Source organism: Urtica dioica, chromosome 12, assembly GCF_054948205.1.
Source record: "Urtica dioica subsp. dioica isolate 48M chromosome 12, U.dioica_male_clone48M_v1_H2, whole genome shotgun sequence".
Taxonomy (NCBI): Eukaryota; Viridiplantae; Streptophyta; class Magnoliopsida; order Rosales; family Urticaceae; genus Urtica; species Urtica dioica.
Window position 1 is genome coordinate 4094073 of NC_142767.1, and position 144179 is coordinate 4238251.

Consider the following 144179-nt stretch of genomic DNA (forward strand, 5'->3'; position numbering starts at 1 on the left):
CAAACCTTTTCCAAGTTCTAGCTTAATGTCAACTGACTCCACTAAAGAGTTGACACTGAAATCTCTCAATTCAAATGAATATGTTTTCTACTCAAGAATTCTACTTAATTGTAATGAGTGGATCCATTGAATATTATATATGTTTACCCTTCATGAATATCATCAACTAGATGGGATTTACAAAATTACCATTTTACCTTTCTAGTTGTTATTTCCCCAACTCTTTTGTCGCTTGTGAATAAGTTAGAAACAATGTATTGATGAGGAGCTAACAAGTCATATTGATTCATCCAAAAGAGTCACGACTCAATTTGGACACTGGCTAGTTCATTTATTCACATTCCAAAGAACAAAGCATGAGGTGATATACATTGCATTTCAACAATCTTTTACGTGAATTTCATATCTATGAATGAGATCCTCACAAAGTTGTTCATAACATCTTCATAACTTATTACTTCACCAATAGGTCTTGTCTATATCACATAGTGAATCTAGAACTCTGACTTTCTCAAATGAGAGTACATAAGCTATGAAATGACATGTCTCATTTCAGGATTGAGGTAAGTATGATGCAATTCATACATAGTGACTCTGAGACAGAAGAGGTTAAATGGTTTGTTCTTACAATGTCTCTAGAAGTGCACTGGTCAATTTTGTACCTTCAGAAGATACCTAGGATGAACTATAGAGTCTCCAACTCTTTATGCCTCATAACCAGACATCATAGATTCTCCTAATAATCATACTGAGATCAATAGCCATTTGATCATTAGATTATGAGTATACTGTTTTAAGAAAACAATGAAGAGTTTGTTCATGCAAATCTATATTTGACTCTTCATTTGTTGTTAGGTTTGTTTAAGGACTAAAGACTATAGTTTATCATAAATCTTCAAACAGATAAGGAAGAATAAATGAAAGTTTCAACTCTTTATTAATTATTCAGCAGTTACAGGCAAGAGTCTTCGTAAGACTTTATTACATCAAATGTATATAAGTTATGACTACTACTCTTCTTTTGGGCACCAATGCCAACAAACTCCCACTTGACTCAAAGAAGATGTGAGTAGTCCTTCATGCCTAATCCGTACCGATGCTGGTCGAAGACATTGCATGATAAAGCTTTGGTGAATAGATCTATCAGGTTGTCCACCGTCGAGATCTTCTTCACTACCACGTCTCCACGCTGCATGATCTCTTGAATCAAATGGTATTTCCTCTCAATATGCTTAGAGCGCTTATGGCTTCGAGGTTCCATTGAGTTAGCGAAAGCCTTACAGTTATCACAATAAAGTGTCATGGGCTCGTCGACATTTGGAACGACTTCCAAATCCTTAAGGAATTTTCTAAGCCATACAGCTTCTTTGAATGCTTCACAAGCAGCCACATATTCTGCTTCCATTTTAGAGTCAGCGATGCAAGATTGCTTGATACTCCTCCAAACCACAGATCCACCATTTAAGATGAACACAGATCCTGAAATGGATTTCCTGGAATCTTTATCCGCTTGAAAATCGGAGTCGGTATATCCCGTCATATTTAGGTCAGTACCTGAATATGTAAGCATCAAGTTCCTAGTTCTCCGAAGATACTTAAGAACATGCTTAACAACAATCCAGTGCTTGGGTCCAGGGTTGGATTAAAAACGGCTTACTACGCCAACTGGAAAACAAATATCTGGTCTAGTATAAAGCATAGCATACATAAGACTTCCTACGGCTGAGGCGTAAGGAATTTTTCTCATGTCCTCAATCTCTTGTGCAGTCTTGGGAGACTGGTCCTTAGAGAGTAAAACTTTATGTCTAAAGGGTGTTTGGCCCTTCTTGGAGTCTTGCATCAAGAAGCGATCCATCACCTTATCAATATAAGATGCTTGAGAGAGCGACAAAATCCGATTCTTCCGATCTCGAAAGATTTAGATCCCCAAAATGTACGCGGCTTCTCATAGATCCTTCATATCGAATTTCTTTGCTAGCCAGATTTTAACCTCAGATAATTTATCCACATCATTGCCTATGATTAATATATCATCGACATATAATACCAGAAACACAACTTTGCCCTCGTGTATTAACTTGTAAACACATGGCTCATCTATTGACTGCTCAAAACCGAAGCTCTTCACAGTTTCATCGAATCTAATATTCCATGACATAGATGCTTGCTTTAATCCATAAATGGACTTAAGCAACTCTCAAACCTTGGTATCTTGACCTTCTTCCACGAAACCATGTGGTTGAGCCATATAAATGCGCTAGTCAAGATTGCCATTCATAAAGATAGTCTTAACATCCATTTGTCAGATCTCATAATCGAGAGCTGCAGCTATGGATAGAAGTATGCGGATGGATTTAAGCATCGCGAATAGCGAGAAGGTATCCTCATAGTCAATACCTTCCTTTTGGGTATAACCCTTAGTCATTAGTCGTGCTTTGAACGTCTCGACGTTCCCATCCAGACCCATTTTCTTCTTGTATATCCACTTACACCCTACGGGTTTAACCCTTCGGGAAGGTCTACAAGTTTCCAGACTTTGTTGACGTACATCGAGTGCATTTCAACTTTCATGGCGTCAAGCCAAAGGTTTGATTCAGAAACAGCCATTGCAATGTGTAGGAAACAGGGTCATCCATGTCAGAGACGGCTACGAGAGTATCCCCATAAGACATGTACCTGTCAGGCTTTTGAGAAACCCTCCCACTACGTCGAAGTACTAGTTGACGAGATTCTGATGAGTTATGTTGTATTTCAGTTGGGGTAAGAACAGTTCTTACAGATGAGGTAGAAGTATCCTCACCCAAATTTTCTTCAAGCACAATTTTGCTTCTAGGTTTTACATCTTTCATAAAGTCATCCTCAAGAAAACGAGCGTTCGTGATAACAAATTTTTTGTCATCCTCAGGACTATAGCATGTTAAACCTTTGGTTTCCTTTGGATATCCAACAAAAAGACATACCTTTTAGCCAACTTGCTAGTCTTTTGCCTTAGCACATGTGCAGGGCAACCTCAAATTCTGATGTGGCCTGGATTTACTTTACGGCCAGTCCATCGTTCATAAGGAGTACCAGGAACCGTAACCGTTTTAGACGGAACTTGGTTAAGAATGTAAGCTGCTGTTTCGAGGGCATATCCCCAAAAGGAAAGAGGGAGTGATGAGTAATTCATCATCGATCTAACCATCTCCATTAGAGTTCGGTTCCTTCTCTCTGATACTCCGTTTTGTTAAGATGTGCCAGGTGCTGTAAGCTAAGAAGCGATACCTTCTTCTTTAAGAAAGTCATCGAACTCCCCAGACATATACTCACCACCTCGATCAGATCGAAGGGTTTTCATCTGTTTGCCAGTTTGCTTCTCCACTAAAGCCCGAAAGACCTAAAATACGTCAAAGGTCTCGGATTTGTGTTTGAGCAAATAGACAAAATCGTATCTTGAGTAATCATCGGTGAAGGTAATGAAGTATTCGTATCCTCCCCATGCCTGTGTACTGAGTGGACCACATACATCAGAATGTACGAGTTCTAGCAACTCAGTGGCTCTTCGACCCTTAGCAGAGAAAGGTCGCTTAGTCATTTTTCCTTCTATACAAGATTCACAAGTAGATAATGAACCTATTGCAGAGACTTGGAATAGACTGTATCTCACAAGTCTCGTAATCCTGTCTAGACTGATATGACCAAGTCTTAAGTGCCAAAGATATGTTGATTTTATTAGATTGGAGGAATCAGAATGTTTGATCCTTTTTGGCTCCCTAACTAGATCATTATCTATTTCAGTGTCTAAAAGCAAAGGTTTCATGGGATAAATGTAAAAGAGAGCATTATTCATACATGCATCAGTGACAAATGAATTTGAAAGAGAAATACGAATTCCATTCTTTATAAACTTTAAACAATAATCTTGCTCACAAAGACGAGCAACGGATATCAAGTTCTTCTCGAAGGAAGAAACAAAATAAACATTATTCAAATTTAAAATTCGATCTTCAAAAGATAGCGTCACTGATCCCACGACCTTTGCTGACACCGAGCTCCAATCACTCCATCTGAAGGAGAAGTCACCATCCTCAAAGCTTTTGTTTTTCTTGAAACCAGTCAAGGAACAACAAATGTGGTTAGTAGTAGCAGAGTCAAGAATCCACGTTGATACATTATCAGCTACTAAGCATGCTTTGGTAATAATTACATTACTATTTTCCTTTTCTTTGAGGCAGGCATGACAGTTCTTCTTCTCGGCCTTGTGAGGTCTCTTCTTAGATCCAGAGGTGGAGGCTTTGTGCTCAGTAGCATGTGCCTCTCTTTGGTTCCTCTTTCTCTTAGTGAGACCTTCAGCAGTGTGAAACTCCTTCATAAACTCGGTAACAATGTAATCTAGCTTATTCATGGAGTACTTCAGCTTGAAGGTATCACAAGATTCAGGGAGAGTTTCCAAGATCATATCTATTTTAGTCTCCCCATCAATCTCAGATCCTAGGATTTCCATTTCATTCAGATAACTAATACTTAGCATCATATGGTCTCTGACAGGAGTCCCAGCCTTCATGTGACAATTCATAAACTGTCGGACTGCTTGCTGTCTGGCCTGACGCCCTTGCCTTCCAAACATCTCATGGAGATTGTAGAGCATTTCGGCAGCTGTCTCAATATCACGATGTTGCTGCTGGAGCACATTGTTCATAGATGCTAAAATATAGCATCTTGCAATATCATCGGAACGGAGCCAGGCCGTCAAGGCATCCTTGTCCTCTTGAGTCAAATCATCATTCTTCTGAGGAAGACACGGGGTGGTGAGTACCCACTTGTGCTTGTCAACGGTAAGGATGATGTCGAGGTTATGTTTCCAATCTACGTAGTTCTTGCCTTCGAGTTTGTTTGAGGAAAGGATGGTCGAGAAACATGTTGCTGAAGTTAAGTTGAAACAAGTTTATGATTAGTCTTTTGGTTTAGATTTAAGTTTGTTTAAATTTTTAGGATGCACAAGACAGGAAAAATCCAAAGGTGTTGTGAACGAAATGACATTTTATTCCTTCGAGGGAAGCCCGTAAAGAGTCTCCTTTCATAAGTAAATGACTCATCATTAATGCATAGTCAAGATGTCAATACATCAAACTTGACTAGCCATCTTGTAAAAATGTTTGATCACTCACATCCTTTCGCAGGGCCTCGAGGGAGGATTACTAGAGATTGAGTCTAAGTATGTAATCAACCGCTTAGTCCAAGAGATCGACTTTGAAAAAAAAATCCACCGAGGGGAGGCATTGTCTCATTGTCTAACTCTCGAATGTAGCTCTTCGAGAAATGATCAGAGCAAAGCGTCATTGAGTACTCTCATTTAAGAGAGGGCCACGAGGGTGACTCTTAGTCTGGCGATAATTGCACTTTTCATTAGTGTTGGGAATCATGGGTTGCAAACAAGTATAACCCTCCCACTTAGTTTTTAGAGTTGGCACATCGTCTCTTATAAGTTTCGGAAATACATTTCCTAGCGTATAGAGAGATAGAGTGGAATTCTAAAAAATTGAATCTTAGATCATCATGTTTCAAGGAAGAACAGTGTTAGTGCATAAAGGCACAAGGTACATACTCGAAAATTTTCCTATATTTCCTACTAGGGAAAGTGTATGAGGGAAGTGTGAACTTCTAACTCATTTGAACACTTGAAGTTGAGATTACACATCTTCTTGCAGTTTTTCGACTAGTCTACGAGGAGACCTCCCACTTAAATTTTCAAGAGCAAATAGATTTTGAACATAAGTGATATAGATATAGTTTTGAAAATATTTTGAAAACTTATTTGATCTGGATGATACAATATTTTCAAATTTGAAAGTGAAAACAGTTTTTCAAAATTCAAACTAGTTTTTGTTAAAACTCAATTTCAATTTGTAGAAAATATTATCGGTTATAATTCTGTAAATACGTGTATTTTAGTTTTATTGATATTATTTTAGGATAATTACTTAATTAGAATAGATCTTATCAGGTAGTTAGGTAGTTCTATTTTTCAGCTAAGTATTAGCAGTCTGTTACTTTGTAAATTCCTTCTGTACGGGTATTTAATTCCCGATTCTGGATGAATATAATTATCGAAGTTCTTCCTAAAACTTACATGGTATCAGAGCCTGTAATCTATGGAGAATTCGACTAGCCAAACAAACACAAAATCTCTCTCATCTATCTCGCAAATTAACAATATGGACTCATCCAATTCTTCTGTCCATTCGTCTATGCTCATCATTGGGCATAGATTAACTGGACGAAATTATATGGAATGGGCCCAATCTGTGAAACTTGCAATCGATGGGAGAGGGAAACTTGGTTATTTGACAGGTGAAATCAAAAGACCAAAAGAAGTTGATGATGGCTTCAATACCTGGAGATCCGAGAACTCGCTGGTCACAGCGTGGCTGCTCAATTCGATGGAAGCATCAATCGCCAAGCCCCACATGTTCATGAAGACGGCAAAGGAAGTCTAGGACTCAGTCAGAGAGACGTACTCTGATCGTGAGAATGCATCGCAGATCTTCGAAGTGAAGACCAAGCTGTGGCAATCCAAACAGGGAGGCCGAGACGTGACAACCTATTACAACGAGATGGTGGCACACTGGCAAGAGTTGGATCAGTACCATAACGATGTGTGGGAGAGTACAACTGACTGCGCTCGACAAAAGAAACGCGAGGAGAATGACCATGTTTACATGTTTTTAGCAGGTGTGAATTGCGACCTCGATGAAGTCAAAGGAAGAATCCTCGGTAGACGTCCGCTCCCATCAATCTGAGAAGTCTTCTCAGAGATCAGAATTGAAGAGAATAGAAGAAAGGTCATGCGCCGTGGTAAAGAACATGCACCGGCTGATTCAGTTCAAGAAACGTCAGCCTTGCTTGTGAGAGGGAACGAGGAGAAAAAGAAGCCATGGTGCGACCACTGCAAGAAATTGTGGCACACCCGAGAGACCTGTTGGAAGATCCATGGAAAGCCACCGGGGTACAAGACGAAGGCAGAGCGAGCTCTTCAAGCCTCTACATCCGAAACCTCTCAGGAGCAGCGAGTCAATTCCGCACAGCTGCCATTCATCAAGGATCATATAGAGCAGCTCCTAAAAATTCTTAAAACCACACAAACACCTAGCCAAAATGTCCCAGCGTGTTCCTTTGCACAAGATGGTAAAAATATTCCTACTTCTCTTCTAAGTTCTAAAACAAATAACACCTGGATCATAGACTCTGGTGCTTCTGATCATATGACGGGAAATTCGAGTCTTTTTTGTTCATATAAACCTTGTGCTGGAAATAGAAAGGTTAAGTTTGCTGATGGAAATTTTTTCAGCAATCGCGGGAATAGGGGAAATAAAATTATCAGATTCCTTACCCTTGTCTCAAGTCCTTCATGTCCCCAATTTGTCCTTTAACCTTGTCTCTGTCAGTAAAATCACTAAAGACCTAAATTATAGTGTTGAATTTCACTCTTCGATGTGTCTTTTTCAGGAACTGGTTACGGGGAGGAGGATTGGCAATGCTAAGGAGCGTGATGGTCTCTATTTCTTAGAAGGATCGGACTCGAATAAAATAGGTCAAAAACCTTCTTGTTTTCAGATTATTTCCCTTCCGAATAATAATGAAGTGTATAAAATGCATTTTAGACTAGGTCATCCTAGTTTTTTCTATTTAAAAAGATTGTACCCATCTCTTTTCATTAATAAAGATCCTTCTTCTTTCTATTGTGATATATGTGCTTTGGCAAAACACCATAAAAGTCACTATTCTACACGTACATATACTCATACCTCTCCATTTACACTAATACATAGTGATATCTGGGGAGCGTCTAGAGTATCTACATTAACTGGAAAAAGATGGTTCATGACAATAATAGATTACCATACACGGGTTAGTTGGGTTTTTTTGTTGAAAGAAAAAAGTGAAGTTGAAACCATTTTTAAATTTTTTTTTTAACATGGTACAAACTCAATATAATGTGAAAATTAAAATGGTTAGAAGTGACAACGGCCGAGAGTATTTTTCATATACTTTAAACAAGTTTTTTTGCTGAACAAGGGGTAATTCATCAAAGTTCATGTGTTGACACACCTTCTCCAAATGGCATAGCGGAACGAAAAAATAGGCATCTTTTGGAAGTAACACGAGTACTTATGTTTTCAGCCAAACTTCCTAAATATCTTTGGGGAGATACACTCCTTCATGCCACATATTTAATAAACCGTATGCCTTCAAGAGTACTAAATTTTGAAACCCCTATCAATGTTTTTCAGCAAAGCTTTCCAAACTCTCGGTCCATTCAATCAATTCCTTTAAAAAAATTTGGCTGCATTGTGTTCATAAAGAACCCGGACAAATCAGCAAGCAAATTAGACCCTAAAGGTCAAAAATGCATTTTCTTAGGTGTTTCATCAACTCAAAAAGGATATAAATGCTATAATCCCCAAACAAAAAAAATGTTTATCACAATGGATACAATATTTTTTGAAAATGAATCTTTTTTTGATGATCATGTTGAGGGGGAGAATAGAAATAGAAATTCTAATTGTCTAGAGTTTTTACATGAAAATGAGCACTCTGTACATGAAAATCAGCCTGTACATGAAAATGAACCGAAACCTGTGTCAACTAATCTGGAGTCCGATGATGTTTCTATATCAAACTCTAGGATAGAATTTGAACAAGAAAAAGGTAATAAAGGAAAGGAAACCTGTGAACAATTAGAAGTTCTAGAACAACCTAATCTAAGTGTTGAGATTAATACACCTTCAAGATTACCCAGGGAAGGAAATACTCGAAAAATACTAAGTCCTTTTGACAAATTTTATAAGAGAAAGATTCAGAACCAAAAAATAGAGGAAAGGAAACCTGTGAACAAATAGAAGTTCTAGAACAACCTGAATCCGAACTAAAACCAAGTGATGAACAAGGTACCGTTTTCAATGATTCTGAATTACCTATAGCTCTTAGAAAAGAAAAAAGATCTTATGCTAAATATCCCATATCCGGTCTCTAATAACCGTTTATCACTCGCCTTCTCAAATTTTACCACAAATGTCTCCTCTATCACTATTCCAACCAATATCCAGGATGCTCTATCTAAACCTGAGTGGAAGGCAACAGTTATGGAAGAGATGAGAGCACTTGAGAGGAATCATACTTGGAGAATTGAAGAGCTGCCCTGTGGAAAACCTACAGCCGGATGCAGGTGGGTTTTCACGCCAAAATTCAATTCAGATGGGAGCCTTGAGCGATACAAGGTAAGGTTAGTCGCGAAGGGCTACACACAGACATACGACATCGACTATACGGAGAATTTTGCCCAAGTAGCAAAATTAAACACTATCCGGATCCTATTATCAGTGGCTGCAAACTGCGAGTGGCCGCTCAACCAATTCGATGTGAAGAACGCCTTTCTCAATGGAAAGCTGGACGAGGAAGTGTACATGAGTCCTCCACCGGGTTTTGAAGGCATATTTGGCTCGAAGATATGCAAGTTGGAGAAGGCATTGTATGGACTCAAACAATCTCCGCGAGCCTGGTTCGAAAGGTTTACTCAGTTTGTGAAACGAGAAGGCTATAACCAGGCTCAATCTGATCATACCCTCTTTACAAAACACTCGAAGGAAGGAAAGATTGCAATCCTCATTGTTTATGTAGACGATATTATTCTCACAGGGAATGATCAAAGGGAGATAGAGGTGTTGAAGAAGAAAATGGGGAAGGAATTCGAGGTGAAAGACTTGGGCAAGATGAGATACTTCCTAGGAATGGAGATTGCGAGATCAAGACTAGGAATATCTGTGTCACAACGAAAGTACATCCTTGATCTTCTCACGGACACCAGAATGAGCGCTTGCAAACCCGCAGACACTCCTATTGATCCTAATTTGAAGCTAGGAAACATAAAAGAAGGGGTCCCGGTTGACAAAGCTCAATATCAGTGTCTTGTAGGTAGACTTATCTATTTGTCACATACTAGACTTGATATCGCATTTGCAGTAAGCATGGTGAGCCAATTTATGCACTGCCCGTTCGAAGAGCATCTTGAAGCTACCTACAGAATTCTGCGCTATCTGAAGAGCTGCCCCGGAAAAGGCTTATTATTCAAGAAAGGAAGCTGCAGAATAGTGGAAGCCTTCACTGACTCCGACTATGCTGGCTCGGACGTGGATCGCAGGTCTACTTCGGGGTATTGCACCTATGTGTGGGGTAATCTGGTCACTTGGAGGAGTAAAAAAACAGAGCGTGGTGGCTAGAAGTAGTACGGAGGCTGAATATCGATCAATGGCCAATGGTGTGTGCGAGTTGTTGTGGATTAAAAGAGTTCTCGGAGAATTAAAATTAGAGATAAATCTGCCCATGAAACTATTCTGCGACAACAAAGCAGCGATAAGCATAGCACATAATCCTGTACAACATGACAGGACTAAACACATTGAGGTCGATCGGCACTTCATCAAAGAAAACCTTGAAGCTGGAATTTTTTGTATTCCTTTCGTTACAACGAAGGAACAAACTACAGATATCTTAACGAAGGGGCTGTTTCGACAAGTGTTTGAGAAGATGATAGACAAGTTGGGCATGTACGATATACACGCACCAACTTGAGGGGGAGTGTAGAAAATATTATCAATTATAATTCTGTAAATACATGTATTTTAGTTTTATTGATATTAGTTTAGGATAATTACTTAATTAGAATAGATCTTATCAGGTAGTTAGGTAGTTCTATTTTCAGCTAAGTATTAGCAGTCTGTTACTTTGTAAATTCCTTCTGTACAGGTATTTAATTCCCGATTCTGGATGAATACAATTATCGAAGTTCTTCCTAAAACTTACACAATTAAATATTTAAAAATCAAAACTTTTCAATCTTACACATTATGTTTATAACAGTTAGGAAAAAAAAATTTGCTCAAGAAAGTTTTTCCATTTGAGTTCTAGAACTCTTGGAGTGGGAGCCAAGATTAAGAATCCAAAATTAAATTTTCAAGAAATCCTGGAATCCCGGGCAACGGACACCTCGGAGTAAAAATGCCGTAATCGCGACTTCGATGTCCAATTGAGTTAATTCCAACTGTTTTGGAAAGTAGACTCACAGTCCTTTAATTTGGTTCAAGAACCATTCAAATCCAAGTTCCGAGCAGAGAGATACATCCCTTTTACAGTAGGTATTCTTAAGCTCAAGGAAATCAGGACAAAAATTCGGTCTGGACTTAAGTGCAAAATATTTAAGTGTAACGGAACGTTTTATTGAGTTGTTAAGTCTTTTAGATGTGTCTTATTAACATGGTAATAGTATAGCACAAAAGATAATAACAAATAAAATAAAACGAGCGAGTAAATAAGCAAACCAAGCAAGACTATATTATTCGTCACAAAATTACCCGAAATTTCTCAAACTTATCAAAACATGATTTTGATTATGAAAAAATTAAAAACTTTTAGAACTCATTCTAATGTGTTTTAATATCATCCCAAAGGTGTAGAAAATCAACATGGTTTTTAATTTAAAGACACGAGCAATAAATTAAAAAAAAATCTAAAATAACAATTCTAGCAAAACCATTACTCGAGTAAAATTATGAAAACGATTTTCAAACTCATATTTCAAATTATATGCACATGCTTATACTTTTACCATAGCTCTAATACCATTTAGCGGAATATAAAAAATTTCTTTAAAAGACGTAAAATGATTTTACAACCTAGACAAAGTGCATGAGCGTATAATTAAATTTTAAAACTACTTATAGTTTTTACTCGGTATCAACCTTGAATGGAGCTTGAACATTAAGAAGCCTTAGAAAGGTTGAAACGCTCGTCTCCCCACTCAGCTCGCCTCTTCCACTAGTCTTCTTGAACTTGTGAGCAACCACGAAAGTTTCTACCACTAGAGTCTTTAGAGTTTAGGTTGGATTTAGTGTGTGGGCACTTTTAAACACTATGACTCAAGAACTAGTCTATGAGCCAAAGAGCTAAAACAAAATGCTAGGTCTAATGAGGACCTAGGTGCCAAAATAAAAGAACAAGAAGAGATCTAGAGAGAGAGAGATGGGCGGCTAACAATCTAGAGAGAGAAGCTCTCAATCTCTAAAATTGTGTGTTGTGAATTGTGAATGAGATGAGGTATTTATAGGAGGAGGCTTTGCCTTGAAAATATAGTTTCCTCTTTTCCATTGAATATCACATATTCATGAGCAAATCATTGTTTCCTCTTTTCCTACCCTTGCACGTCCAACATGTCTTCACGACACATGGATTTGTTTCCTCATTTGCTTGTTTCTCTCTTGGCCGCCCACTTCTATTGCTTCTAGAAGCAAATATGTCTCCTCTTTTTCTTTTGGCAAGTATGTTCATACATTAATGCACAAAATAAACTCTCTTTCTCTTGGTATGTTGGATGGTTTGGACCTTCTAGAACATGCTTCTAGATGTTTCTTTATTTGTTCATGACAACATAAGAAAAGCCCATTTAGAATTTTCACATAAAATTCCATTAAATGAAATTCAATCTTCAAGGCCCAAATTCTCAAGTTGGTCGTGCGACATGAATTCAAGACAGATATGACAATGTGAAAAAACTTATTTATTGACATTCACATCATCCTATGTCGAAAAGGACAAAATTACCCTTTAGACAATTTTCGTAAATCTTCTCTAGTTCAACATTTGAACTTGTTTTGACTTAGCTTTTATGTTTAACTAATCCTACTCAAATGACTTGTGGTAGTGACCTCATGGATCCAAATGAACAAAGCTTGAGCTAGCATACTTGGACTCAAAAGTTCACAAACATTTTCTAAGTTCTAGCTAAATGTCAACTGACTCCACTAAAGAATTGACACTAAAATCTCTCGATTCAAATGAATATAAGAATTCTACTTAATTGTAATGAGTGGATCCGTTGAATATTATATATGTTTACCCTTCATGAATATCATCAACTAGATGAGATTTACAAAATTACCATTTTACCATTCTAGTTGTTATTTCCTCAACTCCTTTGTCACTTGTGAATAAGTTAGATACAATGTTTTGATGAGGAGCTAACAAGTCATATTGATTCATCCAAAAGAGTCATGACTCAATTTGGACACTGGTTAGTTCATTTATTCACATTCCAAGGAACAACGCATGAGGTGATATACATTGCATTTCAACAATCTTGTACATGAATTCCATATCTATGAGATCTTCACAAAGTTATTCATGACATCTTCATAACTTAGTATTTCACCAATTAGTCTTGTCTATATCACATAGGGAATTTAGAAGTCTGACTTTCTCAAATGAGAATACGTAAGCTATGAAATGACATGTCTCATTTCAGGATTGAGATAAGCATGATGCAATTCATACATAGTGAGTCTGAGACAGAAGAGGTTAAATGGTTTGTTCTTACAATGTCTCTAGAAGTGCACTGGTCAATTTTGTACCTTCAGAAGATACCTAGGATGAACTATAGAGTCTCCAACTCTTTATGCCTCATAACCAGACATCATAGATTCTTCTAACAATCATACTGAGATCAATAACCATTTTATCCTTAGATTGTGAATATAGTGTTTTAAGCAAACCATGAAGAGTTTGTTCCTGCAAATCTATATTTGACTCTTCATTTGTTGTTAGGTTTGTTTAAGGACTAAAGACTATAGTTTATCATAAAGCTTCAAACAGACTAGGAGTTTCAACTCTTTATTAATTATTCAGCAGTTACAGGCAAGAGTCTTCGTAAGACTTTATTACATCAAATGTATATAAGTTATGACTACTACACTTCTTGTGGGCACCAATGCCAACAGACCAATCTTCTATATCGTTCAGGATCATCCATTAACTCTCCATCCTTGAGAAGAACGCGGCTAAAGACCTCTTGAAGAGAGGAAATGTTGAAGCCGGAGATGATATGAGAACTTGCAGTTTCAAAGGTCGGAGGTAATCCCGCAAGGAAACTCATAATGACCATTTGCTCCCGTTGTTGCTGCTGAATTTTCACATCAGTGCTAAAGGGAAGCAATATGTTGAGTTCTTCATAAGTCTCTTGAACTCCATAAAGTAAGACGTGAGCTATTGGTTATGCTTCTCAGCCCTATAGAACACTTTGCACACATCGAACATGCAAGAAAAATTTCATTTCCCAAAATAAAGGAAGTCCAAATAATCCATTGATTCTTTGACAAACTCACAGTGATTAACAAGACCAATTACCTCACTATTAATGGAGTTCCTAATTTGGAGGAAAAGATGAGCATGCTCGCGAAGCCATGCTTTCTTTGACTCGCCACTCGGAGCCGTCTCGGTCAAATGATCATCCTTGTCAATACTCTGGAGGAACAAACGGATGGTTTTACTCCAATTGAAATAGTTTGAACCACTCAACTCGTGGTCCGTAATCTTTGAGAGTACTGACACCACCTTTGGTACAATGACGACTTTTGAATCAGCCATTTAGATCAAGACAGAGACAGCGAGTCGTCGAAGCGAGTCGTCGAGGAGAATAGAGTGAGGCAAACATGGCAAAACTTCTACGAATGATGCTTGAAACCATCTGGAACGACCAAGGAGAGGAGGACGAAGAGGTTGGAGGCGAAAAAACTGGAAAACGGGCAGCAAAAGGGGGGCGTGGACATCACGCGCGTGGAGCACGGCTGCGCGTGAGCTTCACGCGCTCTGGGAGATCTGGCACGTGGGGCGCATGCGGCGGAGTGATGGACAGTGATTGGAATAGACTCGGTCGGAATTCGATGCTTGATCGTTTAAGATGAGTGGTGAGGTAAGATATTGGCAAAACTGATGGAATTTGAGATGAGATTTTGAAACCTAAAATTGAAAGAAAATAGGATTTTCTGGGATAAATTTTCTAATGAGAAATGATGAATTTCGAACCCAAAACTGGGATTGATAATTTGGAATTTGTAATGGCTAATTTCGGATTGGAGTTGTGGAAGGCTAATTTTTTAGAAGCTCTAATACCATGTAATCATAGAGATTTTGGAGAGAAAAAAAGTTGTGATTTCTTTATTCATGGTATGACTATATACACATACAATTGTGTAACATATGAGAAAAGCAGTAACTACATAATATTCTACATTAACTACATATTATTTTGTATAATCACTACGTGATATCCTCTAATAAATGCAATATTCTGTAACATGGCAACCTTCACCAAATATTATCGTTTTTGCTCTCGGAGTGTCTTTAAAATGATGGCATAACAATTAGTATATTTAAATATTTGTTTCATTTTGACCGCAGAACCAAAAGAACAACCAACTTAATGTTAATCCTTTTTTCATTAAAATTAACTTAAACCGATACATTAAGAATAATAATATCAGAGGTATATCATGTTTAATCACGGTAATAGGTTGAGTCTCACTTCACTTCAGAGAAGCCAAGATGACCCTGCGCACCCAACTGGCCCAATGAACTCGAAACTAGCCAAGAATGACCTTATGCTTATGGCCCAAGCACAACTCGTCAGTAAATTCAACAAATAACTTATCATGGTAATTCTCTACATTTTGTTAGCTTTCAAATATTCTGTATACATCTCTTATTTTAGTTATATATATATATATATATATATATATATATATATATATATATATATATATATATATTTACCGTCAATTTAAATAAAACTGTTAAGAAACTGAAAAATGTAAACAGTAAAAAAAAAGTAAATTTTTTTTTTTTGTTTTATTATCGATAAAAAGGTTTTTAGTCATATTTTTAAGTAAAAGGGTTTTGCAAATTATTTTGGGCACATGACGAAAAAAAATATTAATTGTAGTTGTGAACTCCACAAAACAAGAAAGGTTAATATAAAGTAGAAATTATATCAAATGCTAACTAAAACATATATAATGACTATCATTTTTATTATTAATAATAATATTTACAAAAGCCGGCTCATTTTATACGTTAAAGGGGATTTGTCAAGTTTTTCTAACGATTCGGAAATGTTTGAACGACGTGAATGTGTGATAATATAGCTATTGAACGATAATGTGTTGTCATATTATTAGGTCACAGTTAGACAAAGAAAAATGCCAAATTAGACTAAAATATTTTCCAATACATATATGATCCTCATCCTTCCATTTTATTATTTAGCAATTAATATATTTACAGTAGAAAATTGATGACTGAATCATCAACGCGATTCCTTTTCCACTGACGGCGCAACTCTCAGACATTTTTGACGAAATTTGAGGATGAACCAAAAAAAAAAGAGAGAAGAGTGACATAATTAAGAACAAAGAACAATGTATACGTCAAAAAGGGGAAATATTCGATTATAAAGGTGACATGATAAGGCATTTTTACTAATAATAGGCAAACACGTATCATGAAGTAAAGGGTGGCGGTGAGAATGAAGGCAAATGCCCAATCTCTGACATTTGCTTTCCTCATACCCATATGCCATTGCCAACTTGCTTATTAATGCCTTTGCTTCTAAATCTAATAAACTCGCCCAAAAACAATTTCATAACACACACAATAATATGTCAATATTGCATTATTTTTCATTCCCTTTTCCCTCGAGATAATTTATCTCCTTTCCTTTTTAAGATATCCCCTTAGGTATGGGCTTTTTCTTCGTCACGAGAAGATAGCACCTGATTTTTTTTCTTCATTTTTCTTCGATTGATATTTGGTGCTTTTCGAAGTTTTAACGTAAACAATAATGAATTTCTTAGTTCTCTTTACTTTAATGAAAAGGTGGTATGTTTATCAACTTTCCTTTGGTTGACGCACATATTAAGAAAACCCCAAAAGAATTGATCATATATTTCTTTTTGTCACGTCACATTTTGCTGTAATACGCTGTTCTTGATTTTTTGGTTGTACAAAAGCAAATTAGTTGGTTTTTTTTTAAATCTATTTTTTGTGATATGCCTCATGAAGCTATCTAAATAATAACAATTTACAATTCATATAGGTTTATTTTATTATATTATATAGTATGCATGCAATTGAGTTTTGACTTATAGGAGTGTTATTATATATATATATATATATATATATATATATATATATATATATATATGCATGTAATTGACTTTTGACTTTTAGGAGTGTTATGTTTTTTTATACATTACGTACAAGTGATCGAACAATATTAGTATAAGAAAAATCATATCTAATTTGTTTTAATAAGATGATTTTTTTTAATAAATTATGTTATTTGATAAATAAATATATATTTTATTATTTATTATGTGCCCTTTTTAAGGTTGATTCACATTGTTAAGTATCGAGTCTATCTCTCACTCTCTACACAATGTTCTCTACACAATGTTGTACCAGTGTCCATATGCAATTTTATCTTTGTTTTTTCAATTTATTGTGTTTTTTTTAAAGTATTTTATGATGTTTATTAATATATATATATATATATATATATATATTAATGTTGTTTCAGTTTCATTTTGTTGAAAATGTGCCCAGAGAATGAGCGAATGGAACATAACAAGTTGAATAGCTACTATTATATGCATGATCAATCAAGCAATAAAATAAAGCAAGTAGGACACAAAGAATTAGTTACTCAGCTCGGTGATAAAACACCTAATTTGGGAGCAGTATGCTCAATAGTAGAAAGAAATTTACTATACTGAATAGAGGTACAATGACTCAAACTCGCAGACTTCCTCTCAAGTAGGCGTCTCATATATATCCCGATGAACTAACAACTAATCTCTCTTTATATAAGAGATCCCTCTCTCATCCGCATGAACTTCTCCCAAAAGATAAAGCACCTAATCTGGAGGAGGTGTATGTTCGATAGTAGAAAGAAATTTACTATAATGAATAGAGGTATAATGACTCAAACTCGTAGATTTCCTCTCAAGTAGGCGTCTCATATATATCCCGATGAACTAAAAACGAATAAATAAAAAATCAATTATACAACTATAATAAATAAAACAAAAATCAATTAAAAATTAGTTAGTGTAAATCGTTATTTTTCAAGCTTGAATCAAAGCAAATCCCTAGGTGTTTTTAATATCTTTTTGTATTTTTTTTCTTTGATTTTACAAGTTTTTCATGAGCTCAAAGTGTTTTGAGGGCAATAGAACAATTTTGTGATGATTTGAAGAGTTTTCAGACGAGCTAGAGGTGATAAAAACATATAGTGTATTCCTCTGCATGATTTGAGATTTTGAAGTGAATATTTTGGATGAATTATTTCGACCATCGGATAGATCTATCTCTTAGCTTTCCAATGCATGCTTATTTGCGAAAATCAGTCGATTTAAAATCATTATGCAGCTGTCCAGTTTGAGCGCCCCGTGTTGACTTTCAACCCGTCACGCTGAAATTGCTGAGACAGACTGTGCCGCGACCATGATTTCATCAATTTCTCGATTTGTAAGTGTTTTTTACCCTAGGATCTCATCTAGTGATCCAAATAGCTCCGAAAACTACCCAAAACCTTATATATATACGAAGTCAGGCCCTCAAAACCACATTTTTTTACGTTAATTTTAGTTTTTATGAGTATTTCGTTATTTTTGAGAGCTTTGAAAGAGGAAATATATGTTCTTCGGCATAATTCACAACCCTATGAATTATTCTTCTCCTAATTCAATCGTTTTTTTAGGTGCTTTAGAATATTTTTTAACATAGTTGTTTATTTCATATATATTCGTTTTTTAATTTATTTTTTTTCTTTTGCTTTTGATTATTATTTTATGTTTAGTTTTGATTGTGAATTCTTTTAGTGGTTAGATTTTTATGGGGATGCGATATAGCCCGAGCCAATGTTAACACGTTGATCATTCCTTAATATTTGTCGATAGCTCATTCTCGAATATGTTTGGTGGAATATTAGTCGTGCTTCGTGTTAATTCATTGATTAGCTACCTTTAAATTATTGTTTAGCATTTATTTGCTACTCGAGAGTGAGTAAATTTTTCATGCTTTGCGGGGAATTTTTGTAGATTAATTTTTTTATTTAACTATTTTTCTTAATTTTGTTTGGTGATTGCTGGTTAGTGATAGTGTGAAAGTGTTTTCTCTCGCTGTTTGCCTATGATGCCATTTTTATGAAGAAATCTGAGTTTGAGTCAATTTTAAAAAATTTTGTGCTTCAATGTGATTGACTACTGGTTTGAGTGGCACAGTCTTGGTTTTTTTTTTTCGTTTATGCACACACGCCTGTCCTGGGCTTTTGAGTAGTCTCTTAGGGATTAATTAGACCACGTTCTTAAATGTCTTTTAACTCACGAACATTAAGAACCGCTCTATCCCTATTCGAGGCAAAATGACGTGTCACAACCTTGGAAAAATGATATAGGCTTTCATTTGGACTGATCAGAGCTAAAAAGTTAACACATACTACTATCCTTGAGCACCCTTTCAGAAAAAGCCAAACGATTTTTCGTTTCTTGCTACTAAGTTAGGCAAAAGCCTAGCCGATAATGTTTGAAATCCCACAAAGAACCCCATTAACTTAGCGAATCTTGAGAGACATTTGAGTGAATTTTTATGCGAGTTTGTTCGGCTAGTCTCTAGGTGTTTCATAGTTTATTATACACCACGCCAGTGATTGTTTATTATATTAGAAAATAAACGATAAGAAGAAAAAGAAAAAAAAATAAAAAGACAAAAAACAAGTGAATGTTTAATTTATGCGTTGCATTTTATTGTTTATTTATTTAGTTTTGGCGTGGTGTTCCGTGACATTGGTTTTAGAGACTAGATCGATGTTTAATCAAAGTTGAGGAAACATTGGAAAATAAAGACTTAGGAAAAGGGAACGTTGTCGAAGGAAAAATTATATGCCATGAACGTGGGAAAGGAGTGAGTAAAAAAATTCATAAAAGAACTGGTGAGTTTTGCCGAGATTTGAGTTGCTAAGTTAAAATTTAAGCCACAATTCTTTCCTATTCTGCAGTTGACCCTATCCTAACATTACAAGCCGGCAAAGTCCTATTGATTTCCTCGGTAAGTGTTTTGCATTAGTGGAGGGTGAGAGGCGAAATGCACTATGGTGTTCGAGTCACATTTTTCATTTATTCTTTGAGCATTAGACATTAGAGGGGCATGAACTTACTTTCGATTTGACATCTCTCGGAACATATTTCTCAACACGGTGATTTTTTATCAGAAACGTGTTGCAAAGATCACTTAGTCAATCTAAATATTTGATAGGTGCGTTAATCACGCGTAAACTCCTATCTCCCGAGCTTAAATCCAACGAGTTCTCAAGGATTTTGATTATCTCTAGAGTGTTTTTGATGGATTTTCAGGTCTATATGGGTTTTACTAGTGTTTGGGGTCTCAACATGGAAAAATATGCTAATCGGAGCCAAAACGGAGCAAAAACGAAGAAAAGAAGTGTCAAAAACATTTTTTGACAACTCCGCGCGCCGCGAGGTCCATTTCGCGCGCCGCGCGGAGTGGGAAGTCTGAAGCCAAAACCACAGAGTCTTCCGCGCGAACCGCGCGGAAGCGAAATGAAGGACCGCGCGGCGCGCAGGGTGAAGCGCGCGGCGCGCGGTCATTCTGATAGGCCTCGTTTATTTCGATTTTTGTAGCGAATCTCAGCCATTGGATGAGATTGGAAGGATTAGATTGCTCCGAAAACAAGTCCATTAAACCCTAAAAAGACCAATACTTTAAGAAGAAGAGGAAGCAAGGGTTTTAGGGTATGCTATGAAGAACAACTTTTCATTTCTCTTAGTTTTTATTAGTCTTTCCAGAAAATTTCCAGCAGTTGTTCATACTTTGTAGCTCAAATTTGGAGACAAGGAATTAAGTTGCTGAGTTCTACCATTGCTACGACTTTAAAATAGTGTTCTATCCTCTAATCCCTATCTCTTACTTTTTTTATTCAAGTATGATGTCTTTTGTTTCATTGTTCTTGTGTTCATCTTTATGTATGTTCATTGTCATAGTCATCATTATGAACTAATTTCATGTAGGGCTATGGTGTAGTGGGTTCATTATGATGTAGGATTCAAGATATTAGAATTGTTAGGTTGTTGTTTTTCTCATCACTTTTTGCTTAATCCACAACTATGCTTAATGCTTGTATGAATGTCATGAACTCATGCTTGTTTTATATTCAACTCTAATGCTTGAGAAAGATTAGGTTGTCGTGTTTTTGTGTGGGTTACTAGAATTCATTCCTAGGCTAGATATAGCTAGGTTGTTCTAGACTCGTGATAATATTCTTGTTCTTTAATGCTAGCCGTGCTTGTTAGGAGTTGAGATCGAGAGATGATATTCCGGTATCGGTTTAGGTTGTTAGATGCTTGAGAGAGATCTATAAATTCGATTAAAGTGAGTATGAGTAGTGAAAAGTGTGAATTTCAATAGCTTATTTCTTTTCTTAATTTTGCGAATCCAAGTTGTTTTGTGAACCCATGAACCATAGTCCTTCCCTTTATCCAATAGAAATTTTGTGCATCAAGTTATTTAATTTTGTGACGTGTTAGTTAAATTTTGTGACAACAATCTTATCAAATATATTTAGTTCTATATTAGCTTGTGAATCTTGAATCTTCAATTTAGCTAGTCCTCGTGGGATCGACTCGTTCTTACGATTTATTACTATTGCGACCACGTGCACTTGCGTGTGCGAGAAAATTCGCAACAATATTTTTTTGGTTTCATATGAGAATTGACTCGGATTCGGAAATTTGTGTAGGTTGAGGCATTTAACTAACACTCGACACCGTTAATAATCTTGTAATAACCAATCGTTTTTAGAATAACTTCTTTGGTGTGTTTATTTATTTCTTAATTTTGTGTGTTGCTTGAGGACAAACAACAATTCAAGTTTGGTGGTATTTGATGAGTGTGTTTTACACGTGCAAATTGCTCTAACCCGGGCTTGAATCAAAGCGAATCCTTAGGTGTTTTCTGATATCTTTTTTTGTATTTTCTTTGATTTTATAGGTTTTTATGAGCTCAAAATGTTTTGAGGGCAATTAAGCAATTTTGTGATGATTTGAAGACTTTTCAGACGAGCTAGATGTAATCAAGAAACATGGCGTCTTCTTCTGGATGATTTAAGATTCATAAGTGAATATTTTGGTGGAATTCTTTCCTTCATTGTATAGATCTTTCTCTTACCTTTCCAACGCATGTTTATTTACGAAAATAGGGTATCAGAGCAAGAAGTTACAGCTGATTCAAAATCACTGCGCATCTGTCTAATTTGAGCGCAAGGCGCCTAAATTGCTGAGATAGATCCCACCCAGACACGATGATCACCGCGTCGCGATGTCCAAAAACTCTGTTTTCGTCAATTTTCTAATTTTTAAGTGTTTTTGACCCTAGGATCTCATCTAAGGCTCTCAAAAACCCTATATACACATGAATTTAGGCTCTCAAAAACACATTTCTCTTAATTTTACTTTTACTTTGAGTGTTTGGTTATTTTTTAGAGCTTTTGAAAAGGAAAAACATGTTCTTCAGCGGAATCGACAACTCTACGAGTTCTTCTTTTCTGAATTCAATCATTCTTCTTTCTTCTTCCCTTTTAGTTATTTTGTTACTTTAAAATATTGTTGAGCATCGTTGTTTATTTAATATGAATTCGTTTTTTTTGTTTTATTGTTTGTTCTTTTGCATTTGATTATTATATAATGTTTAGCTTTGATTGTGAATTCTTTTAGCGGCTAGATTTTCATGGGGTTGTGATGTAATCCAAGCCGATGTTAACGCGTTGATGATTCCTTAATATTTTTTTATAGCTCGCTCTCGAATATGTTTTCTTGATTATTAGACGTGCTGGTTGTTAATTCATTGATTAGCTACCTTTCAATTATTGTTTATGATTTGTTTGCTACTCGAGAAAGAGTAATTTTATCTTGTTTTTGCTATATTCATCATGACCGACCTAGGTTAGTAGAAAACTATATGCGAGAGTGCAATCGTTTGAATTACTGTTATTTATGCGTGTTATTGTTTTAATACGATTAGAGGCCGAAATGATAACAATCTGTCAGTTGCATAGGTTTGTTAGAACACTCGACAGAGACTAGTGAATATATTAGAAAGAGTGAGATTGGTAACATAGGAATGAGACAAGAATAGACAAATTAGGGATAGATGACATAGTCGGTTCGTGGTGAAGTCGTGACCCTGCTTTTTTATTTGATTTACAACTCGGTTATTCTTTTCTTTATTTTAATTAACTTTGTTGTTAAAAACCATCTCCTATTCATACTTTGGAATCAATTCGCGTCAGCTAAAGAAGTCATTAAAATTACTAGTCCTCGTGGGATCGATACTTGTACTTCACTTACACTATATTGCTTGGGTGACACGTGCGCTAGCGTGCATGATCTAATTACAACAAATAGTGGGAAAAACAAGCCATTCTATGCTTATGTTGATATTTAACTATTTTAAGTTATGTTAGTAGAATTTTTTTTTTCCTGAAGCGATTAGACCATTAGCTCAATAGTCCATCTTCTTTTTAAAAAGTAGTTTAAGTTTCATTTATTTAAAAAAAAATCTACTAGCACGCAGTAAATTAAATTAACTCGTTAGTTAATTTAATAAACTATTTAGTTAATTTAATTTACTGCGGACTGGTGTCTTTTTTAAATGGGTCTTTTAGCAATATAGCCATTTGACTTATAGCGTTTTGTATAATAGCCAACCTTTTGTTATTTTTTTGTAAATAGTCACCTCAATTTATTTACGGCACTTAAAGAGACAAAAAAAAACCCAAAATAGACGGAAATGTTTTTGGGTATTTTTATCTTTTTTAATGCCGTAAATAAGAAATAAGTTGAGTTGGCTATTTACAAAAAAATTACAAAAGGTTGGTTATCTAGCAATTCTTAATCTCTCGTGGCTTATTTGGCTAATTTTTTGTTTTTTAATAGATAAAACCTGAACTAGAATCTTAAAATAAGTTAGTAAAATGACTAAGTTGTTACAGATTCCTGTTTTTTTCTTCTAAATTTATATAATATATATATATATATATATATATATATATATATCTCTCTTTTTTGGAGGCTATAAAATGTATGAAAGTGAGAGGATACAGTTTAACAGACTTCAAGACTATTTTTTACACAAAACAAGAATAAAAGGTTTATGTTTTAATAATTATACAAACATACAAACTTGTAGCTAGCTTTGTCTAGTGGTAATCCTAAGCATACCTCGTCAGATAGGTCTTGAGTTTAAGCCCCACGGGCTGTATAAATCATGCCTCCTTAGGATTTATCCTAAATCATGTAATCTTGGACAATAATATGCCGTAAGCGCTTGCACTATTAATATATCATGTAATATTGGTCAATGGTGCCACGTCAAAACAATAAAATAAAATACAAACAAACAAGAATATGAATGAGAAAATGAGTTTAAGAGATAATTTTTACGAGTCATTATTTAACATTGGATGTACGTCAATGCTTGAACAATGATTCAGCAACCACCGAGTCAACGAGTTTCCATGTGAGACCGATTTCCTTTAATGACCAATCGAGAGAATTACAAACAACCAATTCCTTTAAATTTTCATGCGAATTCAATAAATTAACTCTTACAAAATACTATACTATGTTTATCATCCGAGTTTTTAGACCGATTCGTTTGGCAAATGGATCGCTACACATTTATATGTACCAAATATATATCCATTGTTGATGTAGGTATAGTTTTTCCGGTTGAAACCGTAAGGAAACTTTGTCTTGCAAAATGGGTTTGTATGCTTCTCTAACCCAACACGAAACATGCGGTTTGCCAATTTTAAAACCCAGACCAAACCTCTTATGGTACGGATACCAAACCAACTCGAACTAATGAGGAACAAGTTGGTTTAGATTGGGTTGTTTGGGGCGGTCTTAGTTGGTTTATTCGGGTTATCGGAAATTAGAAGCGTTAAATAGTGTAAAACAACCAAAAAATGTCAATAGCAATATGAAAATATCTATACAAAAATTGAAAAATTAAAAAGTTTTAGAAAAAAAAAGTCACAATAATCTAAAATAAATAAACAGCCATCTTCATTATCAATAACTCTAGTCTACTTGCTTGCCAAACTCCATTAGCGCGTGGACCTACAAAACAAATTTGTAATTAGGAAAATTAATTCAAATTCTCATATATAAATAATAAACCATATATATATATATATATATATATATTATTTTTTACCTTGATATCATTTGTTTAAAATATGATCCAGCAGAACCAGAGCCAGAAAAAGAATATGACCCTCCTAATTCGGAATTGAGAGACCCCACAATCATCTCTGCAATTACAACAACACGCGGGAATATAAGAACAACTAAATATTTGTCATCTTAAAAAAAATCAAGATAGTATTAGTTAGATCATTGAACTGGTTATTCTTTAAATATTAGTTAAAGAACATGCAAAAAAATAAAAAATAAAAACCCCAACAGCCAACACGATGAACATACAAAACAACCAAGTATAAAAGAGTGTATGATAAACACATATACCCAGTTAGAATATATAAAGTATAAACAACTAAGTTAGGCAATTGAGCACTCTCATATATTAACATAGTGTATAACCACATGCATAATCGATATCAAATAACATACAATTTTAAAAAAGATAATAAAGTTGCATATTTAAAAAGTTAACAATAAAAAAAGTAACATTTACCTATTTTCACTATTGATTCGGAAAATTGTAGATTTTCCGCTTGTTCCTTAAGCTCTTCAACTATATGTGACACATCGTCGCCAATAAACCAATCCTTTAAATAAATTAAGGCTTCTACCATTCTTGGGTACAAAGAACTCGAAACTTATCAAGAACTCTACCGCCAGTAGAGAATGTCGATTCTGAAGCAACAGTGAGACTTGAGTTGCTAAGATGTCACAAACAATAGATGACAAAGTTGGATACTTTGGGCTATTCAGCGTCCACTAAGAAAGTATATCAAAAGTAGAATCTTAAACAACCGACTCACGTGGCTCATTCAAGTATGCATCAAATTCATTCCCACACCATGACTAAAATCATAACTTTTCATTAGTCTGCTCAAGATGACGGAAGAACCAACATTGCTTAGAGGCATCGACTGAGGTTTAGAATTCTGCGTCTCTTTGGTCGATGCATGATTCTCATTGTAAACCTTTAACAAGTTTTGAAGTGTATATGTAACTCGATAGCATACCAACTCACTCATCGCGACATCACCAAAATCCATTTTGATACAAACCTTCACAAGTCTCATCTTGTATTGGGGTCAAGAACAGCGGCAATAATTAACATGTCATTGATTTTGTCCATATCACCCCAATACTTATCCAACTTAGCCTTCATGTTGAAAGACATGGTTCTCAAAATCAAGGTTTGAGCTTTCATTAATGTTATCATCAACTTCATTACTTTAAAGATTTCACGAAAGAACAAATTCGCCGTCGTATAATTTCTCCCGCTGAACTTCAATGTTACTTCATAGAATGTCTTCAATAAATTAACGTACTCTTTTGCTTTCTCCCAATTAATGTCAGTTGGAGGCCCTTTTCGTTGTTTTCCATCGTCATTTTCTCTAAAATAATTCTTGTAATTTCCATCAACAACCATCATATCAAATGCTTTATGATATTTTATTGTCTTCTCTAGCATAAGATATGTCGAGTTCCATCGGGTGGGAACATATAAGCACAAACTAGCTTTAGATCCGATTTTCTCTTCAATGACACATTCCTCAAACTTCTTCATTGTTAAGCAGAAGACCGAACAAACTTCACTGCATTTATGATTATCTCAATAGAATCATTAATTTTCTTCAAATCTTCATTCACAATCAAATTAATGATATGAGCGTAACAACGAATATGCAAAGACTTACAACCCATAAGAACACAACCGGGGATGTCTTGTAGTCTTCTTCTTTGCAAATACGTCAATGCATTATCATTTGAGGAAGCATTATCAACGGTGACCGAAACTAGTTTTGTAACTCCCCACTCGCGGATACATGTCTCAAAGTCCCTGCCAATAGTATCCCCCTTTGTGGTTAGGAACAATGAAAAAATTAATGATCCTTTGGTGCAACTTCCACTCGTCGTCTATGAAATGAGTTGTGACATGAATTGACCTCCATGTTTAAGTAGTTAGAGACGTTCTATGTTTTTTTCAAGAATGCTTTCATATTATTATTTTACTCCAAATATGTTTGAAACACGTCTTTAGCAACTGTAACTCGAGAAACAAGAGTAAGTCTCGGCTGAATAGTAGAGCAAAACTGTTTAAAAAAATGATTCTCAATATGATTGAAAGATATCTCGACATCAACTATGTACTCAACACAAGCCCTTCTACATTTTTCCTCAGTGAAAACGACAGTGGTCAAATTACTAACGATGTCTCCACTCTCTCGCATTTGTGTATCGACATTGTTCTTCAAATCTTTTTTTTCTCGCCTTCCCGGTAATTTTTTACAGCTTCCCATATGAGAATTCAAAGAGCTCGTACCATGCTTCTTTCCATGACAAGCAAAGTTCTCCTGACAGTAATTACACACAGCCCTCAAATCATTTGGAGTTTTGACAAAATGGTTCCACGCCTCGGATCTTCTTTTAGGCTTTCTCTAGCCCAAAGTTGTTTGACTACTTTGAGTGTTGTTCGTAGTTTCATCATCTTCGTGATCGCTTACTAAAATTGGCTCCAAAAAAGTATCCGCATTTTCCATTATAATAAAAGGTTTGTATTAAGAAATTAAAATTAGCAAGAAACAATGATCAGTGGTCTTTTTGTATATTGTCTTAGTCACATTAAACACAAGATATATTCTCATTATAATTTTTAATTATCAGAGAATCACAATGAAAATACAGTACTTGGTGTTTAATTTTCTTAATTAATATAAACTTTGTACCTAGTTATCACTTCAAAAGTTACAAGAGAATCAGATGATGTATTTAGCAACATAATTTAAAATTAGTTCTCCACTAAAAGATCAATTGGATAGACTAATAATATATTTATAGTTCTTATTAAACATCTATACTGTACAGGCTGGTTCCCTATCAGAAGCTTGGTAAAAATGAACTATATCTTTCAAATAGCAACACAAAGTCACATAGTCATATGATATTTGAAGAAACTAATTTGATTTCCCTTTTTACGTAACAATAACATCTTCAATTTGAATCACATTACTAAGCTCAAATAGCAAATTGAAACAGAAAAAAACATGGAAGTGCCTATATCTTCACAATGTGGAGTGACTTACAAGGGCTTCTATTTGATGGCTTTAAAGCAAAGCTTTGGTCCTTTGGAGCTGAAGTAAAGTGCAGTCAGAACAAAGTAACAACCTAAAAAAAAACATCTCTTAGAGTTCATAAATCCACACCAAAAGCACAAGAGATTCAAAGACACGCCAAATTATAATTCAAACAAATCTCAATATTTTTTTACACATATCTGATATGTACTAGAATTCAGGAGTCCGTACAATAGTCACACGACATAAAGAGCACATCTTCAAATGAAATTTAAAACTATGACCGTAAAACAATAAGAATCATAATCAGAACAACAACGTATCTATCTCATGAAACAAAAAAAAAAAATTCAATATTCTAACCTGATTTTATTTTACGATCTTTGACTCAGAATTTTTTGGTATTGGGCGTCGCCGCGTCGGAAGCAAAATGCCGACTCTGAATCGCTAAGGATGTTCGACTCACAATTGCTGAATCCCTGATTTGACCTTTGAAACGAGAAACAAAATTGTAGATGGATATACATTCATTGATCGAAGACAGTTGGCAAGTGATATTTAGGGTTTTAAAATTGATCGGTTTTGGTCGGTGTGACCCGATGTTCATGCGGAGAGCAAGGATTAAAATCTCGCATCTCGCGGTTTTACCGTACTTTTAATTTTGAGGGTATCTTATCTCGTACCGTGGTATTCCGTGGTATTTGATGAACGTTCGGGGTATCCCGTACCGTGTGGTAAACTACATTCCGTGGAATATACCGTCTAAAAAAGAATATTACGCGGGGTATTTAAAAAAAATTTAATTAAATTTTATTTAAATTTAGGATACACAAAAAATTAAATTTTAAAATAAAATTTTCAACATTTCACACATATAATTCTAATAGAGTACAAATCAATACACATTTAGATAAAATTAATTACAAATTACATCTAAATCAACAAAATAAATAATTAAATTCGGATAAAAAAAAACTCATTTTAAAACAACATCAACATTAACAATATCATGTAATTATTCTAATAACTACCTAAATTCGGATTATAAAAAAATCCATATAAAATCAAGCGAAGAAATACTCAAAGATCAAAATCTATGTCTTCTTCGTCGTACATCATAATTTCATTAAAAACCATTCAAAAATCAACATCTAAAGTCTAAATCGGGCGGAAAATCCATTCAAAAATAAACTAAAAAACATTAAAATAACATCCGAACACTTATCCCGCAGAAAATGGTGGAAAACGGCGAAATTTGAACAAAAATGAACATATGACAGACGAAAAATGAAGATATCTCGCGAGATTGAGAGAGATGCGAGAAATAGTGCGAGATTTTGCGAGAAATGTAACAACTCGTGAGATAAATTCATACCCTTCTCGCAGCTTTCATTTTTAAGAGATCTCGCGCGAGATACCCCCATCTCGCGCGAGATTTTAACCAAATCCAACCGATGAACAACAATGGTTCGGATTGGGGCAAACCGAAACTTATTGGGTCTCATCGGGTGGGTTTTTTATGGGCTCATGGGTCGGTTTGGATGGTCGGTTTTTCCGGACGACGTGACCCGATGTACATGCGTAAGAAAACTATTACGAAAATTGATCAATAGCCTTAAGCCTTTTGGGGGGGGGGGGGGGGGGGGGGGGGGCATATAATTATATAACCCTTAAGACCAGAAAATCAACTAGTTGGAGACCATAAAATTAAGACCCATAACTATTCTCTTCTTTTTTTTTTTTACCTTTTTAATTTTTTTTTTAGAGGGTATCGCATCTTGGATCTGTCCTTTACATTTTTTTAATGTCCTTTCAGTAGTATTGATTTAACAAATGACAATAATATTATCCAATATATCGTCTAACCAGTGATATAAAAAAGTTAACAAAAATTAGTATGCGTTTTCGCTCTACGTTCTACTATAATATAATACTTTATTATTTATTCTCTTTGGAATGACGAACAGTCTTCTCAAGTTGTTTTTTGTTTAACGAACTGATGAGAAAATCCAAAATGAGAAACAATGATTCATACAATTACGTCATGTTTTACTTTCTTTCATGCATGAAGAATTGGATAACATTTTGATGAAAGACAATTCTTTGTTTGATTGGAATAAATGTTATGTTTGTGCAGGTCAACAATACTTTATCAGTGCCCACAATTTCATTAATTGTCGCTCAAAAAATAAAATCAACCGCAAACTACCAAGTCCAACTAACACGCTGCTAGTGAAATCGTTATGTGAAACGAAACCCCTGCTCTCGTCAATTTGTGTAATGTATATGAGCATAAAATTAGGCTAGTCTTGTCGCTCATTTTCAAACATTGATTTAAAGACATAAGCGATTCGACCCAAAATCACATCAAGTGATCGCCTTCGAGTTTAAGTGCCTTGAATTCGGTATCCTAAGTTCAATTCCAATGTTAATTTGTCTTTCACGTCTTTTAAGGTAGCCTGAAAATAAAAAGAAAAGAACCACATTCAAAGACAAAGAGGCGTTGCCTCTGATTACTTTTCTGATGCTCAACATTAGTTGGATTGAGGTGTAAAATATCGGATTTTAGTGAGTTTTAGTTTTAGAGAGAGAATTTGAGTGAAACGAGCTTCGACGGCATTTAAGCAGCGTTTCGAGACTTAAATTTGGATTACCAGTTGCTTGTGTCGAAACTTGTATTTATAGGCTTCGAGAGGTGTGGAGCTAGTGAAGAGGCCTACACGCGGAAGCTAAGAGGCCGAGGACCGGCCGACTTGAATCGTGGCCAGTCGGCTTGAAGACTCCACGCGAGCCAAGGGGCCGGTGCCCGACTGATCGTGTAAGTCACGGCCGAGGGAGCGCGACACTCCCTCATGAGAACGCGGGCCAGGAGCCGGCCGACCATAGGATCAATGGATTGGTAGGCCTCATCTGGCCCTGTGGGCCGAGGCTCGGCTGTCCAGAAAGGCCCAGGAGCCGATCAGCCAACATGCTAGGAGACTAGTCGGCCTTGCATGGTGCCAGAGGCCTATGGCCGGCTGGCCAGGTGGGAACGAGAGCCCGGAGCCCTTGTCACTGGGCCGAGGGCCAAGTGACCGAGATTCCAAAGACCAGTCAGCCTAGTTTTGACGTGGGTGGATTGCGCCCTTATGGCCCGAGAGAGGCAAACATGTGGGCCCAATTTGACAAGGACCAATAGTTTTTGGATGCTCAATCGTGCCGTTCGTAGCACTTTCTAGAGGCATGAAACAAACTGATAACATTAGCCCTCGAGTTTACTGTCGCATAATGTCCGATGAATAAAGTTAAAGAAACACTGAGTTCATCGTTCATGGCATCCAACAAGTCTTTTTGCAGCTCGCGTGAATCGAGGCTTTCAGATAAAAAATAAAAGATTATTAACCGTTTATCTTTTTTTCTTCTCTTATTTCTTTATTTTATTCCTCTTTTCTTGCATGTGTGCTCATTCTTTCTCCATGTGGCCATGGATCCTCCCAATAATTTTTTGTCAAGTGGAACCCACGACTAGGATTCCGAGGTGGGCTATCTCGTGTTTTTGTCTACATCATGCACAAATATGGATGAGATTTGGGAACCCATCCCTTCTCCATATTCTTCCTTCCAAAATCCGTCATTTTTCTCTCTCACTCCCCTCGGATTTGGAAGCTCACTCCCCCCATGAATGGAGCACGGCGACGATGAATTCTCCATGGTGGATGCATGGATCACGGTGTTGGGAATTATACATCCATATAACAATGCAAAAAATAAATAACTACGCTAACAGACTAATTATTTATACGATTATAAAAACAAGATCTAGATTTGCAGATTTGAATAGGATAAACTAGAGAGCGATTCAACCAATCGATTAAAAGACAAATTTTCAGATTACTTACATGTTTGGCAATCTGCTACTGACTCTTTAGTCGAGTTCTTCAAGATCCCGTTCTGAGCTCCAATAACTCAATCTTCAAGCATTTAATCTTCGAGAACAACGACATGACTCTTGTCATTCGGATCTCCAGATATAATACCGTAATCTTCCGTACCGTAATCTTCCGAAACGTAATCTTCGGATGAAATAAGAAGAAAGTGTGGGCTCACTGTTATCTCATTGTGACTTGATTTAGATATTCAGGTCGTATCATATTTATGGGATTGGAATCAGAAATTCCGAGAGAGAGGGAGAGCAAATAGAATTCGGCCATACTAGGTATGACGGACGAATTTTTATCAGCTTGCTCGTGTGTCTTTTGTATTCTCCTTGACCCCCTATTTATAGTGATAGGATGGGGATATTTTAGGAAGCTCGTAGAGATATTTTATTCTCCCATATTCTTTCATATTTTGTAGTTAAGCATGAACTATTGGATCTTGACTAAAAATTCTACTTTTTCTCTCATCCATCCATCATATCAAAATCTAGGATATTATATTTCCTTATTTTTCTCATATATTTAAGGAATCTAGGTATTTGATAATAATAAGGACAATATATCATTTCCTTATTTAATGGAGAGGATATCTTTACCATTATTATTCTCCTAGATATTAGGAGTATATTCATGAGAGAGAATAAATGGCAATATCTTAGTTTCTTATTAAAAGGAGAGAGAATATATCGACCATTATTATTTTCTCTCTTATTTAATTAGTTTTCTGATTTCTTTTCCACAAATTTAGCAACTAATTAAAGAGAGAATATTAGGTAATTTCTATCCACAGTAGGTGCCCAGTTAGACTGGCACTAGGCCTAGGAATTTTGAATTTTACAGTGTGCATAATGCCCAACTTAAAATTCAATTAATTAAATACTTGTTCTAACAATAAGTAATTAATTCCATATTATTTAATTCGGCAAATAGACAAATTTCTGAATGAATGCTGCTAGACAATTTACAGCTGTGAGATTGTAATAATAAATAATCTCATTATTACTAGAGAGTTCTTATCCATCTTTATCATAGCCAAATCGGGGACTATGGACATAGTAACAGAAGCTCATACAAATCCGATTAAAAAGATGAAACCGTCATTTCTCTTTGTCAATCGATTCATCAATATTGGGGATACTCCACAAAATAATCCAATACTACACTTTTCTTATTATTAGAATTATACTTTACTCATCGTAGGAGCGTCCATTGATATAATCAGTTCGTGATCAAAATCCTCCATGTTCAACGCGCATCGAGAAAGGTGAATTATTCCGTTATACCTTTCTTGATGCATATATTCCCTAAGCACCATTGCTTCCCTAGAGAAAGATTCTTGTGTACGTACTTACTACGAAAGTGCATGCGATCTATCGGTTCTGGAATCAACCCTTTGGTGATGAACATTGACTCTTCTTTCAGGATGGCTGGATTTTGTATATGTGAATCATATTCCACTCAGATCATCACCCGAACATGCACGACATAAGTATTCTATCATAGTAGTAGCCTTTAACAAATGAGTCAAAGAATTCGGTAATATGACCTAGAAGTCCATGATTACTTCGGGATTTAGATTAAGTCTCACTGTGATCATTATAGCGACCCTGGTTAGTGTGTCGTAACGGTACTTAAACGACGTCAACAACCAAAGTATGTCCTAGTCGTACACTTACCAAAAGTGTAGAATGTTCCCACCAAGTGATCACCTTCACTTGTGTTTCACATATATGATTTTAGATTCAACTATCCAGGGATGAATCAATCATCGACCATTGTTTTAGTTCACCGTCGGAACTTAGGTGCCCAACATGTAATTCAGTTTAATACGAAGACTAAGGATTTGATAAAAAATTTCATAAATCTTTAAACAAAAATAATGCTTTTGGTTCATATAGATAAAATATCATAACTTAATTTTATTGATAATTTAAGCAGAAATTACAAATAAATCTTCTCGTAGATAAGAATTCCTAACACTTGGATGGCAGAAGAGACTGATCTTTTACTGGGCCGAACAACTTTGAGAACGACGCAAAAAATCTGCAAGCCTTGTTCGACGGTGGGGAACGGCGTGACCCGACTGTGGTCCGATCGGGGCAGAAGACACGCGGGGAACGTGCGGAGGGTCTGGGCGACGGGGTTTATGTCGATACCGACAACGGCAAGCGTAAAACAGGGACTGTTTTGTTCGGAGTTTCCCGCGAATCCACACGATAGCACGCGTGTGGATCGCAGAGGCAGAAGGCGGCAAGGCGTCGGGGTCGTCAGCGGCACTCCCAAGGGTTGATGACATCCATTTGCCAGTTTCAGGTAAGTTCGGTCCCTGTCTTGAAACTAGGGTTTTGGCCGACTCTGTGACCAAAACCCGATTGTCCCCCTTGTGGGCGAGGTCCCCTCGGTCGTTGTTACACACCCTTTATAAAGTCGAGGCCCGGCTAGCCAGGAATGCCCGGGAACTGGTCGGCTAACAAGCCAGGAGACCGGTCGGCCTCACACGGTGCCAGAGGCCGAAGGCCGGCCGGCCAGGAAGGCATGGGAGCTCGGAGCCCTTGACACGGGGCTGAGGGGCGAACTACGGTTGATCGGGATGCCGAAGACCGATCGGCCCATATTTGACATGGGTGGATTGTGCCTTTGTTGCCCGACAGAGACAATCATGCGAGTCCAATTTAACCCGGCCCAACCGCTTTTTGAGGTCCTTCGTGCCGCTCATATCACTTTCCGGAGGTCCGAAACGGATTTATGACAACTAGCCTATTAAATTTTCGGTCAAAGTTATGTCCCTTTTTATTTGTTACAACGCACTTAGCCTTCAACCAAAGTTAAAATGCTTGTTGATGTCGATTTCGGGATCGTCAACAATCACAAATAAATATACGATATATTTGTTTTATTTAATAATAGGTCTTAGAAGACTTAGTATAATAAACAAAAACAAAGTCTCGATTTAATTCAAAAGAAATATTGATGCGAAATATAAAACAAATAAGCTTCGCCATCTCCGAGGTCGAGGACATCCCCTTCACTCCCTACTTGGACCGATCTCCTATTGACGCCCCTGGGACCGAAGTCGAGACCGCCGTCATTGATGAGCACGGCTTAATGCTCGATCGAACTGAAGAGGTTCTCAACTCGATCCCGTAAGGGAATGAAAATGTGGCAGCTTTCACGCCTACTCCCCAGTGACGACATGCCAAGGTCGAGCCCCGAGACCAGGCCTAAACCCTTCTCTATTTTGCCAGCAGGATATTATTATTTTTTGTTTTTTTTCGAATTTATTTGGGCCCGTTTGTTTTGGGCAAAATTTTTATATTTTTTGAGACAATTATAGGGGGCTTCGGTGCCCCTATTTTATTTGAATATTATTCTTTTTATCTGAATTATGGTTATTATTATTTCATGTTGTCTATTGCCGAATTCCGATAAGTCTTTTAGCTCGCCAATCTCTTGATTATTATTATTTTTTAGGTTTTTTAATGCATGAATGGTTACGGATTTGACTAAGTCATCCAGGTCGCCTAATCGATCTGAGAAGTTTCACTTAGGGTTATTCAATCGGAGTCTTTAACAACTTAGGCTTACAAAATCTGTCAAGTCTTTTAGATCGCTGAGATCCAAAATGCTTCCCTTAAGATTTTATGTCGAAGTCGTGTGACATTTTTTTAAAGAATTCGCTAAGTCTTTTAGATCATCGGAAATCTAAAATGCTTTCCTTAGGCCGAAGTCTTAGAGATATTTCTGAATTCACTACGTCTTCTAGATCGTCGGAGATCTAAAATATTTCCCTTAGGCCAAAGTCATAGAGTGGCTTAAATTTTATTTAGAATCTGTCAAGTCTTTCGGATCGCCGGTGATCCGAAATGTTTCCCTTAAAATTTTAAAGCCAAAGTGAAAAAATGAATTTTACCAAGATTTTGCTAAGTCTTTTAGATCGTTGGGGGTCTAAAAAGTTTCCCTTAAGGCTCTTGGGCGAGGTCGAGCTTATCGAAGTGTGACATCTAATTCAGATGTTTTATAGAGATGACACTGTGTGATGTCGGGTCTTGCCACAGACGTCGTGATGTATTTGCACTGTTGGCCTAGTCTCAGGTCGGGACTGTTGGCCTAGTCTCAGGTCGGGACTGTTGGCCGAGGTGCGAGCTTCGGAGCTCTGATTGTAGTGGTTTTTATTTACTTTTGACGTTTCTTTTTAAACTTGAGATCCAGATAGAAATTCTAAGAGCTTGGGGACTGTGCCTTTGTAAAGAAAGACTGCCTACGTAACCTTATGTAGGGATCAAGTCGGACGTAGTTCAATTCGTACTGGGGTAACAGTAGTATTTTTTTAAGTTTATCACGTTCCATGATGTCAAAACAGGACTCCATTGACCGTTTCGAGTTTACAGACCCCAGGGTATGCGACTTTGGTGACCATCTAAAGACCTTCCCAATTCGCACCTAGTTTTCCGATGTTTGCCTCGGCAGTGTTTTGAAAGATTTTTCGGAGAATTAGGTCTCCTACCTCGAACTTTATTGGATTGACGTTCTTGTTATAGATCCTGACGATAGACTGTTTGTATTGGGATAGTCGTGTTAACATAATGAATGTTCATTCTTTTGTTCATATTCATGGGCGTGCATCGTTCTAAGAGTCTGCACCTGGTGTTCGATCGGGACGACTGACTCGACTCCATGTTTTAGGGAGAATGGGGTTTCCTCGGTCGGCCTCTGTGGGCTAGTTCGATAGGCCCAGAGTACGCATGGTAGCTCTTCCTCCCATCGCCCTTTTTTAGCCGTAAGCATTTTCTTGATGGAGTTCACGATGGTCTTGTTTGCTGCTTCAGGGTGTCTGTTTCCCTAAGGATATGGTGTCGACATCCATAGTTCAACGTTGTTGTAGCAAAACTTTCTTACTCTTTTAGATATGAACTGTGAGCCATTGTCTGCCATGATTTCGTGAGGTGTCCCATTCCGATAGATTATATTTCGCCAGATAAAGGCCTTAACGTCGACATCTTTTACTAAGATGAAGGTGCCTGCTTCAACCAACTTTGAAAAATAATATGTTAAGATTAAGAGAAATCTTAATCCGCCTGGGGCGGCTGGTATTGGTCCCACAATGTCCATAGACAACTTCATGAATTGGTATGGAGCCGAAATGGAGGGCAACTTGTTTGCGAGTCTTTTTATGTTAGGGGCGTGCCGTTGGTACCGGTCATAGCGACATGAGTGTGGCTCACAATCGGCTAACATTGTGGGTCAGAAATAGCCTTGTCGTCTTATTTTTATGGCGAGTGCTCTTCCACCTGCATGGCTTCCAAATTCCACCTCGTGTACGTCTTCGAGGATTCGTTTAGACTCGGCCAATCCGACACATCTGAGGTATGGTCCTGCAAAACTTCTTTTGAACAGGCTTCCACTTATTATGCAAAATCTTGCACTTCGCAATACGAGTTTGCGTTTGGCTATTTTTTCAGTCGGCGTTGTACTAGTGGTGATGTAATGTATGTTTTCGTCTCTCCAATCCCCCCTTCTATAGTTACTACTACAGTAACGGTAGTAGCTATAGAAGGTTGTTAGATTGTCTCGACTAGTATAATTCTTTTCAGGTCTGGATCCGAAGGGGATGCTAACGCGGCGAGAGCGTCTCCGGAGGTATTTTTACCTCGATGGATTTGAGTCAGAGTGAATTGTTTGAACTGCGCCATGAGGTCTTTTACGACCTTCAAATAGGTTTCCATTCTCTCTTTTGTGTTTCCTATTCATCGGAATATTGATTTGCTAAGAGTTGCAAATCGCAGAAAGCTTGGACTTGCTTTGCTCTGACGGCTATAACTAATCGTATCCCAACTATTAGCGCTTCGTACTCGGCTTCGTCGTTAGATACGACGAAGTCGAGTCTAAATGATTGTTCAATTATTTCATTGTGGGGGGATGTTAGGTGGATTCTTACCCCTGCCACCTATTTTGATGACGCCTCGTCTACTTTCAGTATCGAAGCGCCCTCAACTTCTGTATCGGCGGGATTTTCTCTAGGGAGTCCGACTAGGAAATTTGCCAAAACTTGTGATTTGGCGTATGTCCTAATTCGGTACTCGATGTCGTATTCTCTTAACTCCACAGCCCATTTGGTCAATCTCCTCGATTGGTTGGGACTATGCAGAAAGCTTCTAAGCGACTGGATTGTCATTACTATTATGGTGTGAGATTGAAGTGTGGTCGGAGTTTCCGTGCAGTGAAAACAATGGCCAATGCCAATTTTTCCATAATAGGGTATCGTATTTCTGCATCGACTAACGATTTACTGACGTAAAATATTGGTCGTTGGTCCCCTTGCTTTTCTTTGACGAGCACTCCGCTAACTGCCGCTTTGGATACAATGATGTATAGGTAGATTGGTTCTCCCTCAATAGGTTTTGCGAGAATAGGGGGTTTCGACAAGTATGTTTTCAATTCTTTAAATGCATCTTCGCATTTTTCATCCCATTCGAGCTTTTTATTTCCTTTAAGGAGTCGATAGAATGGGAGACATTTGTCCGTAGATCGAGAAATGAAGCGATTGAGAGCGGCGATCCGGCTTGACAATCTTTGCACCTCATGCCTGTTGCGAGGTGATGGCATTTCTCTTAGGGCATGCAATTGATCCGGGTTTGCCTCGATTCCTCACTGGGTCACTAAGTATCCGAAGAACTTCCCGGATGAGACTCAGAATGAACATTTGGTCGGATTAAGCTTCATTTGGTACTTGTTGAGTACTTTGAAACATTCTTCTAGATGTTCGATGTGGTCGTTTTCCCTTAGGAATTTTACGAGCATATCGTCGATATAGACTTCCATAGTTTTTCCTATTTTTCGGCGAACATCTCGTTGACTAGCCATTGATAAGTGGCGCCAGCATTTTTTAGTCCGAATGACATGACCTTGTAGCAGTATGTGCCTCGGTCTGTTATGAATGCCGTTTTTTCTTGGTCGTCAAGATGCATCAGGATTTGGTTATACCCTGAGAACGCATCCATGAACGATAGGATCTTGTGCCCTGTTGCTGCCTCGACTAGCATGTCGATGTGCGGCAGGGGAAAACTGTCTTTGGGCATGCTTTGTTTAGATCGGTGAAGTCGATGCACGCCCTCTATTTTCCGTTTTCTTTTTTACGACGACGGTGTTAGCCAACCAATCTGGATATTTTATTGTCGGGGATGATTCCCCCATATAACTATATTAATGCGGAAAAATAATTAATTACGCTAATCATGAGCTAATTAATTCAATGATTATATGACAAGATCTAGATTTACGTTAATTAAAAATTATAAGAGAGCATATAAGTCAAGCAACCGAAATAAGAGTAAACGAGTACTTACATTGATTTTCGGTTCACGAACTGAAAGCTTTCACAATCCGTCTTCGTCTTGAACATACAAGCCTCCACACGATCAAATAAGGGACTCTACTTCAAGGACTCGATGTGATGACACCTTAGTCTTCCGAAACGTAATCTCCGAGACGAATAAGAAAGATGAGTGGGCACAGTCTTTATCTCACTAGATCACGAAACTAGGTGTTTCGAGATCTCTCTCTTATTTTACTAAGAATGGAAACGAATTTCCGAGGGGAGGGAGAGGCAGATGCACGGCCAAGGAGAGGCTAGGATGCACGAAATTTTCACCAAATAGTTGCTTATTTTTGTCTTCTCATGAACCCCTATTTATAGTAGTAAAATGAGATATTCATGGAATCTTCCAGAATATTTTATTTCCTTTTATTGTGTTCACACTAGTGGATTAAATCTAGGTCATTGGATCTCAACAAGTGAATCCTACTTTTTCTCTCATCCATCAGATCAATATCTATGAGATATTATTCTCTATTTAAATAGAGAATATTTTATTTAGTGAGAGAATAAAAGAGAATATATTATTTCCCTTTAAATATATTCTCATATATTCTCCTAAATACTTTCCTTTAAATAAGGAGAAAATATAGGACAATATCTTATATTATTCTCTCTCCTTTATTTAAACAACTAAAGAGAAAATATTGGTAAATACCAATATTGAAAAAATCTGATTTGATGGCACACGGCCAAGGGGATTTGCGCAAATCCTATGCCAAAATTCCCAATTCGATTTTTCCATGTATGCAAGGCCCAATTGCTTAAAACTCAATTAATCATTTATTTACTTGGTCCAACAATAAACAAATAATTAATAATTGTTTATTTACTTGATCAAACAATAAATAAACAATTATATCATAAATATTTATTTAATTCTGCGAATACCCGTTTTCCAGAATTAATGCTCTCAATCACAATTACAGCAAGTGAGATTAATAATGATAAACATTATTATACGAAAGTTCTTATCCGCCTTTATCAGAGCCGAATCGGGGACTATGGACCTAGTTATAGAAGCTTAACAAATCCGATGAAAAAGACGAAATAGTCCTTTCTCTTTTTCCATCGATTCGTTTAATCTTGGTCAAGTACTCCACCTTGTAAGCCAAGACTAAACTCTCCTTTATACTAGAATTATATTTACTCATCGTGACGAGTGTCCACTGATATAGTCAGTTCGTGATCAAGATCCTCCAGGTTCAACCCGTGTCAAGAGAAGTCAATTTTTCCGTTATACTTCTCTTGATACATATCAGCCCTAAGCATTATTGCTTCCCCAGCGAAAGATTCTTTCGAAGGTTACTTACTTCGAAAGTGCGCGCAATCTATCGGTTCTGGAATCAACCCTTAGGTGAGAGAACATTAACCTTCTTTCAGGAAGGCTGGATTCCGTATCTGTAAATCATTTCCCACTCGAATTATGCTCTGAGAAAAACTCCCAAGACATAAGCTGTGATTAGCATGAATAGCCTTTTAGCGAATGAGTCAAAGAGCTCAGTAACATAACCCAGTGTCCATGATCACTTCAGGATTTAGATCAAGTCTCACTGTGACCATCATAGTGGCCTTGGTTAGTGTGTTGTAACGGTCCTTAAACGATACATCTACACCAAGACCTGTTCGAGTCGTACACTTACCACAAGTGTAGAATGCTCCCACATAGTGATCAGCCTTCACCCATGTGTTCCACATATATGACTTTAGATATAGTTTTCCAGGCATATATCAGTCATCGACCATGTTTTAGCACACCGCCCGAACTCATGTGCCCAGCACGTGACTCAGTTAGATACGGAGGCTATGGAATAATGAATGTTTAATAAATCTCATTAAATAAGAAATAACGCTTTCAATTCAAATAGATAATTAATGTCAAACTTTATTTTATTAATAATTTCAACGAGAATTTACATAAGTATCTTCTCGTGGGCAAGAATTCCTAACATTTATTTCTCGGATGGAGCCGGCGGCTAGGAGCCTGTCTACCTCGTCATTGACTACTCGTGTCCTATCAGAGCCGAGCTTGCGTCTTTTTTGTTTTATGGGTTTGAAACTAGGATCAACGTTGAGTTGGTGAGATGTAACATCGATGCTGATTCTTGGCATATCTTCCGTCGTCCAGGCGAACGTGAATTTGTTTCGTTTTAGAAAGCAAATCAACTCTCGCCATATATTCTTGGACGGATCGAGGCGATCGAGCTGCACTTGCACTGTTATTTCGGTACTTGGGGAGTCCAACTCTTCGGTTTTTGGGTCTTCTCCGTGAGTCAGCTCTATGTTCATTAATTTCTATTGTTTCTCACCGGACATCTCAGTTTTTATCTTGTGGCTCATGAGGTAACAACTACGAGCGGTTGCTTGGTTCCCTCTTATCTCCCTTATCCCTCCAAGTGTGTGAAAGCGGATACACTAATGGAAGGTTGAATGCGCTGCTCTCATCCTGCTTATCAATGGTCTTCCCAGTATAATGTTGTAGGGGGAGAGACATTCCAGAACCTGGAATCTACTATTTTGTTTATTCCTTCCGTTTTCAAGAGTAGCTTAATGGTTCCTATCGAAGGAGTGGTTACCCCGTTGAGGCATGTGATTTGGGTTTGCTCATTTTCGATCTCCGACTCTTCTATGCACATTCTTATTAGGGTGTCTTTGACGATAAGATCCACAGAACTCCCTCCGTCGATTAAGATTTTGGCAACTTCACAGTTGGACACGTCGATCGTGATAACAAGCGCGTCGTCGTGCGAGTCTATTGTCCCGGAGGCTTCGCTATCTAAGAAGGGGGTTTGGACATCCTATTCTACTCTGGGCTGGGTGGTCTTGTTTATCAGCCGTTGCTAATGAGCTTTGATCGAGTTTACCGAGTTGCTACAAAATTTTGAGCCACTCAATGCTTTACTATGGTTGGTGGGGAGTCGGGTTCCCCTTCTTCTGTTGGCCTTGACCTTTTAGGCGATGGATTACCTCACCCTCGGTTGTTAAAGACCTTCTTTTTAGGTGGGGGACCTAAGTCGACATTCTTTAGTTCCCCCTTTGCGTATTTTTCGGCCAGGACTTTACGCATAGTCTCGCGATTCACTGTTGCATGATCATTAGTTTGATGGAATTCGCAATACGTGTTCGGATCCCTCGTCCATTTCTTCGTTTGGGGTCATCCCTCCTTGCTTTCATCCCTAATGTTGAAAGCAAAACCGGGAGGAGCGTGTTGCTTACAGGCTTGCGATCCAGCGACTTGGGGACTGACCTTTCGAGGGTTGTTTCCACCATTTATAGGTCGTACCCAGGTGTTCGAGTGTGGCTTCTTTTCGATCATATGTTTTTTTGGCCAAAGATGCGAGTTTCTCTTCTGCTCTAGCATAGTTTGCTGCCCTATGGATGACATCTTCTAAATTGGGGGGGTCGGTTGATGGTTATCTCTAACCTGAATCTCGATTCGTGTCATAGTCCGTTCTTCAGAACGGGCATGGCAGATTCAGGGTCGACGTTTGATATTTTTGATAATACCTCCTTATAACGGACCATAAATCCTTCAAGGGTTCACTTTCTTTTTGTTGGACCCCCCATAGGTCTGCCATCGTTATTTCGTGCTCGACGAACATCGAATAATGTTTCAGGAATGCTGCGGATAGTTTCGCGAAACTATCAATAGAGTGGGCTCTAGTCTGGAAAACCACTCTGAAGCGGATCCAAATAAGCTTTCTGCGAAGAATTGGCAGTAACCTGCTTCTCTCTCTCTCTCTCTCTCTCTCTCTCTCTCTGTCAGCATGGCTCGTCCCATAGCTATTCTAAAAGATAGAATATATGCGTTCAGGTTCGAGGTCCCATTGTAGCGCGGGAGCCGAACTTTTCCGGCATCGCCAATGAACACGTCGATTATGTTTTTAGCGAACGGAGTCATTCTTGTTTCGGCGACGAGTTGGTCTATTTCTGGGGCAGAACTGGTTGCATTATGGAATTTCGAATGGACAGCCCACAGTTCGGTTGCGATAGACTCTTTAAAATTTTCAAATTCAATCATGCTGGGTTCGTCACTCTGAGAACAACGAAGTCCCGTGCGTAGTGGTGTGATGGTTGTCACCTCGACCGGAGTTGTTGTGGTCTGATTCAGTTCGCCCAGGATTTGGACGGCAAATGTTTGCGAGGTCACCGAGGGACGAGGTCCGGAGTTTGCTGTGAAGGGCCCGAAGGGTGCTCCTACCGGCGAGGGCGGGGGTAGCTCGATTGGATCATTTTGAGCCTCCGGGGCAGCCTCATCTAAAGTCCCGCTAAGCTGGAAGCTCGGACAGGGGTCTGGTCTAACCCTCGAGAGACCTGAATCTCAGTAAAGTCCAGTTAGATGCCTGGAGGAAGAGCTCGGCCCGTCTGTGCAGCTGACACCGCATTCCGAGCCAACTCAGAGGTGGTCATTTCACCGGACCCAGATCGTGGATCCGAAGTGTTCTGAGGGGTCGTGAGGGAATCCAACCTTGCATTGAGAGCTCGAATGGTTTCTTCCTGATTTTTCAACTTTTTGTTCAGCATATCCAGGATTGCCTTGATCCCCGGAGGGATTTCCTCTCCTGATTCATAACGAGTCGTGGTGGAAGACATTATATTTCTTTTTTGGGAGAGTTGTTTATTTAGATGCTGGTCTTTCTGAAGTTTCCCACAGTCGACGCCAAATTGTTGATGTCGATTTCGGGATCGTCAACAATCACAAATAAATTATGATATATTTGTTTTATTTAATAACAGGTCTCAAAAGACTTCGTACAAGAAACAAAAATAAAGTCTCGATTTAATTCAAAATAAATATTGATGTGAGATATAAAAGAAATAAGCTCTATTAATAATGATCATTTACAAGGGACGAAGTGCCGAGCTCAAGAAGGCGAACTCAACAAAAGACCGAGAGAATTTTAATAAAAGTGAAAGACAGAGTCGAAGCTTGTGTGTGCGAAAATGAATACAACAGTCATTATTTATAGGCGAAGAAAGAATCATCTCTTGGACACGTTGATCAGCTCGTCCTCGTCATGTCGCAGACTGGTCAAGTCTTAGATCCGGTCTTCTCGGCGAGGTTCCAGCTTGACTACGACTTCGTTCCTTGATTGGACCAACGCGGGCTTGGGCTTAGAGCTTAGAGCCGGACTGAATCACTTATTGGGCTTTGGCCGAACTAAAGCCCAATAAATAATGAAAATTTATTTTCATACCCCAACAATGCTTACCTTAATTTTCTAATCTGTTTGATTGAGGGTAATGTTAATCACATTCTCGAGTATCTTAAGACCTAATGTGTGAATTAATGTTAAAAAAAAGTTTCGAAAATCTGATTACTTGTGTAATTAGATTAGTTTAAAATAAAATAATTTTAATACCATCAAATAAGTAGCTTTCACACTATCACCACTCATTGGAATCTTTTTTCATTGTTTTATTATATATATATATATATATATATATATATATATATATATATAATATACACACACGTACATGTTATATTACATTATATGATATTATATAATATATTATATAATATACTATATATATATATATATAATAGGAAAAATTGTACAAAATAGCCATTTGAAACTTATTATTAATAAAATAGTCAAAGTTCCAACTTTTCAGCAAAATTGCCAAATTTTCGTTTTCAAAATTTTTTTGACAGACAAGATTGAAATTTTTTACGATTATTATAAACATTTTATTACTTTAAAAAAAATATATCTTGCGGTCAAATTTTTTTTTGAAATTAGATTCTGTACATTTTGGCTACTTCACTAAATTAAGACAAATTTTGACTATTTTGCAAATTTATAACTTTATATTGACTATCTAACTACGTCATCCTATTTTATATCATATATGATATTATTATATAAACTTAGATATTAAATATACGTAGAAACATGTATATTATTTTCTTAGATATCATTATACGATAGGTTTGTTTATAAAGTGCTACGTAACTTATGGAACCATAGACATAGTTCATGGCTGATTTAATGAAATTATTAGTTTAATGTTGACAATTAATCATGGAATATAAATTTGACTAAATTTTATGTAAGGAAATAAAACCAATGGCCACATTCACACTAATAAATAACTTAAGTCATTATTTAATTTTGAGAAAATGGCGACATAAATACCATATGTTTACGGGTTTTTGTGGATATATACCTAAAGTTTAAAAGTTGCGGTAAAAATACCTAATGTCAAATATTTATCTTTCCGTCACTACCAGAGACTGTTAATTTGGATGTATTATAATGAACGCTGATGATACATAAATTGGTAACAAAACAACATTTTACTCTTATTCGTGCAGGAAAAAAAAACCCGAATTCGAAAGCCCTAAAATCTCCATTGCTCATCTTCTTCATCTGAGAACTTCAAAATGTCAGGAAATGACGACGCGAGCTCGAGTGTGGTAAGGAGTAGCAAAAAAACGAATCGACGATGGCGTCAGTCTCAGGCTATGGTTCCTCACTGTTTATGTGGCGTCGAAAGGGTTCAGAGGACGGCATGGACTGATCTGAATCCCGGGAGGAGGTTTGTTTATTATCCGAGACTTGCAAAGACAAAAACAACCCCAAATAAGAAACAACACTTTGCCGTAGCGTCGCTGACTTATCAGTGTGAGTTCTTCGCCTCACTCAACCCTCTCTCTCTCTCTCTCTCTCTCTCTCTCTCTCTCTCTCTCTCTCTCTCTTTCAAAAAATGAAACCATAACGACAAAAAGAAAATTAAAAAAGAAAAATAAAGAGATGAACTTCGACAACTTCGGCGTCACCAACAACCGGCCGGCGATGATGCCGAGCAGACAACCCACGCGCTCAGCGCGCCACCGGCGCGTCCGCTTCTGCCTATCAACCCCTACAACATAATCCTAATCAACGACGTCCTCGTGGACCACCCGTCGCTCCGCTACACCGAGGTCCGAGCGGCGGCGGCGGCGCTCCGGACCGCCGGCGATCTCCCCCGACCGCCGTTCGTGGAGTGGGACCCATCGTACGCGGAGCAGAGTTTGTTGTTTATTTTGCATATGATTGTCGTTTTGTTACCCATTTATGTATCATCATCGTTCATTATAATACATCCAAATTAACAGCCTCTGGTAATGACGGAAAGACAAATATTTGACATTAGGTATTTTTACCGCAACTTTTAAACTTTAGGTATATATCCACAAAAACCCGTAAACATATGGTATTTATGCCGCCATTTTCTCTTTAATTTTTATAGAGATGCTATATGCCCCCCAGCTTGTAATTTAAAGTTAACCCATTCAAAATGAAATCAATAATACGGCATTAATTTCAAAAAGTTTTGTTTGATAATTACCCACAACAAATCTTGTCTTTTTTTTTTTGTTTTATAATTATTCTTGTTTGCTAACACCAATCTTGTTGCATGTTAGATATTATTGTTGTGTATAGTCTTGATATATTGTCAATCTACTGTAAATAATTAGGTCGAGAAAAACTCAACTATATCGATGCTTGTATGGACTAAATCAGATCGATCGGCTTTCTAAAAGAGAATTTACTTTTAAACGCCTTCTTAATCGACGCATTCAATTAATCTATTTTTGGACCGTTCACACTGTTCACATAAACGTTCGATAATTAAATGGGCTAAATGCACGTGAATGCGATGGTTAATGTAACGTTCAAACCGTTCGAATATCTGATAAAGTTCGCATTCAACGTTTATATAAGATCCAACTCACGGAAACTAGGATCAAGTTTTGCCTCAAACTCTTTAACCTCAAAAGGTCATCCCAATTTGTTTAAGAAAAGTGTTTTAATTGAGACAAAATACATTGACCTTTGTCGGTTTCATAGAGTGTTAGCTGAAGACCATTGTCCTACAGTCCTACTCATCAACTCCAACATTTTCGCCTTGCCAAAATTTAGTGCGATAACAAATACCAAAAAAAAAAAAAAATGACATAGTTTGCAACTTAGGCTTAAATATTTTCCTGACTTTTGCTCAACAAGTCTATATGTTATAAATAAGAATGAGAAGAGAAGTAGTGCAACTTTTTGCTAGAATACGTCCAAAAAATTTAATACGATGCTAAACCTTAATTGCTACTTATATTTTTTACTTGGTCCAATTATCTGGTATAAAATTTCAAGAACATGTATTGTTACTCATATAATTTGCACAGTCCGAGCAAGAGAGTTCGGATGCTTCAAGAACATAAAGAATTTAACATCGAGCCCGAGTCAAATAAACCCGAGGGCTCAATAAGTTTAAGGAACGGCCCGTTCATAAGGTAAGAACGAACCTATCGAGCATGACTTCAGAGAGAAGAGAAGCTATTAGGTCAAAGACTAACCGAACAAACAAAACAAGTGTAAGCAAATAAAAGCTAAAGTAAAACGCACACCTCGACGTTTATTCCGAGCACTTTTTGCGATATTTCCGCGCAAGTGCGCATAGTCGCTCAAGTAATATAATTGTAAGTACGAGTCGAACCCACGAGGACTATGCTTAACCGAAACTCAACTAGCTAGCAACGAATTGAATTCAAAAGCAACGGTGATGATTATTAACTAAATTGCAGAAAATAAATAAAAACACAAATTAAACTATGGGTGAACGGATATGAGGAAGACAAGGGCAACGGCTTCGTTAAACTCTCCTATGGTCAGGATTCCTAGAATTACGCATGATTCTTCGGTTCAACTATCTTCACTAATCACACTCACGTAATATTATCGCTAAACCTCTCTCGAGCATCTAACAACCTATGTCAATACCGGGTTTTTATCTCTTGATCTCAAACCCTAAAAATACGACAAGCATTACAACCAAAAGTGTACACACGACTCCATAGCAGCCTAACTATCTCTATCTTAGGAATGAACTACGGTGAACTAATTCTTATGCACGATTATCTAATTCTCTCTCGAGCAACTAAACAATCCTAAAAATCATGAACGAAGTAGCTAATCTCATACAAGCATTAATCACATAATTAATTCAAGCAATAGAGAAGATGAACATAAAAATATTTCAATTAAATAATTATGAATCCACAACCATCACACTTAAGGGGTTCAGTTCATGACGACGAGAGTAACATAAACACAAAATAAATAAACACAAACAATGAAAACTAAATTAAGATAACAAAACACAAACGGGAGTTCTAAGGAATAGAGATAGAAGGAAAAACGCTGAATTCGCGATTGTCAATTGCGACGAACGGTGATCTTCTTCTCCGTTTTCTTCTTCTCTCCCAACTAGCCAAACACTATTATGAAACCTAAAATAAAACTTAAGATGTGTTTTTAGGAGTTCTAACTAGTATACATAGGATTTTGAGTGATTTTTGAAGCTATTTGGGCCCTTAGATCTAATCAAAAGGTCTAAAACTCGTCAAAATCGGAAAATATCATCTTGGAAGCTAAAAATAGAAAAAATCGGCGTCAAAATGCGCAGTTGGAGTGCGCGGCAAGCGGTGGGCCTAATATCATCTTTAACACCCAATTGGCCTCTCAAACCTATAAATCACTCAAAAACACATCAAACACAAAAAAAGTTACTCGAGAACATGTGAGATTCAAGTCGAAAAATATGAGTTTAACACGTATGAAACACACCTATTAGTTCGTCGTCGTGGGGTCCGATGATATCTTCCATCTCCCTGTCCAAGAAGGTGATTGAAACATCATTTTCTTGGTTGATCTTGCTAGGTCCGTTTTTCAGGGTGCGCTGATGCGTCTTGATCGAGTTGAGGGAGTCGTTGCAATATTTTGACCTTTTTGGACGAGGGGTTTCCTCTCCCTCGGGAGATGAAGTTCTTCTTCTTGGGTAGAGGCCCCAAGTTGACGTCCTCCAGCTTGCCCTTTGTGTTATTTTCTTCTAGGACTTTCCGCATGGTCTCGCAATTGACGGTTGCGTGGCTATTTTATGTGGAAATCATAATATGCGTCGAGATCCTGGGTTGTCCATTTCTTCCCCTAGAATCCACCCTCTTTTCCTTCGTCATTCACAGAGAGCGTGAAGCCCAGAGGCGCATTATATTTCTTTTCCCGGGCCGTGATATTTTGAAAATTTCATCTTCTAGGGTTGTTTCCCCCATTTCCAGGTCACGCCCAGGTATTCACCTGGTTAGTTTGGGGTAGTTTGGCGGCTGCATGCTTCTTGGCCAACAAGTTGGTTTCTTCCTCTGCTTTTGCGAAGTTGGAAGCTCGATGAATCACGTCTTTGATAGTCAAGGGACTATTTACAATCATTTCCAAACAAAATTTGGATTTGTGCCAGAGTCCATTTTTAAGCGCAGTCAAGGCCGATTCGTTGTCAATGTCCGATATTTTTGCCAGTACTTCCTTGAAACGGGCCATGAAGTCTTTCAGAGGCTCGGAATCTATTTTTTGAACACTCCAAAGGTCGGCCATGGTGAACTCGTCTTCGACAAACATCGAGTAATGCTTAAGGAAGACCGTCGATAATTGCGTAAAATTGTCGACGGAATTAGCTTCCAGCCTCGAGAACCATACGAGGGTGGACCCATAGAGACTTTCCGTGAACAACTGGCTGCAACCCGCCTCTCGCACTGTGAAACTTAGAGTGGATGGCCCTAAATTCCGCCGCGATTGCTTCTTTATATTTTTCGAATTTGTCCATGCTGGGATCAATTGGGGGTAGTTGGAAACCTCCACGAAACTAGGTCATCGTGGTTTGTTTGATGGGCCCCAAATTGTTTAGGGACAGTCCTCTTGCTTGGGGGTTTAGGGTTCCGTTTGATGCTCGGTAGGGATTTCGTCATAGTTACCCAAGGTGGACCTAGAAAGGGGTCTGTCTGGGGTAGGCGGAGGCAGATCATTTAGACCGATCTGAGCGATTGACGATGAAACCCAATTCATCTGGGAGGTTATTCCTGATCCGAAGATCGGGTATGGGCCTGACGGAGTCACGTGTATTTTGTTGAAATATAGATGGGTGCCTGGTGGTGGAACTTGGTTAGTCTGCACGATCGAGATCGTATTTTGGACTGAGCCTTGTTTGGTAATTCCCCCGTCTTAGCTCGTAACCTGAGAATAGACCGGGGGGAGCGGAGAAAGGGGGTTGTGAGGTTGCCCACACGAGCACTTAGGGCTCGGTGTCTCTCCTCCTGTTCATTGGATGTTTTTTTCCAGCATGTTTAAGATCGCTTGAGCTCGGGCTCGGGCCTCGAATTCAGCGGGGGTGCGATCTGGAGAGGCAGACATAGTGATGATTCTTTTTTATTAAATTTTTTTTATATATCAAGTTTAACTCGTTTTCTTTCGGGGTTGGTCTTTTGATTTTTCCCATAGACGGCGCCAAAGTGTTGATGTCGAAATCCGAGCTATCAACAATCACAAAAAAAATTACGATAAAAATAATATTTATTTGATTTTTATTTTATTAAATGGATCTCAAAAGACTTCGTAATAGAAGCGAATTATGAGACGTTTATAATGAGCGTAAATATAAATAGGAATAAAATGCTTTATTTAACTTTGAATAATCAGTTACAGAGCGAGGTTGACGAACTAAAGATTACAAAGATTATCGACATAAAAAGGAGAATTAATAATTTTAATGCCCGAAGTCACGTGCGAATTCTCTTGTCAGAAGGGAATTTATAGTGTGCCGAGCTGCGAAATTGTTGGGGACACGTACTTGACGATTTCGTTCCCCGTCCGACACGTCGCCTTGGTTGTTTGAATGAATGTTGGTTGTATTCGTATTCGATCCGGTATTGTCGGCGAGGTTTTTGTGTGTTGACTGCGACTTCGTCAGGAGTTGGTTGGACTTTAGGAAAGAGCTTGCCAAAGTGAAGAAATTTTACTCGGGCGACATCCAAATATTGTTTGGTCGAAAAATGGTATTTATCGGGCCTCTCAAGACCAAATAAGTTTAATTATTCTTAAAAGAGTATTTTTAACCCCACATCAATACCCTGCGCATTACTCACTTATGCTGATAAGATCCTACCTGTGGTGGGTAGGATATTTCAAGTACGTGGGTACATGAATAAAATTATCATGCCTAATTATACTGGAGATATTAAGTTTGAGGTCACTTGGTTACAAATTTCTTAAATTTATTGTGGCTGTAGACTCATTTTATTGAGATTTTGTCTATTAAAATAGTTTAAAATTATTAAATTATAATATATTCATATGATTTTTGTTTTAGCAAAAGTCCTACTTATTACTAAAGTATGAGTAGCTCAAGAGAGAAAGAAACTTCTAGATTTTTATTTTTATGTATCCGATATTTTTTATTTTTATATATCGGATATTTTTAATAGTATGATTATCTAGTACTCATCTTAAAGAAAAATATCTGGATTAAAAATTAAGTATGTGTATCTGATACATATCTTTAATTTGTACCGTGAGTTTCAACGGATAGCAAAAGAAAAAAAAATCTATCTATAGTATAGCTATATTCGTATTTTCAAATTCTAAAATTAACATGTTAAACAATTGTAATTAAGATTTGACCTATACCATACCATATTCCCTCGTCTTTTTCAAATTGACCTCCAATTTTCGTTCTAGATATGTATATGCTTTGAATCGCCAACAAAGTAAATCCCAGGCTTCAGATGAATACATAGACTTTTGCGTCTATATTCTCGGCGCTCTAATAGCTATGAAAATATAAGTTAACATTAAATGTTTATGGTTTCATTTTCCTGGCTAATTTCTTATTGGTTCACTTGACAAATTAATGCCGCGTCAATGAATCATATCCGGAAAACTTGAGCTGATTTAATAGCAGAAAAATCTCTCACAAAATTCCTAATGTCTCGCTTGACTGGATTTATTCAATGATTGGTGTGCGAGTGAGTGTGGAGACTAATGAAATTTACTATGTTTATCGTCTACTATCAAACTTATCTTCTAGAAAGAACGGAAAATAGAAATTTTAGGTTTACCACATAATTATTTTTAATGACATTACATAATAAAAAGTGGAGGCTTAATGACAATCGTTAGATTTAGATTGAAATAATAAATTGTGGGAACTCTTATTTATTTCATGCTAGTAGGACAAAAAGAAAAAGAAAATATCAACGATGTTTCTATTTCAGGTTTTTTTTTTCCTATTGTGGCAGAAAAGTAGGGGCCGAAGTAAAGTGACTGATTAATTTATTTTAATTTTATTTCACTTAAAAAAAAACTTTATAGTACATGAGTTTCATCAATCTCTCCAATAGCAATTAATTCTGCAAAAGTAAAACGAAGTACCTTTTAACAGCCTCCTTGTATTGTACTTATAGTTATACCCTTTTATTTTTATCTTCAAACGCGTCCATTTTGGGTTTAGGAAGAGCGAGACACAAGTACACAAACTCTTCCAAACCAGCGTACAAAATGTCAAAATTCAACGTATATTATTTTAATTGTTTTAGAAGAACGTATATTGATTTAATATATACATAATTTTTTATTTGATATATAAATTATATTTATACTTATACCTCTAAAATTATATTAAAACACTTAATTTTCGATTCCATTAAATATAATATATTCCATCAAATAATTCGTATATTCACTTCACCACAGCTCAAGTCCTATAATATGAAGCAAAAAGATAATATGCTAAAAAAAATATTGTTGAGTGAGTGTGAGGCCAAAACAAAAGAAAGAGAGGAAAAGAAAAGTGAGCAGGAAAGAAGAGAGAGAGAGAGATCTAGAGAGATATTCTTCATCTCCGTCCTTCTCTTTCTCTCTCTTCCTATATATCTCTCTCCACCTTTCTCTGCCTAACATCGCTCTCATATAGCCATTTCGTTCAAAAAATCCCTCATTATTCTCCATCTCTTTCTCTCTCACCCAAATTCCCATCTCTCTCTCTCTCTCTCTCTCTCTCTTTCTCGTATCTTCTCTTTTCACCTACTTTCGTCCCGTTCGTCGTTGGTTCTTCTTGTTGTCAGACGTGCTGTTCTTCTTTGAACGCACGAATCATCGTCCTTCTCTGTCCCCGAATTCAGGTTCGAATTTCGATCCCAGACTCTTCCGGCTCTAGGGTTCCTGCTAACTTGTCCGATCTGTTCACCGACTTCGACGATTTTCGGAGCATGGTTTGTTCGAGGGTCTCTGAATTGGATTTTTGTTAGGGTTTTTATGGACTGAATTTCAGTGTTGCTATTCAATTTTTTTCCCTCTCCTTTTTCACTCGGCGTTGAACTTATTTTTGTATATTTACATTTTCAGGCGTTCGAGGACTGCGATTTTCTCGTCTCTCACTTAATTTGCTCACTTGACCTGAAAATCGGAGCTATATGAACAACCCTTGAAGACTTCGTATTTGGAAACTGAGTAGCTTTTATTATCCCACATAATTTTTGGAGCTTCTTCTCGCTTTAATTCAGGATATTTCTATACTATAATTCAGGTAATTAATTTTATATAAAATCCTCTGTTATAAAATTCAATTGTGCGAGCTTTGGTCTGTGTAATTTGGTACAAGTTCTTTATTTGGAAATACTTATAGAGTCTATTAACAATAAATGACAGTCACTTACTTTGCACATTTCTAAAGTGTTATGCTATATTAGGTTGGGGCTAATGTTTAGTGTAGAAATGAGTTTAACTTTTCAAAATTATTCGTACGGAGGTGGTGACTTTCACGCTTTACTGCACTGCATCTTTTTCCCCCTGTTTATTTTTTTATTTTTTTTAAATTTTTTTTCCCTCCGGTATTCTCTCTAGATAAAAGATTCAATCTGATATGGGAATATCTCTCACTGATTTTTCGTTCTTAGTGAAATCTATGGTTTTGGATGAAGATTATATTACTCTTTTCTTTTCTTCTCTTACTGCTATTATAATCTAATAAAGACAGCAATTGACTGGTTTAAGACTAAACTGTTTCAATTGTGATCTATTAGAGAAGAAGTATAGGGATTTGTTGGCTTCTTAGTAGATGTAGCCCACTATAAGTTCAATTGTTATCTTTGAATTTCAAGAAAAAAAGTACAATTGTTCTCTTTTCCCTTTTTTTGTTAATCTTCCTTCAAATCAAATGATCTGTTTCTTTAAAATTATGAACATTATTAAGCTGTTTCTGAGTTTTTTAGGTTTTGGGTCCTTAACAAAATGACTATATATATGCCTGCACATAGCAGACAAAAAAATCCATGTATTCATTTTACAATTTTTTTAGGGGTTCACGAGTCCTAATGATCTTGATTTGACTTGAGATTTCGCTTCAGTTTAAGATTTATTATATATCTACTGGTTTTGTCCTAAAATAAGTTTCAACTAAGCAACAGCGTTCTTGTGAGCGGTTTCATTAAATTAATTGTTGACTCTGTTTTCATTTTTGAGTTTGATAAACTTAAGATATGGGTCTCTCGCCGTCGCAAGGCCAAATCACGTAGTCTTAAAATTGAAAATGACCGCGTTCTAATTGTGGAAATCACTAAGATTTATAGTGTACTGCTGTGCCAAAACCAACTTAATTTAACTGAAAGAACGTTGATTTCGTAAGTGTTGTTTGTGCACTGCAAATTTTTATGTTTTGACTTTTTTTTTGTTTTTTTGTTTTGGTTTTTGTTGAACTTGTGAAACATGCATGCTTAATTGAAAATCGTAACTCACATTTCAGATATGAACCTCTGAGAGTTGCATGAGTCACTCTGCTTTGAGTGTAAACCAGTGGCATCATCAGTTTCCTGGCTATCAGTTCCTGTCTGAGATTAATTTGTCATTCTATTCGCGAGTGTTTGTACGCTTACAAGAAACCCAGTATGCTAATAACACTTGATATATCATCTCATATCCAGATTGTCAGCCTATCATCTGCCTTTGATTGATTCTTTGGCTCTTGGTATGCACTAGTAGTGTATTGGATATTTTGAAATGAGCCGGACAAGCAATGAGAGTGACGATGGGATGCTGTCCAATTATCATACCGAATCACCATTGATTGATGAAAGCAATGGAGGAAGTTCTGGTGGGGGAGTTATTCTTAAGAAAGGGCCTTGGACATCAAGTGAAGATGCGATTCTGATGGAATATGTCAAAAAGCACGGAGAAGGGAACTGGAACGCCGTTCAGAAACATTCTGGGCTTTCTCGCTGTGGAAAAAGCTGTCGACTAAGGTGGGCGAATCATTTGAGGCCGAACTTGAAGAAAGGTGCTTTTACTCCACAGGAAGAAGCTACGATCCTTGAACTCCATGCACAAATGGGAAACAAGTGGGCCCGCATGGCAACCTATGTGAGTGATTGTTTTCTTCTTTTTTTATGGTGAGATAGACTAGTGTATTGGTTTTATTTTTATTTGTAGTATTTTTATCTCTAGTTCTGGCTTAGTTTAGGATTCTAGAAGAGAGAAAGAACATAAACGTGTATGCCATGGATTGTTTGAAAAAAAACACTTTCTGGGATGCCATGGGGTTTTCTTTAACTGGTATAAAATGCATTTCATCAAGTACATCGTTGGCTGTTTAGTTCAGAAGTTATGTAACAAATCCTACATAACATGAAGTAATCCTATATTGGGTAATCGGTCTGGATTCGCTGCTATTGAAATATTTAACATATTTCTTGAACGATCTGTGAATCCTAATTGGTAATATTTTCTTAAGTTGGATGTAACTCTGATGGAAACAAGTCCAGGTATTTGATTTTGATTTTTTTTTTAAGTTATTCTGGCTTAGATATTCTTTATGAAGTTCGTCCGTAAGATCCTTTTGTTTTATTTGCAAGAGATAATTAAAAACTTATTTTTCGCTTCTTGTAGATGCCTGGTCGCACAGATAATGAGATCAAGAATTATTGGAATACAAGGGTAAAGAGACGACAACGGGCCGGATTACCACTATACCCTCCCGACCTTTGTATGCACACTTTCAAGGAGAATCAGCAAGGTCAAAGTTCTGGTGCAATGAGCTGTGGACAATTCGGAAATCATGATTCCTTGCAGGCTAATCCTTATGAAATACCTGAAGTGGTTTTCGATGGTTTAAAGAGCAACAGCGATCTCTACTCCTTTGTTACTGAAAGTCCGGATGTAGGCACAGCTTTGATGAAACCCATGGCTTCTTCACCTCAATATTACAGCCTTGCACCACAGACTGTCCACCGGCAGAAGCGCCTTCGAGAATCTTCTGAAGTATTCTCCGGTGCCGGTGGCTGCGTCCAGAATGGGTACCCCCCAGATATTGACCAATTCCAGAACGACACTTGTCCTGAAATGGCTGGCTCTTTCGGCGGGCAGTCTTACCAGCAGGATCTTGATCCGGTTCAGGTTTTGCTGTCTTTCGACGCAACTCAGGGTGTCCATGCCCTTCAAAATGGAAATTCCTCTGCTTCTAAGCCCACGAACGGGGCCATGAAGTTGGAGCTCCCTTCACTCCAATATCAAGATTCAGACTTAAGCACGTGGGGAGATTCTTCCCTGCTTCCTTTCCTTGAGTCTACTGATGCATATATCCAATCTCCTATGCGAGCCGATGCGTTTGGGTCTTCGGATAGTCTGGTGCCGCCACGGAATAGTGGCCTAATCGGCGATCTTATCCATGAGTCGCAGCATCGTGGCAGCGCAAGGAAACACTCCTCCGAGAAGAGCAATAACTCGTCTGGCCTCACTCCTGGCGACATGATGAACATCTGCGAAACAGAATGGAATGGCCTCGGAGTTCCCACATCTTCACTCGGCCACTCTGTCACCTCGTTTCGGAACGAGTACATTAGTCCTGCTGGAAGTTCCATGGACGGTACACCCCCGGCCGAAACCGTTTTTGGTGAGTCCCCATCAACTTATAATTATTAACCCCAAATGGTAAGGCCGATTCTTGGGATCTTGTACGTCTCCGGTTAGATTCCCCCTGGACGCAACAATTGGGGCTATTGGGGTAATCTCCCAGTCGATAATGCCAGGGCCTCATGGGTTTTAGTCAGGTCTAACCCGGACATGACGATTATCAAATGATTATAAGATTTTTTTTTTATTTTTTTTCAAATGTTCGTTTGAATTATGCATAGATTCGACAAATACCTCTGTTGTTTTGACAAGACTTTGCTGTAAAAGCCATTCATTCTATTTATTTGAGATACCATTTACTCATCCCAGGTACCCGTGTAAAAATTGAGCCAGCGGACACAGATTCTGGCTTCTTCGGCAAAGAGAGAGAAACAATGAAAACACAGTTGGGGTTTGTCCGGCCAGATGCCATGCTCAATTCCGATTGGTTCGATTGCCCAGGAATAATCGGTGGCTGCGCTGTAGTATCCGATGCGATCGCGGCGCTGCTTGGCGATGATCTGGTGGGCGATTACAACAATATGGGATCTGGAAGCTCTTCAACTATGAATCAAGTGTACGGTGCTGGGTGTGGATGGAAGAGCATGCCGTCCGCCGTGACTCAAATGTCTGACCCCCATTAAGGAAACGGCCTTATCAAAATTTGTGGTAATCGAAACTTTTTTTCGCCCGACTTTTATGTTCCATTAATGTTCATGATTTGTTTAGATCGGACTTGGTTGATTTCTCGGGCCTTTGAATGAAGCACCCGGTGACGTTGAAAAATTGTTTGAAAAATTACAAGGGACATTTGTTATTTGGTTCTAGTAGCACTTTTCTGTTTTTATTTTTTCCCCTGTTATTATTTGCTATTTTCAAACAGCTTAGGAATGTAAAAAAGGAGCGCACCAAAAGGCGAAAGCTGTGCCAAGTGTCAAAACACTTGCGTTGTGATTGTTGAATAAGTATGCATTTGTGGAACATTTTGAACATTCTGATTGAATGGGAATCTGGTTATTTATTGGACTTGACTTATTATGTTTGTTGTTTTGGTAGTTGTGATTCCTAGTATATGTTTTTGTTTTTTTTATTTTTATTTTCTATAAACGTTATAGACTGGGAGACTTGTCCCAATTGGAATCGAACCAAGAATTACCCTTACCACTAGATCAACTCGACCAACTCCTTGGGTCTATGCATATACTTTTCTCTTCCCCTAAACGCATCATTGAGCTTAAATTTTCATCTGTCTTGTAAAGTTTGATGTCAGCTTATTGAGGATATAGTGCTTTTTATTTATCTTACTTATGTAGAGTATCAAATAAACTATTGAAGTCCTTAATTAGCCAAAAACTGGAAAAGAAGACATAATTGACTGCCACAGTTCAGGAAAGCGTACCAGGAAAGTTCATTTATCATGAAAGAATAATCACTCGGAATGCATGTTAGGTTGCAACAATATGACTCCAGATATCAATTATATTTTGGCAATGGTGATATAGCCCACATGACTCTAGGTTTGTTTGTGTTTTTGTGTTTCTGTTTTTTTTTTTTTTTTTTTTTTTTTTGCCTTCTTTAAAGAATTATTCGAGACCATTGATTCATTCAGGTTGGATGTGCTTATCATTGAGCTATCTTATCGTCGTTTGTGCAGGTCACTCGATGTATTTTGAATGTCTTTCCACTTGCAAATTATGTTTCTTACGTGTCAATTTTTACGTGTCAATACTGTACAATGTCCATATGTCCCAGCCCTACGGTCAGTGATAAATACCACCCCTATATATATATATATATATATATATATATATATATATATATATATCTATCATACAATTCAAAGAGTGGACACTGTACACGCTTGAGCTTGGTGATAGTATTCCTTCAAATATATTAATTCTTGGCGGGGGTGTGTCTGGAATCGAATTAAAACCTCTTTATTCGCATGTGATTCTCGCAGATAGAGTATGAACTGTCTGCCATGGAATAAGAGACTCTTCGCCAAAATGTTGATCCATTTTTAGTTCTAGTGGCTTGCTTTACGTTGCCTCAAGGGGGTGTTATTCTATTATTTTCTCCGATCTATGTTGGGAAATTTCCTTATCCAAGTTGATTGTTTTATATAGTTATTTTTAATTTTATAAACTTAGTTTAGTAATTGTTTGTTGAGATTTGAGAGTATCTCCACCCCTGTTCTAGCCGTTGAAAAGTTATGCATAGTGATTCTGGGGTATACTTTTAGGTGATTTTTGAAGGAAGAAAGCTAGAAAAACCGTGAGGAAAAAGCTTTTGAGTGAATTGTGTAGAGATTTAATTGTCAAGGAATTCTATTCAAACAAACACATTAGGATTGAACAGTATTCTACAATTTAGGTCGCATCATAGACTCGGTGTGCAGATATGATTATCCTGGCTATTTTTTTAACATATATTTTAGCAGAATTTAAACTGTTTGTTTAAAATGTTAAAACAAAATGTTCTTTTTTAAAACTTAAGAAAGCCTTGATAAGAAATAAAGTTCTTTGTTTACTTGATATTTGTTGGTCCAAGAAGTCGTTGCAAACGAGTAATCCATGGCTTGCCTTGAAACCAGACCCAAGGAGCACAATCAGATTCTCGTGCCTTGCCTTGCTGAGGATATGAACTTCGGCCTCAAATTTTCTCTCACTATTACAGATATCACTTTTAGAAGCGACAATTCGTTTCTAAGCAAACATTTCGCTTTTAGAAGAGACTAATCGCATACTTGTGGTCTTGTGACGTTTCACCGCTATCTTTAATCTATTCATGAGCTCTCCAAGTACATATAACCGAACCTGCTTCCAAAAGCAGGTGTGTGAAAACCCATTTTTAGCGATGTGAGCTCCACGTAATTAAAATCTCTTCAACCCTTTCCTCAAAAAAAAAAAAAAAATCTCTTCAACCCAATTTTTAGCAGTATTTCTCGTAGGTCTCAAAGCCTTAAGCCTAAAAATCATCTTCTAGGAGGCAGAGGGGCAATAGTTTTCGGGTGACCTTCACTAGATAAAGCAAAATAGCCAAATTAAATTTGGCTTTTTGCAAATATCCATATTTTTGAAACTTTACATAAATAGACACGCATATTAAGTCAATTAGAGATGATCTCATTTAATTTTTAAAATACTAAAAAAAATAAGAATAAAATCCTATAAATGTAGGGTCCAATCTATTTAGCCATACGAAATATTAGATTTTGTTAATTTGCCAATATTAGGTAAATTTGAATTAAATGACCATTAGATTTTATTTGCAAGGTACTCATTTGCCTTGTTGTTTTTCCCTCCCCATATGCCACAGATTTTATTAATTAAATTAAATCAAGTAACTATCATTAATATTAATCCTTAATTATTTTTTTGTCGCTTCTAAAAGATGTTTTTGTAATAGTGTTATTGACATTGACTATTCTTTTAATTTTTGTTTCAAATTATTCTAGCTTTCCACTTTTTTCTTCTCCAGTTTCATAAAATTTTTGTTCGTAGCGCTATCAACTATTATTAACATATAATAACCAATTTATCATGTTTATTAGCTATAATTTACAATTATTAATCCATGGATCATAAATTTTATTTTTCAATCCAAATTTTCATCTCCACTATTTTGAATTACGTAGTTCAAGAAAGCAAAAATTGATTGATGATAGTAAATAGTTGTAAATGGAAATCAATGTATTAGTAATTAATAGGTGTAAACAATTGCAAATACATATACTGATAGTAAAAAGGTACGAACATATTTGATTGATTTTATGGGAGATGACAAATTTTGGAACAACGCAACATCATGTAAATAACTGCAAATACATTACGGATAGTAAAAAGGTACATACATTTTTTAGATGATGTTGTGTTGTTCCAAAATTTGTCATCTCCCATAATATATATATATATATATATATACATATATATATATATAATTACAATCTATGTATGAGGAGATGATAAAATTACATCATAATTAATTAGTTTCACTCATATCTCAAAGAACATGTGATTAAATATTCTCAGATTAAACACAAACAATTTCTTTTGTCATCTGAGATTTGAGCTACAGGGATGAGGAGGGATGATAAATATTTTTTTAATTTCTGAAAAGTGTGATAAAAACTTATTAATTTCTGAAGTAGACTTTCAGTTTTAGATATACTAAAATTTGTTCATAAGAAAATGCATGTTAACTAAACTGAAAAATAAAAATCACCTTTTGAACTATTTAAATATCAACAAAGTGTATAACTAAAATTAATCATCCCAGAATCGTTGAACCCCAAGTAATATTGTAATACTAACTTCTAATAATTAGTAATTAAGCTGCACCAAAAACACTACAAACAAAGAAGGAAAAAAAAAAAGCCTAAAGCAATCCGGAAGTGAAAGGTATGTCAGTGAAAGGCAACCAAGAGTGAGCATCAGTGCCGCTGGAGGAGGTGCCATATCTCTCCGAGTCGACGGTGCAGTTGTAAAAGACGATGACGGCGTTCTCGTCCGCAAGGGCTCGGTTCCCAGAGTTCTGGAACACAGCTGAGGCGTCGCCGAAGATGAAGTCCTCGGTTCCGGTGACGTGGCAGTATCCCTCGATGCTGCACCGGGATGAGGCTGACCGGTCCGCTTGGTTCAGCACCGCCACCGCTTGGCTTCGCGGCCCGGCCGTGTTTCGGAACGCCACGTCCATTGCTATGAAGCTGTCTCCTTCTACGGCTGTACGAAGGATCAATTTTTTGGAGACTTATGTATACAGAGATTAGTTGTATTCAGGGACGGAGCCAGAGAAGCTCAACAGAAGAGGCTAATTTGAAAAAAAAAATGTTTCAAGGAGAGTTAATTTATAAATTTTACGGGTTATTACATTTTTTTTTAATAATTTAGGCCAAAAGTGTGAAAAAAAAAAATTGAGGGTAAAGCCCCCTTCGGCCTTCTCTGTCCTGATTGTATTATTGTGAATTGGTTAAGAAAAAAAATCAATAGTATTGTTTGAAATTTTGGCGGGAAACGTGATAGCAAAATATTTATTCATAGGAAATATGGTATCGGACTATGTTACATAGTTTTATAAGAAATTAAGAATAAATAATGTGTAGAATAAAGTTCCGGTGCTGTTCACATAGTAAAAAAAATTTGGTCCACATTGTTCACAAATTCTGGTATAATTCAGGTACTATTCATAATAAAAAAAATTATTTTTTATTTTTCGAAGAATATAATATATTTTAGGTTTTTAAGAGTAATAAATATTTGTTATTTCGTGAATCGTGCGGAACAAACCGGAAGGAAAATACAGTTTGGCCAGAATTCCGGTCCTTAATGGCTAAAGACTTCCTTCTGTTAAGGACCGGAACTAATTGGACTACCTTGGAAGTGAAATTTTCATTCCGTCCAATAGCCTAGGCTTAACTGCTTAAGTAGGACTGATCCATTTTTATCCACTATTCAAAACAAACGTGAAAATTTGTCACCTTATAATTTTTTTTCTCCATAAAATTTTGTCACCTTATAATTTTTTTTTTTCTCCATAAAAATTTGTATACATTAACCAAAACATTTTCAGTTAACCATCACATTTGCAAAGGGAAAGTGGAGATTTTTTGCTCATTTGGAACCTTTTTTCATTACTTAAAAAAAAACCCAATGAAAATGACTAAAATGCTAGTACAAAACTCAATTATCAAAAGTAAACGATCACATGAGAAACAGCGAAACTTTTACTCGGATTCCACATATAATTTCAAGATTATAATTTAGCTAGTAAGAAATTCTTTGCACTTTGGCAAAAGTTCTATGATTTGAACCGAAACAATCTCTATCATACCGATAGTGGATAATCAAAACCTCCGGTAACGAGATTGATTCAAAATCATTCCCAGATGAGAATTCCCCAAACTATTTCGCAAAATTATCAAAACTTCCATCTTCGACATTACTGTTAATGACCCACAAATACATTGTTCCTCAGAATCTTATGCCACCAGACTAAGAGCAACGAAACATAAACAAATAAATAAAAACCCACAAGCAAAATCAAACCTAATAATAATATTAGCTTCCCTTCCAAGAAATCACATCTTCCTCTTCTTGTGGCTGGACTTGCTGAAACTAGCACCACCGAATCCGCGAACGTCGCCGGCGGTCTCTGCGGTGTTCTGCTTGTTCTTCCTTCCCCCGAACCCGAACTTGGAATTCTTGAATTCCCTACCGCCCACTCTTCCCCCTCTTCCTCCGGAGCCTCCTCTTCCTCCTCTGCCGGAGAAGGGGCCTCTCCTCCCGGCCTTGCCGCCGGAGCGGTCCCACGGGGCCACGCCCGGCCGCTTGTTCCCGCCGGACTTCTCAAAGGGCTTCCCGTCCTCAAAGGCGAACTCGGCGTTGCTGTCGTCCTTGGCGAAGCCGCTCTTCTGCCTGTCCTTCCTCCACTTCTTGACGGACTCGATCTCGTCCTTCTTGGTCTTGGAGCGCTCCCGCTGCTTGGCCGACTGCACCTCCTTGGACATCCTCTTGGACTCCCTCGCCTTCCTGCGCTCCTCCGCCTCCTCCACCCTCTTCTTCTCCTCCAAAAGCCGCCCCTTGACCTTCTCCATGTGGGAGTCCGTCTTCACCATCTCCGCGTAGTAGTCCGCCGGCCTCAGGAACGGGAGTCCCATGCCCTCCAGCCGAGCAAAGGCCGTCTTCGTGCCCTCCAAGGCCTGGTTGTAGAACGACAGCTCCCGCGCCAGGTCGTCCTCCACGTCCACCTTCTCCTGCCCCTCATCCACCTCCACCGACAGACTGTGGATCCACTCCACCTTCTCCGGCCACTTTATGTCCGCCAGCTTGTCCATCAGCCCCTCCGAGTTGTACACCGCTTTCTTTTCTGCCTCCCCGAGCTTCATTGTTTCATCTTCTCCTTCTTCCGACTCTGATTCCGAGTCGGATTCCAAGTCGGCTTCGGAGAACTCTGATTCCGAGTCGGATTCTTCTTCTTCTTCTTCAATTCTCGTGTTCTCCTCTAGCATTGGCTGCCCTTTTCTTTTCAGTGCCATTTGAGCGCTCTGTGGTCAGAGATTTTATGCGGCTCTACCAAATATGATGAAACCTAAGGAAAAGTATATATATACGGGCTTTATAATTTGGGCTTCTGTTTCTATCTGAGTATGTATTAATGGGAGCAATGTTATTTTATGGATTCAAGAAAGTACTTATTTCCACTAATCAATAAAAAAAAAAAAAAAAAAAAAAAATATATATATATTACTTCAAAGGAGCTCATTTTCATTGGAATTAATTCAGTAATAGGTTCCATATACATATTTTTATGTCACATATAAATAATATATAGTTTCACTATTTGAATACATATATATTATAGTTCATTCAACTATATGTTTATTATTGATATTAATTAATTTAATATATCCATGTATAAATTTATAAATTATGTTGCTCTCATTATTAAATAATATATTTTTGCATCTGTGAATACGTACATATAAATATATTCTATTTCTTCCGACTACATATTTATTATTGCAGTTCATTAATTTATATGACCAAAATCTATACATAATAAATTTTGTATATGTTTTACTATCATAGATAAATAATATTTAATTTTCAAATTTCAGTACATATATAATACTTTGAATATGATAATCTATAAAATACCTTATTTTTTAATAGAAAGAAATTTGTGGATTTTTTTAATATGAACATAGTTTTTTATTTATAAGATTAGCTTATATATAATTTAAATCTTTTTGTAATTTTTTTTAATGTCATGTTTGTCATCACAAAAAAATAAATTATTTAGATAATTAATTATTAATAACACATTAAGCATCCCGCAACAACGTGCGGGTTATTCCGCTTGTATTTAATAAAATAAAGAATAAGAAGAGTGGATAACAAATAATCGGGAGGTAATGAAAGGGCATATTCAGGGTTTTAGGGTTTAAGCCGCCTTTTTTCTTTCTTAATTATCTTGGCATATTTTTCAGTTAGCCGCTTTAATAAAAAAAAAAACCTGAACAAATAAAAATGGCTTTTGTGAGAGACATACCAGAACTCAGGCTCGGCTCAGAAAAAGGTTGGAATGAGCTTCAGCGCCGTGTAAGTCTACACTCAGAGTCGAAATCGAATGAGAGAGAGGTTTTGGAGAATTAGGTTCTGCAAGGGAGACAGACTGGGTCGTCGGTGGTGACTTCTCCGGCCGAGAGAGAGAGAGAGAGAGAGAGAGAGAGAGAGAGAGAGAGAGAGAGAGAGAGAGAGAGACGGATCGAAGAGTGAGATTTTTAGAAATTAGGTCTTTTATTAGGTTACGAGTTATAATATACAGCTTAGGTCGGGAAAAAAAAAAAAAAAAAAACGAACCGGTTTGGCTAAACCAAATCTCAAACCTGATATATATATATATATATATATATATATATATATATATATATCTATATTAAGTCACGTCAATCAAGATTATATGATATATTAGCAATTCAAATCGCATGTAACACTATTGGCCAAAATTACATAATTAAGGATAAATTTTATCGAGACATGCATTTTTGTAGCTCATGGGATTTGAACACAGGACCTCTCAACCGAGCTCTAAAAATATATTGTAAGAGAACTTACAATACTTTGATGGGAAATTAAACCAATTATGCCACCTCAAAAAAATGAGAAAATTTCAATCTAGTTAAAAGTTTAAAAGACATTGAACATATTAAGCATATAGTTATCAGACTAATGAGTTAATTAGATTTTTTTTCGAAATTAAAAAAAAAATCCATTTTATTATCTCACATAATTGATACTAATTAATACGATCTCACATTCTCTCTCGTATCTTTCTCTTTATGTTTTTCGAAACATAATCTCTCTCTCTCTCTCTCTCCTTTTTTTTTGCAGCAAAGGGTTCATCCACATCAGGAAGGGTTGGAACGTTGAGAGAGCAATGAAGACGAACAAGAAGATGTCGTCGAGGAAAACCTCGGGTGGTGGTTAAGATTCCTCTTTTGGATCTCTCATTTTTGTGTAACCATGGGCAGGGGCGGAAAAACAACAACAATTCGATGTCTCTTAAAGTGTCACGGGATCATCAACAACAATTCTGAATTAATTGTCTAAATCGTGTTTATATAATAATCGGTAATAACTATTAATGAGTTTATGGGGTTATGATTGTCTGATTTTGTTTTTCAGGCATGGCAATCAATGGTCGTTAATAACTGTTAATATGTTAATGATTTTATGGGCTTGTATTCAAAATTACGTAGTTAATAGTTGTTAATATGTTTATGAGTTCATGAGTTTTAGGATATTATCAAAACTGTTATGTTAATAGTCGTTAATGATTGTTAATAGCTGTTATTATTGTTTATGGATTTTTGTCAACGGAGATAGGAAATTGCATTTGAATTAAGAAAATAATCACTTGAATTATGAAATTTTATTTACGCGATTAACTTATTTGTTTTTCTTAAATTATAACACTTGATTTTGGGCGGGAAAATTGTATAGGCATTTGTGTAAAAATGAGGTAGTTAGTTAAAACTATTGGCTAGTTTTTTAAAATTAAATTTGAATGTTTCATTTTGGTTACATTGCTAGACTGTCCAATTTTCATTAGATAAAATAGTTAATATTTTTAAATGGACTATAATTACATGGATTTTCACAATTACAAATAGTTAATATTTTAATTGAAAATAGAAATAATACAAATTAACTATTTAAAACTAATTAATTAATAAAAAAGTTAAAATTTTAAGATTTCAGCAAAATAATTAGAGTTACGTTGTCAAATAAAAAAATTGATATTGTGATTAAAGTTTTTGAGAATTTATATAACTAAGTTATCACATTCAAAAACATTAATTCATAAGATTGAATTTCGAAACCTAATACTTACATATTTATTTCACTAACTTTAGATAAATTTCAACTATTTTGCAAATCAATTGATTTAAATTGACTACTTATTTGGCATATCACCGTCATCATCGAAGCCCCACTGTAGTTGCTCGGCACTATCCAGCAGGTTTAGCCAAACTCCCCTAGTTATGTATTTTCTCTATTTATCATTTATTATGGACTTTCAAGATGTTCTCGATTTAATACCAAGGCCCCAAGTTTCATGAGCGGATGTTAATGGCGAAAAATTATGGTTATTTTAATATTTTATAGATAATTAGTTACTGTACACGTTATTTTTTTTGCGATCAGAGTCTCGAAACTGTACTCCTTATTGAGTGTTTCGATTTCAATATATTTGTAATTAAATTCTTAATGTATACAGAGTTTTATTGGTTTTTTTTAGGATAAATTACGTAAATACCCCCTGAACTTTTGACTATTTAACAATGTGGTTCTTATTTTTATTTTTCTTACAGCGTCACCCTTGAACTTTGACAATCTTACAAACTTAGTCATTCCGTCTATTTTTCTCAACAATCCATCAATTTTTGCTCATGTGATTGGCATGTGACTATTTAAACAGGGACAAAATTGTAAAATAACAAAAAAATATTGATTTTATAATTATTTAATATTATTAAAAATGATTATTTATTGTATAAAAAAATAAATAAAAATAAAATAATTATGTAAAATATGAATTTTTAATAAAAATGAATTGTAAAAATGAATTTTATTATTTATTATTAATTTTCTATTATCGTGAAAAAAAAGTATAATGGAAATGTATAAAAAAATATTAAAAAAAGACAACAAACAAAATGAAAAATGAAATTTTTTAATTTTAATTTATTAATTTTAAATATAAAATAATTAAATAAAGGATATATAGGTAATTTTAAATATTCAAGTTGTAATATGTCGATTACACAAGTTAAAATAGACGGAATATAGAAAAAATTTGACGGAAGGATTAAGTTTGTAAGAATATGAAAGTTTAAGGGCGACGCTGTAAGAAAAATAAAAATAGGAACCACGTTGTTAAATGGTCAAAAGTTCAGGGGGCATGGGTGTAATTTATCCTTTTTTTAATATGATTGGTTGTCATTCTTTGGTTTTGTGATAGTCAGCTCTTGATTTTGTTTATAGAATAATTGAATTTCACAACTATAAATTGTCATTAACATGAAAGTTTATTGGTATAGACAAGTTTAATGGTAGAAAATAAATAGTTAATCGAGAACAATATTGATATTGTTTTATTTAGGGAAAATTGGATTTTCATTAAACCAAACTCAAGGACAAACAGTCCGAATTGATACAATCGTTGAGCCACGCAGGGCAAGAGGAAATCCAAAAAACCAGAAAAAGACATCATTTGCTACTGCGTTGCACCGTCTCGGTATCCAAACAAACGCCGCTGACCACGTCTTTAACACGACCAAGATCTCAGCCACGAGGACACCCTGAATCCCTAGGACCTGCTACTGGGCAATTAAGTGCATAGCCCGTTGGCAATCTTACTCCACCGTCTCGATAGACCACCCATGTCGGAGGGTAAAGAGAGCACCTTCCAAGATCGCATGACACTCATCCATCAAGGCAGAGCAAACGTTTGGTACTAGCTTCGCCAAAAGCTCCCACCACCTACCGCAACAACCGCCGTCGAGGGATCCCACGTTTCAATTCCAAGCGTCCGGTCGAAAGAGCTTTCCACGTCTGCGCTTCATGCCCCTCAGAAGAGCCCAAAACCTACATCCTGGAGGAGTAGCGATGGAACTCATCGAGCCAGCTTGCCACCTCATCAATCCATTTGCCCAGGTCCTTCGATATCCCCTCAAGCAGCCTCAGATTCCTATCTTCCAAGCAGCCTAAGCCAACCCGCAAAAAAGCCTCGGATCGGAATCTCACAACATTAGAAAGCCCGCACACACATCTCATCAAACGGAAGAGATTGACAGATTTCTCCACCCATCTCTGAAGCACTGAGACACTGAACACATCCATGTATTGCATGGGAGCCGTTCTTCGAGAGAAAGCCACAGAAGGTGCAGAACGAGTGACACTGAACACCACGCGGCCATGCCTCCTTAAGTTTCCATGGGTCGGAAAAATATCAAACCAGCCTTGCAAAATAAAGTGCTTAATCTTGGGGGGATACACAACGCCTAAAATTTCTTCCACCACCCTGGGAGCATCGAGGTCGAACTAGAGGGTCGAGATGATATACTCCACATGATATACTCTTACAAAGGTAGGAAAAGTGGTCTTTGCACTTAAGCTCAAAAACTGAGGTTTGGGGAAGTACTTGGTTTTAAAACACACGCCATAAGATATTTCGGGGACCGGATCATCCGCCACACTTGTCAGCCAATGAGGGCTTGGTTGAAAAGACCAAGGTCTTTGAAGCCTAGCCCCCTTTCTCCTTTCGGATGAGAGATGAGCTCCCGCTTCTTCCAATGAATTTTACACTTGTCTTTCGTGCCTCTCCACAAAAAATAAAACTAGCCTTAAAGTATGAAGCTCATCCATCAACATAATAGGGAGTTGAAACAAGCTCATGGTGTAAGCCGGGAAGGCTTGCACCACCGCTTTGATGAGGATCTCCCTACCATCGGCGGAGAACATGGTGTAAGTCGCAAGTTGTTTTTTTACACGACTCTTTATGACACTAAAGAACGTTATCTTCTTTCTCCCAATCAACGTCGGAAGACCAAGATAAGTTTCCGACTTCGCCACGTTAGTCACCCCTAGTCGACGCTCCAACTCCCCAATCTCGAAATCCAACATATTACAGGAGCAACAAAAACTAGACTTCGCCAATTCACCTTATGGCCCGAGCCATTCTTGTACACATACAAAATTCTACTCATCGCATTGCAATTGGATCGGTCGGCCATGCAAAATAAGATGTTATGTGGGATACCGTTGGAGCCGACGAGCAACAAGCAAAGCCAATAACCTCAAGACTTTCTTGTCCTTGAATAAGAGAGGATAGCCCCTCCGCACACGAAAGGAAGATATATGGGGATATCGGGGACCCTTGGCGGAGTCCCCTACTAGGCACAATCGCTCCTCCTCCACCTTACCATTGACCACCAGGGAGAAAATCGGAGAAGAGATACAATAAAGCAACACCGCGATAATCTTTGGCTCGACCCCACTCTCCTCATCATAGCCATCACAAAAACCCCACTCCACTCTATCGTACGCCTTGCTCATGTCCAACTTGATCGCCATCACACCCTTTTTTCATTTCGTCTGCATATTGATAGAATGAAGAAGTTCAAAAGCCGTAGCAACATTATCTTAAATGATTCTACCGGTCAGAAAGGCACTTTGTGTCTCGGATATGATCAATAGCAATACTGTTGGGGAATCAAGTGGGTATCAGACACGAACAATTGCTCTGATACCACTTGTCGGTGGATCGAGCGCGCATCGGACACGAACGATCGCTCCGATGCGACTCGTTTGAGATGATTCCACCATATAACCACATTAATGCGGAAAAATAATTAATTACGCTGATCATAAGCTAATTAAATTATGGTTATAATTAACAAGATCTAGTTATGTTTAATTAATTTAATTCACGAGAGCATATAAGTCAAGCAACCGATATAAGAGTAAACGAGTACTTACATTGATTTTCGGTTCAGCTACAGAACGCTCCAATCCAATCGCGTACTCCTTGCGTCGTCTTGATGAAGGACTCGAGGATGACACCTTAGTCTTCCGAAACGTAATCTCCGAGACGAATAAGAAAGATGAGTGGGCACAATCTTTATCTCACTCGATCACTAAACTAGGTGTTTCGAGATCTCGCTCTTATTTTACTAAGAATGGAAACGAATTTCCGAGGGGAGGGAGAGGCAGATGCACGGCCAAGGAGAGGCTAGGATGCACGGAATTTTCACTCAAAATTCCTTAAAATAATTGCTTATTTTTGCCTTCTCATGAACCCCTATTTATAGTAGTAAAAGGATATATTCATGGAATCTTCCAGAATATTTTATTTCCTTTTATTGTGTTCACACTAGAGGATTTAATCTAGGCCCTTGGATCTCAACAAGTGAATCTTACTTTTTCTCTCATCCATCAGATCAATATCTATGAGATATTATTCTTTTATTTAAATAGAGAATAATTTATTTAGTGAGATAATAAAGGAGAATATATTATTCTCCTAAATATTCTCCTAAATACTTTCCTTTAAATAAGGAGAAAATATAGGACAATATCTTATATTTTTCTCTCTCCTTTATTTAAACAACTAAAGAGAAAAAATTGGTAAATACCAATTATGTATTTTCGAATTTGATGGCACACGGCCAAGGAGATTTGCGCAAACCCTAGTGCCAAATAGCCAAATTCGAATTTTCCATGTGTGCAAGGCCCAATTGCTTAAAACCCAATTAATCATTTATTTACTTGGTCCAACAATAAACAAATAATTAATAATTGTTTATTTACTTGATCAAATAATAAATAAACAATTCTACCATAAATATTTATTTAATTATGCGAATACCCGTTTTCCAGAATTAATGCTGTCAATCACAATTACAGCAAGTGAGATTAATAATGATAAACATTATTATACGAAAGTTCTTATCCGCCTTTATCAGAGCCGAATCGGGGACTATGGACCTAGTAATAGGAGCTTAACAAATCCGATGAAAAAGACGAAATAGTCCTTTCTCTTTTGTCTATCGATTCGTCTAATCTTGGTCAAATACTCCACCTTGTAAGCCAAGACTGAACTCTCCTTTATACTAGAATTATATTTACTCATCGTGACGAGTGTCCACTGATATAGTCAGTTCGTGATCAAGATCCTCCAGGTTCAACCCGTGTCAAGAGAAGTCAATTTTTCCGTTATACTTCTCTTGATACATATCAGCCCTAAGCATTGTTGCTTCCCCAGCGAAAGATTCTTTCGAATGTTACTTACTTCGAAAGTGCTAGCAATCTATCGGTTCTGGAATCAACCCTTAGGTGAGTGAACATTAACCTTCTTTCAGGAAGGCTGGATTCCGTATCTGTAAATCACTTCCCACTCGAATCATGCTCTGAGAAAACTCCCAAGACATAAGCTGTGATTAGCATGAATAGCCTTCTAGCGAATGAGTCAAAGAGCTCAGTAACATAACCCAGTGTCCATGATCACTTCAGGATTTAGATCAAGTGTCACTGTGACCATCATAGTGGCCTCGGTTAGTGTGTCGTAACGACACATCTACACCAAGACCTGTCCAGGTCGTACACTTACCACAAGTGTAGAATGCTCCCACATAGTGATCAGCCTTCACCTATGTGTTCCACATATATGACTTTAGATATAGCTTTCCAGGCGTATATCAGTCATCGACCATGTTTTAGCACACCGCCCGAACTCAGGTGCCCAACACGTGACTCAGTTAGATACGGAGGCTATGGAAGATAGTTGTTATTGATTCTAATTGTTTAGAACTCAACCCACTAATCATATAATGCTAATAAAGTAATCTTATTATCGAATTTAGTAATCATTATCTTCAAGTGGGCAATATTCCCAACAATCTCCCACTTTGACCAGAGAAGATAAGTTTCCTTCAGCCAATTTAATTCTTTGCCATCATTATAGACGGTTTAGACTTTGACACAAGATTGAGATTCCCATAATATGGATTCCCATTTTATCTATACTCTATCATTTATGTCGATCTGACATATGTCCCATTTTCATATTATTCTAGTTCATGCACTTTTGCAAGTGATTGACTTAACATTTAAGGTCAAGTCAATTTGTTCATAGTAAATAAATTTACTTTAGAACAAATTAACACTTCGTATACCTTTAGATTATACACCAGACTTTATATCTAAAGATAACAAGTCTCCCTATCAAGGTGTACATCCCTTTGGTGCCAAAACAGGTTGCACCATTCCATGGTTTGATCTCATCACCACTTACTATAGTGTGATTTATTGAACGTGTTTAAATAAGAACTTTATTGACCTTTTTCCATTACTTGGTTATTTATAGTTCATCCTTGTTTGTCGTGTTCATATTCAATATATACACAGGACTTTAAGGATTTACTATATTTAAATAACTAAGTATCTCATTATTTCCAGAAATTACAGTGTTTACAACACATGTAGTTATTCTCGGAAATACGACATTGTCTAAGGTCTAATTATTAGTCCTTTTAAAGACAATGTCAATAGCCTCAACGTTGAGCTCATACCTTATATCAATAAGTATGTTTGAGACATAATGGAACGAGCATGTCGTTTCTAAATTTAATTTTAGAAACAGTTAGCTCAGTCAATTTACTTGTGTCATAATGAGGTCTAGAACTATAATAGTAATGACTTTATTCATGACACTTGTTTAGGAGCTTCACTTATCGATCATTCTCAAAATATCGATTATAACAAACATCCATGTACAATCATGACTAGTTTGTTAAGTACTTAGGATCTACCTTTCATATTTCAAAAGGTTTAGTAGTATAACTACTTCGATCCATGTCTTTATGTTATTGGAACTTCATCCTCAAAGGACAGTTCATCTTCAATTTTGAAGATCCCTAATGAAGTGGTTCGTGGTATCAGAAAGAAGAGTATCATTGATGATAATGTCTCTCCTTAAGGGCTCAATCCCTTACCTTATAGCTTATTAAAGCTTAAACCATTTCATTAATCCTTTTATAGATCTCTATATTCCTTTAAGCTAATAGCTTAACAGGTAGATCTATTAAATATGGGCTAATAACTTTCAGACAAGTTAGTATGATCGAGAGTGATATCTCAAGATCATGTCTTTCCATTTAAGGAAAGTTTATTGTTGATGAGAGTGACAAGGATCCATTCTAGGATGCTCCCACTAGGTTATTGATTTTAACGACAAGATAATTCAAAATTATCCTTCCTTTCAATTCATTGATTTATGTGGCAAGGTAATCATTGATTACTCTTTCACTTTAATTATTGAATAATAGCATATACATTCCGGTTAAGGATGCTATCTTCAATGATGGGTTTAATCCTGTGAAGGATGTTGCTATTTATTGAACAACAAGTGGCTAGATTTCATTAAAGAAAGCTCTCCCTCTTTTATTGAACAATAGTGACTAGAATCCAATTAAGAATGCTCCCACTCAATAATATTGGTTATTTAGTGGCTAGGTTCCATTTATGGATGCTCCCACTATGTCAATGAATAAGAGTAGCTAGGTTCCAGCTAAGGATGCTCCTACTCGATTATTGAATTTTAGACTGGCTAGGTTCCAATTAAGGATGCTCCCACTTAATCAATAAATCTAGAGTGGCTAGGTTCCATTCAAGGATGCTCCCACTCAATCAATACGAATATTAGTGACTAGGTTCCAATTAAGGAAGCTCCCACTGTTGGAATCGATCTAGGGTTTGAGAAAATAATTAACGCTTCGGTAAGCGGCAGAATTTTAAAAATTTTCTTTTACAAGTAAAAACGGTTTTTACTAACCTAGACAAGTGCAAGTACATGTAATTAAAAACCAATATGAGCTAGAAGTTTACTAACCTTTCTTGAAGCTTGAACTTTGAAGAAGCTTGTGGAAAGTTTGCAACGCTCGTCTCCCCTCGCAGCACATCTCTCTTTCTTTCCTCGGCACCTCGAGCAACCACGAAAGTTTCTATCACTAAATCACTCGAAAAGAAGGGATCAGTGAGTGGACACTTTTAAACACTACGACTTAAGAACGAGCCTCGAAGTCGCAGAGTTAAACACTAGGTCGAGTAAGGACCTAGGTGCCAAGACAAGAAAAAATCGAAAATAAACTAGAGAGAGAGAGAGAGGATTTTCGGCCAAAGTTCTAGAGAGAGAGTCTCTCAAATCTCTTAAACTTGGATGATTGAAATGTGAGGAAATGAGGCTCCTATTTATAGGAGAGGTCTCACCTTCAATAAGGTAGTTTCCTCTTCTATAGAATATCACATATTCATGAGCAATTTCCTCTTTTTTCCCTTTGAGACACTCGGCCAACTCAAGGCTTCTAGAAGCCTTGATTTGTTTCCTATTTTGTTCAAGGCCTTGCCTTGTCTCTCACTTGGCCGATTCCCACTTTCCTCTTGGAGGAAATTTGTTTCCTCTTTTTCTTTTGGCAAGTATCTAAATACATTTATGCACAAAATAAACTCTCATATTTCTCTATTAGGGTAGGCGCCCAAGTCTCTCTAGAAGGAGCTTCTAGAAGCTTCTTCATTTGTTCATGACAACATGAGAAAGGCCCATTAAGAATTTTCAATAAAATTCTCATGAAATGAAATTAATTCACAAGGCCCAGTTAATCATATCATGGCCGAGTGACATTAAGTCATCAAATGAACTTGTCAAAATTTATTGACATCCATTTCATCCTTATGTCTCAAAAGACAAAAATACCCTTTCGATAATTTTCGTTTTTGTTTTGACTTAGCTTCCAGTTTAACAATTCCTATCGATGTGATTCGTGACAGTGACCTCATGGACCCAAATGAACAAAGCTTGAGCTAAACACTTGGACTCAAAAGTTCACAAACCTTTTCCAAGTTTAGCTTAATGCCAACTGACTCCACTAAAGAGCTGACACTGAAAATCTCTCGGTTCAAATGAATTTATTTTCTACTCAAGAATTCGACCTAATTATGATGAGCGGATCCACTGAATATTATCTATGTTTACCCTTCATGAATGTCATCAGCTAGTCGGGATTTACTAAATTACCATTTTACCCTTCTAGCTGTTATTTCCTCAACTCCTTTGTCGCTTGTGAATAAGTTAGAAACAATGTATTGACGAGGAGCTAACAAGTCACATTGTTTCATCCAAAAGAGTCAGGACTCAATTTGGACACTGGCCAGTTCATTTATTCACACTCCAAGGAACAAAGCATGAGGTGACATACATTGCATTTCAGCAATCTTGTACATGAATTCCATATCTATGAGAACTTCACAAAGTTACTCATGACAGACTCACAACTTAGTACTTCACCAATAGGCCTTGTTCGGAATCACATAGTGAGTCCGAACTTTGACTTTCTCAAATGAGAATACTAAGGTGTGAAATGGCATGTCTCATTTCAGGATTAAGGTAAGCATGATGCAATTCATACATAGTGACTTCGAGACATAAGAGGTTAAATGGTTTGTTCTTATATTGTCTCTAGAAGTGCACTGGTCAATTCAGTACCTTCGGAAGATACCTAGAAGAACTATAGAGTCCCCAACTCTCAATGCCTCATAACCAGACATCATAGATTCTTCTAACAATCATACTGAGGTCAATAGTCCTTTGACCCTAAGATTGCGAATATATCGTTTTAAGCAAACTACGAAGAGTTTGTTCATGCAAATCTACATTTGTCTCTTCGTAAGTTGTTAAGTTTGTTTATGGACTAAAAGACTAAGGTTTTATCATAAAGCTTCAAACAAAGAAAGAATGAATGAACGTTTCAACTTTATTAATGAATAGATAGGCAATTACAAGCAAGAGTCTTCATGAGACTTTATTACATCAAATGTACAAAATAAAGACTACAACTCTTCTTGTGGGCACCATTGACAACAAACTCCCACTTGACTCAAAGAAGGTGTGTGTAGTCCTTCATGCCTAATCCCTCACGATGTTGGTCGAAGACCTTGTTCGCTAGGGCCTTGGTGAATGGATCTGCGAGGTTGTCCACCGTTGAGATCTTCTTCACTTCCACGTCTCCGCGCTGCACGATCTCTCGAATCAAATGGTATTTCCTCTCATTATGCTTAGAGCGCTTATGGCTTCTAGGTTCCTTTGAGTTAGCGACAACCCCACTATTATCACAATAAAGGGTCATGGGCTCGTCGTCGTTTGGAACAACTTCCAAATACTTAAGGAACTTTCTAAGCCATACAGCCTCTTTGGATGCTTCACAAGCAGCCACATATTCTGCTTCCATTGTGGAGTCAGCAATGCAAGATTGCTTAATACTTCTCCACACAACAGCTCCACCATTAAGGATGAACACAGATCCCGAAGTGGATTTCCTGGAATCCTTATCCGCTTGAAAATCGGAGTCGGTATATCCCGTCATAGTCAGGTCAGTACCTGAGTATGTAAGCATCAAGTTCCTAGTTCTTCGAAGATACTTAAGAACATGCTTAACAACAATCCAGTGCTCGGGTCCAGGGTTGGATTGGAAACGGCTAACTACGCCAACGGCGAAACATATATCAGGTCTAGTGCAAAGCATAGCATACATGAGGCTTCCTACGGCAGAGGCGTAAGGAATCTTCCTCATGTCTTCAAGCTCTTGTGCAGTCTTGGGAGACTGGTCCTTAGAGGGTGAAACTCCATGCCTAAAGGGTGTTTGACTCCTCTTGCAGTCTTGCATCGAAAAGCGATCCATTACCTTATCAATATAAGATGCTTGAGAGAGCGACAGGGTCCGGTTTTTCCTATCTCGAAAGATTTGGATTCCCAGAATGTACGCGGCTTCTCCTAGATCCTTCATATCGAATTGCTTTGCTAGCCAGACCTTAACCTCAGATAACTTACCCACGTCATTACCAGTGAGTAGTATATCATCGACATATAGTACCAGAAACACAACTTTGCCTTCGTGTATTAACTTGTAAACACAAGGCTCATCTATTGACTGTTCAAAGCCGAAGCTCTTTACAGTTTCATCGAATCTAATATTCCATGACCTAGATGCTTGCTTTAGTCCATAAATGGATTTAAGCAACTCACAAACCTTGGTCTCTTGACCTTTATCCACGAAACCGTCTGGTTGAGCCATGTAAATGCGCTCGTCAAGATTGCCATTCAGAAAGGCTGTCTTGACATCCATTTGCCAGATCTCATAGTCGAGAGCTCCAGCTATGGATAGGAGTATGCGGATGGATTTAAGCATTGCGACTGGCGAGAAGGTTTCTTCATAGTCAATCCCTTCTTGTTGGGTATAACCCTTTGCCACAAGTCGTGCTTTGAACGTCTCGACGTTCCCATCAGGACCCATTTTCTTCTTGTATATCCACTTACACCCTACAGGTTTAATCCCTTCAGGAAGGTCTACAAGTTTCCAGACTTTGTTGACATACATCGAGTGCATTTCAACTTTCATGGCGTCAAGCCAAAGGTTTGATTCAGAACAAGCCATTGCTTGGCTATAGGAAACAGGGTTATCCATGTCGGAGACGGCTACAAGAGAGTCTCCATAAGACATGTACCTGTCAGGATTTTGAGTAGCCCTCCCACTACGTCTAAGTACTACTTGACGAGATTCTGATGAGTTAGGTTGTGTTTCAGTTGGGGTAAGAACAGTTCTTACAGATGAGGTAGAAGCTTCCTCACCCAACTTTTCTTCAAGCACAATTTTGCTTCTAGGTTTCGCATCCTTCATAAAGTCCTCCTCAAGGAAACGAGCATTCGTGCTAACGAAAGTCTTATCGTCCTCGGGACTATAGAAAGTAAAACCTTTGGTTTCCTTCGGATATCCTGCAAACAGGCACAATTCTGACCTACTAGCCAACTTGCTAGTCTTTTGCCTCAGCACGTGTGCAGGACAACCCCAAATTCGGATGCGGCCAAGATTCACTTTACGGCCAGTCCATCTCTCATAAGGAGTACCAGGAACCGTTTTAGACGGAACTTGGTTCAGAATGTAGGCGGCTGTGTCGAGGGCATATCCCCAAAAGGAAAGCGGGAGTGATGAGTAACTCATCATCGATCTAACCATCTCCATAAGAGTTCGGTTTCTTCTCTCTGACACTCCGTTTTGTTGAGGTGTGCTAGGTGCGGTAAGCTGAGAAGCGATACCTTCTTCTTTAAGAAAGTCATCGAACTCTCCAGACATATACTCACCACCTCGATCAGATCGAAGGGTTTTGATCACTTTGCCAGTTTGCTTTTCCACTAAAGCCCTAAAGACCTTAAATACGTTAAAGGTCTCGGATTTGTGTTTAAGCAAATAGACAAACCCATATCTTGAGTAATCATCAGTGAAGGTAACGAAGTATTCGTATCCTCCACGTGCCTGTTGGTTGAGCGGACCACATACATCAGAATGTATTAGTTCCAGCAACTCAGTAGCTCTTCGACCCTTATCGGAGAAAGGTCGCTTAGTCATTTTTCCTTCTATGCAGGATTCACAAGTAGGTAGTGAGCCTATTGCAGAGGCTTGGAGTGGACCATCCCTCACAAGTCTCTTAATCCTATCTAGACTGATATGACCAAGTCTTAAGTGCCAGAGGTATGTTGATTTTGTTAGATCGGAGGATTCAGAAAGTTTGATCCTTTTTGGCTCCCTAATTAGATCGTTATCTATTTCGGTGTCTAAAAGAGAAGGTTGAGTGGGATAGATGTTAAAAAGACCATTCTTCATACATGCATCAGTGACGAAAGAATTAGAAAAAGAAATACGAATTCCATTCTTTATAAACTTTAAATAATAATCTTGCTCGAAAAGTTGAGCAACAGATACTAGGTTTTTCCCAAAGGAAGGAACATAATAAACATTATTCAAATTTAAAGTTCGATCTTCAAAAGATAGCGTCACGGATCCCACAGCCTTCGCAGACACCACGCTCTCATCACCCCACTTGAAGCAGAAGTCGCCATCCTCTAAGCTTTTGCTTTTCCTAAAACCAGTCAAGGAGCAGCAAATATGGTTAGTAGCAGCGGAGTCAATAATCCACGATGATACATTATCAGCTACTAAACAGGCTTCAGTAACAAGTACAATACCTTTTGCTTTGGTTTTGAGGTAGGCAGGACAGTTCCTACGCCAGTGACCAGGCTCGTTGCAGTGGTGGCACTTGTCGTTAGACTTGTCCACCTTTGGAGCCTTTGGCGCCTTCTTCTTCATGTGAACCTTAGGTTGGTTCTTCTTCTCGGCGTTGCGAGGTCTCTTCTTAGATCCAGAGGTGGAGGCAGTAACATGTACTTCTCCTTGAGCCCTCTTTTTCTTAGTGAGTGCCTCAGCGGTTTGAAGTTCCTTCATGAGCTCGGTAACAGTGTACTCTAGCTTGTTCATGGAATAATTCAACTTGAAGGTATCAAAGGTTTCGGGGAGAGTTTCCAAGATCATATCTATTTTAGTCTCCCCATCAATCTCAGATCCAAGAATCTCCATCTCGTTGAGATAGCTAACGATCAGCATCATATGATCTCTAACGGGAGTTCCAGCCTTCATACGACAGTTCATGAATTGTCGGACCGCTTGTTGCCTAGCTTGACGTCCTTGCCCTCCAAACATCTCATGGAGATTGTAGAGCATATCGGTGGCAGTTTCGTAATCACGATGTTGTTGTTGCAACACATTGTTCATCGATGCCAAAATATAGCATCTCGCAATCTCATCGGATCGAAGCCAGGCCGCCAGGACGTCTTTCTCCTCTTGCGTCGAATCATCATTCGTTTGAGGACAGGGGGTGGTGAGAACCCATTTGTGCTTGTCGACAGTAAGGACTATGTCGAGGTTACGTTTCCAGTCGACGTAATTGTCGCCTTCGAGTTTATTCGAGGAAAGAATTGTAGAGAGAGGGTTGAGAGACATATTGCCTATAAAAGTTGAAACAAGTTTATGATTAGTCTTTGGTTTAGGATTTAAGTTTCATTAAGACTTTTGTAAAATCCAAAGGTGTTATAAACCAAACGATAATTTACTCCCTCAAGAGAAGGCCGCAAAAAATCTCCATTTATAAGTAAATGACACATCATTAATGCTAAGCCAAGATGTCAATACATCTATTTTGACTAGCCACCTTGTAAATTGGTTTGATCACTCACATCCTTTCGCAGAGCCTCAAGGGAGGATACTAGGGATTGAGCCTAAGCGTGCAACCAACCACTTAGTCCAAAAGATCAGCTTTAAAAACAATCCCCCAAGGGGAGGCCTTGCCATCATTGCATCACTCTCGGACGTAGCTCATTGAGCAATGATCGAAGCAATAACGCCTTGGAGTACTCACATTTAAGTGAGGGTCGCAAGAGCGGCTCTTAGTCCCACGTTATTGCATCTTTCACTAGTGTTGGGGATCGCGGGTTACAAACAACGAATATAACCCTCCCACTTAGTTTTTGGAGTTGGTTCATCGACTCTTATAAGTTCGGAAACAAATTTCCTAGTTAGAGAGCGACAGAGCGGACAACTAGAAGAGAATCCTAGATCGACATGTTCAGAGCAGTATTAGTGCATAAAGGCACAAGGGACATACTCGATCTTTTCCTATTTTCTATTTCGGGAAAGTGCGTGAGGGAAGTGTGAACTTCAACTCACTCGAACACTTGAAAGTTTGAGATTACACATCCTTTTATTTTTCGGCTTGTCTACAAGGAGACCTCCCACTCAAATTTTCAAGAGCATATAGATTTTGAACATATGTGATATAGATATAGTTTTGAAAACATTTTGAAAATTTATTTGATTTGGATGACAAAATATTTTCAAGTTTGAAAGTGAAAACGGTTTTTCAAAATTCAAACTAGTTTTGTAAAGATTCAATTTCAATTAAAATTTCAAAAATCAAAACATTTTAATCTTACACATCATGTTTATAATCATATGAAAAACATTTTTGCTCAAGAAAATTTTCTCATTAGAGTTCTATAACTCATGGTAGTGGGGTTTGAAAATCCGGATTTCTAAAAAACTGGAGTTTCAGACAGCCGCGCACCTCGGAGTAAAATAGCCATATCTGGCGGCTCCGATGTCCTTTTCAGCCGAAACCGGTGGCATTGGACAGAGGACAGACAGAGCTTTAATTTTATTCAAGAATCATTAAATTTAGATTTCTGAGCAGAGAGTTATGCCACTTTTAATGCGGGTTTACTCCAGCTCGAAGAAAAAGAAATAAATTAAAGCTTGGTCCTATTTAGGTGCGAAAAAGAATCAAGTGTAACGGAACGTTTTAAGATGTTGTTTAAAGCTTTTATTTGTGTTTTTATTAGCAAGGTAATAACAAGGCATAAAAGAAATAACAACAAGCATAAAACGATTCAAGTAAAAATAAGAAACTAGCAAGATATCAAAACTAGTCACAAAATTTTACTCGAAAATTCTCAAACCTTTAAAACACGTTTTTCAATATAAAAAATTAAAAACTTTTAGAACTGATTCTAATGTGTTTTAAAAACATCCCAAACTCATAGAAAATCAACATGGTTTTTAATTTAGAGACAAGAGCAATAAATTAAAAAAAAATCTAAGATTACAATTCTAACTTGTCACAAAATTAGTAAACTTTCGAAAACGATTTTCAAGCTCATAATTTAAAAACATGCACATGCATTCCTTTGACCATAGCTCTGATACCATTTGTTGGAATCGATCTAGGGTTTAAGAAAAAGTTTAACGCTTCGTTAAGCGGCGGAATTTTAAAAATTTTCTTTTTAAGTAAAACTAGTTTTTACTAACCTAGACAAGAGCATGTACATGTAAATAAAAACTAATATGAGCTATTAAAGTTACTAACCTTTCTTGAAGCTTGAACCTTGTAGAAGCTTTTGGAAAGTTGCAACGCTCGTCTCCCCTCGCAGCATGTCTCTCTTTCTTTCCTCGGCACCTCGAGCAACCACGAAAGTTTCTATCACTAAATCACTCGAAAAGAAGGAATCAGTGAGTGGGCACTTTTAAACACTACGACTTAAGAACGAGTCTCGAAGTCGCAGAGCTAAACACTAGGTCGAGTGAGGACCTAGGTGCCAAGACAAGAAAAATCGAAAATATAAACTAGAGAGAGAGAGAGGAAGGGGCGGCCAAGTCTAGAGAGAGAAGCTCTCAATCTCTAAAACTTTGGATGAAAATGAATTGTGAGAAAAAGGGGCTCCTATTTATAGGAGAGGTCTCACCTTCTATAAGGTAGTTTCCTCTTCTATAGAATATCACATATTCATGAGCCAATTACCTCTTTTCCCACTTGAGATGCTCGGCCAAGGATGCCTTCTAGAAGGCTTGGATTTGTTTCCATTTTTGTTCCTTGCCTTGCCTTGTTCTCTCTTGGCCGATTACCCTAAAGCATCCTCATGCAAATTTGTTTCCTCTTTTTCTTTTGGCAAGTATCTTGATACATTTATGCACAAAATATTCTCTCTTGGTTGGGTATGTTGGGCGCCTATGTCCTTCTAGAATGGGCTTCTAGAATCTTTTCCATTTGTTCATGACAACATGAAAAAGGCCCAATAAGAATTTTCAATAAAATTCTTATGAAATGAAATTAATTCACAAGGCCCAATGATCAAGTCATGGCCGAGTGAAACATGTCATAAAATGACCTTGTCAAAAATTTATTGACATTCATTTCATCGTTTGTCTCAAAAGACAAAAATACCCTTTTCACTATTTTCGTTCTTGTTTTGACTTAGCTTCCAGTTTAACTATTCCTATCGATGTGATTCGTGACAGTGACCTCATGGACCCAAATGAACAAAGCTTTAGCTAAACACTTGGACTCAAAAGTTCACAAACCTTTTCCAAGTCTAGCTTAATGCCAACTGACTCCACTAAAGAGCTGACACTGAAAATCTCTCGGTTCAAATGAATTTATTTTCTACTCAAGAATTCGACCTAATTATGATGAGCGGATCCACTGAATATTATCTATGTTTACCCTTCATGAATGTCATCAGCTAGTCGGGATTTACTAAATTACCATTTTACCCTTCTAGCTGTTATTTCCTCAACTCCTTTGTCGCTTGTGAATAAGTTAGAAACAATGTATTGACGAGGAGCTAACAAGTCACATTGTTTCATCCAAAAGAGTCAGGACTCAATTTGGACACTGGCCAATTCATTTATTCACACTCCAAGGAACAAAGCATCAGGTGACATACATTGCATTTCAGCAATCTTGTACATGAATTCCATATCTATGAGAACTTCACAAAGTTACTCATGACAGACTCACAACTTAGTACTTCACCAATAGGCCTTGTTCGGAATCACATAGTGAGTCCGAACTTTGACTTTCTCAAATGAGAATACTAAGGTGTGAAATGGCATGTCTCATTTCAGGATTAAGGTAAGCATGATGCAATTCATACATAGTGACTTCGAGACATAAGAGGTTAAATGGTTTGTTCTTATATTGTCTCTAGAAGTGCACTGGTCAATTCAGTACCTTCGGAAGATACCTAGAAGAACTATAGAGTCCCCAACTCTCAATGCCTCATAACCAGACATCATAGATTCTTCTAACAATCATACTGAGGTCAATAGTCCTTTGACCCTAAGATTGCGAATATATCGTTTTAAGCAAACTACGAAGAGTTTGTTCATGCAAATCTACATTTGTCTCTTCGTAAGTTGTTAAGTTTGTTTATGGACTAAAAGACTAAGGTTTTATCATAAAGCTTCAAACAAAGAAAGAATGAATGAACGTTTCAACTTTATTAATGAATAGATAGGCAATTACAAGCAAGAGTCTTCATGAGACTTTATTACATCAAATGTACAAAATAAAGACTACAACTCTTCTTGTGGGCACCATTGACAACACCCACTAATTTAATTCATCATCAACACTAACTTTTAGTTGTGTCTCCTTTATTACTTATTATTCGCACAAGTCATTGTCGAATAATGGTAATAATTATTTAGACGCTTTCAAAGCTCTAAATAGTTCTTAAACAATAAAACATATTCAACATAAGAATTTAATGAAGCAATAAAAGCTAATTAAATTCTAACAGAGATAATAACTTAGAAAATATTTATATTTATTTATTGTGCTTTTATATAGCATATGAACAGAAAAAACGTGACTTTCATATTCTATATCTTTTTCATAAGGACATAAGCATTCATGCATATTCAAATATCATAAAAGCAATCAAGGCATTCAATAGAAGGAAATATTTAAAGACACAACCTTGTGTTCATAAATAATGTAATAAAACATAAAGAAAGAAAGATTCATCCTTTCTGGAATAGCCATAAAGGCTACAATCCAGAGAACCTCGGATTATTAAATGACACATCCCATGTTCAAAAATAAATCCAAAAATGAAAGTAATAAAACTAGCGGGAAATTAGATCTTCAAACGGAGCATGAGCTTCTCTACAATTCGGGCTTGAATCCGACATTGTTCAGCGAGCTCGTCTACACATGTGTGCTCCATCAGATCTGCTCTGCAACAAGAAAAGAAGTATGCTCATGAATAATTATCCTCAAAACATTTTTAGGATATCTTTAATCATGAATTTTAAGGTACCATACCAGCATTCTTCTTGTTTTTCTCAAGCTCAGCCAAGTACAAAGGACAATGCCTCTTCCAATGGCCTTCAGTATTGCAGTGGTGACATTTACCAATGCTTTCTCGCTTCTTTTCTTTTCCTTTTCCACTTCTCTTGAAGTTCTTCCTTTCCTTCTTAGCGGGACCTTTCCCCTTTGAAGTATTCGGACGTGCCTTAGATGACTCAGCACCAGAAGTCAACATCTTCTTTTATGAGAGAGAATAAAAGACAATATCTTATTTCATTTTAAATATTATTCTCTCCTAATATTCATGAGACAGAAATCAGAGAATAAATGGCAATATCTTATTTCCTTTTAAATATTTTTCTCTCTCCTTTATTTAAACAACTAAAGAGAAAATATTGGTAACTACCAATTATGTTATAGACGAATTTTATGGCACACGGTCAATGAATTTTTGGCGCAAATCCCAATGCCCGAAACTCTAAAATTCGTCCACCTCATTTAGTGCAAGGCAAAGCCCAATTAATTATTTATTTACTTGGTCGAACAATAAACAAATAAGTAATTGATTAATTATTTACTTGATCAAATAATAAATAATTAATACTACCATAAATAATTATTTAATTATGCAAATACACCCATATTTCATAGATGCTTTAAATCACAATTACAGCTTGTGAGATTATAATAATGAAACACATTACTATTAGAGGTTCTTTATTCGTCTTATCGAAGCCAAATCGAGGACTATGGACCTAGTAATAGAAGCTTAACAAATCCAATGAAAAGACGAAAAAGTCCTTTCTTTTTTCCACATCGATTTGTCTAATCTTGGTCAGACTCCACCTAGGTACGTCAAGACTGAACTCTCCTTTATACTAGAATTATATTTACTCATCATGGCGAGTGTCCACTGATCTAGTCAGTACGTGATCAAGATCCTCCAGGTTCAACCCGTATCGAGATAGGTCAATTAATCCGTTATACCTTTCTTGATATATATATACCCTAAGCACTGTTGCTTCCTCAGCGAAAGATTCTTCCGAAAGTACAAACTTCGAAAGTGCCGACAATCTACCGGTTCTGGAATCAACCGTTAGGTGAGTGAACACTGACCTTCTTTCAGGAAGGCTGGTTTCTGTATCTGTCAACCATTTCCCGCTCGAATCATGCTAGAAACTCCCAGGACATAAGCTGTGATTAGCATGATAGTAGCCTTTTAGAGAATAAGCCAAAGAGTTCGGTAACATGATCCAGTGTCCATGATCACTTCAGGATTTAGATCAAATCTCACTGTGACCATCAAAGCGACCCCGGTTAGTGCGTCGTAACGGTACTTAAACGACACATCTATAACCACAGTCTGTACGGGTCGTACACTTACCACAAGTGTAGAATACTTGCACGTCGTGATCAACCTTCACTAGTGTTCCGCACATATAACTTTAGATACAACTGTCCAAGCATGTATCAGTCATCGACTATGTTTTAGCAACACCGCCCGAACTCAGGTGCCCAACACGTGACTCAGTTTAATACGGAAGCTATGAATGATAGTTGCTATTGATTTTGATATTCCGACCTCAACCCACTAATCATATGATGCTAATAAAGTAAACCATTATTCTATTTAGTAATTATTTATTTGTTATCTATCGTGGGCAAGAATGTACGACTTCGTCGGGGGGGGGGGGGGGGGTGCTGCCGTTGGGCGATCGTGTCGAAGGGACGACCCCGTCTGGGGAGAGGAGCCGTCGTCGGGTGGTCCTGTTGCAGGGATGACCCTGCCGAGGGGAGCGCTGTCGCCGGCGGTCCTGTCGAATGAACGACCTCGTCGGGGGAGGAGCTTCGTCGCCAGACGGTCTTGCCGAAGGGACGACTCAATCGAGGGGGGCCGACGTCGCCAGACGGTCTCGTCGAAATGGAAGGCCGCATCGGGGGGAGAGGCGTCGTCGCCAGGCGGTCTTTCCGAAGGTAAAACCCTGTCGAGGAAGGGGCGTTGTTGCCAAGCGATCTTGCTGAATGGACGACCATGTTGATGAGGGCGATGTCGTGTGGTTTTTTCGAAGGGACTCAACTCCGTCGAGTTGGGACGGCGTCGCCGGGCGGTCTTTTCGAAGGGACGACCTCGTTGAGGGTGGGCGACGTCATTGGGCGATCGTGTCGAAGGGACAACCCCGTCTGGGGAGGGGCGTCGTCGCCGGGCTGTTGGACCGCCCCCGTTGAGGTGGAACGAAGTTGTCGGGCGATCATGTCGAAGGCACGACCCAGTTACGAGGAGGGACGCCGTTGTCAAGCGGTCCTATTGGTGAATAGTCATGACAAGAGTAGGTAATGTCCTCATTCTCGTTCTGAATTTTCCTTTGGAAATGCTCCCTTAAGATGTCTGAACTCTTATTGGGCCAGGCTCAACAATCCTCTTTTATTTTTTAGTTTTTGGGTTGGGCCTTTACTTTTTTTGGGTAAGGCAAAATCCCTCATAACAAGTATCATCAATTAGTCTAAGATAACAAACAAAATAATAGAGCTCAACCGTTAATTGCTTCAAATTGGACGGATTGTTGTGCATAAGTTTACCTTTTACTTTTAAAAAGAGGTCTATAATTATGAAACCCATGTGAGATACAGAGGAATAAGCTATTCTTTTTTAAAAAAAAAAAATTCCATTGACCAGGAGATGTTGAAGCTGCATAGATTATTTGAATTGTGCCGACTAGCATCAACCAATGAGAAAATAGAGAATGGACGCGGGGCAATAATTCCATATTTATCCGAACTAATCCATATGCGCCCATTTTTAATAAGATTCCAGCTAGCAGCATACAAGTACTGTAATGTGCCTCTCCATGAGTGTCTGGTAACCAAGTATGTAAGGGTATAATCGGCTATTTAACAGCAAAAGCAATAAAAAATCCAATATAGAAGAGGATTGTTTGCCCATTTTCAATTTTTTTTCCATAAGCAAAAACACATGATGTCATTTTGTTTGTTGCACTGTAAGCAGGGCCAGTTTAATGTATATTATTTGGCCTTAAGCAAAAATGTAAAAAAATTAGGTTTTTTTAAAAAATATATAAAATATATCATAAATAAAGTTGGACCTCGTACATAAATTTTTTTGTATGCCTTCTTTTCGTAGTCGAGAAAAATATTTGAGTCTTTTCTTCACAAAAAATCTGAGGCCTTAGAGCACCTACAATGCATTACCTCACAACTCTATAAATAGAGTAAAAACACATATTTTAATTAATCCAAGTTTAATCAATATGTTTTTAACTGTTTGGAGATTTGTTTGTAATTTAAATTTGGGAGTTTTCCAAAACTAGGAGTAAATAAAGACCAAATGACTTTTTTGGACGTTTTTTTTAAAAGGTCAGCAATAGGACCTCTTCATTTATTTGTATTTATGTAATTACAATTATACCCTTATTTATTTTCTATTTATTTTTTTAAAAGAATCCTAAAAAGTAAACCCTACTCTCATCTTTCCTTCTTTATTTTCTTTCATTTATTATCGGCTTCATCTTCTCCATTGCACTTGTTTCATCTCCTCCATTGTCTCCGTCGCATCTCCTCCATTGGCGTCGTGTCTCATTGTCATCCGGGTGTTTGGATCTCAGCCGGCGTCCGTCTTCTCTCTCTAACTTGACGGCCATCCCTCCTCTCTCTCTTAGTTTGCGCCGTCCATCGTCTTCCAAGGCCACCCACCTTCGCCGCCGTCTCTCTCTGCCTTTTCCGGCGCAGTAAGCTCGCACATTGACACTCTTTTCGCTCTTTATTCCGGTAAGCTCCCTCATACATAGCCATTTCGTTACAGTGTTTGTGACCAACGTTGTCACGAAAGCTTCAGCATGACTCAATATTTCGTGACAATATAGTCACAAAACGAAATTATTTCGTGACTGTCACGAAACTAAATTATTTCGTGACACCCATAGTCACGAAAGCTTCAGCATGACTCCATATTTCGTGACAATATAGTCACAAAACAAAATTATTTCGTGACACTATTGTCACGAAATTAAATTATTTCGTGACACCCATAGTCACGAAAGCTTCAGCATGACTCCATATTTCGTGACAATATTGTCACAAAACGAAATTATTTCGTGACAATATTGTCACGAAACTAAATTATTTCGTGACACCATAGTCACGAAACTAAAGTCTGCATTGACAAACATGAACGATATTATATAATATGGATTCAAGTGCTTACTATATATCTGCGCATATAATAAAGTTTTATGAGAAAATAATTTAATGTGACTTTATCTCCACTATTTGCAGTTATGAAAGACATTCATACCTTCGTCAAGCATAGCGATAGATGAGTGAAACATGAACGATACGACGCTGGCCCTAGGTGTGCAGTGGGAATCTTAGTACCGATAAAAGCAACGTACGAGGAGTTTATGCAGTTATTGTATGCCACGCTCAATCGCTCACCTAAAAATCAAGTCCTCCGTGTTTCTTATGAGACAGAAGGGTCGGTACCCCCAGTAAGTATTGACTCCGACCTAAGTTTGAAATGTTACTTGCATCTTCGGAATGAGAAACCGGACAGATCCAAACTTAGTTTGGTAGTAGATATGGAGCCATTGAAGCAAGAGCCGTTGGTTTCGGACTCAGGCGTTGGTTCAACTCCGAACACCGGTCAACCAGCACAAGCGGACATGTCGTCTCCTAAGTCGGAGGCTAGTTCTCCCAAGATCCCCAACCCGAATCAGAGTCATTCAGGCACACCATGGCAGTCATTCAGGCACACCATGGCAGACCCCTCCGCGCTCAGGCACTCTAAAACGGTTTAGTACGCCTTGCTCTAGAACGAGGAGGACGAGTCAATGCGCTACGCCTTCCACGGATAACCAAAATATACATCATGACCTTGATTTGTCAGATATTCACTCTCCGCTGAGACTAGTCAAGGAGGATTGTATGCCAACAAAGCAACTCTGAAGAAACATTTATGCATGTTAGCAATCACCAAACATTTTACGTTCAAGACGAAGACTTCTAACAAACGGTATATCCATGTTGTTTGTCGAGATGACTCATGCGCGTGGTCTGTTCGTGGAGTAAAAAAGACTACATCCGAGATCTTTGAAGTGAGGAGGTGACTTATTACTTATTTCTACATTGATATTATCGTGGTCACCCGAAATTAACATTGCTCTTACATTCTTGCAGGTATGATTCTGAGCACACGTGTGCTACACAATTCAGACAAGGAGAACATCCTCAGGCTACATCCACATTTGTAGGCGAGACTATGAAACACAGGTACATCGATCCCTCATGTTCACCATGCAAACCCAAAGACATCATGTCCTACATGCAACAAGATTTTGGAGTGGACATGTCCTACAAAAAAGCATGGAGGTCAAGACAGGCGGCACTATCATCATTGTTTGGTACCGATGATGCATCGTATAGATCTCTGCCGAAATTCATGTACATGTGGTCGACTAACAATCCAGGTTCGTCATTCGACCTTGTCACAACTCCTCGATCCCGCCGTTTCAAATACTTCTTCATATCGCTTAGTGCTTGGAAAAGGGGGTGGAAGTATCTACGACCTGTAGTTATCATCGACGACACTTTTTTGAAGAGTTACTATAAAGGCACACTGTTTTCAGCATGTGGTATGGATGCGAATGAACAAGTTTACCCCCTCGCATTCGGCGCTGGTGATTCAAAATCTACTGAATCGTGGGTTTACTTCTTGACAAGGTTAAAGGAAGCAATCGGGGAGAGGTCACATCAGGTCATAGTGTCTGACAGGAACGCGGGAATCATTAACAGTGTGAAAAAGGTTTTCACTAACTCAGACCATGGTTATTGCATGTTTCATCTTTTGAAGAACGTGAAGAACCAAATCAAAGGTCTATCAAAAGAGGTGAATTGGACGTTCTATGCTACAACAAAGGCATACACGTATGCAGAGTTTGAAAAGTATATGCTTATGATAGATGAGGAAGATCCAAGAGTCCGAGCGTATCTTCAGAACGACGTAGGCCACGAAAAATGGGCTCGTAGTTTCTACACGGAGAAGAGGTACTAAATAATGACATCAAACAATGCCGAGTCGCTGAATGCAATGAATGTCAAACCGAGAGAGTTCCCTATTGCCAAGCTATTTGATTTTCTCCGGGAGAGAATGAGTAAATGGTTTTACGAACGTAGAGAAAAAGCGTTGGGAACGTTGACGATCCTTTGCGTTGACGCGAATAAAAAACTTGAAGAATACCACGCTAAATCTACTGGAACAGGTGCATCCATCATCGGTGTACGAGTTTGAAGTCGTTGATAGAGAGGGGCAAAAGTGGGCTGTAAATTTGAGAGAGAAGACATGTAGTTGCCGTGTCTTTCAAACTGACAACTTTATCTGTCCCCACGGCATTGCGGCTTGCAGTTTTTGAAACTTCGCAGTTGAGAAGTACATATCAAATTACTACACCACCGAATATTGGAGAAGTTGTTATGCAGGTGTAATTCATCCAATTGGCAGCGAGGAGTCGTGGAATTTTCCAGAGGAAGTCACGCAAAAAATAGTAAATCCACCTCATGTTGCGGCTCGTGCCGCCGGAAGACCGAAAAAGAAAAGAATACCCTCTCCATGGGAAGGGGATGAGGATAGAAGGAATAAATGCAGTCGGTGTGGTGGAGTAGGACATAATCGAGCCACATGTCGCAACGCGATCCCGACCCACCATAGCCGACCCCGAACATGAGCTCGATTGTTCCTTTTTTTAGACTTTTTATTTGATGTACCAATTTGGATTTGTACTTTACTTTATTTCTTATTTAGTTTGTTATGTTTGTTATGGATTTTTATATATATTTCTCATTCGTGACGTTTTAGTCCCACTAAACAATTTACGTGACGTAAACGTCACGAAATCTATTGTTTTACTGACTTCTATGTCACGAAATAACAATTCTTCGTGACATAGAAGTCACGACATCTAATTGTTTTCGTGACAGAGAAGTCATGACATTATCATTTTTCTTGACATAGAAGTCACGACATCCAATTGTTTCGTGATAGAGAAGTCACGACATCATCATTTTTCTTGACATAGAAGTCACGAAGTTCGAGCCATTTTCGTGAACCATGATATCTTTCGCTGTTTTGACCGAGTTGGTAATTGGGATAAGTATATTTAATAGCAATAAATGGCATTCATAGTAATTAAATTACTGAACAACCAACTTTGGAAGTTAGGTAAGAATATTTATTTTAGCATTTACTTACTACAAAAGTTAGGTAAAGAATCCTCATATTTATCCGACCTACCTCATATCAAACTGATAATATTGTTCAAAAGAGTCTAACAGTGAAATGAACGCTAAAGATCCAACGACGAAGGGAAGCAATTCGAGTAAAAAGGTGTCGACGGTGAATGAGACGTCGGAGATGCCTTCAGGAAGTGCAAACTCGACAGCAAGATATTACATGATTCCATCTCCGCGCCCTCCAAGGAAATTAAGAAGCGTCATGACATGAGCGGCGCTGAATACAACGAGTATGTAGAGATGCATGCAGGTGAGGATTACAAATCTCCTGTTTTGATGGCTAACTACGTTCTTCAAGAAATATTCGGCGAGAATTGGGAGGAATTTTTGAAATCAAAGGGAGCTATTGTCGAAGACCATAAAGATTTTCCGGCTTGCCAAAGGGGGGTGGACGGAAAGAAATAAAATGTAGTTCGAGATGAGGTACTCAATATTTACAATGTTTTAATGTTTTAATGTCTAGACGATATCACATGTTTTAAAACTATTTGTATAATTCTCCTCCTATGTTCATATGTTTTTAAGACTTTTTCTTGATGTACTAATGTTGGGTATGGACTTTTTTTTCCAATTTCGTGACTGGTATGTCACAAAAAACTACCGTTTCGAGACCTGAAGACTTCCGTTTCGTGACAGAAACGTCACGAAATCACCATTTTTCGTGATAGGAACGTCACGAAGTCCTCATTTTTCGTGACAGAGAAGTAACGAAATCCCCATTCTTCGTGACAGGAACGTCACGAAATCCCCATTCTTCGTGACAGGAACGTCACGAAATCCCCATTTTTCGTGACAGAAACGTCACGAAGACCCCATTTTTCGTGACAGGAACGTCACGAAGTCCCCATTTTTCGTGACAAAAACGTCACGAAATCCCCAATTTTCGTGACAGAGAAGTAACGAAATCCCCATTTTTCGTGACAGGAACGTCACGAAATCCCCATTTTTCATGACAAAAACGTCACGAAGTCCCCATTTTTCGTGACAGGAACGTCACGAGATCACTATTTTTCATGACAGGAACGTCCCCCAATTTTTCGTGACAGGAACGTCACGAGATGCGTACCAATTAACCGAACTCATGATCTATTTCGCTCATTTGATCTCGTTTGGTCCTCATAAATTTCCTTCTAGACTCTTAAATGAGTTGTTTTGGGAGGACTACCAACGCTATTAATCAAAAAATTCCAACATTAAGGAGAAATTAGAGTTGAAAACGACATGTCGGACGACATGACGTTCAACCTCATTCACCTATGTTCATATGTTTAGAGTACTTTAAAATCTGTCACTTTGAGATGATGAAATGAAATGAGACAAATGAATGTATGTCAACAACACTTCACGATACAAAACACATTAGTTCGTCAAGATATTCTAGGTAAGTAGAACTCACTTACCATTTATCCTTCTCATATTTTCTTGATATTCTAGGTAAGTAGAACGGCTGTCCATTTATTTTTCAAATTTTATCATTTTAATTTGCATAACAACCATTGATCCCCTACGACGGATTTAATGAAAAGAAGACGAGATTTCTCATTAAATTCCATCAAAGGGAACAATTTCGTGACTGGTATGTCACGAAAACGTACCGTTTCGTGACTTGAAGACTTCTTTTTCGTGACAGGAACGTCACGAAGTCCCCAATTTTCGTGACGGGAACGTCACGAAATCTCCATTTTTCGTGACAGGAACGTCACGAAATCCCCATTTTTCGTGACAGGATTGTCACGAAGTCCCCATTTTTCGTGATAGCAACGTCACGAAGTCCCCATTTTTCGTGACAGGAACGTCACGAAGTCCCCATTTTTTGTGACAGGAACGTCACGAGATGCGTACCAATTAACCGAACTCATGATCTATTTCGCTCATTTGATCTCGTTTGGTCCTCATAAATTTCCTTCTAGACTCTTAAATGAGTTGTTTTGGGAGGACTACCAACGCTATTAATCAAAAAATTCCAACATTAAGGAGAAATTAGAGTTGAAAACGACATGTCGGACGACATGACGTTCAACCTCATTCACCTATGTTCATATGTTTAGAGTACTTTAAATTCTGTCACTTTGAGATGATGAAATGAAATGGGACAAATGAATGTATGTCAACAACACTTCACGATACAAAACACATTAGTTCGTCAAGATATTCTAGATAAGTAGAACTCACTTACCATTTATCCTTCTCATATTTTCTTGATATTCAAGGTAAGTAGAACGGCTGTCCATTTATTTTTCAAATTTTATCATTTTAATTTGCATAACAACCATTGATCCCCTACGACGGATTTAATGAAAAGAAGAAGAGATTTCTCATTAAATTCCATCAAAGGGAACAATTTCGTGACTGGTATGTCACGAAAACGTACCGTTTCGTGACTTGAAGACTTCTTTTTCGTGACAGGAACGTCACGAAGTCCCCAATTTTCGTGACGGGAACGTCACGAAATCCCCATTTTTCGTGACAGGAACGTCACGAAATCCCCATTTTTCGTGACAGGAACGTCACGAAGTCCCCATTTTTCGTGACAGGAACGTCACGAAGTCCCCATTTTTCGTGACAAGAACGTCATGAGATGCGTACCAATTAACCGAACTCATGATCTATTTCGCTCATTTGATCTCGTTTGGTCCTCATAAATTTCCTTCTAGACTCGTAAATGAGTTGTTTTGGGAGGACTACCAACGCTATTAATAAAAAAAATTCCAACATTAAGGAGAAATTAGAGTTGAAAACGACATGTCGGACGACATGACGTTCAACCTCATTCACCTATGTTCATATGTTTAGAGTACTTTAAATTCTGTCCCTTTGAGATGATGAAATGAAATGGGACAAATGAATGTATGTCAACAACACTTCACGATACAAAACACATTAGTTCGTCAAGATGTTCTAGGTAAGTAGAACTCACTTACCATTTATACTTCTCATATTTTCTTGATATTCTAGGTAAGTAGAACGGCTGTCCATTTATTTTTCAAATTTTATCATTTTAATTTGCATAACAACCATTGATCCCCTACGACGGATTTAATGAAAAGAAGAAGAGATTTCTCATTAAATTCCATCAAAGGGAACGATTTCGTGACTGGTATGTCACGAAAACGTACCGTTTCGTGACTTGAAGACTTCTTTTTCGTGACAGGAACGTCACGAAGTCCCCAATTTTCGTGACGGGAACGTCACGAAATCTCCATTTTTCGTGACAGGAACGTCACGAAATCCCCATTTTTCGTGACAGGATTGTCACGAAGTCCCCATTTTTCGTGATAGGAACGTCACGAAGTCCCCATTTTTCGTGACAGGAACGTCACGAAGTCCCCATTTTTTGTGACAGGAACGTCACGAGATGCGTACCAATTAACCGAACTCATGATCTATTTCGCTCATTTGATCTCGTTTGGTCCTCTTAAATTTCCTTCTAGACTCTTAAATGAGTTGTTTTGGGAGGACTACCAACGCTATTAATCAAAAAATTCTAACATTAAGGAGAAATTAGAGTTGAAAACGACATGTCGGACGACATGACGTTCAACCTTATTCACCTATGTTCATATGTTTAGAGTACTTTAAATTCTGTCCCTTTGAGATGATGAAATGAAATGGGACAAATGAATGTATGTCAACAACACTTCACGATACAAAACACATTAATTCGTCAAGATGTTCTAGGTAAGTAGAACTCACTTACCATTTATCCTTCTCATATTTTCTTGATATTCTAGGTAAGTAGAACGGCTATCCACTTATTTTTCAAATTTTATCATTTTAATTTGCATAACATCCATTGATCCCCTACGACGGATTTAATGAAAAGAAGAAGAGATTTCACATTAAATTCCATCAAGGGGAACAATTTCGTGACTGGTATGTCACGAAAACGTACCGTTTCGTGACTTGAAGACTTCTTTTTCGTGACAGGAACGTCACGAAGTCCCCAATTTTCGTGACGGGAACGTCACGAAATCCCCATTTTTCGTGACAGGAACGTCACGAAATCCCCATTTTTCGTGACAGGAACGTCACGAAGTCCCCATTTTTCGTGACAGGAACGTCACGAAGGCCCCATTTTTATTGACAGGAACGTCATGAGATGCGTGCCAATTAACCGAACTCATGATCTATTTCGCTCATTTGATCTCGTTTGGTCCTCATAAATTTCCTTCTAGACTCGTAAATGAGTTGTTTTGGGAGGACTACCAACGCTATTAATAAAAAAAATTCCAACATTAAGGAGAAATTAGAGTTGAAAACGACATGTCGGACGACATGACGTTCAACCTCATTCACCTATGTTCATATGTTTAGAGTACTTTAAATTCTGTCCCTTTGAGATGATGAAATGAAATGGGACAAATGAATGTATGTCAACAACACTTCACGATACAAAACACATTAGTTCGTCAAGATGTTCTAGGTAAGTAGAACTCACTTACCATTTATACTTCTCATATTTTCTTGATATTCTAGGTAAGTAGAACGGCTGTCCATTTATTTTTCAAATTTTATCATTTTAATTTGCATAACAACCATTGATCCCCTACGACGGATTTAATGAAAAGAAGAAGAGATTTCTCATTAAATTCCATCAAAGGGAACGATTTCGTGACTGGTATGTCACGAAAACGTACCGTTTCGTGACTTGAAGACTTCTTTTTCGTGACAGGAACGTCACGAAGTCCCCAATTTTCGTGACGGGAACGTCACGAAATCTCCATTTTTCGTGACAGGAACGTCACGAAATCCCCATTTTTCGTGACAGGATTGTCACGAAGTCCCCATTTTTCGTGATAGGAACGTCACGAAGTCCCCATTTTTCGTGACAGGAACGTCACGAAGTCCCCATTTTTTGTGACAGGAACGTCACGAGATGCGTACCAATTAACCGAACTCATGATCTATTTCGCTCATTTGATCTCGTTTGGTCCTCATAAATTTCCTTCTAGACTCTTAAATGAGTTGTTTTGGGAGGACTACCAACGCTATTAATCAAAAAATTCCAACATTAAGGAGAAATTAGAGTTGAAAACGACATGTCGGACGACATGACGTTCAACCTCATTCACCTATGTTCATATGTTTAGAGTACTTTAAATTCTGTCCCTTTGAGATGATGAAATGAAATGGGACAAATGAATGTATGTCAACAACACTTCACGATACAAAACACATTAATTCGTCAAGATGTTCTAGGTAAGTAGAACTCACTTACCATTTATCCTTCTCATATTTTCTTGATATTCTAGGTAAGTAGAACGGCAATTCATTTATTTTTCAAATTTTATCATTTTAATTTGCATAACATCCATTGATCCCCTACGACGGATTTAATGAAAAGAAGAAGAGATTTCACATTAAATTCCATCAAGGGGAACAATTTCGTGACTGGTATGTCACGAAAACGTACCGTTTCGTGACTTGAAGACTTCTTTTTCGTGACAGGAACGTCACGAAGTCCCCAATTTTCGTGACAGGAACGTCACGAAATCCCCATTTTTTGTGACAGGAACGTCACGAAATCCCCATTTTTCGTGACACGAACGTCACGAAGTCCCCATTTTTCGTGACAGGAACGTCACGAAGTCCCTATTTTTCGTGATAGGAACGTCACGAAGTCCCCATTTTTCGAGAAAGGAACGTCACAAGATGTGTACCAATTAACCGAACTCATGATCTATTTCGCTCATTTGATCTCGTTTGGTCCTCATAAATTTCCTTCTAGACTCGTAAATGAGTTGTTTTGGGAGGACTACCAACGCTATTAATAAAAAAATTCCAACATTAATGAGAAATTAGAATTGAAAACGACATGTCAGACGACATGACGTTCAACCTCATTCACCTATGTTCATATGTTTATAGTACTTTAAATTCTGTCCCTTTAAGATGATGAAATGAAATGGGACAAATGCATGTATGTCAACAACACTTCACGATACAAAACACATTAATTCGTCAAGATGTTCTAGGTAAGTAGAACTCACTTACCATTTATCCTTCTCATATTTTCTTGATATTCTAGGTAAGTAGAACGGCTGTCCATTTATTTTTCAAATTTTATCATTTTAATTTGCATAACAACCATTGATCCCCTACGACGGATTTAATGAAAAGAAGAAGAGATTTCTCATTAAATTCCATCAAAGGGAACAATTTTATGACTGGTATGTTACGAAAACGTACCGTTTCGTGACTTGAAGACTTCTTTTTCGTGATAGGAACGTCACGAATTCCCCAATTTTTGTGACGGGAACGTCACGAAATCCCCATTTTTCGTGACAGGAACGTCACGAAGTCCCCATTTTTCGTGATAGGAACGTCACGAAGTCCCCATTTTTCGTGACAGGAACGTCACGTAGTCCCCATTTTTCGTGACAGGAACGTCACGAGATGCGTACCAATGAACCGAACTCATGATCTATTTCGCTCATTTGATCTCGTTTGGTCCTCATAAATTTCCTTCTAGACTCGTAAATGAGTTGTTTTGGGAGGACTACCAACGCTATTAATCAAAAAATTCCAACATTAAGGAGAAATTAGAGTTGAAAACGACATGTCGGACGACATGACGTTTAACCTCATTCACCTATGTTCATATGTTTAGAGTACTTTAAATTCTTTCCCTTTGAGATGATGAAATGAAATTGGACAAATGAATGTATGTCAACAACACTTCACGATACAAAACACATTAGTTCGTCAAGATGTTCTAGGTAAGTAGAACTCACTTACCATTTATCCTTCTCATATTTTCTTGATATTCTAGGTAAGTAGAACGGCTGTCCATTTATTTTTCAAATTTTATCATTTTAATTTGCATAACAACCATTGATCCCCTACGACGGATTTAATGAAAAGAAGAAGAGATTTCTCATTAAATTCCATGAAAGGGAACAATTTCATGACTGGTATGTTACGAAAACGTACCGTTTCGTGACTTGAAGACTTCTTTTTCGTGATAGGAACGTCACGAATTCCCCAATTTTTGTGACGGGAACGTCACGAAATCCCCATTTTTCGTGACAGGAACGTCACGAAGTCCCCATTTTTCGTGATAGGAACGTCACGAAGTCCCCATTTTTCGTGACAGGAACGTCACGTAGTCCCCATTTTTCGTGACGGGAACGTCACGAGATGCGTACCAATGAACCGAACTCATGATCTATTTCGCTCATTTGATCTCGTTTGGTCCTCATAAATTTCCTTCTAGACTCGTAAATGAGTTGTTTTGGGAGGACTACCAACGCTATTAATAAAAAAATTCCAACATTAAGGAGAAATTAGAGTTGAAAACGACATGTCGGACGACATGACGTTTAACCTCATTCACCTATGTTCATATGTTTAGAGTACTTTAAATTCTGTCCCTTTGAGATGATGAAATGAAATTGGACAAATGAATGTATGTCAACAACACTTCACGATACAAAACACATTAGTTCGTCAAGATGTTCTAGGTAAGTAGAACTCACTTACCATTTATCCTTCTCATATTTTCTTGATATTCTAGGTAAGTAGAACGGCTGTCCATTTATTTTTCAAATTTTATCTTTTTAATTTGCATAACATCCATTGATCCCCTACGACGGATTTAATGAAAAGAAGAAGAGATTTCTCATTAAATTCCATCAAAGGGAACAATTTCGTGACTGGTATGTCACGAAAACGTACCGTTTCGTGACTTGAAGACTTCTTTTTCGTGACAGGAACGTAACGAAGTCCCCAATTTTCGTGACGGGAACGTCACGAAAACCCCATTTTCGTGACAGGAACGTCACGAAATCCCCATTTTTCGTGACAGGAACGTCACGAAGTCCCCATTTTTCGTGATAGGAACGTCACGAAGTCCCCATTTTTCGTGACAGGAACGTCACGAAGTCCCCATTTTTTGTGACAGGAACGTCACGAGATGCGTACCAATTAACCGAACTCATGATCTATTTCGCTCATTTGATCTCGTTTGGTCCTCTTAAATTTCCTTCTAGACTCTTAAATGAGTTGTTTTGGGAGGACTACCAACGCTATTAATCAAAAAATTCTAACATTAAGGAGAAATTAGAGTTGAAAACGACATGTCGGACGACATGACGTTCAACCTTATTCACCTATGTTCATATGTTTAGAGTACTTTAAATTCTGTCCCTTTGAGATGATGAAATGAAATGGGACAAATGAATGTATGTCAACAACACTTCACGATACAAAACACATTAATTCGTCAAGATGTTCTAGGTAAGTAGAACTCACTTACCATTTATCCTTCTCATATTTTCTTGATATTCTAGGTAAGTAGAACGGCTATCCACTTATTTTTCAAATTTTATCATTTTAATTTGCATAACATCCATTGATCCCCTACGACGGATTTAATGAAAAGAAGAAGAGATTTCACATTAAATTCCATCAAGGGGAACAATTTCGTGACTGGTATGTCACGAAAACGTACCGTTTCGTGACTTGAAGACTTCTTTTTCGTGACAGGAACGTCACGAAGTCCCCAATTTTCGTGACGGGAACGTCACGAAATCCCCATTTTTCGTGACAGGAACGTCACGAAATCCCCATTTTTCGTGACAGGAACGTCACGAAGTCCCCATTTTTCGTGACAGGAACGTCACGAAGGCCCCATTTTTATTGACAGGAACGTCATGAGATGCGTGCCAATTAACCGAACTCATGATCTATTTCGCTCATTTGATCTCGTTTGGTCCTCATAAATTTCCTTCTAGACTCGTAAATGAGTTGTTTTGGGAGGACTACCAACGCTATTAATAAAAAAAATTCCAACATTAAGGAGAAATTAGAGTTGAAAACGACATGTCGGACGACATGACGTTCAACCTCATTCACCTATGTTCATATGTTTAGAGTACTTTAAATTCTGTCCCTTTGAGATGATGAAATGAAATGGGACAAATGAATGTATGTCAACAACACTTCACGATACAAAACACATTAGTTCGTCAAGATGTTCTAGGTAAGTAGAACTCACTTACCATTTATACTTCTCATATTTTCTTGATATTCTAGGTAAGTAGAACGGCTGTCCATTTATTTTTCAAATTTTATCATTTTAATTTGCATAACAACCATTGATCCCCTACGACGGATTTAATGAAAAGAAGAAGAGATTTCTCATTAAATTCCATCAAAGGGAACGATTTCGTGACTGGTATGTCACGAAAACGTACCGTTTCGTGACTTGAAGACTTCTTTTTCGTGACAGGAACGTCACGAAGTCCCCAATTTTCGTGACGGGAACGTCACGAAATCTCCATTTTTCGTGACAGGAACGTCACGAAATCCCCATTTTTCGTGACAGGATTGTCACGAAGTCCCCATTTTTCGTGATAGGAACGTCACGAAGTCCCCATTTTTCGTGACAGGAACGTCACGAAGTCCCCATTTTTTGTGACAGGAACGTCACGAGATGCGTACCAATTAACCGAACTCATGATCTATTTCGCTCATTTGATCTCGTTTGGTCCTCATAAATTTCCTTCTAGACTCTTAAATGAGTTGTTTTGGGAGGACTACCAACGCTATTAATCAAAAAATTCCAACATTAAGGAGAAATTAGAGTTGAAAACGACATGTCGGACGACATGACGTTCAACCTCATTCACCTATGTTCATATGTTTAGAGTACTTTAAATTCTGTCCCTTTGAGATGATGAAATGAAATGGGACAAATGAATGTATGTCAACAACACTTCACGATACAAAACACATTAATTCGTCAAGATGTTCTAGGTAAGTAGAACTCACTTACCATTTATCCTTCTCATATTTTCTTGATATTCTAGGTAAGTAGAACGGCAATTCATTTATTTTTCAAATTTTATCATTTTAATTTGCATAACATCCATTGATCCCCTACGACGGATTTAATGAAAAGAAGAAGAGATTTCACATTAAATTCCATCAAGGGGAACAATTTCGTGACTGGTATGTCACGAAAACGTACCGTTTCGTGACTTGAAGACTTCTTTTTCGTGACAGGAACGTCACGAAGTCCCCAATTTTCGTGACAGGAACGTCACGAAATCCCCATTTTTTGTGACAGGAACGTCACGAAATCCCCATTTTTCGTGACACGAACGTCACGAAGTCCCCATTTTTCGTGACAGGAACGTCACGAAGTCCCTATTTTTCGTGATAGGAACGTCACGAAGTCCCCATTTTTCGAGAAAGGAACGTCACAAGATGTGTACCAATTAACCGAACTCATGATCTATTTCGCTCATTTGATCTCGTTTGGTCCTCATAAATTTCCTTCTAGACTCGTAAATGAGTTGTTTTGGGAGGACTACCAACGCTATTAATAAAAAAATTCCAACATTAATGAGAAATTAGAATTGAAAACGACATGTCAGACGACATGACGTTCAACCTCATTCACCTATGTTCATATGTTTATAGTACTTTAAATTCTGTCCCTTTAAGATGATGAAATGAAATGGGACAAATGCATGTATGTCAACAACACTTCACGATACAAAACACATTAATTCGTCAAGATGTTCTAGGTAAGTAGAACTCACTTACCATTTATCCTTCTCATATTTTCTTGATATTCTAGGTAAGTAGAACGGCTGTCCATTTATTTTTCAAATTTTATCATTTTAATTTGCATAACAACCATTGATCCCCTACGACGGATTTAATGAAAAGAAGAAGAGATTTCTCATTAAATTCCATCAAAGGGAACAATTTTATGACTGGTATGTTACGAAAACGTACCGTTTCGTGACTTGAAGACTTCTTTTTCGTGATAGGAACGTCACGAATTCCCCAATTTTTGTGACGGGAACGTCACGAAATCCCCATTTTTCGTGACAGGAACGTCACGAAGTCCCCATTTTTCGTGATAGGAACGTCACGAAGTCCCCATTTTTCGTGACAGGAACGTCACGTAGTCCCCATTTTTCGTGACAGGAACGTCACGAGATGCGTACCAATGAACCGAACTCATGATCTATTTCGCTCATTTGATCTCGTTTGGTCCTCATAAATTTCCTTCTAGACTCGTAAATGAGTTGTTTTGGGAGGACTACCAACGCTATTAATCAAAAAATTCCAACATTAAGGAGAAATTAGAGTTGAAAACGACATGTCGGACGACATGACGTTTAACCTCATTCACCTATGTTCATATGTTTAGAGTACTTTAAATTCTTTCCCTTTGAGATGATGAAATGAAATTGGACAAATGAATGTATGTCAACAACACTTCACGATACAAAACACATTAGTTCGTCAAGATGTTCTAGGTAAGTAGAACTCACTTACCATTTATCCTTCTCATATTTTCTTGATATTCTAGGTAAGTAGAACGGCTGTCCATTTATTTTTCAAATTTTATCATTTTAATTTGCATAACAACCATTGATCCCCTACGACGGATTTAATGAAAAGAAGAAGAGATTTCTCATTAAATTCCATGAAAGGGAACAATTTCATGACTGGTATGTTACGAAAACGTACCGTTTCGTGACTTGAAGACTTCTTTTTCGTGATAGGAACGTCACGAATTCCCCAATTTTTGTGACGGGAACGTCACGAAATCCCCATTTTTCGTGACAGGAACGTCACGAAGTCCCCATTTTTCGTGATAGGAACGTCACGAAGTCCCCATTTTTCGTGACAGGAACGTCACGTAGTCCCCATTTTTCGTGACGGGAACGTCACGAGATGCGTACCAATGAACCGAACTCATGATCTATTTCGCTCATTTGATCTCGTTTGGTCCTCATAAATTTCCTTCTAGACTCGTAAATGAGTTGTTTTGGGAGGACTACCAACGCTATTAATAAAAAAATTCCAACATTAAGGAGAAATTAGAGTTGAAAACGACATGTCGGACGACATGACGTTTAACCTCATTCACCTATGTTCATATGTTTAGAGTACTTTAAATTCTGTCCCTTTGAGATGATGAAATGAAATTGGACAAATGAATGTATGTCAACAACACTTCACGATACAAAGAACATTAGTTCGTCAAGATGTTCTAGGTAAGTAGAACTCACTTACCATTTATCCTTCTCATATTTTCTTGATATTCTAGGTAAGTAGAACGGCTGTCCATTTATTTTTCAAATTTTATCTTTTTAATTTGCATAACATCCATTGATCCCCTACGACGGATTTAATGAAAAGAAGAAGAGATTTCTCATTAAATTCCATCAAAGGGAACAATTTCGTGACTAGTATGTCACGAAAACGTACCGTTTCGTGACTTGAAGACTTCTTTTTCGTGACAGGAACGTAACGAAGTCCCCAATTTTCGTGACGGGAACGTCACGAAAACCCCATTTTCGTGACAGGAACGTCACGAAATCCCCATTTTTCGTGACAGGAACGTCACGAAGTCCCCATTTTTCGTGATAGGAACGTCACGAAGTCCCCTTTTTTCGTGACAGGAACGTCACGAAGTCCCCATTTTTCGTGACAGGAACGTCACGAGATGCGTACCAATTAACCGACCTCATGATCTATTTCGCTCATTTGATCTCGTTTGGTCCTCATAAATTTTCTTCTAGACTCTTAAATGAGTTGTTTTGGGAGGACTACCAACGCTATTAATAAAAAATTCCAACATTAAGGAGAAATTAGAGTTGAAAACGATATGTCGGACGACATGACGTTCAACCTCATTCACCTATGTTCATATGTTTAGAGTACTTTAAATTCTGTCCCTTTGAGATGATGAAATGAAATGGGACAAATGAATGTATGTCAACAACACTTCACGATACAAAACACATTAGTTCGTCAAGATGTTCTAGGTAAGTAGAACTCACTTACCATTTATCCTTCTCATATTTTCTTGATATTCTAGGTAAGTAGAACGGCTGTCCATTTATTTTTCAAATTTTATCTTTTTAATTTGCATAACATCCATTGATCCCCTACGACGGATTTAATGAAAAAAAGAAGAGATTTCTCATTAAATTCCATCAAAGGGAACAATTTCGTGACTGGTATGTCACGAAAACGTACCGTTTCGTGACTTGAAGACTTCTTTTTCGTGACAGGAACGTAACGAAGTCCCCAATTTTCGTGACGGGAACGTCACGAAATCCCCATTTTTCGTGACAGTAACGTCACGAAATCTCCATTTTTCGTGACAGGAACGTCACGAAGTCCCCATTTTTCGTGATAGGAACGTCACGAAGTCCCCATTTTTCGTGACAGGAACGTCACGAAGTCCCCATTTTTCGTGACAGGAACGTCACGAGATGCGTACCAATTAACCGAACTCATGATCTATTTCGCTCATTTGATCTCGTTTGGTCCTCATAAATTTTCTTCTAGACTCTTAAATGAGTTGTTTTGGGAGGACTACCAACGCTATTAATAAAAAAATTCCAACATTAAGGAGAAATTAGAGTTGAAAACGACATGTCGGACGACATGACGTTCAACCTCATTCACCTATGTTCATATGTTTAGAGTACTTTAAATTCTTTCCCTTTGAGATGATGAAATGAAATGGGACAAATGAATGTATGTCAACAACACTTCACGATACAAAACACATTAGTTCGTCAAGATGTTCTAGGTAAGTAGAACTCACTTACCATTTATCCTTCTCATATTTGCTTGATATTCTAGGTAAGTAGAACGGCTGTCCATTTATTTTTCAAATTTTATCATTTTAATTTGCATAACAACCATTGATCCCCTACGACGGATTTAATGAAAAGAAGAAGAGATTTCTAATTAAATTCCATCAAAGGGAACAATTTCGTGACTGGTATGTCCCGAAAACGTACCGTTTCGTGACTTGAACACTTATTTTTCGTGACAGGAACGTCACAAAGTCCTCAATTTTCGTGACAGGAACGTCACGAAATCCCCATTTTTTGTGATAGGAACGTCACGAAGTCCCCATTTTTCGTGACATGAACGTCACAAAGTCCCCATTTTTTGTGATAGGAACGTCACGAAAATCCTCATTTTTCGTGACAGGAGCGTCACGAAATCCTCATTTTTCATGTCATGAATGTTACGAAATCCTCATTTTTTGTGACATATGAGTCGCGAAATCCCGGAATATCGTTACATAGTAGTCACGAAATAGTACTGTTTCGTGACTTGAAGAGTTTTGTTTCGTGACAGGAAAGTCACGAAATCCTAATATTTCGTGACAGGTACGAATGCTAAATATAAAAATTAAAAAAGAGGTATTTTACAATACCTCTTTTTATTATTTTGTAGTTGTTTAACTTGAGTACGGTACGACCTTCGAACCCGTTACCTAGAGGAAGCCACATAGCAATCGTCTAGGCTATCGGGAGAGTCGTGATAGGTGGAGCATTAAATTTAAATTTATACAATTAAAACATGGAGTTCAGGTTAGACTCATTATACTCATTGTTCGTGACAGGAACGTCACGAAATCCCCATTTTTCGTGACAGGAACGTTACGAAGTCCCAATTTTTCGTGACAGGAACGTCACGAGATGCGTACAAATTAAGTGACATCAAGAATCTATTTGGAGTTGTTATGAAATCATATGAATTGTATTTCATATAATCACATCCAAAAGAGTATAGAGTTACATATTTAATAATTTACTGGCCCCTATACGTACGTATAAAACATAGACCATGTCTTCGTGACGACCTTGTCACACAAATTCTACAAAGGAGAATTAAGAGTCACACCGCCATCACAAAGACATTCCAAAAGAATACACTTCACCCTATTTATAAGATTTGGATCACTAATCACTTCTCCTACTTTCAATTCTCTTCGTCTGACTCAACATTGTTTGCGAGCTTTAATGCCCCGTGCTTGTACAACTTGGTTGCCATCTTCTTGCTGTACATGGAAATATTGTCTTGATGCAAACTACTGACCGGAACCCCGTGGATCATAAATTCGGCGGTCTTTACGTAAAACATGCCACAGTCTCCCATGTTCATGGTTGCTTACTAGTATTAAATATACATCAAAATAGAACATGATAAAAAATTATGAGAAGAGATCTTACCCATTGGATTGTTGTGGCATAGGCGCTATTACTATTTTAAATGGCTCCGAGTTGCCATCTGCCAGACCGACGACGCCCAACACAATGGGGATAAAATCCGCCATCATCCGTATGCTATCACGAACATTGCGTGCATACTTCGAGTCCATAGAGTCGCATATTATTAGCGCTCTACGGCTTAGGGAAATTACGACAAGGAGCCAATGGTCCGGCACATGGACAGAGACGTAGATAGTGTTAACATCTGCCCATGGAGTGTTTGCAAAACCTGTTTTTTTTTCGGCAGTTATGTAGTCAAGCACAACTAAATGGTCCGTCCAATCAAACACGTCCTTGTTCTTCGCTTTGGACCAAGCATCAAGGCATCGGGAAAGCATTGGTAGAAAGTACGAGTTGGTTGTCGTAAACGGCTTTCGGACATTTCCATACTTCCCCTTATTTCTCAAGTAGTAGAAAATGACGTCCATATGCTGCAAAATAAAAAAAAAATTCACAGAAATCAGTGACATATAAGTGTTCACTTCGTGATAATATTGTCACCAGATTCTTATCTTCATGTGGTGACAACAACACAGTTTCTGGTGACAATGTTGTCACGTAGTAAATATTAACAACAAACAAATAAATGCAGTTGACTATTGAGTATGTAGAATAACAAGCGAAATCCAAGTGAATTCATTCAGGAATCCAGGTTCAGAAATTCATTGTCACGACATATAGAATTTATTACATGAAGTTCAAAAAACCAAAATAAAAAACACGTCACAACAAATCTAGAAAAACCATGGTTTTATCTATTTACATTCACACAAACAAAAAACAATCCGAAGTGCAGTGGTGTTTGTCATCCTTGGCTCTAAAAAACCTGCTTGGTTGGACGTACCTCTCCCGTAAGCCACTCAACCGGGATCCACAAAGAGTAAAACCAAGTCTTCGATGTAATCTCAACCACCGTAAAATGGAACGAGGGAGATAAATCTTCTTCTGGTGACTTGTACTTCGGACTGCTGAAAAATCATAAGTATTAGATCTCATTTTTATTTAAAATTACCATACAATATATGTAAGAAGGAGAAAGATATTTACGCATTTTTGTGATTCGATTTAAGACCAACTTTAATCCATTTAGCCATTGCTGCAATATCTCCCTCAGAAATCTCGTCTTTAGGGTAGGAGAATGGATAGACTGACGGTGGCCGAAGTGGTCGTGTGAACCTCGTAAACACAGCCGGCGCGGGTGTCGGTGTGAAGACCGCTGGCGCCCTCCTATGGCGAGTAGGCTTTTCATCTGATGATGAAATCATTATGAGCTTTCCAGAAATCTTCAACAACGAGGAACAGACCTCATCAGCCGCCTCTGGACGTGGCATAGGCGTTTTAGACTCCTGGGTCTCTTCGGCTGAGGTATGGTCCTCGCCGCCATCAGCTTGCGTCTGGTTCCCGTCTACTTCTTTTGGCCCTTCATCTTCAGGACCTCTCCCACCGTCTTCGTCGTCTTCACCATCATCTTTTTTCTTCTGAAGATCATCTTCTTTGCAGTTGCCTCCATCAGATGGTTGATGTTCAACATTTTTCTCAGTTTCTTCGTCGTTGTTCAAATCTTGCTTGTCCTTATCATCTTCCTTGTTCTCTCTTTCTTCTTCTTCTTTTCCTTGTTTCTCTTCAACATCGCCGTCCTTCATGGGAACATCTGTCCCATTGTTCTCGGGCTCTTCTTCTTCGTTCATATTCTCTACCTCCTTCACCTCCTTTTCATATTTTTGGAGGTTGACAAAATCATCTTCCTGAGAGACTTGTACTTCTTGCTTGTCCACAACCTCTTTCAAGGTTGCCGAAATGGCACGCATTTCCGTGGACAACTGTTTCTTCCACTGCACAAACTCAAATCTGAAATCTTTCAGATCATTTTCCAAGGCAGATAAGCGAATCTACGATGTACACAAATAGTTTTGTATTAGTGAGAATAGATTCACAAATTAAAGTTTTTTCGTGACAGTAAAGTCACGAAATCAAGTATTTTCGTGACATCAATGTCACGAAATCAAGTATATTCGTGAGAATAAAGTCACGAAATCAAATATTTTCGTGACATTGATGTCACGAAATCAAGTATATTCGTGAGAATAAAGTCACGAAATCAAATATTTTCGTGACATCAAATGTCACGAAATCAAGTATGTTCGTGAGATTAATGTCACGAAATCAAGTATATTCGTGAGATGAAAGTCACGAAATCAAATACTTGAATTCCAGACTTTCATGTCACGAATATACTTGATTTCGTGACATTAGTCTCACGAATATACTTGATTTCGTGACTTTACTGTCACGAATCTATTTTATTTCGTGAGTTAAATGTCACGACAACATTACCTCGGTTGCTGATGTGGGGCATCCATACACTTTTTTCTTCTTCCCTTTCTTCTCAGAGGGGCTCACAGCAGTCATCGCTGACTCGATTTCACCACCAATCGGCATGAATTCAATCTGGAAAACAGATTAATGTGAATAATAAAAAAAATAGAAGTTAGTTAAATGTGCATGTTCTTATCAATCCATACCTCTTGAAATTGAATTTTTTGGAGTTGAGACTCCAAGACCTTCCCTGATTTAGTAGCCCAACGTCTCATCAACGGCCTTGCATGGGCATCGAGTATCGTGGAAAAGTCATGGGCCACGAATCGTGGTATGCACTTGTAGCTCCAAATTTGGAGTGGGAGCACAAAACCCGATAAGTGGAGTTTTGGGTTCTTACCATCCTTGATGGTCTTGGCCTTGCTCACAAAGCCTTTAACAGAATCTAGAAAGAAGTCCCACGTGACGTTTCCCCATGAGTAGTTGTTGAAAACCACCGGGTCGTCCACCATTTTAATGTAGCTATCGCATGGGAGGTTGACGGTCTTCTCGGCCGCCAGGAGTACGTTGTAAAGAAAGTGGAGGAGAATTAGGCTCACTCTCCTCTCATCTGACCACTTCTTGCTGGTCTCAAGGACTGCAGCAATGTTGGCCCTTTTTCGGCCAAGCGCACCATTGCAGAAGGTGTCTTGGTATAGCCCTCCCTCAACCACGTTGGCGTATCGTGGCTGCTCTGCGTAGTCGTCGCTGAATCTTAATCCCGTGATCAAAGAAAAGTGCTCTTTGGTGAACTCCCGGGGTTTCCCACCAATCTCCATGACCAGAGATTCGTTTGATGGACAGGCCCCGTCATTAAATCCCGATCTCAACACTAAGTGACTGATTATTTTGGATGATTTTGTGATACAGGGCATGTCCAGGAACTGCCCAAAACACATTTTCCTGAATAGCTCTTTTTGGTTCGAGGTCATGCCCGTCTCCCTCTCGAACGCGTCCAAGTTTCCATGGAAGTTGAATGAATACCCTTCTTCTATGTCCTCTTCTTTTATCTTGCGTATGGAACCCTAGAAATTAGAAAATATAAAAGTTAGAACATTAAACAAAATATATACACTCAGTTTCGTGATAACACAGTCACGAAACCCATGAATTTGGTGACATTTATGACATGACTGTCACGAACTTCATGGGTATCGTGACTTGACTTTACTGTCACTTTATAACTATCAATAATTTCGTGACATAGGTGTCACAAAACCCTGAAATGTCGTGATACAATTGTCACGAAACCCATAAATTTCATGACACAATTGTCACGAACTTCATGGGTATCGTGACTTGACTTGACTGTATCAATAATTTCGTGACATAGGTGTCACAAAACCCTGAAATTTCGTGACACAATTGTCACGAAACCCAGAAATTTCATGACACAATTATCACGATACCCAGAAATGTTTGACACAAAACAATTCACAGAACCTACATCTAATATGAGCAAGCCTAGAAAAATCTAATTTTATTACAAAATACACATAGAATCCCCAATAACATAAAAAAATGAACACTTTTGTCAAACTAACAGGAGACAATAAACATGCAAACCATGAATCAACACAAAATCAAAGTTCAAACACACAATAAACATGCAAACCATGAATCAACACAAAATCCACACAGAATCCCTAATAACATCAAACTAACAGTTTCATCAACACAAAATTAACATGCAAACCCAAAATTTTCATTTTTGTCACGAAATAAAAATTAAGGAACCAAAACACTGAAATCACGAATTGCAAGTAAAAAAAATCTCACCTTGTGAGGTGTCTCGGATGTAGAAGGGACAGAGGAGTCAGCATTTGAAGGCGACTCAACAACCACCTTCCTCTTCTTCTTCGGCGGCGTAAGAACCTTCTTCCATTTCTTCGCCGGGGAGTTTTTCGTTGGTGGCTCCGGGGCAAAAGCCACGCGCGGACTCCGACGCGGGGATGCATGGGTCACAGGAGGTGGAGTTTCAGCCGACGATTGAGGAAGACTCATCTTTTTAGGGTTAGGTTTTGGAAATTTTGGGGGGCGTTTGCTCGGCGAACTATTCTTTGTCTTCATTTCTTGGGCGAAGAATGGACGAGAGTGACGAAATGAGAGAGAGAGTGTTGGTTAAGGGAAGTTGGACGGTTTTACTCTATATATCTCTCTCTCTCTCTCTCTCTCTCTCTCTCTCTCTCTCTCTCTCTCTCTCTGGTTAAACTGTCTCGGTGACTGAAGAAATGAAGAGGAAGGTGACGTGGAAGCAAGGTAAGTGGGAAATTGAATTGAGCTTACGTGTAAAGTGGCCCATTTCAGCTTAAAATCAGGGGACTTCTTATTTAAATTTTATGTTCACGGGGGTAAAAGGGTAATTACATAAATCCAAATTAATTACGAAGTCCTATTTGTGACCTTTTTGAAAAAAAGTCCAAAAAAGTAAAAACCTTTCTTTTTACTCCTATTTAGGGCAATTTCCCTTTACATTTCTTCAATCAATACCACTTAAATTATGCCAATAATTAAAAAATAGTTTATAGATATATCAAACCAAATTAAGCCGATAATTAATAATAATAATTTATGGTTTTTTTAATTAAACAAAATTATAGATATAAAACCAAATCAAACCAAATTGTTCATATTTTTGTCTATTTTTAATGTTGTATTAATTATTCCCTAAAAAATGTTGTATTATCTATGTAATGAATTCGATTAATTTTCACTTTTATTAATTATATTTTTTATTTTCAAATAATTTATTATTGATTTATACTATATGTTACACGTAATTAATAAATAAAATACAATTACATTTTTATATATGTAGTTAGACATTACAAATAACTAATAAAATTAAGACACTTAATCTAAAAGCAAGTCTAATAAAAAAAGCATATAAGAATATTCTCTTTAGTGTAAGATATAATGTAATACCATTGGAGAAAAAAAATATATATATTTAGTGTAAAAGTTATACCTAATTTAAATTTAGCGTATATGCATTGAAAATGATCTTAGACCATTGTCAAAGGCTCGGGCCGGCCTGCTCTACATGCAGGTATTCTCCCGTTACTTTGTAACGAAACTACACACTGGAGGCTAAGATGTTCCAAACAATTAAGTTAAGGACTGATCTTTTAATTAAAAAAAAAAAAAAAAAAAAAAAAAAAAAAAAAAAAAAAAAAAAAAAAAAAAAAATTAACAATGGATATGAACAATGAAAACAATGTAAGCGAAAAAGGAAGGAAGCAGTTCCTGGTGGCTCTTTGCTGCTTCAGATACCTTCTCTGATGACGGACGAGAATTAGAGTCGGCGCCTCCGGCAATGGCACTCCCAAGAAGCAACACCACCACCACTAGCAGCTCCGGCACCGGAGACAATGGGAGAATTGGCGGCTGAGACAATGGCGCTCCCAAGAAGCACAACCACAACCACTTGCAGCTCCGGCGCCTGAGACAATGGGAGAATCGGCGGCGCGATTTCCTTGCCTACTGTATTGGTGATACGGCCCAGGAAGGAAATTCGTAATTACAATAGCTTGTGTCTTTCACTAAACCTAATCCATCTTCTTTTATACTATTTATTACACCCAACATTGATACAATTGCTTCTTTTAGGCCGGTCTAGTTTACCAAATAAACTAATTCTCTCAAGACATTGTTTTTTTTCTTCAATGATGTCCCGACGACAAGTCAAGTGTGCAGAGCCTAATTAGATTCAAAATGGTAATTGACAATGGACGGATTAAAAAATTCTGAAAAAATTATACAAAAGAATGTATGTCACAAGAGCAAAAGAGAAAATAGATTTATGCCGAAATCAAAGTAACGGAGAGAAATAACAAGATTGCCAATCCAAAACAAGATGCCACGATCGCAATGAAAGCCTGGAAACGGGTGAGACCTGAATGAGATGAATTGATCGAAGGAGGACGGTTACGTAATTTTGTTGATATACCTGGCCTTGAGATTTGAATTTAAATCTGGCGGTGAACCATGACAACCCTTTGTCTACGAACGGTGCTAGGGCAAGGGCTCTGTGATCAGTTCATGTAAAAAATTTAGTAAATACATAAGTTGTCTTTCTAGGCACACGAGAATGGTAAAAGAGCCACGATAATCGCAGAATATAAGAAATCAATATAACATCGCTTACGAAATTCAAGACCTCGTATTCAGATTTTTGTTTTTTTTTTAATCTTTTATCCACTTAACATTCTGATCACATTAAAATAAATAGCTTTATGTGTATCTATAAGACTGTAAGTCTTTGGCTTATATATTTGTCATTTAAAAAAAAAAAAAAGGTATAGTTCAGTATTATCACATAACAAGTTGAATTATGATTCAAAAATCTCACCCGCCAGCCCTCAAAATTTTCGTGACTTGGCTTCCAGCCCAAACCATCGCCATAGTCTTCAGAAATCTGCCAATTAGAAAAATCACTAATATTTTGCCAAATATATTTCTGAGTCCTGACCTGAGTTTTTACCTTTGGACAGCTACAAAGTAACCCATCTTCGCCGGTGCTGGAGCAACATAAAACCTAATTTAATCGAATAAATTCGTAATTAAATTCCTACCACTTGAGCTGATGTGGTATCATCTGAGAAATCATAAAAATTGACGGGTAGAATCGAGTTTCGAGTTAGTTATAGTTGTTAGAATCTCTTATAATTGTTCATACTTTTATAGTAGGATATCGAGTTAAACTTAAAGCAAGAAGATTGTCTGAGAAAGAATAGAAAAGCTGAGCACTGGGAGGGAAAATCTCAAGGAGATTTCAAGGGGTCTAGTTCTTAGGAGATTACTATTAGACTAGTTAATGCGAACCTTGTGAACAATCTTTTTGTGGTGATTGTGCCTGTTTTGCGTGGTAACTTATGTTCTAAGTTACGATAAAAGAAAGCACTTTGGATGTTTAATTTCTCACACAAACAATTATGTAAAGCACAATGCACTAAATTTTGATAAATGAATAATGGTTCTCAAGGTTCACATGCAAAGGTGGTAGTTGACATTCTATGGTCATAGTTAAGTTAACTACTATATTACAACCTGATCTTCTAGCTGAAGACTTACCATCTCAAAAAGACTGCATTTTTTTTTTTTTTTGGAATTAGAAACATTTCTTAATACTTTACTCAAGTCGTAGACAGTGACGATATACTTACCACACCAAAAGGAAGGTTATACTATAATAGGCAGTGTTTAACAGTCCGTATGATAATAATCCGGCGACTCCATATCTTTTCAGTTTCTCGACCATCCTAAGAAGTGAAATTTAGCGCAAATGAGACCAAATAAACACAAAATAGTACACATATCAGAGGCTACGGCTAGTGATTTCTTTATATTGGAACACCAATATAAAGAAGGGATGAAATGAAAATGAATGAAAATGTTGGTTAGAATAGTGAACTGGGAGGCAAATACTTAAGGTTAATAAAAAAATTAGTATATTATTTGTTACTTCTTCCCATAGCTGAATGTATTAAACCAAATTTTTGCCACTTAAGTTTGAATCGAAATAGTTGGCCTGCAATAACCATTCTTCAATCCAATGTATGATTTTCACAATAATTTCAGTAACAACTCTAATAAAAAATAGATAATTCCACATTTTTTAAAAACATATTTTCTTAGATTCGTCAATTATCATTCGCAACCAATACCTGTACAAAACAAACAAAGCTCATGCAGATGAAAAAAGGAACAAACTCACCCTCATGATGTCAGAAAATTAAAAATCAGGAATGAGATTGGAAGGCAAGTAGACAGTACTCATTGGTTTTGGGAAACACTCCTCTAACGCTAGCTTCCTTATCCGCGAAACCTGAATCAGAAATAGAAATCCCGGCTTCAAATATCTATATTATTAAAAATACAAAAAGCAATGGAGCTAAGACAACACACCTGGTTCTTGTTCAGGGGAAAAAGTTTTGTCATCGGATAACATTGGAACCTGACCTCTCACACCATAAACACCACAAAATTACTACTTGTATAATACATATAAAGATTCGATTGGAGTATCTTTGCATACGAAAAACAAAAATCAGTAAATAACAAGGTACGGGAATGCAATGTATTCCAAAGGGGTTGGTTGACTCACATGAATGTCGCCGGAGTGATGCGAGCAAAATTGGCGAAATGGGTTTTGAATGCGCGGCAAAAGTTTAGGCACTGATGGGGAAAAATGAGACCTCGGAACGCCATGGAGGGTTTGATATTCCTGAAGTGAAGAAGAGAGCAAACCCAAGAAGAATTCAGGCAGAGAATTAGGTTCGAGAAATGAACATAATTAAAAGGGGAAATTGGAGTTGGCATTGGAGGTCTTACTGGATTTGACAAAATGGGAGACCATCGTAGGCAAAGCGACATGCCTGAGGACTTGGACCATATGTCAAATTCTGTTGACGACGATGACCGAATAATATATATATTTATATAACATCAAATTGGAAATGACACAAAATTGAATGCTAAGTTCTAACCATTTCTTACGTGGAAAAATTCCCAATCGCCGCTTACAATACGGAGATTTAAAACAAGATATACCGTCGTATGCTATATTATCCTAATGCGGTTTAAAAACTTATTACAAGTCTTTTTTAAAATGCAATAAAAAAAGAAGTCTTTTTTAAACAAAAACTTATTATAAAAGTCTTTTCTAAAAAAAACTTATAATAAAGTCTTTTTTTCTAGAAAAACTTATTATAAAATCTTTTGTTGCCTAATTTCTTATCCATATCTGTTTTTTAATTTTTTATCCATAACTACTTAAAATCTTGTATTGAAAAACTTCTCCAACCTATACGCCATTAAAATAAAATATAAATAATAAAAAAAAAAAAACTTGTTACAATGCTACTTTTCATTTGAGATATTGAAAGAAAAGAAAAAATATCATTAATTCAAAATTATAACAAATATACACAAACACACTCATCCACGCATACACAAACACACTCATTCACGCATACAGAGCATGATAAACAAAACAAAAAAAATGAAAATTAGAGAAAATGGTGGCAATAGTACCCAATGTTTAATCCATAACTTATATACTCAATCTTTTTATTTTTTGGCAAAAATACCTAACGTTACTATTTTGCCATCCGTTACTACTAAGTCCGTTAGTATATAAACGGAGATACACGTGTCATTATATTATATACTAAGTCTGTTAATAAGTAAATAAATTATTTTGTTTCAATTAAATGTGATAAAATAATTTTAAAACCCTAAATATAATAGAGAAGGGTTTGTCATTCGAAATTCCCAAAATCAAAACATGAACCCTAAACGCCGATACTACTAAAACTCGAATCCTAAACCTCCAAAAAAATTTCCAATATCGCGTGACCTTCTTTTTCTTCTTCTTCTTCTTCTTCTTCTTCTTCTTCTTCTTCTTCTTCTAATTTATGAGATATAAACTTTCAACAATGGAAGACGAGTCATCGAGTTCGACCCGGAGGAGTGGTTGGAGTTATCGCGAAGGCTCGGTGCAGACGAACTCAGCTTCGGTTGGGATTTCTGAACGAAATTGCCACTGTGACATTCTGTGGGTACAAAGGACAGCGTGGACGGAGTTAAACCCAGGGAGGAGGTTTCGAAATTGCTACAAGGTAAGGTGTTCGAAATTGAAATGGAGCTTGTTTTTTTGTTAAACCAAGCGTGGACGGAGTTCAAAGGAAGAATCAGTTGATTTATTTTGTTAAATCAGGCGTGGACGAAATTGCCCTGAAATTGCTCCCGGTTTTCTGTTGACAATTGATTTAATTTTGCAGAGAAATGGAGGTTGCAGTTTTTTTGTGTGGATTGACCCTGAAATGTGCAGGAGATTAAAGGAAGTGATCCCAGGACTCATCAGAAGAATCAGTGAAGAACAAAATGAGAACGAGAGATTACGAAATGAGAACGAGAGTTTACGAGTTGAGAATGCGAGAATCAGAGGAATTAACCAAGAAGTGAATCAACTCGGAGACCTTAACAAGGATACTCGGAACTCAGAGAATCAGAGGAATTTCAGATGTTTCAGAGTGTTTTGGGTTATGTTTGTGGTCTGTATTTTGATGTACTGGTACTAGGTTATGGGTTATGGTTATGGTCTTTATTTTAGAGTGTTTTGGTGTAATGGTTGTATTAGCTTGTAATTTTTTGTAATGGTTAAAATTGGAAGGCAGTTTACATGTAATAGCTTGTAATTTTTGTAATGGTTAAAATTGGAAGGCAGTTTACATGTAATAGCTTGTAATTTTTGTAATGGTTAAAATTGGAATTTCGGATGTTTCAGAGTGTTTTGGTGTAATGATTGTATTAGCTTGTAATTTTCCAATCCCTGCAGCGTGCATACAAGAGCCATTTGCAACCCTCGACATTGCACTTAGCCCTTAACCGCATTGTGTCATTCACCACAATCTTGTACTCCCGATTATTTAGAATGAACACTTCCTTCAAAACATGCCTCAGATGAACCATAGAAGGAAATTACATACCTAATTTGAACTGAAAATTGTCAAGATTTAATCAAGGGTTGAACTCTCTCCTACTCTTCTTCGACACCTGCTCACCATCCTCGTCATCGCTGCAGAGACTATCGAGACAACTCTCTGATCCCCCGCCATCAGATTCTTCATCGTCAGCCGCTTCGACGTTGCATATTTCATTGAACACCTCACGCCATTCTCTGCCTTCTGGGTTATGACCCTCCTCCGCGTCGGAATGATTAAACTCATTTTCCAAAAGCCGAAATCTGTCTTCCTCGCCATCACCATGATCTGACATCGTCGATAGAGGCTGGTTCGTCGAAATCTGTCGTCGATTAGGGTTTTAGTGTTCGTCGATTTGGGGTTTTAGGCCTCCGTTGTTTTTGTTTTTTTTCTTAGTGTAGTCATTTTACTTAGAGGCCTCTTTTACTTAATAATAATAATAGTAGTAATAATAATAATAATAAAAATAATAATAATAATAATAATAATAATAATAATAATAATAATAATAATAATAATAATAATAATAGTTATTAATTGTTCAATCTTGACCGTTCAAATAACATGTAACGGACTTAGTATTAACGGATTGCAAAATAGTAACGTTATGTATTTTTGCCAAAGAATAAAAAGATTGAGTATATAAGTCATGGTTTGATTAAACATTGGGTATTATTGCCACCATTTTCTCTAAAAATTATTTATCATGTATAATTTATTTTCATAATGTATTCAAAGGTAAAATCATGTATAATTTATTTTCATAATCCATCCATCCAAAGAACAAGGAAAAATCAAATAGCGTGGCACAAATTTTACTTGAAATGCCACGCCAATGCACTTCTCTTGGTCGTTGAATGCAGGACCACCACTACCTAAAATCTGAGCATAAGCCATGATTTAAGTTTAAGAAATAAACTTAGGGCAGGATGAAGCCAAGAATCTAGATTAGCGTGGTTAGTTTGCAACAAAAAATTCAGGGGGGGCTCGTTTGTAAATTTTGAAGATAAAAAAATGTAAAAATAAAATAAAAAAATGGGCAAAAAGTGAAGAAAAAGAATTTGAGGGGGCTATAGCCCACCCTAGAGTGGTAGTGACTTCGCGCCTGCTTGAAGGCATAATTATTAGTTCATTAGTACAATAACTAAAACAATACATAGTATGGCGAAAAGTGCTTGTGCACCTATACAAAATTTAAGTTGGATAAAAAAAAAAATAGAAATTGGATGGTAAAGCTGAAGAAACAAACCAGGATGCAGAAGAAGCATTATAAACTCTTTGACCAAGTCCAGGATCACAACGTATAGAGATTTTCGGGTCCGCTAAATCTGGAGCTTCTTTAAGATTGCGAAAAAATTGATACTATGGAATAATTTGCATGACATCACGTATCGTGGGAAGAAACTCTACGGCCAAGCAATTAGAGAACTGTAACCGATCTTTCAATTCATTATGGATTGTAAAAGTATAGTTGTAGAAATGCTGGAGGTTTTTTTTTTTTGGTATCAATTGCTTAATAGTATGATGAAATTGCCCTTGGATTAAAAAAGTATATATGCTTTTATCCATTGGACACAACTTTCTATCATAGTTGACTCCAAGTGAAGTGAAAGCGAAGATACTGTTATAAACTCGAGCGCATCTTTTGAACTGACGTGCTACCTCTTTTGCAGATACGAATAAGTCATACAAATTCATTAGGCACATCGTTAAGTTTCAAGGTAACAGTTCCATTGGAGGAACACAAGCCCTTTATTTAAAACTGAAGTAATAAGGCTCCACAAAACGTACAAACAATTGGCTGTTCAAGGTTTGTTAGACCTCACAGGAACCATATTCAAGTCAAAGTCATTCTTTTTCTCTTTTTGAAATTTTTGGGGTGTGTGATTTGAGAAGATGAGCAAACTGTTATAAGGGGAAGAGGTTAGACGAGGTAAGAATTTTAATGATGCTAAGCTGTATAATGTAAACAAGAAATATATGTAATAAGTTGAGCTCATGTATAATGCTATAAAAAAAAATAAAGGTTCATACTATAAATTATTATTACATAAAATCTGTATATTTAAAAAATTAATTAATATGACCACGGTAACAATTAGGAGATTATAATAACACGAAATTAAAAAAAAAAATAAGGATTAAGAGAGTTAAGATTCATTAGGTAATCATACCGGTAGTCGTGTAAGAATGCGAGACTCTGCAATTTGTACCGTCACTAATTGTATCTGCAGATAAGATGATAGAATAAGTGCAAGCAAAAGAATGTAAGTTGCTGAAAATACGGATGGGTTTCTAAGGGAACTATAGCAGAATTATGTCAAGTTTTAAAAAGAGATATATAAATAAATATAAATATCCATATCATTTTAGATGAGAAAGGACTGTATACACAATAATTGAGAAGCACTACAACCTGCTATTGGATTTGAAGTTCCTGCATTAATTTGGAAATGTTTTAATGGTTTCCTTGGCGAATTTTGCTTGAATCTCTGCACAAATAAGCTGACTTTTCTTGCTTTTTTTTTTTTTTTCCATTTAATAAGAAGACCCTTTTATTCCGTGCGCTAGCTACACGATCAAGTTTTTGTGAATTTTGTGGAACCACGTCGGCCAAAGGAGGTAAGTCATGACAACCAAGTATTTCAAAAGCCGACGAAAGTCGCCGGAAATCGGCGGCGGCGTCGTTTTCGGACAAAAAACGACCGGTGACGTGTGACAAGTCGTTTGTCCACAGGATGTCGTTCGGTTACCGGCGAAACGACATGCCATTTGGGCAAAAAACGAACGATTTTTGGCTCCTCTCCATAAATGCTGTGAAATGTCGTGGGGTTCCCCAGCGGCGGCGGCGAGGTTGGTGACGGAGAAAATCGGCAATTTTGGTGACTTCCCTTTCGTTTCGAGACGTTGGAGAGCAAAAGAAACAAATTATCGGCAACATTCGACGAATCTTGGCAACTTTTGGCGGCTATTTGAAATCCAAAATCCAGACTTTGTATTTCGTGGTTTTGATGAGAAATATGATTTTATTTTCTTCATATAATCTTGTTTATTAAAGTCGCTTGTATTGTGACGATCTATATTATATATTTTTTTTTCAGATTTTTTGAAGACTTCCGACAGACCACCATTTTTCCGGCAAACCACCTATTTTTTTTTGGCGAACCACACCTTTTTCAGGCGATTCAAAAACCAGATTTTCAATCATTTATTTATGTATTTTTTTAAGTAAGCATTTTTCTTTATGTATACGTATATCAATGGTGGAGTAATAGTTGTTGGAATTGAAATTGTTTGGAATGACGTCGATTGAATTGATATCGTTAGAAATGATTTAGAATGAAATGAAATTGTTGGAATTGAAATGAAATTGATTGAAATACTTAAAATGAAATTGGTTGAAATATTGAAATGAAATTGTTGGAATTAAAATTAACTGAAATGAAATTGATTGAAATATTTAAATGAAATTGTTGTAATTGAAATGAAGTTGTTGTAATTGAAATTAATTGAAATTAATTGAAATGAAGTTGTTCTAATTGAAATTCAATTGATTGATGCTTTGAATTCAACATGTAGGTATATCAAAATATAAGTGACGATAGAGTTCGTAAGCATTGTACACCATCTGCAACAAATCTGAACTATTTCACATGGAATTATTGCGGACATGTAACGAGGGGTGGAGGAATCACGCGGATGAAGTTTCACTTAAGTGGAAACGATCTGAAAAAATGTCAAGAAATGTCCGAGTTATCCTACAGAAGTACGGGATGAGATGAAAGCATTAGTGGCGGCGACTGTTCAAAAGAAGAAAAACAAATCCGTTCTGGATGAAACAATTGATGAGCACTTGGTTGAACGCTTCTATCCTACTCATGAAGAGTTAAACCATGACCAACAATCCAAACAAGATATGTTGCAAGCTCTTAAGAGAAGCAACAAAGAATCACAACCGGATGCTTGCAGATCTGGATCTGGTGGGGGTTCAAGAAGTGCAACACCACCACCTCCTCATTTTTTGTCAAAAAAAGGGCTACAAAAATCTATTCCTGAGATGACGAATCCCAAATTGAAGCAACGATTAGGACGAGCCGTAAGCAGCTACATCATTCGCGAAAACATTCCAGCAAATAAAGTGAAGTCGTCTCACTTCCAATACATGATAAATGAAGCCGTGACAGTTGGTAAGTCTTTTGAATTTGAAGTGGATCTTTGATTTTGGAAGTATTGTAGTATGAAACTGTCCTTACATTTTCAAACTTTCAGGTCTAGGTATTCCTCTTCCGAATCCATACGAGATTTATAATATGTACGTGAAAGACGAGGTCACATCTGATAAATACATCGATCCTACAAAGAGAAATATGGAAGCAGTATGGATGCACCATATTGTCGGACGGTTGGACGGGACCGACGTGTTTGAGCATCATAAATGTTATTGTGTTTTCGGCTAGTAAGACTGTATTTTTGAAGTCTGTTGATTTGTCAGACGAGATAAAGAAGTATACGTACATTTATAAGATTCTGTCTGTGGTGGTTAAAGAAGTCGGGGAAAATAATTTTGTTTAGATTGTCACAGATAATGGTTCGGCTTACAAGAAAGCTGGACTGAAACTCGCGAGGAGCTACCATCTTTATTGGACTCTGTGTGCCGCGCATTGTATTGACTTGATGCTCGAGGACGTGGGCAAATGAGCAACTGTTGCCGAAGTGGTTAAGAAGATAGTCCTATCGAAGATAGGAGAAGAAGGTCAAGGGGAGGTAATCCATCCAGGTCCATCTAGATTCACCACAAACTACTTAGCCTTAACAAGTCTGGGGAGTAATCGATCTGGGTTGAAAAAGATGTTCACTTCGGATTGGTGGGACCAATCTTCCTTTTGTCCAATTCCAGCTGGGGAATTTGTGGAATCAAAAGTATTGGACAACAATTTCTGGCTCCATATTGATGGTGTGTGCAAAGTGTTTGAGCCTATGTACTCTGCTTTGCGTATGGTTGATACTGAAGTAATTCTGACTATATGCTTGCATTATCACGTCTTTGAGTTGATGAAGAAGAAGTTGGAAAGCATTCCTAACAAGCACTTGGTGGTGGATATTGTGGTTGAAAGATGGACGAGACAACTTTCTCATGCGTTACACCAAGCAGGTAAAAGTTATTTCACTTATTCGTTGTAGTCTTTGTACAATTTCTAATTGGTATTTTTGAATGTTTTACGTGTAGCTCATTACCTAAATCCAAAGTTTCAATATAATCCGGAGATCGTGATGCTACCCGAGCACCTTACGGTGATTACGCAAGTGTTTAATGTTTTGTTTCTGAATGACGAATCCGAAAGCATTGGAAATGAACATCTAGCATTTCGCGACGTGAGAGGCATGTTTGATAGCAAAAGCGCAGTAGCGGGAACATCGAAGACAACTTCCGGTAAGAACTACATCTCTGAATCGAAGCAGTATATTTCATATTTTAATATTTACGGAGTTCGATCAACTTTGTAGGAGAATGGTGGCCATGTTCGGAATCCACACACCCACTTTGCGAAAGTTGGCAATGAGAATCTGGTCTCAAATCGCATCATCATCAGTGTACGAGAGGAATTGGAGCACGTTCGCACTTGTTCACACAAAGCAACGAAATGGACTAGCGTACATGAGATTGTAAGAACTTGTTTTTTGTAACTATAACATTCAGCTGCAATTACGAGACATCAAAAGCGATGTCGCTAACAGGAAAGATCCTTTGGATATGATCCAAAGATCAATGGAGGTAATGGGCAACAACGTGGACGATGATGAACTCCTACAATGGATCGACGATTAAGATCAGAACCCCGACCTTTGCGTCGCGTCACATGCTCCTGAGGAAGGCGTTGATGTGGACACTATATCGAGTGAAGACATTGGAGACTTCGCATGGATCATCAGATGATGGATGTGGCCCTAATGATGGTGACGATGATGGAGGTGGTGGTGACTTTGGCGGGTTTGGTGCTAGTCAAGAGGTTGGTGGTGGTAGTGTTAGAGGTCAACCTTACGATCAGTGGACTATGGAACAAGGTTATCAAGTCACACAAGATGAAGATTACGGGGCACGACATCAAAGATCTGACAGGTTGGTGTTTTCAAATTTAAATATTTCGGAATTCTAAAAAAATGTACATATTATTAATATGGAAATTAATATTTTATATGTTTCACTGGTCGGGAGAATACTTTGACTTTGAGACCGGGTCGTATTACGGTGGTGGAACACAGAGAGGAACGGCGCACTACATGTCTTTTGGTAGTGACTGCGGTGGTGACTTTCAACAAGGATATGTACGGCATCGATCACTTGATGTCTCAGTTCGACACTACGTCATTCACTACATCAGACACACAAAGTGACAGTTCGTATACTTGTCATTCTTACCAGTATCCTAATCCAATCGGAGTGCCACAGCCGCAGGTTAATCCGCAAGAAAATACACGTCGTATCTTTGGTGTACGGGTATATCGGTTCGGTGCCGAGCACATTATAACATGTGTACCAAGATGTCCACTCATACATGATGTCGTGGGGTACGATCAAGCCAACTACGACAAACATGTTCAAAACTTCAAACAATCGTACATGGGACATTTCACATGGTGCCAATACTGCGAGCTTCAAGAAAATCAACTGAGTTTTATCCAACCGGGACATCCATCAAGACTTTATTGATACATTTCATTTACTATTTTAGCTATTTGTGAGTAGAACATATTTATTCCAAGATGAATTTTGTGTTATGTCATTCACTATGAAACATTTATGCTAGATATGTATGTTTTAAATTTGGACTATATATACAAATATATATGTAATCGTTTATTTTGCAACATTATTTCCGTTCGGTTTTCCATCGATACGTTGGTTTTACATTGAAAACAGAATTTCATTTACCCTTTTCTACATTTTTTTTCCGTTCGGTTTTCTATCAGCATGTCGATTTTTCGCAAACCGAAAGCTTCGAAATGGCATCGAAAACGGCATTTAAATCCTTGCACTAAATAATATCGGACTCTTTTCTCCTACTCCTGGTACAAACCTTTGTGAGTTCCAAATCAATTACACAACCGATATGTTCAGTTAAAATGATTTGGAGGGACGGAAAGTAAATATAGAAATTACAAATTGCAGATCAAAGCTCTTTGATCCAAAGAGATACAAGTCTCGAACAAGTGGTTAGCAGAATTCCCTCTCAAATCACACAAGCAGTATAGAAACAACTCGCCATTGAAGAGCGTCTTATTTAATTGCTGAAACAAGATAACAGTCGAGTCGCTACCAATCACCTTCCTCTATCCCACAATCTGGGTTTCTTTCAAACCGTTCCGCCCCCTGAAAGCTGTAGCTATTGAACCCGTTCTTGGGGAAACAAAAGCTGGTTTGCTTTGTTGGTAGTAACTTATTTCCTTCTTCATCAGTGCAAGTCTCAAGACCACAATCCTTGCAAAATGACTCCATTTCTGATTCCTAGAATCACACACAGCTTCCCAAACTCAAGAACTGATAAAAGAGTGCATAACAGATTGACTGAGGAATCAGATAATTTGAAGGACCTTCATTAGAAGGATTCTGGACAAGTGAGCTAGAGGATATGGATGAAGCTTGTAACCACAATTGTTGATGAACGAGAGACCCAATGCTCGAACCTTTCATTATCGACAGCAAAAGTTGGATTAAAACAAACGAACAGCTTTAAGAAATAAGAGATATGTGTACATTTTGGCACATATTGTTTACCTCGCTCACATAAGGTTCAATGATGCAGTATTGAAAATAAGTTGCCTCATCCACTATGGCATTTAAGAAACACTTATAATTTCCAATTCTGAAAAATCTGTTGCAGAGGAAAGCAAATTTCTAGTTATAAAAAAACCCATACCAAAGTAAAGTCTAAAATTTTGCAACTTCAGCAAGTAATTAATATTACCTCAAAATTTTCCGGGCAAAACGCATTTCCTTGGAACCCATAATTTTTGAAGGCACGTGACGGAACCATAGAGATAACGACTCTCCCTGTGAATCAGAAAAAACAGCTACATTTCATGTCGTTAGAAACTTTGCACAAGACGCCAACCGAGTATTTATGGGAAAAATATCAAAACATAGCGTTAGGGGAGAGAGGAGAGAGCAACCATTGATTGGCGGTTGGAATGAAGATGAAGCAGCACATATAAAGACCGGAATTCAGGCTCGTGTTCATAAGCAGAAGTTGAACTTCGATTGGCTTCGTAAAGAGTGTAGAGCGATGCGAGAGTCTTGGTGAGCTGTTCCTTGTTGAGATAATGCAGTGAAGATGCTTCTTCAGAAGAACTACTACGATTCCGAAGCCTGTAATGAGATATCACATAAAATCTAACCTGTGCAACGGTTTTACATTAGTATAGAAAAAATATTAGAGCTATCAACTGACTGTCAATTGTTCATCATATGTGTCCTCAAATGAAATATCGAGCAATGAAGCACTGCCACTCATGTTTCGGAATGGGATGTAACCAAGAGTAAAGTGAATAAGTGGTGGGAATCTAGATATTGAGGGTATAAGAAGAGTAAAGAGATAATTACGTATAGAATATCTAGTTAGTCTATAAATTATAATTTACAAGGATTAGTAGAGAATAGATAAGGAAAATGGTATGAGAAATTGGAGTGAGGAAGTTATTCTCATTTAGGAGAGCATGGACCTCTCTTGAAAGTCCGATAATGTATTGTATTTGGTTTTGTTTGTTTCAGTGAATTAAAAAAATATCAGTATGTATCAATATCTACACATTAATCAGACATGCTCTGTAAAATAAAAAAATTAAAATATAAACAAGAAACGCCAAAAAGGAATGTGAAGTCTTTTTACACACACCTTGACCCACATACCTTGTGATAACTAAACCGATTAGAAATGTGAAGTAGAAAGTTTCAGAAAAAAAAGGAGAACACACCATTTCCTGATACACGGAGATAGCTCTGTCATTGATGATATTCTGCATGCTAAGATCTTGCCTTATGGACCTCGTCCTATCGAAGACGAAGTCATGAACAACTTCAAACGGATGTTCCGAGGAATCTAACAAGCTCAAAAGGTGGGCCAGAGTTTCTTCTAACACTGTCAGAGGTCTGACATCTGATGAGCGCACTTCCTTCCTGGTGATCGTTCTGCAAAACTTTAGAGAAAGAATATATGAGTCTGTTACTCGACACTAAACATGAAACATCATGCAACATGTGCACTAAAAACGGTTGTCGCACGAAAATGAACAACTATTTAAAACCTCGGGAGGTTCGATCCAAGGCCGGACCAAGTGATCGCACCCGGGCCAAGAGTGTGAATTCGATAGTCTCGAGCTAGGGTTTTCTCCGATCAACCCGCCTCTCGGGAGAGGTAGGGGGTGAGGAGGAGGAGTGACCGTGCCTTGGTTGTCGGCTGCCTACGTACCCGTGTGTGGGATCAGGTCAGAACGTAGTTCAAGCGTATGTAACGCAGTATGAGGCGCGGAGCCTTGGTGGAGAGGCGTGCTCAACGAAGGAGATGAGGCGCGGAGGAGTTCTCGACGACGCCTCAGAACTTCGGAGATCGCGTATACGAGAGAGAATGTGTGTTTTCTCTCTTTTGGAGACGTGGAAGACTCTAAGTCAAGAGTTCCTTGTTGTGACGGAGATTCCGGACGCGTAGGCGATTCCTAGTTGGAAATGGTGGACGCGTCTAGGGTGCTAGATGCGTAGGCGATTTTCAGTCGAAAACCGTTAGAGCACTCGTGGGCTCAAGATTAATCGTTCGATCAAGAGAGGCGGCACTCGGGAGTCCCCGGAAAGCGCTTCAGAATCTCTGAGAACGAGAAATCGAGGAGAATCTGCTTCAGGCCAAAGATGGCATCCAGAGAAGCAGAGAGGTCTCAAGTTCCTTGAGAATGAATGGGATTGCTTTCCCCTCAATGAGAGGGGGTATTCATAGGTGTTTGAAGGCCTTAGAAGGCTTCTTTTTCGTCCATGTGGGACTAGGAACGCGTGTGGCATCGAGTGGAGGCGCACGGCGCGCGCGGCGCAGGGGGCGCGGCGCGCGGGTCATCTGGCGCGGCGCGCGGGTCACGGGACGCGGCGCAGGATGCGCGGCGCATGGAGCGCGCGGCGCGGGCGCGTCTTGGCGCGGGCGCGTCTTGGCGCGACGCGCGCCTGCCTTGATGGCGCGGCGCGCTGCTTGCCGCGCGACTGGCCGGCGCAGCTTGCTGTGCGCGCGGCGAATGGCTCGTCTTGCCGGACTCTTGCGGGCCTTTAGGGGTCTTCGAATACCATTCTTGCCACGCGAAATATGAAGGTTTCTACTTGACGAGAGTGACTTGACTCGAGGAGCAAAACTCGACTCGAGGAGACTGACTCAAGGCTCGAGGAGCGAAGCTCGACTCGAGGAGACTGAATGAAGTCTCAACTCGAGGAGCGAGGCTCAACTCGGGGAGCCGACTCAAGTCTCAACTCGATGGGCTAGGCTCGACTCAAGGAGTCAAGACTTTGGGCGAGGGCTTGAAGACTTGCCGCTCTTCAGGACCTCCGGCCTGACCATCGGCTCTTTGAGCGACGTGTCTTCTTAGAGTCTTGGGTTTTCCGAAAACGACCGACAACAAAAACCATCAAAATGTTGTGCGATACATTAAGAAATCAAGTCGGTGTATAGGATATCGAAATCAAAATGAGTAGAATTAATTCGAAGTCAAAACCCTTCTTTTTTTCTATCGTGTTCTCGGTTACTTCTAAATTCAAATGTTCTAATATTTCTTCTTCCAATTGAACATCCACTGAATAAATCACGCAGAACTCCATGATGAGAAAACATATCTTTAACAATAGTTAAAGATAATAGTAAAACCAGTATCAAGTATCAAGACTAACGATTTCACCTCTGAAAACCAAATATGAAAAACAACATCTCAACCTAAAAGAAACAAGTTTTTCTGTACCAAATCAAAATCTAATCAAACGAAAATGTCAAATTTGAAGCTCAGATAGTTTACCTTTTTGACAGCCAGGGTAGGAGACGAAACCCTCGGATTTCCGTGAAGCCTCTCGAAGATAGCCAAGTCCCTGAGCCTCTCTCGCTGCGACCTTTCCAGTTCTGCAAATGAACATCGAGCTTCAGAGAGCAATCGAGAGACGAGAGAAACAGAACCAAAAATTTCGGAAATCGAACCTGGACACATGAGAGCGCAAGTTCCGACGATGGCGGGGAAATCTGAGGGGTCGTCCGAGCCATGTTCTTCTCGGGGACGGCGATCGGCTGATGGTCCGGGATTCCGATTCGAGGTTGGTGAAGAGGACGGGTTTTGACGATGGAATCGGCGATTCCTTTCCATGTGTTCGGATTCCGGCGTAAAGTGTTTGACTCGGCAGATCAACCCACTTTGATATATTTTTTATATAACAAAATATATCTTATTATTATTATTAATTACATTTTATATAAATAATTATCACTTATAAATATTAATATATATTTTACCAAACACTAAATCAGCTTTTGTTAACAGCTACAGCTATTTTACAATAGTTTACCAAACACTCATCTGTTTTTTAAAACAACAGTTTTTTCGTATAGCTATTTTAAAATCACTTTTTTTAAAAAGCAAAGCTATGTCAAACACAGCCATAGTGTCCTCAAACTCTCAGGTTTTAAGGATTTTTTTTTATAGCAACTTTAGTCCTTCCGTCGGGCTTTTGACGATTCTATCGGTTAAGTTGATATGCTTTTCTCATGTGAGTACATAAAAGACAAAATGGTGGCAATAATACCCAATATTTAATCAAACCATGACTTAAATACTCAATTTTTTTATTCTTTGGCAAAAATACATAACGTTACTATCTTGCCATCCGTTACTACTAAGTCCGTTACATGTTAAACGGAGATACACGAGTCATTATCTGATTAAAACTAACTATTTTGTTTCAATTAAATGTGATAAAATAAATTTAATACCCTAAATATAATAGAGAAGGGTTTTATTCGAAATCCCCAAAATCAAAACATCAACCTAAATAAAAAAAACTCGAACCCTAAATCCCCAAAAAATTTCCAAAAGCGCGTGACCTTCTTGTGTATTCGTCGTGTCTTCTTCTTCTTCTAATTTCTGAGATAGAAACTTTCAACGATGGAAGACGAGTCGTCGAGTTCGACCCGGAGGAGTGGTCGGAGTTATCGCGAAGGCTCAGTGCAGACGAACTCAGCTTCGGTTGGGATTTCTGAACGAAATTGCCACTGTGGCATTCCGTGGGTCCAAAGGACAGCGTGGACGGAGTTAAACCCAGGGAGGAGGTTTCAAAATTGCTACAAGGTAAGGTGTTCGAAATTGCCACTGAAATGGAGCTTGCTTTTTTTGTTAAACCCAGCGTGGACGGCGAGAATTTATTTATTTTTGCAGAGAAATGGAGCTTGCAGTTTTTTTGTGTGGATTGACCCTGAAATATGCAGGAGATCAAAGGAAGTGATCCCAGGACTCATCAGAAGAATCAGTGAAGAACGAAATGAGAACGAGAGTTTACGAATTGAGAATGCGAGAATCAGAGGACTTAACCAAGAAGTGAATGAACTCGGAGACCTTAACAAGGATACTCGGAACTCAGAGAATCAGAGGAATTTCGGATGTCTCAGAGTGTTTTGGGTTATGGTTGTGGTCTTTATTTTGATGTACTGGTACTAGGTTATGGGTTATGGTTTTGGTCTGTGTTTTAGAAGGCAATGCAAGTTTGTGTTATGGTTGTGGTCTGTGTTTTAGAAGGCAATGCAAGTCTGTGTTATGGTTGTGTACATTTTCAGGCAATGACAAATCTGTGTGGTCGTAATATATTGCTAATGGTTATGTACAGGTCTGTTTACAAATTTGTGTGGCAAAGGCAATAAATCAAACATGTAAATCAGTTAACATAGACTTGTAAATCAGTAAATCGGACTGTATAAATCAGTGAGGAAAACAGCTTCAAATCAGAAAATCAGACTTTACATAATACCAAAGGGAACATGTTTTAACCCAAAAAAAGACATGTAAACATATCAAACATGTTCTAATTACATCATTTTTCAGATCCTAAATACATCAATTTTAACCCAAAAAAAAGACCTGTAAACATATCAATCAGGTTTTAATCCCAAAAAAAGACCTATTAACATACCAAAAGACATGTAAACATACCAAATGACCTGTAAACAAACCAAACAGGTTCTAAACCCAAAAAAGACCTGTAAAGTACATTTTCCTTCTAATTACAAGATTGAGAGGGTTGGGACTTGGCTTGTTCGGCTTGTTGCTGCCTTTTCCTTCTCTCGGCTCGTTTAACAGTCGCCGGGCTTGGATTGGCCTTGACAGGTCGACCCCTTTTCTTAACTTGTTGAGTCTGCAAATAAAAAAAAATACATTGAATAAGATTTTGCAGCATATAAAATATAGACTAAATGAGTTTAGCAATGAATTTAACCTGTTCTACAGTTGTGTTATGACACGTGACCCTTGAATGGCCTTGTTGCTTACAGTTACTGCATCGATTTACTTGCCCTTTTCTCGATATTTTGTTTATATGCTCAGGGAATGGACCAAAACCGGGTGGTACTTCATCATTTGATTTGTTTCTTTTTTTTTTTGGTCTTCCAGGCATTGGCTGGTCAGGGGGTGGAAGTATCGGGTTTAGGCCAACTTCTGGCCACTTGTCCGGACTGGTCATCGGCTCGATAATCCCCGAGTATACGCAGCTGTGAACGCTTCTTTCTTGTACGGGTCGTCAATAAACTCCATGTGCTTAAGACCCGATGACCATATGCAAGCCAAGGCATGCCCACATGGTATCCCGGTTAATTGAAATAACCTGCAAGTACATACCTTGGCTCGCAAGTCAACCACAAATTGTTCGGACCCTAGGAAAGTGACTTGAAACTTCCCATTACCGACGAAGGTTGCCTGACAATATCTGAGAATAAACACAAATACACACGACCACAAACACAATCACACACGGCCACAAACACAAATACACACGGCCACAAACAAAATCACACAAATACACACGGCCAAATACACGATCACAATCACACTCACACAAATACACATGGCCAAATACACAATCACAATCACAATCACAATCAAAATCACACTCACACAAACACACAAATACACAATCACAAACACACAAACACACAAATACTTATAAGAATTGATGAAGAGATCATACCTTGTCACATTCTTATTGGTCTCAATGATTTTTAGGATGCGTTTACTGACATCTTCTCTCCATTTATGAACTTCCACTCTCTTATTTGCAAATCGACGCATAAGTCAATCTCTAGTTTTTTCTAGCATAGTCACAATTGGCTTATCGCGAGCTGGCATGATCACCGAGTTGAATGTCTCACACATGTTGTTGAGAAGCATATCACTCTTGACGTCCACTCTAAAATGTGATTTGGTCCATTCCCTCGGATCTTTCTTCATCAACCATTCATGTGCCTTAGAATTTTCATCTTTCAACTCTTGCATCCGCTTCGTAAAGTCTCCCGTGTAGTAGCTCTTGCACAAGCCCACAACATTTGTTTGAGCAATAAACCCCCATGTTCTTTTTTGAAATTTGAGTGCAAGTGTCTCACACAAAAACGAATTTCAGCCCCGAGAAACACTTCTCCTAAAGCCTTCTCCAATCCTTTTTGTCTATCACTCATCATAGTGAATCGGCTTGGATTATCGACTTGCAAGTCCTCCCTCAACAGGTACATAAACCAAGTCCACGATGATGTGTTTTCCTTCTCGACCACGGCAAAGGCTATTGGAAATTGAGAGTTATTGGCGTCAAGACCAATAGCAGCAAGTATCATTCCTTTGCTAAAACCCTTAAGAAAACAGCCGTCAAACCCTATGATCGGCCTACAACCTTTGTTGAACCCGTCCTTACAAGTCGTTAAACAAATGTAAGCCCTTTCAAATACTCTTTTTCCTTCAACTAGATTAGTCTTAAGAATAGCTGTGGTACCTGGGTTTGTGGATTGGAGCTGTTTGCAATAGTCATCGAGAATTGCATATTGTTCCTTTATCGAGCCCTCTAATTTCTGAAGAGCGAATCTCCTCGCCGAGTAGAACACCGGACTCAAGACGTGACAAAAATTGGACGCAGCACTCATTTCCTTGAAGCACTTGTAATCCAAGTTAGGATTCATTCTAAACTGCTCTAGGAAGCGATCAGCTAGCCAAGGACTCGTGACATGCTTATTGTTGAAGACTATTCCGCACTCATGGTTATCATTCAGAGTATTTACTCTTACTGACTTATTCTCCGATCCCTGCAGCCGTGCATACAAGAGCCATTTGCAACCCTTGGCATTGCACTTAGCCCTTAACCGCATTGTGTCATTCACCACAATCTTGTACTCCCGATTATTCATAATGAACACTTCCTTCAAAACATGCCTCAGATGAACCATAGAAGGAAATTCCATACCTAATTTGAACTGAAAATTGTCAAGACTTAATCGAGGGTTGAACTCTCTCCTACTCTTCTTTGACACCTGTTCACCATCCTCGTCATCGCTGCAGAGACTATCGAGATAACTCTCTGATCCCACGCCATCAGATTCTTCATCGTCAGCCGCTTCAACGTTGCAGATTTCATTCAACACCTCACGCCATTCTCTGCCTTCTGGGTTATGACCCTCCTCCGCGTCGGAATGATCAAACTCATTTTCCAAAAGCCGAAATCTGTCTTCCTCGCCATCACCCTGATCTGACATCGTCGGTAAAGGCTGGTTCGTTGACATCTGTCGTCGATTAGGGTTTTAGTGTTCGTCGATTTGGGGTTTTAGGCCTCCGTTGTTTTTTGTTTTTTTTTTCGTTTCTTAGTGTATTCATTTTCCTCTTTTACTTAATAATAATAATAATAATAATAATAATAAAAATAATAATACAGTTATTAATTGTTTAATCTTGACTGTTCAAATAACTTGTAACGGACTTAGTAGTAACAGATGGCAAATTAGTAACGTTAGGTATTTTTGCCAAAGAATAAAAAGATTGAGTATTTAAATCATGGTTTGATTAAACATTGGGTATTATTGCCACCATTTTCTCTACATAAAAAGAAAAATTATCAAAATATCATCGTCTTCCCTCTCTTATATACTTTTTTATATTAAATAAATAATTTATTAGAAATTCCCTTTCTTCCTCTTCCTCGTTCGTCGATGTAGACTAAAAAAGAAAACGTATCATTCCACACCACGAGATTGTGAGTTAAGTAGAAATGGCTTAAATCGAAGTCGCCCGCTATGGTCTCGTTCGTATCGTGCATCATCCTGAGTATCGATAGATGATGAAAGTATCGTTACCGTTGGCGTCTCTTCCGATGCTTAACGGAAATGAGACTTCCGTTAGGCATTTGGTTGACTTCCGAGGTTTAACGGTAACGGTGTTTTCGTTGGACTTAATGATATAAAGATTTCCTTTATAGTAATAAAAAAAATTAAAAATCAATTTAAATGGGAAATGAAAGAGATTGAAATGTTATACTTTTAAAAGAAGGAATTAAAATATAAACTGAATTGCATCTTTATTAATCACTTAAAAAGAAAGAAAAAAAAAGCCAAGAACATTACAACAAAATTATGATAAAAACATTACAACAAGATTAGACCTCGTTAATAATCATATTTTGGAAGCGTACATCAAAATTATCAATAAGATCAATGTTCACACATGTTTCTTGAGCACGATCTTCATGTTTACACCAATCTTTGTAAACGGTCAAAGTCTCGATCATTTCCGGTTTCAAGCTTTGCCTTCGATTGTCGATGATGCGATCCGAGCTACTAAATGCGGATTCAGATGAAACCGTTGAAACCGGGATCAAATGTACATCTCGAGCCATCTGAGACATTATTGGGAATCTTTCTTATAATCTAGTATTGTGCAAACTTTGCTCTCATAGAATGCTACACACGGTTGAAATATTTGAAAGTTGTTGGAATCATGAAGATGCTAAAATTTTTTTGCAACACTATAGATTGCTATATACGACGTGGATGTGTAAACGACCAAAAATACACATGTTTCATCGTAAAAATCGTGAAGAAAATGACAAAAAACTTTAGCCACTTCGATGTTTGTTTCGGTTATGGTAGCGCTTCCAAACCTGTTCACATATTCTCTAATAACTTGGATATAACCTTCGGGCGAGAAGCTATTCAACATTAAAAATGTCGAGTTCCATCTAATCCTGTTACCGATGTCATCTCGTCAAGGCCGTTAAATAAAAAACGCCTCTTTAGTTCGTCTACTCTTGTGTTGGAACTGTTTATCCAAACTATGGCTTCTCTAATCTTACTAATACATTCTTTAAAAAGATTAATGATATGAGTAGCACGTATTTGGTGTAAGAGAGATTCTTGACTTGGTTTACTAAGTCATAAAACTCTAATCATGGAGTTATTTTTTGTGGCGTTGTTACGGGTTACGGAAATGATTTTCTCACATAAGTTTCATTCTTCTATAACTTCTAGAAGGATTCCTAATATGACATTTGCGGTGTGACCACCCTCTACTCTCTTAAAGGCTATGGTCCGCTTGTTTAAGTTCCAAGACTCGTCTATGTTATGAATTACGAGACTCATGTAGTTCATTTTTGCATTTCTCGACCAAACATCTGACGTCAGCGCAACATTAAACCTAGCAATTATGAAGCATGCTTTAAGTATCTCTTTGTCTATGTGAAATTATTTAAGAATTTACCTACGTAGAGTATGTCTAGACATAATTTGAATGCCAGGAACTAAATAATGCACGAATCTACCAAAGCATACACTTTCTACATGTGAAAATGATTATTCAGTAGAAACTATGTATTTAACAAGTTCTTTTTCAAATTCTTCGGGATCGTGTGTACTTAACTGAGATGAAGAAGAACCGGCCGTGATCTTCCCACATTTGTTGCATTGACCTCTTCGGATACCGCCATCGTTGATCTCCGTAAAATATTTCCACAATTTAGAACGCGATTTTTTTTTGGTTGTTAAGGTTGTGGATTTGGTAGATTTGCTTGGTCTTGTGGATTTGGCGGGTTTTCTTGATCTTGTGGATTTGGTGGATCTTGATGTGGAGGGGGTGGAGGAGGCGACTCGCGTTGAGGTGGGGGAGGAGGTGAGTGGTGTTGAACTTCTTGATGTTGTCCCTCTTTTTCTTGTGATTGTGATGGTGTGAGAGTGCGACTAGAACTTTGAGTGATTCACGTGAACCTCGACGAGAACCTCAATGAGTTAATGACTCGCCAGACATGATCAAAACTTTAATTATAACTATAACTTCATAAATTCAACTATATAAGACTACTAGTAATTAAAACTATATAATATAAATTTCATAAAAAAAATTAAGTATATAATATGTTATGTAAATCAAAACGATATATTATTAATTTTATAAGAACTCAAGTATATAATATATTTTTATAAATAAAAGTATATATTATAAACCAAATATATTGAGAGAACAATATAGAATGTTTGTAGATAGAATTGTAGGTTGTAGAGAGAATTGAGAAAGTTGATTTGTTGTGAAAATGTTATGTATTTATAATGTAAGATTAAAGAGGGCTAAAAGTCTAAAATTGTTCAAGTTTTCCAGCTCAAATAGTAAAAAAAAAAGGTCACATTTTTTCAGCCTTTGATTGCTCAAACGGTAAAAAATTGAAGGGATGAGATTGATAGAATGCCCAAACGTGGTAAATGGTAACATCTCTTCCGTGCAGTACCTTCTACTATGCCTACCACGCGGAAGTCTTCTGCCACTTCCGACACATTGGCATAATGGCTGCCAGCGGAATTTATTAGCGTGTTCAGTAGCGGTAACTTCCATTACCCTATGTCCAAATGTGCACGATGAATCGTGCGTATTAGCATATATATATATATATATATATATATATATATATATATATATATATATATTAGTCATTATTTAGGATTATTTCTCTTTTTCATTTATTTCCTTTTTTGTTGTTTTAGGGTTATATATACCTAGAATATTGTATTTCTCTTCAATGCATTATCATTCAGACTATCTCTTCTATTTTTGTAATCCCTAGATCTTCGTGGTATCAGAGCGTACAACTCTAACGAAGACAAGGAAACAGTAGAATCTAAAACTAAGTACCACGAAGATACCTAATAATGCGAAGAACGACAGCCCAACATCATGTGCAATGTCGAGACGAGTAACCGTGAGATAAACCAAGCTCCCTATCACCGTGGATATACGCTAGCTAGGATCGGGCACAGGAGACCCGTAAGATGGAGAGTAGCAAGCATTAGTTTCCAGAGCAGTATCAGCGGTCCTGTTGTAGTGAGGCGAGCGCGCTAAAAACGATCTATTATATACTTTGACGGAGATAGAAGGTAGCCTTTTAGGGAGAAATTTGTTGTCAATGGTGCCCACAAGAAGAGTAGTAGTGTCTATTTATGAACATTTGATGTAATAAAGTCTCATGAAGACTCTTGCTTGTAATTGCCTATTCATTCATTAATAAAGTTGAAACGTTCATTCAAACTTCCTTGTCTGAAGCTTTATGATAAAACCATAGTCTTTTAGTCCATAAACAAACTAAACAACTTACGAAGAGACAAATGTAGATTTGCATGAACAAACTCTTCGTAGTTTGCTTAAAACGATATATTCGCAATCTTAGGGTCAAAGGACTATTGACCTCAGTATGATTGTTAGAAGAATCTATGATGTCTGGTTATGAGGCATTGAGAGTTAGGAACTCTATAGTTCTTCTAGGTATCTTCCGAAGGTACTGAATTGACCAGTGCACTTCTAGAGACAAGATAAGAACAAACCATTTAACCTCTTATGTCTCGAAGTCACTATGTATGAATTGCATCATGCTTACCTTAATCCTGAAATGAGACATGCCATTTCACACCTTAGTATTCTCATTTGAGAAAGTCAAAGTTCGGACTCACTATGTGATTCCGAACAAGGCCTATTGGTGAAGTACTAAGTTGTGAGTCTGTCATGAGTAACTTTGTGAAGTTCTCATAGATATGGAATTCATGTACAAGATTGCTGAAATGCAATGTATGTCACCTCATGCTTTGTTCCTTGGAGTGTGAATAAATGAACTGGCCAGTGTCCAAATTGAGTCCTGACTCTTTTGGATGAAACAATGTGACTTGTTAGCTCCTCGTCAATACATTGTTTCTAACTTATTCACAAGCGACAAAGGAGTTGAGGAAATAACAGCTAGAAGGGTAAAATGGTAATTTAGTAAATCCCGACTAGCTGATGACATTCATGAAGGGTAAACATAGATAATATTCAGTGGATCCGCTCATCATAATTAGGTCGAATTCTTGAGTAGAAAATAAATTCATTTGAACCGAGAGATTTTCAGTGTCAGCTCTTTAGTGGAGTCAGTTGGCATTAAGCTAAACTTGGAAAAGGTTTGTGAACTTTTGAGTCCAAGTGTTTAGCTAAAGCTTTGTTCATTTGGGTCCATGAGGTCACTGTCACGAATCACATCGATAGGAATAGTTAAACTGGAAGCTAAGCCAAAACAAGAACGAAAATAGTTAAAAGGGTATTTTTGTCTTTTGAGACAAAGGATGAAATGAATGTCAATAAATTTTTTGACAAGGTCATTTTGTGACATGTTTCACTCGGCCATGACTTGATCATTGGGCCTTGTGAATTAATTTCATTTCATAAGAATATTATTGAAAATTCTTATTGGGCCTTTTTCATGTTGTCATGAACAAATGGAAAAGCTTCTAGAAGTCTTTTCTAGAAGGCCTTGGGCGCCCAACATACCCAACCAAGAGAGAATATTTTGTGCATAAATGTATCAAGATACTTGCCAAAAGAAAAAGAGGAAACAAATTTGCATGAGGATGCTTTAGGGTAATCGGCCAAGTGAGAGACAAGGCAAGGCCTTGAACAAAATTGGAAACAAATCAAGGCTTCTAGAAGCCTTGTTTGGCCGAGTTTCTCAAGTGGGAAAGAGGCAATATTTGCTCATGAATATGTGATATTCTATAGAAGAGGAAACTACCTTGTTGAAGGTAAAGCCTCTCCTATAAATAGGAGCCTCATTTCCTCACAATTTTTCATCCAAGTTTAAGAGATTTGAGAGACTCTCTCTCTCTAGAACTTTGGCCGAAAATCCTCTCTCTCTCTCTAGTCTATTTTCGATTTTTCTTGTCTTGGCACCTAGGTCCTCACTCGACCTAGTCTTTAGCTCTGCGACTTTGAGACTCGTTCTCAAGTCGTAGTGTTTAAAAGTGCCCACTCAGTGATTCCTTCTTTTCGAGTGATTTAGTGATAGAAACTTTCGTGGTTGCTCGAGGTGCCGAGGAAAGAAAGAGAGACGTGCTGCGAGGGGAGACGAGCGTTGCAACTTTCCAAAAGCTTCTACAAGGTTCAAGCTTCAAGAAAGGTTAGTAACTTTAATAGCTCATATTAGTTTTTATTTACATGCACATGCTCTTGTCTAGGTTAGTAAAAACTAGTTTTACTTAAAAAGAAAATTTTTAAAATTCCGCCGCTTAACGAAGCGTTAAACTTTTTCTTAAACCCTAGATCGATTCCAACAAATGGTATCAGAGCTATGGTCAAAGGAATGCATGTGCATGTTTTTAAATTATGAGCTTGAAAATCGTTTTCGAAAGTTTACTAATTTTGTGACAAGTTAGAATTGTAATCTTAGATTTTTTTAATTTATTGCTCATGCCTTTAAATTAAAAACCATGTTGATTTTCTATGAGTTTGGGATGATGTTAAAACACATTAGAATCAGTTCTAAAAGTTTTTAATTTTTTATATTGAAAAACGTGTTTTAAAGGTTTGAGATTTTTCGAGTAAATTTTGTGACTAGTTTTATTTTCTTGCTAGTTTCGTTTATTTACTTGAATCGTTTTATGCATGTTGTTATTTCTTTTATTCTATGTTATTACCCTGCTAATAAAACACAAATAAAAGCTTTAAACAACTTCATAAAACGTTCCGTTACACTCGATTCTTTTTCGCACCTAAAAGGACAAAGCTTTAATTTATTTCTTTTTCTTCGAGCTGGAATGTAAACCCGCATTAAAAGCGGCATAACTCTCTGCTCAGAAATCGAAATTTAATGATTCTTAAATCAAATTAAAGCTCTGTCTGTCCTCTGTCCAATGCCACCGGTTTCGGCTCAAAAGGACATCGGAGCCGCCAGTTATGGCGATTTTACTCCAAGGTGCGCGGCTGTCTGAAACTCCAGTTTTTTAGAAATCCGGATTTTCAAACCCCACTACCATGAGTTATAGAACTCTAATGAGAAAACTTTCTTGAGCAAAAATGTTTTTCATATGATTATAAACATGATGTGTAAGATTAAAATGTTTTGATTTTTGAAAGTTTAATTGAAATTGAATTTTTACAAAACTAGTTTGAATTTTGAAAAACCGTTTTCACTTTCAAACTTGAAAATATTTTGTCATCCAAATCAAATAAGTTTTCAAAATGTTTTCAAAACTATATCTATATCACATATGTTCAAAATCTATATGCTCTTGAAATTTTGAGTGGGAGGTCTCTTTGTAGACAAAACCGAAAAATAAAAAGATGTGTAATCTCAAACTTTCAAGTGTTCGAGTGAGTTGAAGTTCACACTTCCCTCACGCACTTTCCCGAAATAGAAAATAGGAAAAGATCGAGTATGTCCCTTGTGCCTTTATGCACTAATACTGCTCTGAACATGTCGATCTAGGATTCTCTTCTAGTTGTCCGCTCTGTCGCTCTCTAACTAGGAAATTTGTTTCCGAACTTATAAGAGTCGATGAACCAACTCCAAAAACTAAGTGGGAGGGTTATATTCGTTGTTTGTAACCCGCGATCCCCAACACTAGTGAAAGATGCAATAACGTGGGACTAAGAGCCGCTCTTGCGACCCTCACTTAAATGTGAGTACTCCAAGGCGTTATTGCTTCGATCATTGCTCAATGAGCTACGTCCGAGAGTGATGCAATGATGGCAAGGCCTCCCCTTGGGGGATTGTTTTTCAAAGCTGATCTTTTGGACTAAGTGGTTGGTTGCACACTTAGGCTCAATCCCTAGTATCCTTCCTTAAGGCTCTGCGAAAGGATGTGAGTGATCAAACCAATTTACAAGGTGGCTAGTCAAAATAGATGTATTGACATCTTGACTTAGCATTAATGATGTGTCATTTACTTATAAATGGAGATTTTTTGCGGCCTTCTCTTGAGGGAGTAAATTATCGTTTGGTTTATAACACCTTTGGGTTTTACAAAAGTCTTAATGAAACTTAAATCCTAAACCAAAGACTAATCATAAACTTGTTTCAACTTTTAAAGGCAATATGTCTCTCAACCCTCTCTCTACAATTCTTTCCTCGAATAAACTCGAAGGCGACAATTACGTCGACTGGAAACGTAACCTCGACATAGTCCTTACTGTCGACAAGCACAAATGGGTTCTCACCACCCCCTGTCCTCAAACGAATGAAGATTCGACGCAAGAGGAGAAAGACGTCTTGGCGGCCTGGCTTCGATCCGATGAGATTGCGAGGTGCTATATTTTGGCATCGATGAACAATGTGTTGCAACAACAACATCGTGATTATGAAACTGCCACCGATATGCTCTACAATCTCCATGAGATGTTTGGAGGGCAAGGACGTCAAGCTAGGCAACAAGCGGTCCGACAATTCATGAACTGTCGTATGAAGGCTGGAACTCCCGTTAGAGATCATATGATGCTGATCATTAGCTATCTAAACGAAATGGAGATTCTTGGATCTGAGATTGATGGGGAGACTAAAATAGATATGATCTTGGAAACTCTCCCCGAAACCTTTGATACCTTCAAGTTGAACTATTCCATGAACAAGCTGGAGTACACTGTTACCGAGCTCATGAAGGAACTTCAAACCGCTGAGGCACTCACTAAGAAAAAGAGGGCTCAAGGAGAAGTACATGCTACTGCCTCCACCTCTGGATCTAAGAAGAGACCTCGCAATGCCGAGAAGAAGAACCAACCTAAGGTTCAAACGAAGAAGAAGGCGCCAAAGGCTCCAAAGGTGGACAAGTCTAAAGACAAGTGCCACCACTGCAATGAGCCTGGTCACTGGCGTAGGAACTGTCCCGCCTACCTCAAAACCAAAGCTAAAGGTATTGTACTTGTTACTGAAGCCTGTTTAGTAGCTGATAATGTATCATCGTGGATTATTGACTCCGCTGCTACTAACCATATTTGCTGCTCCTTGACTGGTTTTAGGAAAAGCAAAAGCTTAGAGGATGGCGACTTCTGCTTCAAGTGGGGTGATGAGAGCGTGGTGTCTGCGAAGGCTGTGGGATCCGTGACGCTATCTTTTGAAGATCGAACTTTAAATTTGAATAATGTTTATTATGTTCCTTCCTTTGGGAAAAACCTAGTATCTGTTGCTCAACTTTTCGAGCAAGATTATTATTTAAAGTTTATAAAGAATGGAATTCGTATTTCTTTTTCTAATTCTTTCGTCACTGATGCATGTATGAAGAATGGTCTTTTTTACATCTATCCCACTCAACCTTCTCTTTTAGACACCGAAATAGATAACGATCTAATTAGGGAGCCAAAGAGGATCAAACTTTCTGAATCCTCCGATCTAACAAAATCAACATACCTCTGGCACTTAAGACTTGGTCATATCAGTCTAGATAGGATTAAGAGACTTGTGAGGGATGGTCCACTCCAAGCCTCTGCAATAGGTTCACTACCTACTTGTGAATCCTGCATAGAAGGAAAAATGACTAAGCGACCTTTCTCCGATAAGGGTCGAAGAGCCACTAAGTTGCTGGAACTAATACATTCTGATGTATGTGGTCCGCTCAACCAACAGGCACGTGGAGGATACGAATACTTCGTTACCTTCACTGATGACTACTCAAGATATGGGTTTGTCTATTTGCTTAAACACAAATCCGAGACCTTTAACGTATTTAAGGTCTTTAGGGCTTTAGTGGAAAAGCAAACTGGCAAAGTGATCAAAACCCTTCGATCTGATCGAGGTGGTGAGTATATGTCTGGAGAGTTCGATGACTTTCTTAAAGAAGAAGGTATCGCTTCTCAGCTTACCGCGCCTGGCACACCTCAACAAAACGGAGTGTCAGAGAGAAGAAACCGAACTCTTATGGAGATGGTTAGATCAATGATGAGTTACTCATCACTCCCGCTTTCCTTTTGGGGATATGCCCTCGAAACAGCCGCCTACATTCTGAACCAAGTTCCGTCCAAAACGGTTCCTGGTACTCCTTATGAACGATGGACTGGCCGTAAAGTGAATCTTGGCCGCATCCGAATTTGGGGTTGCCCTGCACACGTGCTGAGGCAAAAGACTAGCAAGTTGGCTAGTAGGTCAGAATTGTGCCTGTTTGTAGGATATCCGAAGGAAACCAAAGGTTTTACTTTCTATAGTCCCGAGGACGATAAGACTTTCGTTAGCACGAATGCTCGTTTCCTTGAGGAGGACTTTATGAAGGATGCGAAACCTAGAAGTAAAATTGTGCTTGAAGAAAAGTTGGGTGAGGAAGCTTCTACCTCATCTGTAAGAACTGTTCTTACCCCAACTGAAACACAAC

The 144179-nt window shown here is 37.7% G+C and overlaps 7 protein-coding genes across 16 annotated transcripts; 2 read left to right on the forward strand and 5 right to left on the reverse strand.

Annotated features, from left to right (window-relative positions):
• Window positions 1-26208: 26208 nt before the first annotated feature.
• LOC149378701 (zinc finger BED domain-containing protein RICESLEEPER 1-like) lies at window positions 26209-26703 on the reverse strand. Its single transcript, XM_089603830.1, has one exon. It carries the CDS (start codon window positions 26701-26703, stop codon window positions 26209-26211), a length of 495 nt encoding a protein of 164 aa, XP_089459956.1.
• A 26418-nt stretch (window positions 26704-53121) lies between these two features.
• Window positions 53122-59052, forward strand: LOC149378702 (transcription factor GAMYB-like). Of its 5 annotated transcripts, XM_089603027.1 has the most exons (6): window positions 53122-53576; window positions 53710-53890; window positions 55284-55719; window positions 56245-57247; window positions 57577-57915; window positions 58901-59052. In XM_089603027.1, the coding sequence occupies exons 3-5, from the start codon at window positions 55360-55362 to the stop codon at window positions 57888-57890; spliced, it is 1677 nt and encodes a 558-aa protein (XP_089459153.1). In that variant the 5' UTR covers window positions 53122-53576; window positions 53710-53890; window positions 55284-55359; the 3' UTR covers window positions 57891-57915; window positions 58901-59052. The 5 variants fall into 5 exon arrangements, with proteins under 5 accessions (XP_089459153.1, XP_089459151.1, XP_089459150.1 ...); XM_089603025.1 differs by lacking the exon at window positions 58901-59052 and having other exon boundaries at window positions 53122-53588; window positions 57577-58350; XM_089603024.1 differs by lacking the exon at window positions 58901-59052 and having other exon boundaries at window positions 55106-55719; window positions 57577-58350.
• A 2571-nt stretch (window positions 59053-61623) lies between these two features.
• On the reverse strand, window positions 61624-61941 carry LOC149378703 (putative pectinesterase/pectinesterase inhibitor 47). Its single transcript, XM_089603831.1, has one exon. It carries the CDS (start codon window positions 61939-61941, stop codon window positions 61624-61626), a length of 318 nt encoding a protein of 105 aa, XP_089459957.1.
• Window positions 61942-62950: 1009 nt separating this feature from the next.
• LOC149378704 (rRNA processing protein-like protein) lies at window positions 62951-64343 on the reverse strand. The gene has a single exon (XM_089603626.1). The coding sequence runs from the start codon at window positions 64277-64279 to the stop codon at window positions 63323-63325; it is 957 nt and encodes a 318-aa protein (XP_089459752.1). The 5' UTR covers window positions 64280-64343; the 3' UTR covers window positions 62951-63322.
• Window positions 64344-90663: 26320 nt separating this feature from the next.
• LOC149378705 (protein FAR1-RELATED SEQUENCE 6-like) lies at window positions 90664-91401 on the forward strand. The gene has a single exon (XM_089603832.1). The coding sequence runs from the start codon at window positions 90664-90666 to the stop codon at window positions 91399-91401; it is 738 nt and encodes a 245-aa protein (XP_089459958.1).
• A 21766-nt stretch (window positions 91402-113167) lies between these two features.
• LOC149378706 (Gag-Pol polyprotein/retrotransposon) lies at window positions 113168-116586 on the reverse strand. Of its 3 annotated transcripts, none has more exons than XM_089603344.1 (9): window positions 116375-116586; window positions 116148-116267; window positions 115949-115997; window positions 115817-115868; window positions 115207-115302; window positions 114525-114578; window positions 114393-114477; window positions 113991-114069; window positions 113168-113919 (listed from the first exon to the last, which is right to left on the reverse strand). In XM_089603344.1, the coding sequence occupies exons 1-8, from the start codon at window positions 116414-116416 to the stop codon at window positions 114010-114012; spliced, it is 558 nt and encodes a 185-aa protein (XP_089459470.1). In that variant the 5' UTR covers window positions 116417-116586; the 3' UTR covers window positions 113168-113919; window positions 113991-114009. The 3 variants fall into 3 exon arrangements, with proteins under 3 accessions (XP_089459470.1, XP_089459469.1, XP_089459468.1); XM_089603343.1 differs by having other exon boundaries at window positions 114393-114458; window positions 116375-116581; XM_089603342.1 differs by having other exon boundaries at window positions 113168-114069; window positions 114393-114458.
• Window positions 116587-125556: 8970 nt separating this feature from the next.
• On the reverse strand, window positions 125557-129960 carry SAC3C (SAC3/GANP/Nin1/mts3/eIF-3 p25 family). Of its 4 annotated transcripts, none has more exons than XM_089604374.1 (8): window positions 129735-129960; window positions 129559-129659; window positions 127498-127719; window positions 126697-126921; window positions 126492-126577; window positions 126302-126398; window positions 126118-126210; window positions 125557-126024 (listed from the first exon to the last, which is right to left on the reverse strand). In XM_089604374.1, exons 1-8 carry the CDS (start codon window positions 129895-129897, stop codon window positions 125857-125859), a joined length of 1155 nt encoding a protein of 384 aa, XP_089460500.1. In that variant the 5' UTR covers window positions 129898-129960; the 3' UTR covers window positions 125557-125856. The 4 variants fall into 4 exon arrangements, with proteins under 4 accessions (XP_089460500.1, XP_089460501.1, XP_089460503.1 ...); XM_089604375.1 differs by having other exon boundaries at window positions 125557-126031; window positions 127498-127711; window positions 129735-129953; XM_089604377.1 differs by having other exon boundaries at window positions 125557-126031; window positions 129735-129953.
• Between the last annotated feature and the right edge of the window lie 14219 nt (window positions 129961-144179).

What these genes read in the sequence shown, in the direction of transcription:
- LOC149378703 (XM_089603831.1), bottom strand. Translation starts at nt 61,941, where the DNA reads ATGGACGTGGCGTTCCGAAACACGGCCGGGCCGCGAAGCCAAGCGGTG.
- LOC149378706 (XM_089603342.1), bottom strand. Translation starts at nt 116,416, where the DNA reads ATGTCGCTTTGCCTACGATGGTCTCCCATTTTGTCAAATCCA. An exon ending in CTCCCATTTTGTCAAATCCA is followed by an intron (nt 116,268 to 116,374) that starts GTAAGACCTCCA and finishes TCTTCACTTCAG; the next exon opens with GAATATCAAACCCTCCATGG. An exon ending in ATCACTCCGGCGACATTCAT is followed by an intron (nt 115,998 to 116,147) that starts GTGAGTCAACCA and finishes GTGAGAGGTCAG; the next exon opens with GTTCCAATGTTATCCGATGA.
- LOC149378705 (XM_089603832.1), top strand. Translation starts at nt 90,664, where the DNA reads ATGTCCTACATGCAACAAGATTTTGGAGTGGACATGTCCTACAAAAAA.
- LOC149378704 (XM_089603626.1), bottom strand. Translation starts at nt 64,279, where the DNA reads ATGGCACTGAAAAGAAAAGGGCAGCCAATGCTAGAGGAGAACACGAGA.
- LOC149378702 (XM_089603027.1), top strand. Translation starts at nt 55,360, where the DNA reads ATGAGCCGGACAAGCAATGAGAGTGACGATGGGATGCTGTCCAATTAT. An exon ending in GGGCCCGCATGGCAACCTAT is followed by an intron (nt 55,720 to 56,244) that starts GTGAGTGATTGT and finishes CGCTTCTTGTAG; the next exon opens with ATGCCTGGTCGCACAGATAA. An exon ending in CCCGGCCGAAACCGTTTTTG is followed by an intron (nt 57,248 to 57,576) that starts GTGAGTCCCCAT and finishes TACTCATCCCAG; the next exon opens with GTACCCGTGTAAAAATTGAG.
- LOC149378701 (XM_089603830.1), bottom strand. Translation starts at nt 26,703, where the DNA reads ATGAAGAAGTTTGAGGAATGTGTCATTGAAGAGAAAATCGGATCTAAA.
- SAC3C (XM_089604377.1), bottom strand. Translation starts at nt 129,897, where the DNA reads ATGGAAAGGAATCGCCGATTCCATCGTCAAAACCCGTCCTCTTCACCA. An exon ending in TTTGCCCGGAAAATTTTGAG is followed by an intron (nt 126,399 to 126,491) that starts GTAATATTAATT and finishes CCTCTGCAACAG; the next exon opens with ATTTTTCAGAATTGGAAATT. An exon ending in CCAGAATCCTTCTAATGAAG is followed by an intron (nt 126,032 to 126,117) that starts GTCCTTCAAATT and finishes GTGTGATTCTAG; the next exon opens with GAATCAGAAATGGAGTCATT.